General features: G+C 42.0%; 5 protein-coding genes and 1 long non-coding RNA gene across 11 annotated transcripts; 5 read left to right on the forward strand and 1 right to left on the reverse strand.

Annotated features, from left to right (window-relative positions):
* Positions 1-8,562: 8,562 nt before the first annotated feature.
* LOC112217489 (receptor tyrosine-protein kinase erbB-3) lies at positions 8,563-42,903 on the forward strand. 2 transcript variants are annotated; one of them, XM_024377807.2, is made up of 29 exons: positions 8,564-9,018; positions 18,835-18,989; positions 23,766-23,952; positions 24,756-24,881; positions 25,110-25,172; positions 25,308-25,426; positions 25,555-25,696; positions 25,884-25,997; positions 26,134-26,251; positions 27,784-27,857; positions 27,970-28,060; positions 28,434-28,451; positions 29,107-29,324; positions 29,435-29,567; positions 29,684-29,777; positions 29,970-30,124; positions 30,211-30,264; positions 33,074-33,215; positions 33,349-33,468; positions 33,620-33,718; positions 36,838-37,023; positions 37,126-37,281; positions 38,852-38,927; positions 39,056-39,202; positions 39,381-39,478; positions 39,711-39,896; positions 40,133-40,192; positions 40,331-40,601; positions 40,853-42,903. In XM_024377807.2, the coding sequence occupies exons 1-29, from the start codon at positions 8,934-8,936 to the stop codon at positions 41,734-41,736; spliced, it is 4,371 nt and encodes a 1,456-aa protein (XP_024233575.1). In that variant the 5' UTR covers positions 8,564-8,933; the 3' UTR covers positions 41,737-42,903. The 2 variants fall into 2 exon arrangements, with proteins under 2 accessions (XP_024233583.1, XP_024233575.1); XM_024377815.2 differs by lacking the exon at positions 28,434-28,451 and having other exon boundaries at positions 8,563-9,018.
* A 4,274-nt stretch (positions 42,904-47,177) lies between these two features.
* LOC112217481 (proliferation-associated protein 2G4) lies at positions 47,178-60,199 on the forward strand. The gene is made up of 12 exons (XM_024377795.2): positions 47,178-47,333; positions 50,588-50,716; positions 52,353-52,458; positions 54,378-54,447; positions 56,862-57,018; positions 57,633-57,711; positions 58,412-58,490; positions 58,626-58,759; positions 58,952-59,046; positions 59,142-59,269; positions 59,532-59,585; positions 59,672-60,199. The coding sequence occupies exons 1-12, from the start codon at positions 47,249-47,251 to the stop codon at positions 59,735-59,737; spliced, it is 1,182 nt and encodes a 393-aa protein (XP_024233563.1). The 5' UTR covers positions 47,178-47,248; the 3' UTR covers positions 59,738-60,199.
* A 4,851-nt stretch (positions 60,200-65,050) lies between these two features.
* On the forward strand, positions 65,051-66,673 carry LOC112217479. Its single transcript, XR_002948471.2, has 4 exons — positions 65,051-65,133; positions 65,234-65,260; positions 65,818-65,840; positions 66,358-66,673. It is a non-coding gene; the product is annotated as an uncharacterized LOC112217479 (long non-coding RNA).
* A 2,065-nt stretch (positions 66,674-68,738) lies between these two features.
* crbn (cereblon) lies at positions 68,739-84,313 on the forward strand. Of its 2 annotated transcripts, none has more exons than XM_024377765.2 (11): positions 68,739-68,866; positions 69,453-69,559; positions 69,813-70,015; positions 70,272-70,421; positions 76,792-76,954; positions 77,321-77,383; positions 77,606-77,690; positions 78,650-78,765; positions 81,109-81,173; positions 82,303-82,434; positions 83,918-84,313. In XM_024377765.2, exons 1-11 carry the CDS (start codon positions 68,794-68,796, stop codon positions 84,099-84,101), a joined length of 1,341 nt encoding a protein of 446 aa, XP_024233533.1. In that variant the 5' UTR covers positions 68,739-68,793; the 3' UTR covers positions 84,102-84,313. The 2 variants fall into 2 exon arrangements, with proteins under 2 accessions (XP_024233533.1, XP_024233540.1); XM_024377772.2 differs by having other exon boundaries at positions 78,686-78,765.
* Positions 84,314-104,629: 20,316 nt separating this feature from the next.
* Positions 104,630-109,380, reverse strand: LOC112217455 (oxytocin receptor-like). 2 transcript variants are annotated; one of them, XM_024377752.2, is made up of 3 exons: positions 109,316-109,380; positions 108,086-109,008; positions 104,630-105,608 (listed from the first exon to the last, which is right to left on the reverse strand). In XM_024377752.2, exons 2-3 carry the CDS (start codon positions 108,948-108,950, stop codon positions 105,403-105,405), a joined length of 1,071 nt encoding a protein of 356 aa, XP_024233520.1. In that variant the 5' UTR covers positions 108,951-109,008; positions 109,316-109,380; the 3' UTR covers positions 104,630-105,402. The 2 variants fall into 2 exon arrangements, with proteins under 2 accessions (XP_024233520.1, XP_042153005.1); XM_042297071.1 differs by having other exon boundaries at positions 108,086-109,375.
* Positions 109,381-115,383: 6,003 nt separating this feature from the next.
* On the forward strand, positions 115,384-120,302 carry vhl (von Hippel-Lindau tumor suppressor). 3 transcript variants are annotated; one of them, XM_024377734.2, is made up of 4 exons: positions 115,384-115,787; positions 117,906-118,028; positions 118,342-118,569; positions 120,131-120,302. In XM_024377734.2, exons 1-3 carry the CDS (start codon positions 115,592-115,594, stop codon positions 118,536-118,538), a joined length of 516 nt encoding a protein of 171 aa, XP_024233502.1. In that variant the 5' UTR covers positions 115,384-115,591; the 3' UTR covers positions 118,539-118,569; positions 120,131-120,302. The 3 variants fall into 3 exon arrangements, with proteins under 3 accessions (XP_024233502.1, XP_024233510.1, XP_024233494.1); XM_024377742.2 differs by having other exon boundaries at positions 118,342-118,551; XM_024377726.2 differs by lacking the exon at positions 120,131-120,302 and having other exon boundaries at positions 118,342-118,903.
* Positions 120,303-121,079: the final 777 nt, after the last annotated feature.

The following is a 121,079-nucleotide window of genomic DNA, read 5'->3' on the forward strand; positions in this document are numbered from 1 at the left end:
GCCATCACACCGCTCAGGAAGGAGAAGCGTTCTGTCTCCTAGATATGAATGTACATTGGTACGAAAAGTGCAAATCAATCCCAGAACAACAGCAAAGGACCTTGTGAAGATGCTGGAAGAAACAGGTGAAAAAGTATCTATATCCACAGTAAAACGAGTCCTGAAAGGGCACTCAGCAAGTAAGAAGCCACTGCTCCATAACCGCCATAAAAAAGCCAGACTACGGTTTGTAACTGCACATGGGGACAAAGATCATAATTTTGGGAGAAATGTCCTCTGGTCTGATGGAATAAAAAAATATTACTGTTTGGCCATAATGACCATTCTGTCTCCTAGATTTTCACAATTCCAGACATTTAATCCTAGTAAAAATTCCCTGTCTTAGGTCAGTTAGGATCACCACTTTATTTTAAGAATGTGAAATGTCAGAATAATACTAGAGAGAATGATTTATTTCAACATTGCCTTTAAATTGTTTAACTTGGGTCAAACGTTTCAGGTAGCCTTCCACAAGCTTCCCACAATAAGTTGGGTGAATTTTGGCCCATTCCTCCTGACAGAGCTGGTGTAACTGAGTCAGGTTTGTAGGCCTCCTTGCTTGCACACACCTTTTCAGTTCTGCTCACAAATTTTCTTTGAGATCAGGGCTTTGTGATGGCCACTCCAATACCTTGACTTTGTTGTCCTTAAGCCATTTTCCACAACTTTGGAAGTATTCTTGGGGTCATTGTCCATTTGGAAGACCCATTTGCGAACAAGCTTTAACTTCCTGACTGTTGTCTTGAGATGTTGCTTCAATATATCCACATCCTTTATCATTTCTCACTTTCTCATGATGACATCTGTTTTGTGAAGTGCACCAGTCCCTCCTGCAGCAAAGCATCCCCACAGCATGATGCTGCCACCCCTGTGCTACACGGTTGGAATGGTGTTCTTCAGCTTGCAAGACTCCCCCTTTTCCCTCCAAACATAATGGTCATTATGGCCAAACTGTTCTATTTTTGTTTCATCAGACCAGAGTATATTTCTCCAAAAAGTACGATCTTTGTTCTCATGTGCAGTTGCAAACCGTAGTCTGGATTTTTTTAAATGGCTATCTGGGGGATATCTGGGGGGCTCCCGAGTGGCAGCGGTCTGAGGCACTGCATCTCAGAGCTTGAGGCATCACTACAGACACCCTGGTTTGAATCCAGGCTGTATCACAACCGGACATAATTTGGAGGCACACAATTGGCCCAGCGTAGTCCGTGTTTGGCTGGTGTAGGCAGTCATTGTAAATAAGAATTTGTTCTTAACTGACTTGCCTAGTTAAATAAATGTTAAATAAGAAAACATGGCTAAAATGCTTGCTCGCTAGCCTAACTTCCTTTCATGGGCAATGATGCACCAGGCCAGATAATTAACATTAGCCTAATGTTACTACATCTAGCTACCTGTTGATCTTCCATCCTCTCAGGCCATGGGCACAATGTATGAATTTATTGGTTTGATTAGAATCATTGTTAAAATCATTGGCCAGTACAGAGAATTAAGTAAAACCACAAGTCCAAATCCCTATCTCCATCCATAACTAATTTAGGAAAGAGATTATTTTAGCCAGCTAACTAGCCTCCGGAGTCCAACGACACAATGACATGCAACAAATACATTTTTTTATCAATGATGTTTGGCTTCTAATGTGATGTTTTTGGTGTGAATCCAAATGCAAACTGGCTTCCCTTGACACTTTTTTTTGTGGTGCGCCATGAGCATTCACAGCTGAGCTCACTCAGTTTAGCTCAACACTCATTGGCTATTATTATTGATATTTTTTATCAAGGGAGGCCAAATGCTCACTGGCTTCCCTTGCACTCAATGCTACTAGCGGCAACAATGTCATACTATTTTTGACCAGACAGCATAGATGAGCTATACATACAGAGACAGAGGGGCGTTGTTTTGTTCACTTGGAATCTTTCTCCGGTGAGATACATTCAGCCTCTTGCGAATTGAAAGACATTTATGAAACATAGAGAGATTTAAGATACATTATTTTGTATGTTTTTTCTTGGTCATTTTTTGGGGGAAGCCTGGCTTCCCCTGGCATCCTTGAATACACACCACTGGTTAGTTGTATGCCCTCCCATGCTTCCACTGTGATTAGGTGAATATACAGTACTTAATGGGGATATGGACTGGTCTCCTCTAACCTACGTAATTGTGCTAGCACTGCATGGCCTAACTGCACTGCTTTCTGTGTAATAGATAGTCACAATAGATAGCTGGATGCTTAGATTGCCAACAGTTCAAATGCAGCTTCTCTCACACTCAATGTATTGTCCTATAACTGGATAAATAGATGCATCACTGCTGGGTGTCTCTTTTAGCCAAGTAGTAAGGTGTGTGATGTCAGTATTGGAAATGATGTCCCGTAGTTCGACTCAGACACTACTACATGAAGATGTGCACACCTCACCTCACTAACACAAGTTGCTACTGCTTGCCTACCTGCCTGTCCTAGTTAGGAGTCAAACTGCATCATGTTGCTCTTACATAAATAAAGGTAAAATTACATGAGTTCCTTTTGTCTTAGTGCTGAGTTAGATCTGGGGAAGACGTAAGGGTCCAAGTTGATAGCTGAGTGTAATTGAATTTGACTCTTGTTGATGTAATTATTAATGACAAGGGTCTATTTTATTTGATGTTCATTTAATGTATTTAATGAATTGTTTGCAGTTTGTTACTTAAAAATAAGCAGGGTGAAACAATTTATCTTTGTATTTGTCCTCTTTTAGAAGTCCTTCACTCTTTTTCAGGGGTCCTTTCTTCAATTTGACATGCCAGATACTGTATGTTACACCTAAAGCTAATAACAATATTAATGGAATTCACTGAGAATATTCACTGCATTACCAGAACAATACCGGATCTCAAACTTCCCTCTAATTGTATTCTCTTAGGAATCATGAACACATCAAACAGTCTGATTTAGCTACTTGTCCAGATGTAAGCCATTCTACCACCACTGATACCAGCCAAACTCAGAGTTTACTGTCAAAAACAGTATTTTTGGTGAGTGTTGTAATATTTAACACTATTATACAGTATACTGTATCTACCTAACAAACCAAACAGTCCAATATTCACATACAGTGCCTTCAGGAAGTATTCATAACCCTTGAATAAATATTATTTTTTAATTCACCCATCTACACACAATACCCCATAATGACAAAATGAAAACATGTTTTTAGACATTATTGCAAATGTACTGAAAATGAAACACAGAAATATCTCATTTACATAAGTATTCACACCCATGAGTCAATACTTTGTAGAAGCACCTTTGGCAGCAATTACACCTGTGCATCTTTCTGGGTAAGTCTCTAAGAGCTTTCCACACTGAGATTGTGAAACATTTTCCTATTATTATTTTCAAAATTCTTCAACCTCTGTCAAATTGGTTCATCATCATTGCTAGACAACCATTTTTAGGTCTTGCCATATATTTTCAAGTAGATTTCAACCTCTCCAAAGTGTACGAATGTGATACTTGCACTCTTTTTGCACAGTCATTGTTCACTATAAAACTACATTTTTACAACACCAACCTCTCTCAAACATTGTGGTGGTGTCGGGGGACATACAGGGGATATGGATGCCTACAGCGAGTAAGCAGGCAACGTCATATTTTTGATGGGCAAAGATATCATCACTCGGTGGACATTCGATGTTTCCATTAAGTCATACATCATCAGATAATATTGGCAATAGTCTATATTTGTTCCTACCAACCTAAGGATTCATTTGATACGCCCCATGTAGCTATAGCACAGACCAAATCGAAGATTACCCTGTAAGATGTTTGCTGTTTGGTGAAAACGTTGTATTAAATAAACATTTTGACTCTCGGGGCTGGTGATCAATAACGGTAGGTCACAGGCAGACAAATAAGATATCCTCATGATCTGTGGAGTCCCGGTTTTTGGTGTGTATCAACGTATTCCGTGTTTATTGTGTTTATTCTTCACAACGCTAACCGGAATAAAAGTAGCAGTCATCTCGAAATAAGGTTTAGAGCTCGGCCTGCCCTTATAAATTTGTGTGCCCATATATGGTAGTATACCAAGTTTTGAAGGCACCGATGAATAGTCAAGATACTCAGCTTTCCGCAGACACCCTGCTTTTGCAGATATGGGCTACCGTTCTCATACCAGACTGAATTGAATAAAATAAATGAAATACGGTCCCCAAATATGCAGACTTCACATTTTAATCTCCCAGTGTCTTTTGGAAAGCAGACTGAAACAGGTTTTCCTCTAGGTGTTTGCCTGTGCTTAGCTCCATTCCGTACATTTTTTATCCTGAAATACTCCCCAGTCCTTAACGATTACAAGCATAGCATAACATGATGCAGCCACCGATATGCTTGAAAAAATATAGAGGGTGGCACTCAGTAACGTGTTGTATTGGATTTGCCCCAAACATAACACTTTGTATTATGGACAAAAAGTGAATTACTTTGCCACATTTTTTGCAGTATTACTTCAGTGCCTTGTTATAAACAGGATGTTTTGAAATCTTTTTGTTCTGCACAGTGCATTTAGAAAGTATTCACAGCCCTTGAATTTTTCCACAATTTGTTGTGTTCCAGCCTGGATTAAATTGTGATGGGTTTTTTTGTTACTAGCCTACACACAATACCCAATAATGTCAAAGTGGAATTATGTAGTCATACATTTGATCCATGCTGTAAAACAACCAATTGTGGAAAAGGTCAAGGGGTGTGAATAATTTCTGAAGGCGCTGTACATACAACATCTACAGTATGTTACATGTGTTGAATCATTTGAGTTTTTTTGCCTTATAGTATTATAAGACATTTTCGTTTCAAATTGGATTGCTTGTCAACCATACAGCTGTCGGACCTTAATTAAGAGCCAGATTGCTACAGTTGGAAAATAATCCTGCAGCAACAGGAAATTGGAATTATAATATGGATTATAATTAATGTACATGTTTGTAGGGGTTGATACATTTTACATTAGGGCAAATCAAGTCTGAAATGTTAAAGTGGAAATTACCAACATTAGAAGCCTTTTTAAACCTTGAATAAACTACAAGTTTGCATTTCATGCTGTGCAGGAAAATTCTCATCAGTAAAATAGTGATCAAATTAAGATTCTATATCTGTATGAGGATGTGAATATAATATCTATAATATAATTGTATATATAATCAGCCTACAATTTCTTTATACGTTCTATGAAAATGTTGTATTTTATTCCACTGTGCAAAATAAGTTAGCAAGGGTTGCCTGTTCTGTGTTCCTTTGGGTTCCTGTGTTTGAAGAGAGTGGTTGGTTCAAATTTGGTAGTCGATTTTTGGTTGCTTGGGTTTTTAAAAAACAATGGTTTAGACTCTGTCTGTGAACATAAATGAACATAAATAATGATAATCAATGGGGAAAATAACGTAAATTACTTACTGAAGAATTGTTCTGTTATGATGACCAAGTCTCAGGGGTGTCATGGACATCCTACCTTGTAATGCTGTAGAATGATGTTATAAAACAAAGGAAAATCCTGCTGTGTCAAAAATAAATCAGTTTTCTGTATGACCTGACTCACAGGCTCTGACAGATGGGGTGACATTAGATACAATCAACATTCAGACGATGTTGTCTATAACCCTGGAGTGCTCCATTACATCTAACCTAGAGTCAGACAACAATCACTTAAGTTATGTCTTCATGCTGGCCAGAAGAGGTCAGTCTTCACCAGCACACATCTCTCACTGGCTAATGCATTACGAACATGTAATTGCCATTTGCCTCATCAAATGTTTAATTGCCTGGCCTAATGTGAAGTCGTTTTTTGTCTAGCTGCATAAAGACATTGTAAAACAACCCCTACATGCTTGCTTTTAATTGTCTCATCTTTTTTTATTTGTATTTGACCCCATACCTCACAGTTCACCAAGACGAAACAAGAGGTCCTTTTCGGAAAATGATAAGATCTTTGAGAATAACTTCCTGATAGAACCTCTGGCTATAGTGAGATGTTTACTTTTTATTTTAGCATAATGCATAACAAGAGTAGATGTATACATGTGGCAATGCCACAAATGGGAACATTTGGGGTCTTTCGGTGTGTAGTTACCAAAAAAAGTCTTAAAATGATCATGATTATTCTAAAACTATATTTGTCACATGCTTAAGTGCAGGTGATTTAGCCCAAAATATTTTGTTCAGTGTTGTTCTTTACTGTTTTCTCAATCGCGTACATTTCTTGGAACAACGTCATTGACAAAACACAACAATAACTCTGTGGCCTTTTGCAAAACAGTAAAGGCACATTCAAAATGTAGTTGTCTTCTCAATACATTAATAAATTCATCAAAACTATATTATACCGTCAAAATTGTAAATACATTCATAAAAAGAACACAACTGCCTTCAAAAAGACGAACACAACCATATTTATCTCTTGAGTCCAAGCACACAAAACAGAAAGTAAGTCTGTCTTTTAACAATTCCAATAAATCAATACATTTTCTTTGCAGTCACTAAATGATGATGATCAAAAGTGGTAGAACATCTATGTAAAGGTGCAGCATTATGTGCAAGAAATATCCCTCCTTTTATGCATATTTCTCCAAACAAATCAAATTGTATTCCTGATAAAAAGTCATATAAAAAATTAGCACATTGTATGCAGGATTTATTCAACAGCTTCATCACAATCAAATTCCATGTATGAAATACATTGTCTGATTTGCTCATAGTTTTGTTGACTTTCCATTGGCATACAGAAACACAATCCACAATAGAAATAAGGAAAGGTGAATACATTGAAGAAACACAACTGATATGAATGGAAAGTCACAATGATGGAGATTATGACACCTTTGCATGTTTGCAATATTGCAAAAATCCTAGAAATTAGACGGTCCCCATTGACTAGATCTTTCCCTATATTGTATGACACTGATGGGGTGATTTAGAACACAATTACACTTCAGATGAAAATAATTTGTTAATATTCTGTGAACAAAACACTTTTTGTGTTCACTGATGACATTTGTATTTAAAGTTTCGCAAAAGGGGTTCTGAGATACACAACTCGGGCAAGAAAATGATCCCAAGTTTGGTAAATGCATTTGGTCATTTCTGTTCTGCTGTTGATAAGTATCAACACAGATCCCAAAAATGCTTTCACGTGATTGAGAAAAACTGTAATCAGTGCCTGTCTGTTCAATCACTGACACACACACACGCACATGTGCACACACAGACTGGAGCTACAGGCAGAACCAGTTTCAGTAGAGCAGTTGTTTAGCTGGCTCACCCACTCAGACAGACTGTGTTTGCATAAAGCTCAAGTGACTAGTCAAAGAGAGGAGATTATGTTGTTCTTTGTCTTGCCAAACCAGAAATGTGCCTCAATTTGAGCTGTGTACCCCTTGTGTGTGTGTGTGTGTGTGTGTGTGTGTGTGTGTGTGTGTGTGTGTGTGTGTGTGTGTGTGTGTGTGTGTGTGTGTGTGTGTGTGTGTGTGTGTGTGTGTGTGTGTGTGTGTGTGTGTGTGTGTGTGTGTGTGTGTGTGTGTGTGTGTGTGTGTGTGTGTGTGTGTGTGTAAATGAGTGAGAAGTCTAAATACATGCACCATTTTTTTCATTCAATAACCACTATGATGACGGTATGAACTATAAAGAGTCTATTCATATACAGTTCCTGTTCCACTACTAGGATAACATCATCAGTTCATTAGCCTACTGCCCGTCACAGAATACCACAGTTGAATAGTTGAATTCATGGCCGAATATTGATGTACTTTCACACTGAGAAAAACACAAAACAAAATGAAACATTTAATATAAATGTGATATTTTGTTTCAGTGACGCAGACAAGAGAATGCAAGAATGTTTGCCCCGTCTGTGCGTGCGCTTGTAAGGGTTCAGAAGTCAATTTGACCCGTTGACAATGCGGTCATTGTGATAGCTCTGGTCCAGCACCCTTCAAAGAAAGACTGATTAACCAGTCCACGATACAGAGGTACAATACAGCCCTTCATGGGGAACAGCAGTGCAATGTAAGTCTCAACAAGCAGCCATTTATCAATGGTGGGCTTACATTAGCCCGGATAAGGTCTCCCTGCGAGAAGCCAGGATGCCCAAATGATGTTGAGTCTATTGTGTGTGGTTCATCATATTTAACTGGTAGGGCTTCAAGATTGTCTACAAGTTATTTCTTCAAATTATTTAGGGAAAGAATTATGTAGGGATTTCTAAATATATCTCAAAAATCAGAAATATGATACAAAAATTATCTTGATTTATCATACAGTACTAGCATGACCAATAGACCTAATATAGGCAAATGAAAAATTAGCTTTATTTACTACGAACGATTGGTCAATAATAATCCATTTGTGGCAAGTGCTACTTTGTAGACTTTATTTATGCAGACTGTTGTAGAGTAGCCTACAGAAGGCGCATCTGCCTCTGATAGGTTCAACGACCAGTCTGTGGTCCAATCAGTGACTAGCGATGATTTTACACATCAGAGGTTGAACGATTGTAAACTCGGTGTCAAACCGATGTACACTTGCCTTTAACCTATTCATACCGTGTACTTGTCAATACTCTTAGCGTTTTTCTGCCAATTAAAGGAACGTATTAACCAATTGAACTCTGCTGAGTAGCCTTCTGCCTCACATAAAAATTTCAAGAGGACTCTTCAGTCGACTTTAAATTGACTTACTTGAACTGTTCTTCTCTTTGGGATACTGTACATAGGAGGGGAAACATTCGAAGACTTTATTTGTAGATTTGGACTTTTATTCAAATGATTTCGTAGACTAACAATTCCTGAGCAGTCGGATAACAGAGTTTGGTCGATATTGTACATCTCTCCAAGCTCGTAATGTTTGACACATTTTCTCGACTGGCCGAATGAGGATGACAGGTCTCCGGCAGGTGTTCGCGCTGTGCGTCACGCTAACATGGCTCCAGTTTACCTGCGCTCAAACCCAAGAAGGTAGGTTCCGTGTCTGTATTACGCTCGGCATCAAATTGAGTAGGCTGCAATGTCTTTCAAATTATTTCCTAATCCCCCGATTTTATGAGCCATTATGTTTTCTATTTGACTTTAACCACAAAAATTGTATTTGGGCAAATAGTTTAATTTATGCCCAAAGAATGTTGCCTATTATTTTGTCAATAATCCCACTTTTAAGCCCAGGAAGTTTAACACCACTAAAAATATACATTGCTTACGAAATGTTGTTATAGGCAACAACAAAAAAAGAGTCAACAGTGTTTAGTGGCACTGGTGCCAATATGTCCTATATGTTTTTCTCACTGTGTTAATTCACAATCAAGCTACATGCTGTAGTGTTTTTATTTTATTTTAGCAGTGACAAATCCCACAGAGTTGTGTACATAAAAGAGTCAATGGTGCATCTCTTGTGCTCACCTAAATCAGTGCTGTCAATCTGACCGTAGGGACAAAACCAGTTTCATATGTGCAGAACCTGTTTGCTGTGCGTCAGCCGACTTTCAGAACAGAGTGTGCCTATGTGTTTGTGTCAATTGTCTCTGTGCTTCTTTTGTATGTTATCGCTCTCAATGCAAGCTGCTAACAAAAAACAGCTCCTCCCTAGAAATTGCCATTTTGTCTTTCTGTCTTTCTCACTTTGCACCTCTTTATGTTTTTTAACCCCAGTGTCCATATGATATGGTCAAGAGTTTAAAAAAATAGCTACTCATTAACAAGCTTCCTGGAAACTTGTCAAATCTGTGAGGTGTATTCAGGGTGAGTCAGGTATGATTGTATAGGTTCCATGTTAGAGTGAAGTGTTGTGATTTGAATCTGAACTTTGGCTCTGTACTGATGTCATCTGGCCTTAGGTAAATAAGGTGGTGCAGTGCAGGAGGAAAACTAAGTCAACAACAAGTCAGGAGGCAGTTGATAGTCAGACTGAGCCTCTGGCATCAGTGAAGGATAATAGGCAGAAGTAAATATACTCATACATGTCACGCAACTGAGGAAATATAATTAATGTAGATTTTGATCTGCCTCCAATCAGTACTTTATTTCCTCTGCTCGCACACTAGGCCTATACCTATTTCAATGTATTCTCTAGAGATCTATAACCCCTGGTACACAATTTGACAAATGTTGTAAATATATGGTAAACAGTGAATTCATTGAAGGTAAATGATGCACGGATCATATTTATTACAAGTTAATAAATGGTTTATTACACAATGGACCAGAGTTGCATGTGCCCCAATTATTATAAGCAGTTAAATGACTCACACTTTATTTATTGAGGGACAGCTGGTCCTAGATTGCAGCTATGGGGTGAAAACAGTTTTGCTCCTATCCTAAAATGGATCCAAATTTAATTTAATGAAATATAATTTCAATTTGATTGATTGATTGATTGATTGGTTGTTTGATTATTTGTCCTATACGTAACCACTACAAGGCAGTGGTTTGTTTTCTTAGCCGTTGAAGAGGTGGCACAGAGCTCTAGATTACGAGGCCCTATAAAAGCACTGTGTGCCATGAACTCATATCAGGGGTCAGAGATAACGATAACAGCCATGCCATAAAAACGTACCAATCACAGCCCTTTCTCAGGCATCTCTGAAGCTTAGATTGTCCTCAACCTCTTCAAGCTTGTTTTTCTTCACCCGGAATTGTGTGTATGTGTACAGTGTGTGCTTGTGCGTGCGTGTGTGTGTGTGTGCGCGCGTGTGTTTGTGGTGTGTGTTTTAAGATTTGACACTGGAGCATATTTATCCGCATCAAATCATTCTTGTTATGTGATACATGTTGTTTTCAAATGTTGATGATTGAGTGATTTCTGATGAAGATGAATTATGGCATACCATAATGATATTATGATGCATGCACACCTTTGCAAGATGTGGATTGTTTTTTGGTTAATAAAAACAAACCATTTACCAGATCATCAGGTTTCATACTACAGATGTTGGAGTCGTGTCTGTGAAATAGAGAGGTAGGAAAGCTGGGTTATTTTCATATATTGGTCTCCCAGACTAGTGCAGTGCATGGCCACTGTAGAGGAACAGCATAAACCAGTGAATGTTTGCTGAACAAAGTTAATTGCACTCAATCACTTTTTATGATTTCATTGGTTTCAATATGTATTAATAGCTTAGATTGTATGTATTTCTCTGTAATTGCACAATACTTATCCAAACGTTGTACCCATTACAGTTAATATTTAAAAAGTTTATTTCCAAAGATTTTAGATGAGGGTTTTTGTTGCAAAACGCTATACATTGAGTATACAAAATATTAAGAACACCTGCTCTTTCAATGGCATAGACTGATCAGGTGAATCCAGGTGAAAGTTAGGATCCCTTATTGATGTCACTTGTTAAATCAGTGTAGATGAAGGGGAGGAGACAGGTTAAAGAAGGATTTTGAATCCTTGAGACAATTGAGACATGGATTGTGTATGTATGCCATTCAGAGGGTGATTGGGCAAGACAAAAAATGTAAGTGCCTTTAAACAGGGTATGGTAGTAGGTGCCAGGCGCACCAGTTTGAATGTGTCAAGAACTGCAAAGTTGATAGGTTTTTCACGCTCAACAGTTTCCCATGTGTATCAAGAATGGTCCATCATTCAAAGGGCATCTATCCAACTTGGCACAACTGTGGGAACCATTGGAGTCAACAGGGGCCAGCATCCCTGTGGAATGCTTTCAACACTTTGTAGAGTTCATGCCCCAACAAATTGAAGATGTTGTGAGGGCAAAAAGGGGGGTGCAACTCAATATTAGGAAGGTGTTCCTAATGTTTGGTGTACTCAGTGTACATCCATTATTAAGCTGGAATGATATGTTTCTTATCCTGTATATTTAACATAGAAATTCAACCCATCATGAATCTAATGTCTAATGGTATAGTGTTTGGTTAGACTTAGGTCCTGTCCCTATGGCACCTTATTCCCTATATAGTGCACTACTTTTGACCAGAGCCCAGAGCCCAGATCTCATATTACTGTGTTGATGTTTTATATATATTTTTTTATTTATTGATATCAAATGTATCATTTGTTCAGTTCTTTATTACAAATGTAATTATTTGTCACATATGACTGTGTAAATTCTTGAATGCTACTTTTTCTTCTGAGAGTGAGGCGAATATATCTTGTTTTGCAGCCAAATGTGGTTGTTTGTATGTCTGAAATGAAACCATCCAGTGAAAGATTTCAAATAAATACATGTCTGTTACTGAACAACCCCATGCCACAATTAGATGTGGAAAAAACACACCAATCTCTTTGGTAAATTCTTTAAACCAAAAACGCTCTTTTACCAACATTTCTGAAAATGGATATATCTCGTTTTGGAATGGAACTCTTTATTTATTATTTTCATTTATCACAGAAAAAGTATTCCTAAGCTAAGCATTATTACAATATCAATGGACCTGAAGGATTATACCCTGTGGGAAGTGAACAATAGCAATATAAAATGTGCCTTATAAAATAAATGTGACATAGTATGTGTTTATATGCTTTGATGTGTGTGTTGATCCTTCTGCTCTGTGTGTTTGTGTGTGTGAGTCAGTGTGTGTGTGTGTGTGTGTGTGTCAGTGTGTGTGTGCTGAACATACATCTCAGTGAGGCGTGTATGTGAGAATTGACCTCTAAGGTATGCAGTAATCTGTTGGCATCCTGAGCCAAGTTTCTGTTTACCTCATCCACCGTTTCTATCGCTTTATAGAAATAGTTTATCTCCTCCTACCTCCATTCTTTCTTTTCTTTCCCTCCCTTTTCTTTCCTGTGGAAACAGCTGAATGAAAATGACAACTAAACCTGATCCAGGACTGAGAAATGTTTTCTAGTGTGTTAGGTTACTGTCTATGGCAGTAATGTTTTTTAGTGTGTTAGGTTGGTCTAAGGAAATGGACAATGACACCACTATCTAGCCTTGACTGCATACGCAACAGAGGAAAATAGTCAGGAGAAAATGGAAAAGAGGTATAGAGTCTAGGAAAATATCTTCATTATGAGAGAGAGAGAGAGAGAGAGAGAGAGAGAGAGAGAGAGAGAGAGAGAGAGAGAGAGAGAGAGAGAGAGAGAGAGAGAGAGAGAGAGAGAGAGAGAGAGAGAGAGAGAGAGAGAGAGAGAGAGGAGCTTCTATACCAGAACCCTGGGGCCCTGGGCATGCTCCTAAATGTCGACTGCATGGACCTTCCAAAAATCATTGAACGGTCATGATGTTTTGACTACAGTCGACTGCAATTTTCTGCAGCTGCTCTTCATCCTGCAGTCATCACCTGCATTGTGGGAGACTATATTGTCAACCAAGAGTGTTTTTTTTACCCATACAAACGTGACTAAAGACATGACTTAAACAGGAAGCAATTGGCCACGATTTCTGTGTACAGTAGATATACAGTGCATTTGGAAAGTACTCAGACCCCTTGACTTTTTTTTCCTCTCCACATTCATAGAATACAGCGGGTGTAACGATACAGTGAAATGCTTACTTCCAGCTCTTCCTCAACAGTGCAGAATAAATGTGAAATAGCAAAACTATCATTATAAATGGAGCGGTTTTAGCCCTAAATGCTGATTGGCTGAAAGCCATGGTATAGGAGACCGTATATCATGGGTATGACAAAACATGTATTTTTACTGCTCTAATTACATTGGTAACCAGTATATAATAGTTGTGCTACTGTATATTGTATATTTAAGCAATAAGGCCCGCGGGGGTGTGGTATATGGCCAATATACCAAGGATAAGGGCTGTCGAAAAGGTTGCTGAATCGAATTCCCGAGCTGGTAAAAATATGGTAAAAATATGTCGTTCTGCCCCTGAGCAAGGCAGTTAACCCACTGTTCCCCGGGCACCGAAGACGTGGATGTCGATTAAAGCAGCCCCCCGCACCTCTCTAATTCAGAGGGGTTGGGTTAAATGCGGAAGACACATTTCAGGTGAAGGCATTCAGTTGTATAACTGACTAGGATTCCCCCTTTCCCCTTTCTTAGTCACGACGCGATGCAGAATTCCTGGATACAGACCATAACAGTGGTATATTGGCCATATATCACAAACCTGCGGGCCTTATTTGTTAAATATACAATATACAGTAGCAAAACTATCAATATACAAAGTAGATTAATAAAAGTAATACAAATAGTAAGAAAATAACAAGAGTACAATAGTCGATTAAAAAAAGACAAGGCAATACAATATATAATATAGAAGACAAAAAGTTACCATTCTATACAAACAATGTAAAACAGTGTACAGGAACACTATGGAGTTAGATAACGTGGCTGAACAGCATCTGATGACCTTCTTTGTGTACAATTATTGTGCTTGCATACACATTAGTGTTTGTCTGGTGATTGTACACGTTTGTGATTTTATTTGCCTGGGTGTACATGTGCAGGTGCACAGGACTATTTCTCAACAGGTAATTGAACTGGCTGAGTGTCAACAGCTTTAAGCCATCCACTGATAGCAGTGACCCAGCTCAGGCTTCTCCCAGTGCTTAATCTAGGTGGGGCAGTGATAAGATGGTTCGCAGTGGGCAATGTACACAGAAGAACATAATTACAATCTAATGATAATTACAATTCCAAGGCCCAAACGTGTCTACACTGCACAAAGTCCATGGCCCAATTTGAGCTGAACAGAACTCCTACAGTACACATGCTTAAATGACACTCTCTTGTGTTGTAACTTGTACACCTATCATCTAGCTGGTGATTCGTTATATAAAAAAGTCTGTTCCTGCCATTGTGAGATTGCATGTGTGTATTAAACGTGTAATAAACAAGGAACAGACTTTTTTATATAACGAATCACCAGCTAGATGATAGGTGTACAAGTCACAACACAAGAGAGTGTCATTTAAGTGCTGGGCAAGAGCAAAATGTGCAACCTTGTGGGTGTCTAGGACCAAGATAGAAGAGCACTGGTCTAATGTAACATGCTGCTAGGTACACTTAGAAAAAAAGTTGCTATCTGGATCCTAAAACAGTTCTTCGGTTGTCCCCATAGGAGAACCCTTTGAAGAACCATTTTTGATTCAAGGTAGAACCCTATTGGGTTCCATGTCAAACTATTTCCACAGAGGGTTCTAAACTCAGCAAAAAAAGAAATGTCCTCTCACTGTCATCTGTGTTTATTTTCAGCAAACTTAACATGTGTAAATATTTGTATGAACATAACAAAATTCAACAATTGAGACATAAACTGAACAAGTTCCACGGACATGTGACTAACATAAATTGAATAATGTGTCCCTGAACAAAGGGAGGGGGGTCAAAATCAAAAGTAACAGTCAGTATCTGGTGTGGGACCATGACGGACTCTACACCTCCAAATCGGTCCCGCTCCAGAGGAGTACAGGCCTCGACGACAATCCTGAATCCGACCATCACCCCTGGTGAGACAAAACCGTGACTCATCAGTGAAGAGCACTTTTTGCCAGTCCTGTCTGGTCCAGCGACGGTGGGTTTGTGCCCATAGGTGACATTGTTGTTGGTGATGTCTGGTGTTCTCCTATGGGGACAACCAAAGAACCCTTTTGGAACCCTTTTTTCTAAGAGTGTAGTGTTCAGGAATTTCCATAGACCCTCTACCCAGGTAGAGTCAGTGTGCTCTGTCTGACTGGGATTGATGTCCAAGTGTGTCCAAATTCCTCTAGACTAGCACCTGTGACCCTCTCTCTCTTGCTCCTTCACAAGCACAATAAATTAGCTGCTATCTCTGCTTTATGATGGCTGGGCCTGCTCATTGGACTGTTATCACATGCTATACGTTACTCTCTCCAGAATCACCTTCTAGCTTTTACTGATTGTTATTCCCTGTGTGAATCTAATGAACTTAGTACATGTTAACACGTTCGGTGCTCATGTCTATGTGACTCCTCAGTCTCCAGATTTAATGCAGAACATGTATTTCGATCATTGTGAGAGCACAGGAACACAGCACATAGACAACATGTGAGAGCACACGAACTAGACAACATTGTCACACCCTGTTCTATTTCACCTGTCTTGTGCTTGTCTCCTCCCCCCACCAGGTGTCTCTCATTTGTTCCATTATCTCCTGTGTATTCATACCGGTGGTTTTTGTTTGTCTGTTGCCAGTTCATCTTGTCTCGTCAAGCCTACCAGCATGTTTTTCCGTACTCCTGTTTTTCTTGTCCTCCCGGTTCCGAGATTTTCTGCCTGCTCTGACCCTGAGCCAGCCTGCCATACCATTCTGCCTGCCCTGACCTCGAGCCTGCCTGCCATTCTGTACCCATCTGACTCTGACATGGATTACAAACTTCTGCCTGTCCTCAACCTGCCTCTTTCCAGCCCCTTGTCTTTTAATAAATACCAGAGAATCAAACCATCTGCCTCCTGTCCCTTGTTATAGTAGGAACTGGCCATGACGGACCCAGCAGACTCGGACCAGCTCCGCAACACTGTCTCCCTGCATGGAGCCACCATTGGAAGACATGAGGAGCTACTCCAGAATCTTATGGAAGGACTCCATACTTTGGCGGGACGCCATGACCAGGGCTTCAAATCATTACTGGAACAATTCCGTGGACTATCTATCAGGAAGCATGTCACAACGGAGACCTCCCAGATGCTCAGTAATCCCCCTACAGTGGTGATTCTCCGGTGTCCGGGAGAGGTGGCCCGAAAACTACTTCTACTACGTCAAGACTCCGGTAGTGTGGGAGACTACGCGGTAGACTTTCACACGTTGGCTGCTGAGAGTGCCTGGAACCCGGAGTCCCCGTTTGACACCTTCCTTCATGGATTATCGGAGGAGATTAAAGACGAGCTCGCAGCTCGAGTGTTAACCTTGAACCTCGACTCCCTCATAGCCTTAACCATAAGGATAAGGGCACCTATGGGTGATTGTTGGGCACCTATGGGAATGCAGGAAGTCTGTTCTCGTCCACACTCGCTCTTCCAACGCTGCTTTCTCTCCTCCGAAGAAACCCGGAAGTCCCTGACGCCTGCATTCCCGAGAGGATCCGATGTCACCCGAGCCCCCACCTACTGATGAGCCTGGTATTTTACTGGACAGGTGGATATGTAACGCTGGTGGGCCATACTGGGAGTCTTCTATTACTCGTACTCCTTTCCATGTTATCCTGCTGTGGGGTGACCGGTCTAAATCTCTCCGGATGCTCATTGACTCTGGGGCTGACGAGAGCTTCATGGACGCTACTCTAGTATCTGAGCTGGGTATCTCCACACAACTCCTCTACATTCCCATGGAAGCCAGAGCACTGGACGGCGCTTCATTCGGGGCTACAGCACCCTGGCTTCTCCCCTCTCTGCACTCACTTCTTCTAAGGTGCCGTTCACATGGTCCCTAGCTGCCGACACTGGGTTTTTGAATCTCAAGCATCGTTTCACCACAGCCCATCCTCATCCATCCGGACTCATCCCGTCAGTTCGTGGTGGAGGTTGATGCCTCGGATGTTGGAGTGGGAGCCATTCTGTCCCAACGTTCGGCACAGGACCAAAAGTTGCACCCCTGCGCTTTCCTGTCTCATCGCCTGAATTCTGCTGAGAGGAACTATGCCATTGGTAATCGAGAGCTTCTTGCAGTCAAGATGAGGAGTAGAAGGAGGAGGAGTAGAAGCATTGGCTTAATGGGGCAGAACACCCATTCTTAGTTTGGACCGACCATAAGAATCTTGAATATGTCCGCATCACCAAACTCCTCAACTCTAGACAGGCTCGTTGGGGTCTGTTATTCACTCGGTTTAACTTTACCATCACCTACCACCCTGGGTCCAAGAATGTTAAGCCTGATGCTCTCTCCCAAGGTGCACCAGGCAGGGGGCATGGCTAACTGGATGTTCGTCCTTGATTCGGCCCGGTCCTGAACGGGCCCATTCCTCAAAGCTTACCTGTCATCTCGGCTCTCGCCGGACCCTAGCTTTCATCCAATAATGTTTCATCCTACAATGGTCGCCCTGACCCTGAGCCCACCTGCCATACCATTCTGCCTGCCCTGACCCTGAGCCCGCCTGCCACCCTGTACCCATCCGACTCTGACCTGGTTTACGAACTATTGCTTTTCCTCGACCTGCCTTTTGCCTGCCGCTTGTCTATTAATAAATACCAGAGACTCAAACCATCTGCTTCCTGTGTCTGCATTTGGGTCTCGTCCTGTTTCGTTATAAACATGGTCTATCACTTTAGGGTAGTTACAAGCAAGCCTGTGTGCAGTTCAACATCCCATCAGATCCAACACAGTATAGCTTGTTCTTAGCTACCTTTCAATCTGTGAATAAATTACCTATTGGTATATAGGGAAACATATTCATCGAACAGCAACTGGAAATAAAAATACAAACACGTTATTATACAGAGTTAGCCTCTCTTCCTTCCTCTTTCTCTTTCTCTCTATTTGGACATCTGGCTGAGATTTGAATAGCAAAACAGTCTCTCTGTCCCAATGACATGGAAAAGGACTGGACTCCTACAGCCCACAATAAACAAGGCCCAGTATGTCTGCCCCAGAGACAGTCAGTTACTGTATTGAATGTAGCACTGGCCTCAGCCTATTTCACATCACATGTATCCATTCTGGCCGTTAGCATGCAAAGCTAAAGGGCATGAGAAATGAGCATAAACAAATTAATTATTATTCCTAGCACTGACAGTTATTACAGTACGTATTAGTCAGAGTTTGAATGTATGTTGTGAGCTGATGTGTTACATCAAAACTACACAAAATGGATCAGTACTGACAACAACTTAGGCTAGAGTTTTGAAGTGAAATCCTAAAAACTGAAGAACTATCTTTTGCCTTTCTTTCCCCGCAGTGATATGCTCCGGCACCCAGAACGCACTGAGCGTGACAGGAAGTTCACAGACGCAGTACACACTGATGAAGGATATGTACAGTGGCTGTGAGATTGTCATGGGCAATCTGGAGATAACCATGATGGAACATTGGAGGGATTTCACTTTTCTACAGGTGAGGGGATGAACAGGTGGATGAATGGCAACAGGTGTGTGTGTGTGTTTCTTGCATCAGGAGTGTATGTATAATTTAGTCCAGTTCAACAGAAGTCTAAATATAGTGCTAGTCTATTTTCCTGACAACCAGTGGTGTTTAAGTACTTAAGTAAAAAATACTTGAAAGTATTACTTAAGTAGGTTCTTGGGGTATCTGTACTTTACTTTATTATTTATAATTTTGACGACTTTTACTTTTACTTCACTACATTCCTAAAGAAAAGTATATACTTTTAATATTTTCCCTGACACCCAAAAGTACTTGTTACATTTTGAATGCTTAGCAGGACAGGAAAATGGTCAAATTCACACACTCAAGAGAACATCCCTGTTCATCCCAACTGCCTCTTGTCTATCAGACTCACCAAACACAAATGCTTCATTTGTGAATGATGTCTGAGTGTTGGAGTGTGCCCCTAGCTATCTATGAATACAATTAAAAAACAAGAAAATTGTAATTGCTAAAATGAAGAGTTTTAAATTATTTATACGCATACTTTTACTTTTGATCCTTAATTATATTTTAGCAATTACATTTACTTTTCATAATTAAGTACCTTTAAACCAAATACTTTAAAAATTTTACTCAAGTAGTATTTTATTGGGTGACTTACTTTACTTGAGTCATTTTCTATTAAGGCATCTTTACTTTTACTCAAGTATGACAATTGGGTACTTTTTCCACCACTGCTGACAACACAAAACACACAATCAGACATGTCAGGCCACAGACTTCCCTTTGCTGCACAGATAACTACTCAGAGCTCTTATCAGTGTGTGTCTCCTATGGATAATGTCACTGTCTCCTGTACAAAATGAGTCACCTTACATGCAGTTCTATAACCTTAGTCCAGGGCCGGCCCCAGGCATAAGCGATATAAGCAATTGCTTAGGGCCTCCAGCCACTAAGCGAGATCTGAACTTACTTTTGAGAGGTAGAATAGTAGAATACATACAGTGAAAGTTCGAAATTTCAAATCAAATCAAACTTTATTTTTATGCGCCAAATACAACAAGTGTAGACTTTACCATGAAATGCTTACTTACAAGCCCTTAACCAACAGTGCAGTTCAAGAAGAGTTAAGAAAATATTTACCAAGTAGACGAAAGTAAAAATAAAAAGTAACACAAAAATAATAACAATAACGAGGCTATATACAGGGGGCACCAGTACCAAGTCAGTGTGCGGGGGTACAGGTTAGTTGAGGTAATTTGTATATGTAGGTGTGGATGAAGTGACTACGCATAGATAATAAATAGCGTGTAGCAGCAGTGTACAAAAGGGAGAGGGGGTCAATATAAAATGTACGGTGGCGATTTTATTAATTGTTTAGCAGTCTTATGGCTTGGGGGTAGAAGCTGTTGAGGAGCCTTTTGGTGCTAGACTTGGCACTCCGGTACCAATTCCCGTGCAGTAGCAGAGAAAACTGTCTATAACTTGTGTGACTGGAGTCTCTGACAATTTTATGGGCTTCCATCTGACACTGCCTGTTATATAGGTCCTGGATGGCAGGAGGCTTTGCCTCAGTGATGTACTGGGCCATTCGCACTACCCTCTGTAGCGCCTTACGGTCAGAGGCCGAGCAGTTGCCATACCAGGCGGTGATGCAACCGGTCAGGATGCTCTCTATGGTGCAGCTGTAGAACCTTTTGAGGATCTGGGGACCCATGCCAAATCTTTTCAGTCTCCTAAGGGGGAAAAGGTTTTGTTGTGCCCTCTTCACGACTGTCTTGGTATGTTTGAACCATGATAGTTTGTTGCTGATGTGGACACCAAGGAACTTGAAACTCTCGACCCGCTCTACTACAGCCCCGTCGATGTTAATGGGGGCCTGTTCGGCCTGCCTTTTCCTGTAGTCCACGATCAGCTCCTTTGTCTTGCTCACACTGAGGGAGAGGTTGTTGTCCTGGCACCACACTGCCAGTTATCTGACCTCCTCCCTATAGGCAGTCTCATCGTTGTCAGTGATCAGGCCTACCACTTGTGTTGTCAGCAAACTTAATGATGTGTTGGAGTCGTGTTTGACCACGCAGTCGTGGGTGAACAGGGAATACAGGAGGGCAGACGTGTTGTTGCCTACTCTTACCACCTGGAAGCGGCCCATCAGGAAGTCCAGGACACAGGTGCAGAGGGAAGTGTTTAGTCCCAGAGTCCTTAGCTTAGTGATGAGCTTCGTTGGCACTATGGTGTTGAATGCTGAGCTGTAGCCAATGAACAGCATTCTCACATAGGTGTTCCTTTTGTCCAGGTGGGAGAGCGAATGAGATTGCGTCATCTATGGCTCTGTTGGGGCGGTATGCGAATTGGAGTGAATCTAGAGTATCTGGGAGGATGCTGTTGATGTGAGCCATGACCAGCCTTTCAAAGCACTTCATGGCTACCGATGTGAGTGCCACAGAGCAGTAATCATTTAGGCAGGTTACCTTCGCTTCCTTTGGCTCAGGGACTATGGTGGTCTGCTTGAAACATGTAGGTAGTACAGACTCGGTCAGGGAGAGGTTGAAAATGTCAGTGAAGACACTTGACAGTTGCTCCGCTCATGCTTTGACTACACGTCCTGGTAACCTGTCTGGCCCAGCGACTTTGTGAATGTTGACCTGTTTAAAGCTTTTGTTCACATCGGCTACCGAGAGCGTTATCACACAGTCATCCAGAACAGCTGGTGCTCTTGTGCATGCTTCAGTGTTGCTTGTCTTGAAGCGAGCATAAAAGGCATTTAGCTCGTCTGGTAGGCTCGCGTCACTTGGCAGCTCGCGTCTGGGTTTCCCTTTGTAGTCCGTAATAGTTTTCAAGCCCGGCCAGATCCGACGAGTGTCAGAGCCAGTGTAGTAGGATTCAATCTTAATTCTGTATTGACGCTTTGCTTGTTTGATGGTTCGTCTGAGGGCATAATGGGATTTCTTATAAGCGTCCGGATTTGTCTCCCGCTCCTTGAAAGCGGCAGCTCTAGCCTTTAGCTCGATGCATATGTTGCCTGTAATCCATGGATTCTGGTTGGGATATGTACGTACCGTCACTGTGGGGATTTGCCAAATGGAGGGTGGGGGATAGCTTTCTATGCATCTCTGTGTGTGGAGTAAAGGTAGTCTAGGAATAGTTTTTTTCTGATTGCTCATGTGACATGTTGGTTAGAATTTGGTAAAACTGATTTAAGTTTCCCTGCATTAAAGTCCCCGGCCACTAGGAGTGCCGCTTCTGGGTGAGCATTTTCTTCTTTGCTTATGGCCTTATGGAGTTGGTTGAGAGCGGTCTTAGTGCCAGCTTTGTTCTGTGGTGGTAAATAGATTGCTACGATTAATATAGATGATAACTCTCTTGGTGGATAGTGTGGTCTACAGCTTTTCATAAGATACTCTACCTCAGGTGAGCAATACCTCGAGACTTCTTTAATATTAGACATCGGGCACTAGCTGTTATTGACAAATAGACACACACTTCCACCCCTCGTCTTACCAGAGGTATCGTCTCTGTTCTGCCGGTGTATGGAAAATTCCGCTTGCTCTATATTGTCCGTATCGTCGTTCAGCAATGTCTCGGTGAAACATAAGATGTTACAGTTTTTAATGTCCCGTTGGTAGAATAATCTTAATCGTAGGTCATCAATTTTATTTTCCAATGATTGCACGTTAGCAAGAAGAACGGATGGCAGTGGGAGTTTACTTGCTCGCCTATGGATTCTCAGAAGGCTGCCCGATTTGCGGACCCTTTTCCTGCGTTTTTTCTTCCCGCAAAAGGCGGGATTTGGACCTGATTCAGTGAAAGCAGGATATCCTTCTTGTCCGACTTGTTAAAGGAAAAAGTTTCTTCCAGTCCGCAGTGAGTAATCGCTGATGTCCAGAAGTTATTTTCGGTCATAAAAGACGGTAGCAGCAATATTATGTACACAATAAGTAAAAAAAATAAGTTACACAAAACGCAAAAAAACTAACAAAATAGCACAATTGGATGGGAGAATGTAAAATGTCAGCCATGTTCTTCAGTGCCATCTTCATGTTTGGTTGTGCATCAGCAGTTTATATTTTAACATTTCAGTCATTAAGCAGACACTCTTAACCAGAGTGACTTACAGGAGCAATTAAGGTGAATTGCCTTGCTCAAGGGCACATCGGCAGATTTTTCACCTAGTCGGCTCAGGGATTCAAACCATTCATAGTCACTCAATTAGCCATATCAGCTAACTAAGTATTAGATTGGTAAATTTGTCTAGCCAGTTATGTAAACTTGTAGTAATCATGCCCATGGCAAAATATGTAGAATTGCAGGAAATTTGCTATAAAAGTGCAAAAGTGTCTAAACATAGATGTGTCTAGATGTACATAGATGTAGATGTATAGATGTAGTGATAATGTACCTTAATTTAAGACTATTTACTGTAAATACTAAGATGCTACATTGACTTTGACAATAACATCACAACACAACATCCTCTTCTTCTCACACTCATCAATAGTTACCATGAGAGCCGTAAAATGTGGAGTTTAATTTTAATGATGGCATTCACCTAGGTACTCACTTGGTGAAATTCTACTCATATAGCCATACAGAGTGAAATTAACTGCTGAATCAACACTAGAAATGTTATACTGTAAAAATCATCACTGGCTAATTTGCTGTGTGCAGCCCTCCAAGATCAACAATGAGAAACATAGCCGTATCCTCATTCCATCTGCACTTTGGAGTAAAACTTTTTTGTTGACTCTTTCCCTCTTCCCTGACCTCTCTCCTCCCCTGTAGTCTATCAGAGAAGTGACAGGCTACATCCTCATAGCCATTAACCAGTTCAGTCGGCTGCCGCTGGACCAGCTCCGTATCATCAGAGGCACCACTCTGTTCGAGGAGCGCTTTGCTCTGGCTGTCCTCGTCAACTACCAGAAGGACGGCCAACACGGACTGGAGGAGCTGGGCCTCACACACCTCACAGGTACACGCATGCATGCATGCATGCACGCACGCACGAACTCACGCACAAAGGCACACACACACACACACACACACACACACACACACACACACACACACATTCAAAAACATGTTAATGGAGATGAAGATAAGCCTTTAAGTGATACACATCATCATCATGAACAACAATATGGTTATCATGGTCCACATGTCAACTACCATGCCAACTTCAGTAGTTAACTTTTAGGCTCCCGTCCCATCAAAGTGTCAGTGACAAATGGCAGGCATGTTACTACAACCCTCCCTCTCTAGAGTTGTAGTATGGCTGCGCGTGGGAGGCTGGACATAAAGAAAAGAGAGCCTGCTAGGCAGGTTGCATGTTACTGTTGGCACTCCCACACCCACATAGTACAACCACACCCCTTGTTGGCATGGATACAGTACAGTAGGGTTTAAGGAGGTTTGTTTGTTTGTTTGTGTGTGTGTGTGTGTGTGTGTGTGTGTGTCAGGTACAATATGAGTGGATGTCTTCATTGGAAGTCCCTGTTGAAATGCCCTTTACTATGTACCCAACTGTCAGTGTAACATGAGAGGTGAGAGGAGGCACTACAGGGTGAGAGAGAAATACAGACTTGTGTCAGTTTTTATGTGGTTACTCACCAATGGGTTCTGGCCTGTTATGCCAATTATCTTGACTAGAAACAGTAAACTAATTGTTTGTCCTCATGTGTGTGTGTGTGTGTGTGTGTGTGTGTGTGTGTGTGTGTGTGTGTGTGTGTGTGTGTGTGTGTGTGTGTTGTTTGTGTGTGTGTGTGTGTTCCACAGAGATCCTGGAGGGAGGGGTGCAGATCATTCAGAATAAGTTCCTGAGCTACACCCCTCAGGTGAACTGGCTGGACATAGTGAAGGATGGAGCCTCTGAGGTCATCATCAACGAGAACGGGCCTGAACGTGAGTACAACCCAGCTCAGAAGGGCTTTATGAATACATTCGTTTGAAATTTGTTTGAGTACAGTGGGAGGTACATGGTAGGACTCACAGAAGTCAATTGTCATGTTTATGTATTCAGATTAGTCGTGGGACAGCTACAGTACGGATAACTTTTATGTTAAATGGTTAGGATCTGTGTTCTTGTATAATGTAGCTTCTACGTTTTCTAACATTTCTGACATTTTTCAGAGCCATGTGATGAGGCATGCCCAGGTCCATGTTGGGGGTCCAGGAATGACACCTGCCAGATCTGTTAGTCACCTGCTTCTCTTTGTCTTGCAACACTAGATAACCTCTCTGTCGCATACAACCCAGCTCAGTCAGATCGCTTGGCTCAAAGTGTTCTCTCTCTCTCTGTCTCTCTCTCTCTCTCTCCCCCCCCCTCAGTGACGAAGACAGTGTGTGCCCCTCAGTGTAATGGCCGCTGCTTTGGGAGGAGTCCCAGTGAGTGCTGTCATATGGAGTGTGCAGGAGGCTGCACCGGACCCCTGGACACAGACTGCTTTGTGAGTTTTCTGTACACACAAGCATACTGTAAAGAAGTGTTACCAGAAGTTCTGATAGTCATTTAATAGAAATGAATAGGTTAAACCTATACTACTAAGCAATGCATGACTATATTTTCTCTGTCCAGGCCTGCCGCAACTTCAACAACTCAGGTTCCTGTGTGCCGCAGTGTCCCCAGACCCTCATCTACAACAAGCACACCTTCAAACTGGAGCCCAACCCCAGCGCCAAGTACCAGTACGGCTCCATTTGCGTGGCCCAGTGCCCCAGTGAGTCCACACACAGCATGCTCTATCCACTACACCGGTCAACTCCTAGTCCTAATCATGACCATCATGACTACATTCAATCTATCAATTTCTAGCATGGTCCAATCTCCCTGTGTATTTTCCTATGGATTCTAATGATTGTCTGTCCCTCTGCCCCACTCTTTCTCTGTCTCTCATTCCTCCACAGCTAATTTTGTGGTGGACGGGAGCTCGTGTGTGAGCAGCTGCCCCCCTTATAAGACGGAGGTGGAGAAGAAAGGAGTGAAGAGGTGTGAGCCCTGTGGAGGCCTCTGTCCCAAAGGTACCTGTCCAGTGTCCACACATACTGTACACCCATCAAATATCACATATCTGTAGTGTCCTCTACTCCAGAAATCTGTCCTTTTCACTCATGTAGTGAAACTTTGGCTCTATTAATGATTTCCTTTCCTCTCTAGCTTGTCAAGGAACAGGCACAGCCTCTAGACAGACAGTGGACTCTCAGAACATTGACAGTTTCATCAACTGCACCAAGATCCAGGGCAGCCTGCACTTTCTGGTCACCGGGATCAAAGGGTGAGTGACAGTTGCAATGTCCTATCAAAATGGCATGACCTGAGGTGGTTTAATGATCTAAGACACTGCAGCTGGAGCACATGTACAATGTACCTCTTCCAATCTGGCCCAATATGCTTTCAGCACTCTCTCCCCTACCTTTCACCTCTATCTCTCTCTATTAAATACATTTTCTTTTTTAAATACCTTCAAAAATCGACACCTTCCTAATATTGAGTTGCACCCCCCTTTTCCTTCAGAACAGCCTCAATTTGTCGAGGCATGGACTCTATAAGGGGTCGAAGGGATGCATGTTGACTCCAATGCTTCCCACAGTTGTATCAAGTTGGCTGGATGTTCTTTGAGTGGTGGACCATTCTTGATATGGGAAACTGACATAGGAAACTGTTGAGTGTGAAAAACCCAGCAGTGTTGCAGTTCTTTTTAAAATGTAATTTTTATATATTTTTGTTTTTTTTGTGTTACTTTTACCCCTTTTTCTCCCTAATTTCGTGGTATCCAATTGGTAGTTACAGTCTTGTCTCATCGCTGCAACTCCCATACAGACTTGGGAAAGGCGAAGGTCGAGAGCCGTGCGTCCTCAGAAGCGCAATCCAACCAATGCCCACTTAACCCGGAAGCCAGCCGCACCAATGTGTCGGAGGAAACACTGTACACTTGGCCGTGCACATGGTAACCGTGTCAGCGTGCACTGCGCCCGGTCCGCCGCAGGAGTCGCTAGTGCGCGATGGGACCAGGCCAACCTGCCGGCCAAACCCTCCCCTAACTCGGATGACGCTGAGGCAATTGTGCGCCGCCCAATGGGTATCCTGGTCGCAGTCGGCTGTGACAGAGCCTGGACTCAAACCCAGAATCTCTAGTGGCACAGCTAACACCAGCATTGCAGTTCTCGCCACACTCAACCGGTGCGCCTGGCACCTACTACCATAACCTGTTCAAAGGCACTTCAATATTTTGTCTTGCCCATTCACCCTCTGAATGGCACACACATCATCCATGTCTTAATTGTCTCAAGGCTTAAAATCCATCTTTAACCTGTCTCCTCCCTTCATCTACACTGATTGAAGGGAATTTAACATGTGGCATCAATAAAGGATCCTAACGTTCACCTGGATTCACCTGGTCAGTCTATTAAATAAAGAGCAGGTGTTCCTAATTTTTTATACACTCAATGTACAGATGTAGGATCTTAATTTGATTAAGATTTGTTTCTGAGAATTTTCCTGCACAGTACGAAATGCAAACTTGTAGTCTATTCAAGGTTAAAAAAGTATTCTAAGGTTTCTCATTTCCACTTTAAAATGTCAGACTTGATTTGCCCTAATGAAAAATGTTTCATCCCCTACAAAAGAATTCCATTAATTATAATCCAGATTCACAAGTCCTGTTTCTGCAGGCTTGTTTTCCTGCTGTAGCAAACTGTCTCAAATGAAGATCCTACATCTGTATATTCAAAATGACACAGTAATGTCAATTTGTTCCCTTTTCGTTGGTCCTCACTACTTCTCTGTTGGTTGATCTTCTACACACAGTGATCCCTACAACAACATCACATCTTTGGATCCAGAGAAACTGAAGATCTTCAGAACTGTGCGAGAGATCACAGGTATGTGTGTGTATGAATGTGTGTGTGTGTTGAAGTTTCAAGTACATGTGTCAGTTTAGTGGTGTGTTTGTATGGTGTTCTGTGTTTGTAACACACCTTCTCCGGTTGCCAGACATTCTGAGTATCCAGTCATGGCCGGAAACTCTGACAGACCTGTCGGTGTTCTCCAACTTGACAACCATACAAGGAAGAACCCTTTACAGGTGACGATCTGTCTGTCTGTCTGTCTGTCTGTCTGTCTGTCTGTCTGTCTGTCTGTCTGTCTGTCTGTCTCCCTCACTGTCTGACGTTATACTTGTGTCTCTGTCTCTCTGCACTAAAGACATATCTTGTTCACATTCTACAGTATGTGTACACTGAACCCATCACCATTTCCATCTGTGTTCAACTGCATTGTAGACATGCATGCATAGACTGACCTGTTGTGTCTTGTTTGTCTTGTCACCACTTTCTCTCATCCTCTTTCACCCTTTTTCTCATTCTCTACTCTGTTCTCCTTTCTGTCTCTTCTGTCTCTGTCTCTTCTATCTCTGTCTCTCTCCTGTCTCTCTGTCTCTGTCTTGTTTGTCCCATCAGAGGAGGGCGCTCTAAAAGGTACAGTAGTGTTTGTGACAGCTGTTTTACTAATCTTCCTGGTATGGCATCATATTTCCACAATTTCCTCCTTATCACCTGTGACTATGCTAAGCAACATTTTACTCAGAATTGGTTATGTGTTGTGTCTTGAACTGTATGAGAAGTGTCTCAGTTGGTGGTGGTGGTGGGTGAGGGATTTGTGTTGAGGTATAAGGTAACCACTATCCTCATGATTGTACTTTGAACTTGATCATACCATATGACCATACACACTTCTACGTATAAGTGAAGAGTTGGGTACTGGGAGTCACTGGGTGAATAGGTGGTATTGATCAAACTAATCTCAAAGACAATGACATATACATTCCCTACATAGCAACATACACATTTTCTGTCTGCTGGTAGACAATTAGTGTTTGGGAGCAGCAATGACGAATGTGCGATTCATTTTTTTTATCTGTCCTGACTTGATGTTCCCAGCTAGTATACAGTATACATTTGTACATATTTTGTGTACAAATATTTTGTGTACAAAGTGTCCTCCATTCCCTCCACCCTGATGGTTCTCCTCTCCCTGCTCCCTCACCTTTGACCCAGTCTCCCACTGCCTCTCTACCCCTCTGCCCTGCTCATCTTCCTCCTCCTGTGTTATTGACTCATCCCTCTTGTTCAGGGGCTACTCCCTGCTGGTGATGCGCATCCCGTCCCTGACATCTCTGGGGCTGCGCTCGCTGCGGAGGATCAACGACGGCGGCGTCTACATCACAGGAAACAAGAAGCTGTGCTACCACCACACCGTCAACTGGACACGCCTCTTCAGCAGCAGCTCCCGCCCACAGCGCCGCCAGAAGAACATTGACGTCAAGGAGAATCGTCTCCAGAGCCAGTGTGGTGAGACAGGGGGACTGAGGAGAGAGACTGGGTGAAATCTCAAAATCATTGAGTGAATATGGCAGGTAAACTAGTGAAGAACTAATAGTTTTTTGCATGTGTGAGTGTAGTTGAGGAGGGGCACATGTGTGACCCACTGTGTTCGTTGGAGGGGTGTTGGGGTCCTGGTCCGGACCAGTGTATGTCCTGTAAGAACTTCAACCGAGGAGGAACCTGTGTCCATCAGTGCAGATTTCTCACTGGGTCAGTAGTCAGTCAAAACAATGTATCTTTATCATAATGTAGAGTATGTCTCAATGTGTGTGTGTGTGACTATGTTTTCAACCTATTTTTCAATCTCAATCTCTGTTTTTCTCCAGGGAGGGGCGTGAGTTTGCAGGTCCAAAGGGCGAATGTATGCCCTGTCACTCAGAGTGTGAGGTCCAGGAGGGACGGTTCACCTGCACAGGACCGGTATGCACACCTCTGACCATATCTCTCAATGTGTCATAAAAAGACATAAGCTCAGAGGGATCAGTTGAAAAGTGTCTCTCAAAATTCTCAGGACTATCTGAAATGTAGTGCTTTACTGCCACCTTGTGGAGGATATTTTGGACCACAGTTACATGGAAATTGTCCTCTCTCTCCCTCTCTGTCTCGCTGCAGGGAGCTAATAAGTGTGTGGTGTGTGCCAGTCTGAGGGACGGTCCCCACTGTGTGTCCTCATGCCCTGAGGGAGTGATGGGGGAGAAGGGTCTCATCTTTAAATACCCCAACCAGCAGAGACGCTGTGAGCCCTGCCACCTCAACTGCACCCAGGGGTGAGAAACGAGTCAGAGAATGGGGGAGGTGTGTGTGTGTGCGTGTGTGCATGCGTGTTAAATATCTCTCTGTTCTGTGTTTTCAGTTGCTCAGGGCCAGGCATTGGGGACTGTTTGGACTCGTCCAGATTAACCACTAGGTGAGTGGAGCCTCTGTCTTTTTTCCACCTGTGACTGACAACCTGATATCTCAATGTAATGACAATTAAAGTGTGTTCTGTGTTCTCTAGTCTAGAGCACAGCAATCTTCATTATTGTACGGTGCATTCGGAAAGTATTCAGACCCCTTGACTTTTTCCACATTTTGTTACGTTACAGCCTTGATCTAAAATTGATCAAACAGTTTTTCCCCCTCATCAATCTAACACTATAACGTCGAAGCAAAAACTGAAATATCACATTTACATACAGTACCAGTCATAAGTTTGGACACACCTGCTCATACAAGGGTTTTTCTTTATTTGAACTATTTTCTACATTTTAGAATAATAGTGAAGACATGTGGAGGCCAGATCATGTGATGCAGCACTCCATCACTCTCCTTATTGGTCAAATAGTCCTTACACAGCCTGGAGGTGTGTTTTGTCATTGTCCTGTTGAAAAACAAATGATAGTCCTACTAAGCGCAAACCGGATGGGTGGTGTATCGCTGCAGAATACTGTGGTAGCCATGCTGGTTAAGTGTACCTTGAATTCTAAATAAATCACCGACAGTGTCACATGCACAGCACCCCCATACCATCACACCTCCTCCTCCATGCTTCACGGTAGGAACCGCACATGCAGAGATCATCCGTTCACCTACTCTGCATCTCACAAAGACATAGCAGTTGGAACCAAATATCTCAAATTTGGACTCATCAGACGAAAGAACAGATGTCCACCGGTCTAATGTCCATTGCTCGTGAATCTTGGCCCAAGCAAGTCTCTTCTTCCTATTGGTGTCCTTTAGTAGTGGTTTCTACCTTGAAGAGCTGATTCATACAGTCTCCTCTGAGCAGTTGATGTTGAGATGTGTCTGTCACTTGAACTCTGTGAAGCATTTACTTGGGCTGCAATTTCTGAGGCTGGTAACTGTAATGAACTTATCCTCTACAGCAGAGGTAACTCTGAGTCTTCCTTTCCTGTGGTAATCCTTGTAAGAGCCAGTTTCATCATAGGGTGTGATGGTTTTTGCAACTGCACTTGAAGAAACTTTCAAAGTTCTGGAAATTTTCCCAATTGACTGACCTGCATGTCATGTAATGATCGACTGTCATTTGTCTTTGCTTATTTGAGCTGTTCTTGCAATAATATGGACTTGGTCTTTTACAAAAATATACCATCCCTACCTTGTCACAACACAACTGATTGGATCAAATTCATTAAGAAGGACATAAATTCCACAAATTAACTTTAAACAAGGCACACCTGTTAATTGAAATGCATTCCAGGTGACTACCTCATGAAGCTGGTTGAGAGAATGCCAAGAGTGTGCAAAGCTGTCATCAAGGCAAAGGGTGGCTACTTTGAAGAATCTCAGATATAAAATATTTTTTTATTTGTTTTACACTTTTTTGGTTACTACACGATTCCATATGTGTTATTTACTAGTGTTGATGGCTACAATGTAGTCAATAGTAAAAAATAAAGAAAAACCCTTGAATGAGTAGGTGTGTCCAAACTTCTGACTGGTACTGTAAGTATTCAGACCCTTTACACAGTGCTTTGTTGAAGCATCTTTGGCAGCAATTACATCCTCGAGTCTTCTTTGGTATGACGCTACAAGCTTGGCACACCTGTATTTGGGGAGTTTCTCCCATTCGTCGCTGCAAATCCTCTCAAGCTCTGTCAGGTTGGATGGGGAGTGTTGCTGCACAGCTACTTTAAGGTCTCTCCAGAGTTGTTTGATCAGGTTCAATTCCAGGCTCTTGCTGGGCCACTCAAAGACATTCAGAGACTTGTCCCGAAGCCCCTCCTGCATTATCTTGGCTGTGTGCTTAGCGTTGTAGTCCTGTTGGAAGTTGAACCTTCGCCCCAGTCTGAGATCCTGAGTGCTCTGGAGCAGGTTTTTCTCACGGACCTCTCTCTGTACTTTGCTCTGTTCATCTTTCCCTTGATCCTGATTAGTCTCCCAGTCTCTGCCACTGAAAAACATCCCACAGCATGATGCTGCCACCACCATTCATCACCGTAGGGATGGTGTCAGATTTCCTCCAGACGTGAAGCTTGGCATTCAAGCCAAAGAGTTTGATCTTGGTTTCATCAGACCAGAGAATCTTTTTTCTCATGTTCCGAGAGTCCTTTTACTGAGGAGTGGCTTCCGTCTGGCCACTCTACTATAAAGGCCTGATTGGATGAGTTCTGCAGAGATGGTTCTCCTTCTGGAAGGTTCTCCCATCTAAACAGAGGAACTCTGGAGCTCTGTCAGAATGACCGTCGGGGTCTTGGTCATCTTCCTAACCAAGGCCCTTCTCCCCTGATTGCTCATTTTGGCCAGGTGGCCCGCTCTAGGAAGAGTCTTGGTGGTTCCAAACTTCTTCAATTTAAGAATTATGGAGGCCATTGTGTTCTTGGGGGATCTTCAATGCTGCCGAAATGTTTGGTACCCTTCCCCATATCTGTGCCTCGACACAATCCTGTCTCGGAGCTCTGCGGACAATTCCTTTGACCTCATGTCTTGGTTTTTGCTCTGACATGCACTGTCAGCTGTGGGACCTTATAAAGACCGGTGTGTGCCTTTCCAAATCATGTCCAATCAATTGAATTTGCCAACATTTCATCAAACTGTTATTGCTTTGTCGTTATGGGGTATTGTGTGTAGATTGATTCAATATTTTTTATAATACTCTCTAGAATAAGTCTTTAACATAGCAAAATGTGGAAAAAGTCAAGGAGTTTAAATTCTTTCCGAATGCACTGTATATCAGCTGCTGATTGGCTAATACCTCTTCCTGTGTCTCTTTCCAGCCAACCCATTATAGGCATTGTTCTGGGAGTTTTGGCAGTGGTGATAGTGGGCATCTCTATCTTTGTGATGAGTGTTCTGTACCGCAGAGGTCTTGCCATCCGGCGCAAGAGAGCCATGAGGAGATACCTGGCGAGTGGAGAGGTGGGGAGGGGAGAGGGGGTGTGTGTGAGTGAGAGAGAGAGAGAAAATAAGGATTTTTTCATAGCACTGTCTGTGTGTGTTATTGTCTTGATATGTCCTGATATTAACTGTGTGCATTTGTGTTGGTCTGTAGAGTTTAGAGCCCTTGGACCCTGGTGAGAAGGGGGTCAAAGTTCATGCGAGGATCCTGAAGGTCAGAGAGCTCCGTAAGATCAAGCTGCTGGGCACCGGGGTGTTTGGCTCCATCCACAAGGTGATTACAACATCAACCGTCGGCCTCTTAAACCCCCTATTTTCATCATCACTGCACCTTTCTACCATTTACCAAATTGTGCTTCTTACCTTTTCTTTGTTTCATTGTGAGGTAACCCCTCTACCTCTGTCTTTTCCTCCACCTTTCTCAGGGCATTTGGATTCCTGAGGGAGACTCAGTGAAGATCCCCGTGGCCATAAAGACTATTCATGATCGAACGGGGCGGCAGACCTTCCATGAGATCACAGACGTAAGAAAATATATATACACTACCGTTCAAAAGTTTGGGGTCACTTAGAAATGTCCTTGTTTTTGAAAGAAAATTATTAAAATCATTAAAATTACATCAAATTGATCTGAAATACAGTGTAGACATTGTTAATGTTGTAAAGGACTATTGTAGCTGGAAACAGCAGATTTTTTTATGGAACATCTACATAGGCGTACAGAGGCCCATTATCAGCAAACATCACTCCTGTGTTCCAATGGCACGTTGTGTTAACTAATCCAAGTTTATCCTTCTAGGCAGAGTTCCTCTGTCCAGTGTCTGTGTCATTTTGCCCATCTTAATCTTTTATTTTTATTAGCCAGTCTGAGATATGGCTTTTTCTTTGCAACTCTGCTTAGAAGGTCAGCATCCTGGAGTCGCCACTTCACTGTTGACATTGAGCCTGGTGTTTGCGGGTACTACAGTGAGGGGGAAAAAAGTATTTGATCCCCTGCTGATTTTGTATGTTTGTCCACTGACAAAGAAATTATCCGTCTATAATTTTAATGGTGGGTTTATTTGAACAGTGAGACAGAATAACAACAACAAAAATCCAGAAAAACTCATGTCAAAAATGTTATACATTAATTTGCATTTTAATGAGGGAAATAAGTATTTGAGCCCTCTGCAAAACATTTATTTATTTCACCTTTATTTAACCAGGTAGGCTAGTTGAGAACAAGTTCTCATTTGCAACTGCGACCTGGCCAAGATAAAGCATAGCAATTCGACACATACAACAACACAGTTACACATGGAATGAACAAAACATACAGTCAATAATACAGTAGAACAAAAGAAAACAAAAAGTCTATATACAGTGAGTGCAAATGAGGTAAGTTAAGGGAGTTAAGGCAATAAATAGGCCCTGGTGGCAAAGTAATTACAATATAGCAATTAAACACTGGAATGGTAGATGTGCAGACATGACTTAGTACTTGGTGGAAAAACCCTTGTTGGCAATCAGAGGTCAGACGTTTCTTGTAGTTGGCCACCAGGTTTGCACACATCTCAGGGGGGATTTTGTCCCACTCCTCTTTGCAGATCTTCTCCAAGTCATTAAGGTTTCGAGGCTGACTTTTGGCAACTTGTACCTTCAGCTCCCTCCACAGATTTTCTATGGGATTAAGGTCTGGAGACTGGCTAGGCCACTCCAGGACCTTAATGTGCTTCTTCTTGAGCCACTCCTTTGTTGCCTTGGCCTTGTGTTTTAGGTCATTGACGTGCTGGAATACCTATCCACGACCCATTTTCAATGCCCTGGCTGAGGGAAGGAGGTTCTCACCCAAGATTTGACGGTACATGGCCCTGTCCATCGTCCCTTTGATGCGGTGATATTGTCCTGTCCCCTTAGCAGAAAAACACCCCCAAAGCATAATGTTTCCACCTCCATGTTTGACGGTGGGGATGGTGTTCTTGGTCATAGGCAGCATTCCTCCTCCAAACACGGCGAGTTGAGTTGATGCCAAAGAGCTCCATTTTGGTCTCATCTGACCACAACACTTTCACCTAGTTGTCCTCTGAATCATTCAGATATTCATTGGCAAACTTCAAACCGGCATGTATATGTGCTTTCTTGAGCAGGGGGACCTTGCGGGCGCTGCAGGATTTCAGTCCTTCACGGATTAGTGTGTTACCAATTGTTTTCTTGGTGACTATGGTCCCAGCTGCCTTGAGATCATTGACAAGGTCCTCCCGTGTAGTTCTGGGCTGATTCCTCACCGTTCTCATGATCATTGCGACTCCATGAGGTGAGATCTAGCATGGAGCCCCAGGCCGAGGGAGATTGACAGTTCTTTTGTGTTTCTTCCATTTGCTTATAATCGCACCAACTGTTGTCACCTTTTCACCAAGCTGCTTGGCGATGGTCTTGTAGCCCATTCCAGCCTTTGTGTAGGTCTACAATCTTGTCCCTGACATCCTTGGAGAGCTCTTTGGTCTTGGCCATGGTGGAGAGTTTGGAATCTGATTGATTGATTGCTTCTGTGGACAGGTGTCTTTTTATACAGATAACAAGCTGAGATTTGGAGCACTCCCTTTAAGAATGTGCTCTCAGCTCGTTACCTGTATAAAAGACACCTCGGAGCCAGAAATCTTTCTGGTTGAGAGGGGGTCAAATACTTATTTCCCTCATTTAAAATACAAATCAATTTATAACATTTTTGACATGCGTTCTTCTGGATTTTTTTGTTATTATTCTGTCTCTCACTGTTCAAATAAACCCACCATTAAAATTATAGACTGATAATTTCTTTGTCAGTGGGCAAACGTACAAAATCAGCAGGGGATCAAATACTTTTTTCCCTCACTGTATTTAATGAAGCTGCCAGTTGAGGACTTGTGAGGCATCTGTTTCTCAAACTGGACAATCTAATGTACTTGTCCTCTTGCTCAGTTGTGCACCAGGGCCTTCTACTCCTCTTCCTATTCTGGTTAGGGCCAGTTTGCACTGTTATGTGAAGGGAGTAGTACACAGCATTGTACGCAATCTTCATTTTCTTGCCAATTTCTCGCATGGAATAGTCTTCATTTCTCAGAAAAAGAATAGACCGACGAGTTTCAGAAGCAAGTTCTTTGTATCTTACCTTTTTGAGCCTGTAATTGAACCCACAAATGCTGTTGCACCAGATACTCAACTAGTTTAAAGAAGGCCAGTTTTATTGCTTCTTTAATCAGATCAACAGTTTTCAACTGTGCTAACATAATTGCAAAAGGGTTTTCTAATGATCAATTAGCCTTTTTAAAATGATAAACTTGGATTAGCTCACACAACATGCCATTGGAACATAGGAGTGATGTTTGCTGATAATGGGCCTCTGTACGCCTATGTAGATATTCCATTAAAAATCAGCCGTTTCCAGCTACAATAGTCATTAACAATGTCTACACTGTATTTCTGATCAATTTGATGTTATTTTAATGGACAAAAAATGTGCTTTTCTTTAAAAAGGACATTTCTAAGTGACCCCAAACTTTTGAACGGTGGTGTATATCTCACATACCCATTCTCAAGAACATCTTCCCCTTCAAATCAGAACTGACCTGATAACACTTAGCTTGACTCTGTTTACTAATGCAGATTTTTCTAATAACCCCTGCAGCACATGTTGGCGATGGGTAGCTTGGACCACCAGTACATAGTCAGGCTCTTAGGCGTCTGTCCAGGTGCAAGTCTCCAGCTGGTCACCCAGCTCAGCACTCAGGGGTCCTTACTGGAGCACATCAGGCACTACAGGGATAGCCTGGACCCACAGAGGCTGCTCAACTGGTGTGTGCAGATTGCCAAGGTGATATACCGTGTGTGTGTGTGTGTGTGTGTGTGCGTGGTTGTGTATGCGTGCATGTTATTGTTTATGCGACTGAGGTGTGTGTGTCCTCTCCCCCGTCAGGGTATGTACTATTTGGAGGAACACAGGATGGTCCACAGAAACCTGGCAGCCAGGAATGTTCTCTTGAAAAGTGACTACATTGTCCAGATCTCTGACTATGGCATCGCAGACCTGCTATACCCTGACGACAAGAAGTACTTCTACAATGAGGTCAAGGTGTGTTGTCTTCTTGGTTAGGTCACATAGTCCGGAATAACTTGTCATGGACAATGTCTCAGCCTACTATTTATCTTTATCTTCTTCTGGAAAAACCATCCTGTTTCTTTTCTGTTTGGTGAGATGTTGACTAGATACGTGGCCTGTGTATTTTCTGTTTGGTGAGATGTTGACTAGATATGTGGCCTGTGTATTTTCTGTTAGGTGAGATGTTGACTAGATATGTGGCCTGTGTATTTTCTGTTAGGTGAGATGTTGACTAGATACGTGGCCTGTGTATTTTCTGTTAGGTGAGATGTTGACTAGATACGTGGCCTGTGTATTTTCTGTTAGGTGAGATGTTGACTAGATACGTGGCCTGTGTATTTTCTGTTAGGTGAGATGTTGACTAGATACGTGGCCTGTGTATTTTCTGTTAGGTGAGATGTTGACTAGATACGTGGCCTGTGTATTTTCTGTTGGGTGAGATGTTGACTAGATACGTGGCCTGTGTATTTTCTGTTGGGTGAGATGTTGACTAGATACGTGGCCTGTGTATTTTCTGTTAGGTGAGATGTTGACTAGATACGTGGCCTGTGTATTTTCTGTTGGGTGAGATGTTGACTAGATACGTGGCCTGTGTATTTTCTGTTAGGTGAGATGTTGACTAGATACGTGGCCTGTGTATTTTCTGTTAGGTGTGAGATGTTGACTAGATACGTGGCCTGTGTATTTTCTGTTAGGTGAGATGTTGACTAGATACGTGGCCTGTGTATTTTCTGTTAGGTGAGATGTTGACTAGATACGTGGCCTGTGTATTTTCTGTTAGGTGAGATGTTGACTAGATACGTGGCCTGTTGGTATTTTCTGTTATTTTCTGGTGAGATGTTGACTAGATACGTGGCCTGTGTATTTTCTGTTAGGTGAGATGTTGACTAGATACGTGGCCTGTGTATTTTCTGTTGGGTGAGATGTTGACTAGATACTGGCCTGTGTATTTTCTGTTAGGTGAGATGTTGACTAGATACGTGGCCTGTGTATTTTCTGTTGGGTGAGATGTTGACTAGATACGTGGCCTGTGTATTTTCTGTTGGGTGAGATGTTGACTAGATACGTGGCCTGTGTATTTTCTGTTGGGTGAGATGTTGACTAGATACGTGGCCTGTGTATTTTCTGTTGGGTGAGATGTTGACTAGATACGTGGCCTGTGTATTTTCTGTTGGGTGAGATGTTGACTAGATACGTGGCCTGTGTATTTTCTGTTAGGTGAGATGTTGACTAGATACGTGGCCTGTGTATTTTCTGTTGGGTGAGATGTTGACTAGATACGTGGCCTGTGTATTTTCTGTTAGGTGAGATGACTAGATACGTGGCCTGTGTATTTTCTGTTGGGTGAGATGTTGACTAGATACGTGGCCTGTGTATTTTCTGTTGGGTGAGATGTTGACTAGATACGTGGCCTGTTTCTCTCTGTGTTTTGCATTGCTGCCATGAACACTACCTAATAGGTGTTTTTTCCCAGTGGCCACAGGCTTTGAACTGGGTGCAACTCATGGTGACATAGTTCCCTGTCTTGTCTCTCTCACCACAGACACCTATCAAATGGATGGCTCTGGAGAGCATCTTGTTCCGCAGATACACACATCAAAGTGATGTCTGGAGCTATGGTGAGTCACTGTGTGTATGTTTCATGTGCTTTTTATAGACTTTTATATCAACGGTAACTTGAAAGTACTTATGTGTATGTTGAGTTACCAGGATTTTAGAATGTCAATTATATTACTCCATCTTGCAGGAGTGACAGTGTGGGAGATGATGTCATACGGGGCGGAGCCCTACTCAACGATGCGTCCACAGGAAGTGCCTGACCTGCTGGAGAAGGGCGAGCGTCTCTCCCAGCCACACATCTGTACCATAGATGTTTACATGGTCATGGTCAAGTGTGAGTGCCCACCCTCTCTCCTTCACCCTCAATACCTATCAGATCTGTGTGAAATGTGTTAGAGTACGTTGCATTGTAATCATTTGTTTTGCTATGAAAGTATAGTATCTAAAGAATGTTCAAACAACTGAAAATATTTTCAAAAATGGGACTCACGTGGCATTGTCATCATTTACAGGCTGGATGATTGACGAGAATGTCCGTCCCACCTTCAAGGAACTGGCCAATGAGTTTACCAGAATGGCCAGGGACCCGCCTCGGTACCTTGTGATCAAGGTAAGATAGAATGCCACACCTGGGAGCCAGCCATATAAATCAATGTTTGCTAAGAATGTGTTTTTTGGAGTCCACTCCCAAATGCCAATCAATACAGTCCTAAGACTGTACTCTTTGCCTGAGTCATACTCTTGTTCATCCACACCAAATGTCAGCTCATGAGGATGATAATAATAATGATGTTGTTAGTGATGATGATGATTTGAAATTTATTTCTTCCTCTGTTCACCAGGGGGACTGCAGCCCGTCGGACTCTCCCTCAGACGATTCTCACCACCGAGTTACAGAGTTGGATCACATGGAGGCGGGGCTGGAGGACCAGGATGAGGAGAGGCTAGGGGACGGCATGGCCACACCTCCTCTCTATCTGTCACAGGCCAGGAGTCTTTCTCGACTCTCACGAATGGAAAGCCACAGGGTGAGGGCTCATATAAGGCATCTCTCCCGATGCATACACGATGCATACATTTTAAACTGTATGGGGCCAGAAGTTTTTCCGGACCATGTGACCTGACCAGGAAAATCCAAGTTATAGCCTATAGTCCTGGTCAGGTCGTCAATATATAACATGGGCAGATCGAAACAACCTTTTTGTTCACCAAGTTGTTTTTCTAACTCCCACCCCGTCCTGTCCCATTCCTGTATTCCCCTCAGGGTGTTCACAGCAGTCAGGCTGGATACCTGCCCATGACCCCAGGACTGGATAACTCTCAGGTCAATCACTGGAGATGATAAAGATACATGAAAACCTACTGAAAACGTTTCAATAATGCATGTAAAGTCTTCCAGCCTATATCAATCCTATAGGGTTGCTCACTCATTTGACATTATACCCCCTGTTCCTCTATATAGATGGTGTGGTCCCCAGCATCTCGCTCTCGCCTCAACTCCGCCCGCACTGTGTCAGAGAGCTCCGAGGGGCGGGGCACGTTGGTGGAGCTGGAGATGAGCGAGGACTTGGCTGGCAGCCTGCAGAGGAAGCGGCATCGGGAGGACAGTGCCTACATGTCCCAGAGGGACAGCATGTCAGGGGTGCTGTCTGAGACCCCCTCCCCTGACACAGAGGGGGAGGAGGACCAAAACGGATACGTGCTCCCCGGACTGGGTGACAGTCCAGAGAGAGGTGATACCATAGATAGATCACGAAAACAAACATACCACACAATAATAGAAACATATACCTTTGTGTTTCTGACTATTGAACATATTGCATTTTTATATTTTCTTTAAGCCATAAATAGTCACATGTTTTTGTTTGTGGATGGTTGCATGGTCATTGTTATAACTGAAAGTGTCAGTGTTAATTACTCAGATCATTTCAGATCTCTGGATCACCTTACTCATTCCTCTTTCCCTTGTCACTGTTCTCCACAGATACATTACTGTCTAGCTCACGGGTCACCCTTCCTCACGGGAGGACGTCCAAGGTTCCCTCATACCCGTCAGGACCCTCGGAGGACAATGACAGTTCCTGTGAAGAATATGAGTACATGAACAAACAGGCGTTCATGATGACTCTCTCTCCCAGGCAGCAGCCTGGCCACTCCAAAGATGGCCATTGGTTGAAGATGACCAAGAGGCAACGCTCTTCTCTGCCATCCCTGGACACAGAGTATACAGAGTGCACGGGGCACAGGACATCAGCTGGGGAGAACAGGGGAGGCCAAACCAAGAATGAAGAACACCAGGACTATGAATTCCCTGCCCTCAACTCTGATTCAGACAAAATGGAGGAAAGGGGCTCTGGTGACGTTGAATATGAGTACATGGACATTCGAAGTGTTGGACCAGAGGTCAGTGAAAGACCAGACGATCCCCCAACACGAGTTGTCCCTCATCCTGGAGCTATGCCCAAACAGCGGATGAGAGACGAGAGAGAGGTGGAGGAAGAGGACGATGAATACGTAGAAGAGGACGACTATCATTACACTAACAGGCAACCCAAGCTGCGGCAGGCTCTGCGAAGCAGGGAGGGGCTGAGGATGCAGAGAGGAGGAGAGGGAGAGGTGGATGAGTACGAGGACATGGATTCCCTGGCTGCCCCTGGAGCTGGGGACCCAGTGGAGTATGAGAATTTGCAGGGAGAAGGTGAGGGTGTAGTGGAGGGCATGGGGGGTCAGCACACAGGGATGGGGGCATTTGTAAAAGTGCGTGCAGGGGTAGGGGTGGGGGAGCCTGGTGGCGGAGATCGCTCATTTGACAATCCAGACTACTGGCAGAGCAGGTTGTTCCTGAAGCCTAACGCTGTGAGCACGTAGGGAAGTGGACCTCCTTCAAACCTGAAGGGGATAGCTGCCTCTGTAGCTTTTCCATGTCCATTGAATTCAATGAAGGACCAGGAGAGGGGAGAAACCAATCCAGAGCCATCCAAATATCAAAAATATTTAAGACATATCTCTGTGCCATTTTTGTATTTTAAAGAGCAACTGACACTAAAAAGCTACTTCTTGTTTTAAAAATGGCCTATGTGGCATCAATGAGTCAGAAACATTCATTCTAGTGTAAATCATAAAGTCAGTCTCGTTCAGAACAGAGATTTGCGAGATGATAGGAAAACATTTTATGTCACGGAATAAACGGTACCGTAATAGGTTTCCTGGGGTTGGGTTTATTTCAATCCTGCCCACCAAGCAGTCATCAATTTGGAGGTTGTAATGCCTGTAGTCAATTTGATTTGACATTCGATACCTACGGGGCTAGATAGACCATCAGTAAATGGTACATGGGACAATATTTTTTAAATATCAATAGCTCCAAATTTAAATGACTTAAAAACCTAATACAAACTATAAATTGTAGAAATTCATAAACAAATATTGAAAGCATTTAATAAGACAATTAAAAGATGTGCAACATGAAAAATCTACTTTGCCACGGTCACATACTAGCCTGCAGAAGCTAACTGGCAAAAGAAAGTTGGCTAGCACTACCCATCTTAGGCAACTTTAAGACACAAGACCTGGTTTCAAGATATCTAGAAGAGTGAGTTACTGTAACTGTGTACACACACACACGAGACACCCACATTAAACCACCTTACAAGACAACTCTTGTTTGGCTTCAGTCATGGCCGCTGCATTTCTTAATGACCAAGCCGAAAAAGAAGCCAAATCAGGAAGTTCAGCCATTGTGTCTGTTACAGGTTTACATTGATCATGTTTTTTAGCCATAATAACATAGGCTTTGGGATGTTTTTCTTTTCTTTGAAATATGATACTGTATTATAAGTGTAAGGCACTGAGTGTGTGAAGCACTAATAGAAATGGCCCGATTATAAGCTTTGTATATGTTTTTACTTATAAGAACAAAAAATGGTTTTGTACAATGTTATTTTTCTATGGTATTTTCATGTTTTGAAAATGTTAATGTAACATTTAAGTGATATTATTTAGTATTTTCTACATAATAAAACTCTTTGAAGAATGTATGTGATTGTTGTCATTAATTAGTGAGAATGCGCATAATTCACAATCTGTTTGTTGATAACAGATGTTTAATTAATTTCTGTGGTGTCTTGCTGTTCACTTGTTACACAGTCCCATTCATTGGGGTAAGTGAGAAATGAATAGGCACATTCCATGTTGTTATTCCAGTTGGGCTGAGCATATTACCAGAGCTCAACACCTGAAACAACATCCCAGGAACCACATTTATAGTGACCTTAGTACAACAATTAGTGTCCTTGTCAAGTTATTCTCTGTGCATAACAGTTAAGGTGTTGGACTGACAGTATCAGGGACTGTAGATTGAGTCCCGATAAGGATGCAACCCAGGCCAGAATGTACACATTGGTGTCAGAAGTGGGATGGCACCTTGATGCGGCTGTCCCTACAGCCTTCAATAGAGGCGCAAGGAAATCAAAGATGCTGATCTAACGCCGTGTTCACATGCTAATGGAAACTTGGAACCTCTGCATTAAAATGAACTTAAGTTATTTTGCGTGGAGCTTCATACTGGTTGATTCCGAAACTTTCCAGGTGGGAAACTGGATCATTATCTACAAGTTATCAAGTCGTAACTCAACGATATTCCGCTGGCTGTATGAAAAGTGCTTTAGGGTTAGGGTTTAGGGTAGCAATGTCCCAAGGATCATAAACCCTGCCTATTTCTAGAGCACTTTTTACAACGGCAGATGTAACAAAGTGTGTACACAGACCCGCGAGCAACTGTGGCCCCTCATGAGTTCAGATTTTTTTTAACCCCCATCCCTGATTTAGATCATAAAGCCCTATTTGGTCGTGAGGTTTTTCTTACGTAGCAAGAACATAGGAGGAGATTGGAGAATCAGGGGCTTGAGCAGCTACATGAAGTGGAGCTTGGTCAGAGATAGTCTTTTTTCTTTTGTATGTGTAATGTTTACTGTAAATACTGTTTTTCACTTTTGTTTACGGTTTATTTCACTTGTTTATTTTACTTGCTTTGGCAATGTTAACATATGTTTCCCATGACAATAAAACCCCTTAAATGTAATTGATATTACAGAAAGGAGATAGGAATCACATCGGGCAATGAATGGATTATGTACAACGTCCCACCCAGCAGACTGTCGACCAATCGCGTTCACGTTATCATGCTGCATCACACGGTTGCTAAACTAATTGTCACGCAATCCCTTCTCAAAGTCAGGGTATGAGTGGAGAAACGTGCCTATTTTCATCGAAAGTACGTAATCTCACGATTCCAAAGATATACAATATTACAGAGAGCAAGTTATTTACCTCACATCTTTGAAAATATTGGTAATGTTGCACTTCTTGTTGACGAAATTCATGCTAATTTTGGGTTTTTGAGCCAGCGTCAAATTGACTCCCATTCAAACCTTAAAGGAGAGCTCGCCTTGTCCCATAATCACCCAGAATGCACCGCGCACTTGATTCTCGTCTTGAACGAGTTTACCATCTCCTAATAAGTATCTCTGGCTTGGTAGTGGCGGTACCTGTGTGAAGCTAGCCACAATAAGGATTAACCACAATTGTGGACTTGACGGTTTGGCTTCAAAATAAAAGTTCCCCATTGAAAGTCATTTAAACAGAAATAAATAGTGGAATCTTTCCATATTTGGACTAGATAACAGTAAACAAGGTGGGAATGTAATTATATAAATTCACCAAAAGACAATTATTTATTAATTTGACACAAAAAAAGTAATAATCAGTGGATGTATTAGAATTGCATTGGTGGCATACTTATATGCAGTGTACAAATCAAATTTGATTTGTCACATGCACCGAATACAAGAGGTGGGGACCTTAATGTGAAATGCTTACTTACTACAAGCCCTTAACCAACAATGCAGCTCAAGAAAATATATACTAAATGAACTAAAGTAAAAAATAAAATAAAAAGTAACACAATAAAACAAGAATAACGAGACTATAAACAGGGGGTACCGGTACCGAGTCAATGTGCCGGGGTACAGGTTAGTCGAGGTAATTTGTACATGTAGGTAGGAGCATAAGTGATTATGCATAGATAATAAACAGCGAATAGCAGTAGTTTAAAAACAAAGGGGGGGTTGTGAATGCAAAATAATCCGGGTGGCCATTTGATTAATTGTTCAGCAGTCTTATGGCTTGGGGGTAGAAGCTGTTAAGGAGCATTTTGGATCTAGACTTGGAGCTCCGGTACCGCTTGCCGTGTGGTAGCAGAGACAACGAATTTGAAATTCTCAACCCGCTCCACTACAGCACCGTCAATGTGAATGGGGGAGTGTTCGGGCCTCCTTTTCCTGTAGTCCACGATCAGCTCCTTTGTCTTGCTCACATTGATGGAGAGGTTGTTGTCCTGACACCTCACTGCCAGGTCTCGGACCTCCTCCCTATAGGCTGTGTTATCGTTGTCAGTGATCAGGCCTACCACTGTTGTGTCGTCAGCAAACTTAATGATGGTGCTGGAATCATGCTTGGCCACGCAGTCGTGGATGAACAGGGAGTACAGGAGGGGACTAAGCACACACCCTTGAGGGGCCCCCGTGTTGAGGATCAGTGGCAGATGTGATGTTGCCTGCCCTTACCACCTGTGGGAAGCCATTCAGGAAGTCCGGGATCCAGTTGCAGAGGGAGCTGTTTAGTCCCAGAGTCCTTAGCTTAGTGGTGAGCTTTGTGGGCACTATGGTGTTGAACACTGAGCTATAGTCAATGAACAGCATTCTCACGTAGGTGTTCCTTTTGTCCAGGTGGGAAAGGGCAGTGTGGAGTGTGATTGACATTGCGTCATCTGTGGATCTGTTGGGCCGGTATGTGAATTGGAGTGGGTCTAAGGTTTCCGGGATGATGGTGTTGATGTGAGCCATGACCAGCCTTTCAAAGCACTTCATGGCTACCGACGTGAGTGCTACGGGGCGGTAGTCATGTATGCAGGTTAACTTCCCTTTTTGGGCACAGGGACTATGGTGGTCTGCTTGTAGGTATTACAGACTCGGTCAGGGAGAGGTTGAAAATGTCAGTGAACACACTTAAGGGGCGGAAGGTAGCCTATTGGTTAGAGTATTGGGCCAGTAACTGAAAGGTTGATAGATCGAATCCCCGAACTGACAAGGTAAAAATCTGTTGTTCTGCCCCTGTACAAGGCAGTTAACCCACTGTTCCCATCATTGTAAATAAGAACTGACTTGCATAGTCAGTCATAAAGGTCAAATAAATACATACATATATATTTACATACACATATATATATATTAAACCAGTTGGTCCGCGCATGCTCTAAATACACGTCCTGGTAATACATCTGGCCCTGCGGCCTTGCGAACGTTGTCCTGTATAAAGGTCTTGCTCACATTGGCTATGGAGAGCGTGATCACACAGTCATACGGAACAGCTGGTGCTCTCTTGCATGCTTTAGTGTTGTTTGCCTCGAAGTGAGCATAAAAGGCATTTGGCTCGTCTGGTAGTCCCGCGTCACTGGGCAGCTCGCGGCTGGGTTTTCCTTTGTACAGCCTTACCTATTGATCATCGGCCCATGAATTGGAGTATCAGCCTACTCGGTGAAACCCACAGATTACAATTCTGAAGAGTTTACACAAATATTACCATTGTTGCTAATATTTGGGAAATTTAACCGTGGGAGGTCACCTCACTAGATAGCCTATTGTGCGTATTGATGTTCATATTGCAATGTATAGCCTTACCTATGGATTTTGAAATGGGGTATCAGCCTACTCAGTGACATCCACAGATTACAACTGTGAAGAGTTTCACAAATATTAGCATATATTGACTTATTATCAAATCAAATCATATTTTATTTGTCACGTGCCAAATACATCAGGTTTAGACCTTACCATAAAATGCTTAGTTAGGAGCCATTAACCAACAATGCAGTTCAAGAAAATATTTACTAAATAAAATAAAGTAAAACATTTAATAAATGTAAAACAATAAAATATGTGCAAGGGTACAGGTTAGTCGAGTTAGTTTTTACATGTAGGTAGGGGTAAAGTGACAATGCATAGAAAATAAACAGCAAGTAGCAACAGTGTAAAAACAAAGTATGGGGGGGGTCAATGTAAATGGTCCGGGTGGCCATTTGATTCATTGTTCAGCAATTATGGACTTTTTTCAAATGTATATAACAACTTTCCAAACTTGTTTAGCATTATCTACTCCAAATATGACATGATTCCATTATTTGTATCAGTTAGTATCACTTTCAATTGGTGACTTGTATTTTGTAGTCGAACCGCAAATTCCACTATTGTGGCTAGCTTCACACAGGTGTCGGTCTTGGTGCCGACACATTAGGAGGTGTGTTGTCAAGAGAGTGGCTGTCAAGATGTCTGACAATGAAGAACAAGAACAGACTATCGCTGAGGACTTGGTTGTCACCAAGTACAAAATGGGAGGTGACATCGCCAACCGTAAGTGTCAGATCGGGGTGACTTGCATTTAAATGAGGTGACCTGCTCTTGGCGGCCTTTCGTACAACACCAGCCTGATGTGTAGGCACAGACCAACACAACCATGTGCTTTGACATAGTAGGCGCAGTTTAGAAACGTGGAATGGAAATTGGCCTAGCCCTGGTATCCCAGTCTAGTGCTAGCAAGCCAACTTCACGATGTTATTTTGTGAGCAAAATTCAGTAAGCCAGCTAGCTATGGTTAACGGTTATTTTGTCAAGGACCGTGAACATAATGGCTAACTAGCAAACGTTACCTACACATTAATTATCAACAGTCACACCAGACTGTAGTAACCATTATTGTATTTGCTAGGTAGATGTAGTTAGCTAGCAAACGTTATGTTTTGTATTGTCATAATCTTAGTTCACTGTGGAGTTACAGTAGTTAACGGAATTTATGTTTCCATGTCAACCACACAGCTAGGAAGTGGCCTTGGGGACATTTGGTTAGTTATGTCAAACAAAAACCAAGAAACAAAAACTCTATGCACAAAGATTACTTTTAAAAAATGTAACAAAAGTGTTTATAAAAATACGTTTACTTGACAAACAATGTAAATGCAAAGTTTTGTAACAGATTGATGGTTTATGCTGTTTGTGGCAGTATTCTGTTAACAAACTTTGCATCTGTACTGTTAAAGTAAATTTGTTTTTGTAAAATTCGGTGGAAATTGTAAAAATGCTGGCTTGTGCATAGAATTGTATGGTTTGTTTAACTTTGCAATCATTGATTTTTGTTTGGCATACATTTAAAGTGAAAAAATTAGCCTCCGCATAATTCTGTCGTCATGGAATTGTCCCTTACTAGCAGTCATAACTAGCTCATTTAGCTAGTTCCAAGTAAAGTGAAATAGGTCTGGCTATATATGTGTACGTTTGTTCTGCCTAGCTGTAGTCAACTGAGACAATTTGACTGGGAAAGGCTTAAACTTGACAGGGAAATATTATTCCAACCACACGTGATTTGGCTAGCTAGCTGCCTCACTGACAACTTTTTCACAGGTATTATAAATGGACAGCTCATTTCCTACCCAAAGCAAGTGGGCCAAAAATGCTGACATTGCTTGTTGGCATGACCTCAGTAGCTTTATGACACACAGAAATTGAATGAGTACACGGGGCTCTTCATTCAAGTCAATGATGACATAATGGGTGGACTAGCAGACATTTTGAGTGTAACCATAGCAAGAAGTAAAAGCAGGAAGTTTACCCTTCAATCTGTGCTGTGATTTATTGAGCCACCTTAATTGACATTACAAAAAATAACTTGGCATGTTAGGAGAATTGGGTTAGGTTAGCTAAAATGCCCCCAAATTCCACTGTTGATGATAATTTGACGAAGCTGGTTCCTTTCTAGACATGACACAGCTAGATCGGTGGCGGTGTTGGGCAGGAGGAGGTGCTCCACAGACCATTTGTATCCGGAAGTAATTTTGCCATTCATTGTAGTGTTAGCGCTCTGTAGAGTTGCTGTTTTCTCGTAACTTGTGACATTACTGGAATACTCATTATAGTAAGTCAGATTTAATCAACAGATACGATAGTCAGTATAATAAAAGGTTAATAGGATGACTACACCGCTCGCGTTGCAAAATAAATTTAGAAATCTATATTGACCAATTATTGCACCCACACTGCTCACGCGTGCCAATGAGCATCTGCGTTGCCAAGGGCTAACGCGGACCCAAACTCGTGCACCATCGTGAATAAATGTATTTTTCCCCCCACACCAAACACGATCATGACACGCAGGTTAAAATATCAAAACAAACTCTGAACCAATTACATTCATTTGGGGACAGGTCAAAAGCATTAAACATTTATGGAAATTTAGCTTGCTACCTTGCACTTGCTAGCTACTTTGTCCTATTTAGCTAGCTTGCTGTTGCTAGCTAATTTGTCCTGGGATATAAATATTATGTTATTTTACCTGAAATGCACAAGGCCCTCTACTTCAACAATGAATCCACACATAAAACGGTCAACCAAATTGTTTCTAGTCATCTCGCCTCCTTCCAGGCTTTTTCTTCCTTGAAATTATATGATGATTGGCATCCAAACTTTCATAGTTACCATGACGACCAACAACACAGCGTCTTTCAATCACCCACGTGGGTATAACCAATGAGGAGATGGCACGTGGGTATCTGCTTCTATAAACCAATGAGGAGATAGGAGAGGCAGGACTTGCAGCGTGACCTGCATCACGAATAGAACTGACTTCTATTTTAGCCCTTGGCAACGCAGATGCTTGTTGACGCGCACGGTGTCGTCAAGGTATAAGGGTATATGACTGTACATAGCTGGCGGTGTTGGCAAAATCACTACTTATCCCATCGAACCAAGCGAGGAGAAGCTGCCCGTTGTCACAGTTTCAAGACCAGTCAGAAACATCCAGCTAACCCTGCCGGTGGGTGATGCCGGTGGATCTCAAAACTGAACTTGGATCCGCGTTAAGTAGCAATGATATCCTTCACCACCGTCATCTTACGACATCTCAAACCGGTCATGACTATTCAATAAAACAAATACCTTAAGTTTCTTTCTAGCAAATGTCTTATTTACATAATTGTATAACTAGCAAAGGAGTTACGAAGTCGAGGGTGGGAGTATTTATGAAGTTTGGTAATGAGGACGGAAACTAGCATAGTTCAAATGGGAAAACGAGCGTAGCCTTAGTGTGCATGTGTGCCCATGCGCACCTGGCTAATTCAGTAGACCTCTAAGTTTTTATGCACTGATATCAGGAGCTGGCAGAGAAAAGTTTGATTTAAACAATTCAGAGACAAACAAATAAATGAGATGACCTATATTTAAGAAGAGCGAATGGGTATACAATGTTGAAATCTGCTGTAACTGTCAATAGTAAAAAACAAATTTAAATTATGTTTGAATGAACCCTGAATACAATAAATGATCAGGGAAGTAAATTCAGGACACGGTAGACTCCTCCTTACTCCTCTATGGACAGGCTTCAAACTGACCTCAGGCCCAGGGTCAAGATTCATACCCTAACATTGAACTCAGTTAAATGGCAGCTGATTCATCATGACATAATACAACCATGATGGATAGTCTTATTAATAGAGAACGCACATGTTCTGACTGAATGTGATGATGACATATTTGGTCTCACTACTACACTCTTTTTCACCTCTCAAATGTCTCATACCTCTCCACCTCCTATTCCCCTGCCCTCTCGCTCTCCCTAGAGGCCCTGCGCATGGTGATTGAGGCGGCCAAGTCAGGGGTGTCTGTGCTCAGTCTCTGTGAAAAGGGAGACGCTCACATCATGGCAGAAACTGGCAAGGTCTTCAGGAAGGAGAAAGACTTGAAGAAAGGTAAAGGGCCGGGGTGGAAGGGGGGTAAAAGCTGGATGAGAAGTGCAAGTGGAATGGTGTTACAATTGTTCTTAATGTTTAAACTGCAATTTTTAAAATAATTTAAAGGTTTAAATGAAAATAAAAAATATTTTACTTTTACTATTCAGATATGATCCTGTGTATGACCGCTAGGGGGCAGTACAGTTCAATCTACCGCAGTCCTGCTCACTTTACTGCTGTTAATGCTTAATGCTGTTTTAGGTTCCCTGCTGTGTCCCTCTCCTCCATGTGCTCAATTGTCAGTGCATGTCCCACTTTTCATTAATGTGATGGTTCGTTGCAGTGACGTATGATGGCGTGTTCATAGACATCCAACAATCTGCTGTTAACACCACGTATGGTGTTTGAGAGCTCGCGCTTTGTACTCGCAGAGCAATCATTGTACAATTTCACCATCCAGGTCGTTACATTTGTTTCTACATAGCATCTTATAGACTGGCTCTAGATATGCCAGCAGGGCAGTGAAGCTGACATTCTCTACCATTGACAATGGATGCATATCAACTGCAATAATTTCTGTAATCAGTGCTGTGATTTTCTCACTCCATGGTGCCTCCCTTTCAAATGATGGTTAAATATTTCACCTGTAATTGCCACTGTAGCTCAATTCCACTTTGCACAGTTTGTATTTATTTCACCAGCTTCTCATTTAACTTCTCAAAGTCTTGCCATACAGGACTTCCCTGCCTCACTGCCATTTTGATAACTATTAACCGCGATGAGGTGTGGAGCGTTTTATATCCTTAGCAAATCATTTGAAAGATGCATATCTCCTCCTACTAACATGACAGAATTGTTGCTTTAGGTATTTGTTTAATTTCTATTTTCCCTTAATGATGTAGATGATCGGCTATGAAAAGCCAACTGACATTTACTCCTGAGGTGCTGACCTGTTGTACCCTCGACAAACACTGTGATTATTATTATTTGACCATGCTGGTCATTTATGAACATTTGAACATCTTGGCCATGTTCTGTTATAATCTCCACCCGGCACAGCCAGAAGAGGACTGGCCACCCCTCAGAGCTTGGTTCCTCTCTAGGTTTCTTCCTGGGTTCTGGCCTTCTAGGGAGTTTTTCCTAGCCACCGTGCTTCTACACCTGCATTGCTTGCTGTTTGGGGTTTTAGGCTGGGTTTCTGTACAGCACTTTGAGATATCAGCTGATGTAAGAAGGGCTTTATGAGTACATTTGATTGATTGGGACCTGTTGGTAGTAGTTTTTTTTGTTATAACCGTTAACTATCCCAATGTCGTTTAAACGTTCACACCCCTACTATGTAGTTATAAGAGACATAAGATAGGACCAACAATCTCCCATAGATGTTTATATAGGGCAGGTGGTTCAAAGCCATGTTTCTTTTGTGAGGGGGACAGTATGTTGTCATACTGTCTCCAGATCAGAAACACATGCCACACATTCACAATGGGCCTGAACATGGGATGAGTTATTGAGTATGTCAGTGAGATGACAGAACTATGAGGAGTGATATTGGTTGAAAAGGGGGACATTATTTGCCATCAGTCAGGTCTCTCATAAACACTGCAGATTATTTTCAATTGAAGATTTGGTGGTTCTCTCTTCCCTCTTCCAGGAATTGCCTTCCCCACCAGCGTCTCAGTCAATAACTGTGTTTGCCACTTCTCTCCCCTGAAGAGTGACCCTGACTACACACTTAAAGATGGAGATCTGGTCAAAATGTATGAACCTCAATCTACAGTAATGTTACCCCTTCACTCTGTGTGTCTTCAGTCTCCCAAGTATGTGTTGTCTGTCATCTTGTTTGCTGTGTTCTCATGCATCTGATGGGGTCTCCTTGGCTGTTGACTTGTCGTCTTCGTTAGGTCTTGTCTCCCTGTATGTCTATGTGCCTGTATGTCTATATGGCAAACGATAAGTAAAGATTGGATTACTAGCCTTGTTCATCTGGTAATGGTGTCTAATTGTCACTATTGCCATTGTATAGTTGAACAAGCCTTTTCATCTTAGTTGTTGGATTGCCACTTTTGTCATCTTTCTGTTGACCCTCCCTTTCCTGTCTTCTGTCAATATAAGGATTTCACTGTCTGGAATATTGTTAGTGTTAGAGCCAACTATACTGAACAAAAATATAAACCCAACAAGTAAAGTGTTGGTCCCATGTTTAATGAGCTGAAATAAAAGATCCCAGAACTTTTCCATACACACAAAACGCTTATTTCTCTCAAATCTTGTGCACAAATTTGTTTACATCCCTGTTAGTGAGCATTTCTCCTTTGCCAAGATAATCCATCCACATGACAGGTGTGGCATATCAAGAATCTGATTAAACAGCATGATCATTACACAGGTGCACATTGTGCTGGGGACAATAAATGGCTTCTCTAAAATGTGCAGTTTTGTCACACAACACAATGCCACAGATGTCTCAAGTTTAGAGGGAGCGTGCAATTGGCATGCTGACTGCAGGAATGTCCACCAGAGCTCTTGCCAGATAATTCTTAATGTTACTACTATTCATCCGTCGCAATCACCTCATGTTTCAGCATAATACTTCACAGCCTGATGTTGCAAGGATCTGAACACAATTCCTAGAAGCTGAAAATGTCCCAGTTCTTCCATGGCCTGCATACTCACCAGACATATCACCCATTGAGCACGTTTGTGATGCTCTGGATTGACGTGTACAACAGCGTGTTCCAGTTCCCGCCAATATTCAGCGACTTCGGCACAGCCATTGAAGAGGAGTGGGACAACATTCTACAGGCCATAATCAACAACCTGATGCAAATGGTGGTCACACCAGATACTGACTGGTTCTTATTCACACCCTACCTTTTTTGTTGTTGAAATCTGTGACCAACCGATGTATATCTGTATTTCCAGTCATGTTAAAGCCATAGATTAGGGCCTAATGAATTTATTTCAATTTGATCATATGAACTCTCAGTAAAAACTTTGAAATGGTTGCGTTTATATTTTTGTTCAGTGTAGATAGTTATGCCAACCAATGTGTTGTATTACTGTAGGGCTGTGCAATTCTCTGAATCTGTTGAAAAGTAATTTTTCATTACTATAACAAAAGGCTGGGTGTATCCTTCACTAGCAATTTCATTGTCATGGGTGCTGTCTTTGGAAGACATTATGACCCCCCTGCAGTATGGTTGTAGGTGAACAAGCCAATAACAACTTACCCTCGGAGCATATCCTCACTCGACACTTACCGTAATATAATCACACATTAGACTGTTTAATTAATCTCTGACCTTGTCTTTTTTGTCAGTAAACTTTTTCCCATTTGATCTTTGGAAGCGCAACATGACTGCCATTTTGTCCTTGTCTAAATGTATTTAATCATCTCATCTGTATGTCTTTTTACACAATGTCATAGATATCAGCAACTGGTTTTGTATTTGTATTTTATTAGGCCTCCCCAGCTACTCTTCCTGGGGTCCAAACACATCAAGACACTTACATTACACAAGATATAACAGGTCATCGTATAACATCGCTACACCACTACATGGTTGGCATAACGATTTCTGAATGTCTGATGAACTTCTATTTCCTTCATAACTTAAACATTCCCATCTCTCCCTTTCTCTTATCCTCTCCATCTATGTCCCCTTTATTTCTGCAGTGATCTTGGAGTCCATGTTGATGGCTTCATCTCAAATGTGGCTCATAGCTTTGTTGTGGGAGCTACCAAGGTATGTACCGTTATGAACTAATGACTTGGTTTTCTTAAGCCCTCATTGAATAGATATATTCTGGAGGATTGAAAATGACCTTTTTTTTGCCTCCCGTTTTGGACCTGACGTGTAAATGTATGGCTCATACATGCATAATAAATGATCTACAGTCCTCTCCCAGTGGAAAGAAGCACAGAATCCTTACATTCTAACCTGCCATAATTTAGTGCATGAGATCTACTTGCCCATTCCTGTCATGCAGTGAACGTGCGCTCTGAAGCAAGTGGGATGAGTGGCTGCATGCGCTTACCATGAGTTATTTTGATAACAGCGAAAATACATTGAATTCAATGCATGATAACTTCCATGCATCAGAAGTTAGAAAGCCTCCTGAATTAGAAGTGAGATCTATTAGACCTAAGTAGTTAAATTTCTTTCAAAGCATTTCTCTGCAAACCAGAGAATGTTGTGCGCTAAAGATGCTCCTGTAGCCACACAAATACATTCGAAGGGAATTGTCCACCCGATCAAACACTGTTCTGACAACCTTTAGTTTCTAAATGGTGTCGCTGGTGAATTTTGGAACATATTGCACAATAGGCTTTAAGGTTTTTACCAGGTGCGCGTCCATCCATTTGTCCCATTCGCCAATCATGACACAACACGCATGTTGATGCACTCGAGAATTGCATGCTTTCACCCACTTTTTAGACAATAAATATCGGCTTACCTTTCTGTTATCAATGGATATCCAATTCAAATAACTCCATGTGTCCAACTTTTGTCGTCATAAACATTCACAAAGGTATTATTCCATGATATGGGATAATAATCCAACACTGCAGTTCATTGTCAGCGATCATTATTCATCACGTATCCAAATGCTATTTATAATAAATACACAACTTTCAAGGTGTTGATGCCATCGTATAACTACCGGTATAACTTTCCATTGTATGAAATTACATTATCACATCACTATGAGACCTTGGGTGCAACTACAGGAAGTCGGGAACTGGCCTGCAACAACCAAACGGACGGACAATGTTAATTGGCAGGTAAAATTATGTCCAATGATGTTGCAAGGTTAAAGTGGGAGGCGGGATCAGGATAGGCCCAGTATTGTCCAATGAGGTTGCTGGTAGTGCCGGGATGATACCAGTATCTCGATACTGGCAAGGAAACAAAACATGAAACAGATGCAACTTCTTAAGGAAAACAGCCCAAATGGAAACAAACATCATTATGTTGTCATCCAGAGTCACATGTATTTATTTTCCAAGCTATAGCACACAATATTTTATATACAGCAGGTTTTTAAAGGACCAAAGAGTTGGTCTGCTTCGTGTTTTCATTACAGCCCCAATTTTGTAGTGAGCCCAACATGCACACCACATGAACACCACAGAGTTTTTTCTACTCTCTTTGAGCACACGCTACAGAGGCTTGAGAACAATGACGTGAGGACGTTGTACACAATTGTGCACAATTTTCGGGATTAGTTTTGGCTCGTGAGCACTACTTTTGTTGGTGTTTCATACTGGAGAGGGAATGCAAAACAAGGACGCTGGACAGAGTGGAATCAGGTGTATCAAAAAGGCAGTTTATTGGTCAAAGTTATCTTGTCCTGCCGTTTATCGTGCATGGACCTAAGGAATGTGACTCTGAGGAGTCAGAATAATTAGGCTGCTCAGCCAGAGTTTACAACAGAATGTATACACAGAATAATGTAGGTGGAGTCTCGTCGTGTTGATCTTCTGACTGGTCCTGAAGAGTTGGAGGCGGGCCTTGCTCTAGCCAGAGCGGGCTCCATTGGTGTACAGCAAAGTCCTTTGCTCTTGGCACCCGACCAGTAGGGGGGGGGGGGTGTTTCCTGTTTATGCAGGAGTGCATGTAGGGTTCAATGTCAGTGAGATAGCTTGGCACTTCTAAGCTCGTTAGTGTTGCAGGCTGCTCTTTGTAGTTTTACAGGGGAGTATATTTGCGTGATGGCAGCTGTGTGTCCTTCGGATAATCATGTTATTGCACACAGGCTCTAGACTTGACTGAGGACACTGGGCTCAGAGTTATCTGAGGGCATCCGGTTTAACCAGAGCTTTGGTCTGCTAGTAACGCTTTATATTAGATTATTTATATAACACTTTCAAAACTACTGGCTGAAATTATAGAAAACTTCCAGAAAATATGTTTAAATCACCCACATTAACTCTCCTTCAGGGTTCTGGCATGTGTCCCTAAATATTTTTACTGTGCGACCACCAGTGTGCTGGTAAACATGTAAGGATTTTAGCTTTAATATCTCAAATATTTTCAATTTTGCTCATAAATGTCTTTGTGTACATCTACATTTTTTAAATTTAGGCGCACACATGCTCCTTGAAAGAAAAAGGTAAACGTCGCGCCCTGACCTTACCTCTGCCTTGTACATGTAGGAGGCGCCAGTGACCGGGAAGAAAGCTGACGTGATAAAGGCAGCTCATCTGTGTGCGGAGGCAGCCCTACGCCTTGTCAAGCCTGGCAACCAGAACTCAAAGGTGACAGAGGCTTGGAACAAGATCGCTCAGTCATTCAAATGCACAGCCATCGAGGGTGAGTGCCTTCACTAGTTGAGGCAGAAAGTCCGTTTTGCCCTGAGAGTTGACTCTGATTCATCGGTCTAAGATAGTGAATCAACGGTTTTAGCTGACGGGTTACATATAGACGGGTTGGTTGTTTAGCAACAAAACCGATACTTGCGCAACTATGGGGCAAAACAGACTGGGTTGGCTTAGATTGTTGAAAACATGTAAACTATAGTTAGTCTCTAAATGTTTATTGAAAACAAATGCATTTGCACAATGAGCACTTGTCTCTCAAATACATTGTTACAGTTGTTGGTTAGCTAGCTCTTGAATTTTAGTCATATTAGCATTGACATGAAATCACTCAAAACGCCTCACAACAGGACATGGTATCAAAAACATGATAAAACTAGCTGAAATGAGCCACCTAAATCTCCCCACATGGCAGCTTATTGTAATTGTTGCTAGCCATCTGACCTTTCAGAATGATAACAATGCATGGCTTCCTGCCCCATCAATACACAACACAAGCATCATTTTCAGGACATTGTCAGCCAACAGTCTATGCAGTTAACTGTTATGTGACTGCAGTAAAATGTGGGGAGAAAACTGTTGCAATGGCTTTGCATCTTTCTGTTTAAGGTATGTTATCTCATCAGCTGAAGCAACACGTCATCGATGGAGAGAAAACCATCATTCAGAACCCCACAGACCAGCAAAGGTACATTAACGTCCAAGCACCTGAACACATGTAAAGAATAGTGTTTTGATGAAGTGTAGTACCACGAAGGCAGACCGCATGTTGCGTTTATATTTTGGCTTTGTATGAAAGTAAGTCTGGTTCACATCTAACAGCCGATATAAGAAGAGACGAGAGGAGACAAAACTAGCCCTTTTTTAAATGTTGTGTTGTGGAACTGAAGACAGAATGGCCTGGCATTCAAAAAGACAAGAAGTGCAGTTGAGTCAGTTTCCGTACAAACATGGTCTCTTTACACTGTGATGAAACATTGTTGCTCCTTGTTTCAGCAAGGTACAGTATTGTAGCGATCATGGAAAAACATGCACCCAATGGAATACCAAAAACAGGACACACTCTGTGACTTCACAAAGAAATGTCAGCAAGTTAGGCTAGCTAACTCCAGCTAGCTAGCTAACTCCAGCTAGCTAGCTATCCATCAGTCAGTAAACACAGTTTCTGATTTGAGTCCAAGGCAACACCTAGGACCACATGCAGTCTGGAGCAGCACATGCAGTCATGAGAAAGTTTTTTGTTGTTGTTTTTTTGCTATTCGAACAGTTATAAAGGTAATTTGGCCGATCCAAAATTCCATGACCGTCACATCCCTAGTCACTAGGACTGAATGATAAATGAAAGATGTGAGTTGCTCTGATTGGCTACTGTTGATGCCCATCTGCAGGAAGGACCATGAGAAGGCAGAGTTTGAGGTGCATGAGGTCTACGCTGTTGATGTGCTGATCAGCACTGGTGAAGGGAAGGTGAGAGAGCGAGGGGGATCCCAATGCCCCCATGCGGTAACATGGATAGAAAAGGGCAATATTACTTTTAATTTCTTACCTGGCTAAATGTGACTGTCCAATACTGATGTTTCTATGCTCCTGTCCCCTGCCCAGGCCAGGGATGGAGGCCAGAGGACCACCATTTATAAGAGGGACCCCAGTAAGCAGTATGGGCTGAAGATGAAGACCTCCCGCATGTTCTTCAGCGATGTGGAGCGACGCTTCGACGCCATGCCCTTCACTCTCAGGTAGGATGTCCTCATTAGAAGTGTCAGAGAGACTTGTTATAACCAACCGCATCAACACCATAATCTTATCATTAAAGTTGTGGACTTTTTTCTTCATCAACCATCTCTCTGATGCTGTAAGTCAGGTGCTTTGACTGTCCATTGGAGACGACCTCAGCTAACAGGTGTGTCTTGTTCCTCTCCTCTCTTCAGGGCATTTGAGGATGAGGCCAAAGCCCGCCTGGGCGTGGTGGAGTGTGCCAAACACGAGTTGCTACAGCCTTTCAGTGTGCTCAATGAGAAGGAGGGTGAGTCTCTCTGCATCTTTCTTTTCCTATCCCCTGGGCACTGTTTCTTTTTTTCCTAACCATGTGTGTCATTTATCTCTCTCTTTGCTTCTCAGGAGAGTTTGTGGCCCAGTTTAAGTTCACAGTGCTGCTAATGGCCAACGGCCCCCATAAAATCACCAGCGGACCATTTGAGCCAGAGCTCTACAAGTCAGAGCACGAGGTGCAGGATGCAGAACTGAGGGTAAAATAGGGCTTCCAGCTGGCTCCCAGCCCATGGCCCCAGGCAACCTGAATGGCTCTTCACCGCTCATATTACATGAATAACTATATTAATGAACAGGGACTTGCCCCTCAGAGCATACACTTTAAGTAACTGCATAAGGGTATGAGATGGCATCTGATGTTTTGACCAGTCTATTTCCACACTTAGCAGCTCTGTTGTGGCTCTCTTCCTTGGAAGACATTTCTTGATTGACAGCAAACAATCCCTCTTTCTCCCCCAGACTCTGCTACAGAGCACAGCCAGTCGCAAAACACAGAAGAAGAAGAAAAAGAAGGTATTTTATATGACAATGGTAAAAAAATAAAAACATTCTGTTTGCTCTCTCCATTCTTAATCGGTGCCTTACTTCCTCCCTCCTAGGCCTCCAAGACTGTGGAAACCACTACTGGACAGCCAACCGAGGAGAGCAACAAGGCTGCAGAGTAGATGCCTACCTGTCTTCAGCCACACTGACATGCGCACACACACACACACCATATAACAAACTTAGAAAGTGAATCTAAATATTTCCCAACTGTTAGCTCTTTTTGACCCTCATGCCCTTTTCTAGTATTTGGCCCATTGAATACATTGATAGATTTGGAGTTGAGCCTGTTGGGAATGCTCTCATCTGTTGAAAAAAACAATTTTATTTGTAGCCATTCAGTTGAATCTGGAGTCTGAATAAGAGTCACACCCTTGTAACACATATATGGAGTTTATTTTACATTGATATTTAACTGGAGTATGAGATTGGGGAAACACATTTTTGGAATATGATGGATAAAAAACCTTTTCTAGCATTGTGTTTTTACACCTTATCGTTAGGTGATGTACCTGACTTCATAAATGTTGCAATCTATAGGTGAAGTGTTATGAACTTTTTAAATTAAAAATGTATACAAAGTAGAAGTTTTGATTAACTCAATTTTAACTGGATGATATTTGTTGGAAAATAATAGTTGGGTGCCAGTCACACTTGTACATGAATGAGACTTGAGTTAGCAACTCAATCTTTCTGCCTCGAATCATTTTGTGTTACAATTATTCAAACATGACAGAATTGAAAGGTTAGAGCACAGGTTAAAGCGTTACAATTATTATTCAAACATGACAGTATTGAAAGGTTAAAGCACAGAATTTCAAAGACAGAATTCTTGCACCAACACCTGAAGAGTTACTATTCTGGGAACAAACCCTGCTATACTTACTGCCCCCCCTTCCTGGTAGGGGAGTTCAGTTTAAAAATCGATTTTATTTTCAACAATACCTCATTTTTATCAACCAAATTAAACATTTTAGTGTAGCTTTTAAACAAAGTGTCTTCATTCAGAACTGCTTGAAATCATATTTTATGCAAATCAGTTTTTCAACTAAGTGAGAGCATGTCATTAAATGGCAAAAAGCTCAATTGACAACAGTAGTACATGTTGAGATGTACTTTTTAAAGCATAGCCAGTATCCAATACTTATTTGTACCTAATGAAATAAAATTACCTTTTAATATGTCTAATATGTTGTTCTCTGTTGGAAGGCTCCAACAAAGCTATTGAGTCATGATCTGATCTCCACAGATATGAGTCAACATTACATATATACTTTCTGATTACTTTAGACTGCACAGACATAAAGAGTACACTATATATACAAAAGTATGTGGACACCACTTCAAATAAGTGGATTTAGTGGATACAATCTTCATAGATAAACATTGTCAGTAGAATGGCCTTACTGAAGAGCTCAGTGACTTTCAACGTGGCACCGTCATAGGATGCTACCTTTCCAACAAGTCAGTTTGTCAAATTTCTGCCCTGCTCGAGCTGCACAGGTCAACAAAGTGATGTTATTGTGAATTGGAAACCTCTAGGAGCATCAGTGTTAAAGTGGTAGGTCACACAAGCTCACAGAATAGGACCAAATCAAATGTATTTATATAGCCCTTCGTACCTCAGCTGATATCTCAAAGTGCTGTACAGAAACCCAGCCTAAAACCCCAAACAGCAAGCAATGCAGGTGTAGAAGCACGGTGGCTAGGAAAAAGTCCCTAGAAAGGCCGAAACCTAGAGTGGAACCAGGCTATGTGGGGTGGCCAGTCCTCTTCTGGCTGTGACAAAAATGGTTTGTCCTCTGACAAATCAACTGTAAATTTCGGTGTTCCTCAAGGTTCCGTTTTAGGACCACTATTGTTTTCACTATATATTTTACCTCTTGGGGAAGTTATTCGAAAACATAATGTTAACTTTCACTGCTATGCGGATGACACACAGCTGTACATTTCAATGAAACATGGTGAAGCCCCAAAATTGCCCTTGCTAGAAGCATGTGTTTTAGACATAAGGAAGTGGATGGCTGCAAAACTTTCTACTTTTAAACTCGGACAAAACAGAGATGCTTGTTCTAGGTCCCAAGAAACAAAGAGATCTTCTGTTGAATCTGACAATTAATCTTAATGGTTGTACAGTCGTCTCAAATAAAACTGTGAAGGACCTCGGCGTTACTCTGGACCCTGATCTCTCTTTTGAAGAACATATAAAGACCATTTCAAGGACAGCTTTTTTCCATCTACGTAACATTGCAAAAATCAGAAACTTTCTGTCCAAAAATTATGCAGAAAAATTCATCCATGCTTTTGTCACTTCTAGGTTAGACTACTGCAATGCTCTACTTTCCGGCTACCCGGATAAAGCACTAAATAAACTTCAGTTGGTGCTAAATACGGCTGCTAGAATCCTGACTAGAACCAAAGAATTTGATCGTATTACTCCAGTACTAGCCTCTCTACACTGGCTTCCTGTCAAAGCAAGGGCTGATTTCAAGGTTTTACTGCTAACCTACAAAGCATTACATGGGCTTGCTCCTACCTATCTCTCTGATTTGGTCCTGCCGTACATACCTACACGTACGCTACGGTCACAAGACGCAGGCCTCCTAATTGTCCCTAGAATTTCTAAGCAAACAGCTGGAGGCAGGGCTTTCTCCTATAGAGCTCCATTTTTATGGAACGGTCTGCCTACCCATGTCAGAGACGCAAACTCGGTCTCAACCTTTAAGTCTTTACTGAAGACTCATCTCTTCAGTGGGTCATATGATTAAGTGTAGTCTGGCCCAGGAGTGGGAAGCTGAACGGAAAGGCTCTGGAGCAACGACCCGCCCTTGCTGTCTCTGCCTGGCCGGTTCCCCTCTTTCCACTGGGATTCTCTGCCTCTAACCCTATTACAGGGGCTGAGTCACTGGCTTACTGGGGCTCTCTCATGCCGTCCCTGGAAGGGGTGCGTCACCTGAGTGGGTTGATTCACTGATGTGGTCATCCTGTCTGGGTTGGCGCCCCCCCCTTGGGTTGTGCCATGGCGGAGATCTTTGTGGGCTATACTCAGCCTTGTCTCAGGATGGTAAGTTGGTGGTTGAAGATATCCCTCTAGTGGTGTGGGGGCTGTGCTTTGGCAAAGTGGGTGGGGTTATATCCTTCCTGTTTGGCCCTGTCCGGGGTGTCCTCGGATGGGGCCACAGTGTCTCCTGACCCCTCCTGTCTCAGCCTCCAGTATTTATGCTGCAGTAGTTTATGTGTCGGGGGCTAGGGTCAGTTTGTTATATCTGGAGTACTTCTCCTGTCCTATTCGGTGTCCTGTGTGAATCTAAGTGTGCGTTCTCTAATTCTCTCCTTCTCTCTTTCTTTCTCTCTCTCGGAGGACCTGAGCCCTAGGACCATGCCCCAGGACTACCTGACATGATGACTCCTTGCTGTCCCCAGTCCACCTGGCCGTGCTGCTGCTCCAGTTTCAACTGTTCTGCCTTATTATTATTCGAACATGCTGGTCATTTATGAACATTTTAACATCTTGGCCATGTTCTGTTATAAGCTCCACCCGGCACAGCCAGAAGAGGACTGGCCACCCCACATATGCTCTCTCTAATTCTCTCTTTCTTTCTCTCTCTCGGAGGACCTGAGCCCTAGGACCATGCCCCAGGACTACCTGACATGATGACTCCTTGCTGTCCCCAGTCCATCTGACCGTGCTGCTGCTCCAGTTTCAACTGTTCTGCCTTATTATTATTTGAACATGCTGGTCATTTATGAACATTTGAACATCTTGGCCATGTTCTGTTATAATCTCCACCCGGCACAGCCAGAAGAGGACTGGCCACCCCACATATGCTCTCTCTAATTCTCTCTTTCTTTCTCTCTCTCGGAGGACCTGAGTCCTAGGACCATGCCCCAGGACTACCTGACATGATGACTCCTTGCTGTCCCCAGTCCATCTGACCGTGCTGCTGCTCCAGTTTCAACTGTTCTGCCTTATTATTATACGACCATGCTGGTCATTTATGAACATTTGAACATCTTGGCCATGTTTTGTTATAATCTCCACCCGGCACAGCCAGAAGAGGACTGGCCACCCCACATAGCCTGGTTCCTCTCTAGGTTTCTTCCTAGGTTTTGGCCTTTCTAGGGAGTTTTTCCTAGCCACCGTACTTCTACACCTGCATTGCTTGCTGTTTGGGGTTTTAGGCTGGGTTTCTGTACAGCACTTTGAGATATCAGCTGATGTACAAAGGGCTATATAAATAAATTTGATTTGATTTGGCTGTGACGGGTGGAGATTATAACAGAACATGGCCAAGATGTTCAAATGTTCATAAATGACCAGCATGGTCAAATAATAATCACAGGCAGAACAGTTGAAACTGGAGCAGCAGCACGGCCAGGTGGACTGGGGACAGCAAGGAGTCATCATGCCAGGTAGTCCTGAGGCATGGTCCTAGGGCTCAGGTCCTTCGAGAGAGAGAATTAGAGAGAGCATACTTAAATTCACACAGGACACCGGATAGGACAGGAGAAGTACTCCAGATAGAAAAAACTGACCCTAGCCCCCCGACACATAAACTACTGCAGCATAAATACTGGAGGCTGAGACAGGAGGGGTCAGAAGACACTGTGGCCCCATCCGAGGACACCCCCGGACAGGGCCAAACAGGAAGGATATAACCCCACCCACTTTGCCAAAGCACAGCCCCCACACCAATAGAGGGATATCTTGAACGGAAACCAGTGTAGGGAGGCTAGCACTGGAGTAATATGATCACATTTTTGGTTCTAGTCAGGATTCTAGCAGCCGTATTTAGCACTAACGGAATTTTATTTAGTGCTTTATCCGGGTAGTCGGAAAGTAGAGCATTGCAGTAGTCTAACCTAGAAGTAACAAAAGCATTGATTCATTTTTCTGCATAATTTATGGACAGAAAGTTTCACCCAACATCAGTGCCCGACCTCACTAATGCTCTTGTTGGCTGAATGGAAGCAAGTCACTGTAGCAATGTTCCAGCATCTAGTGGAAAGCCTTCCCAGAAGAGTGGAAGCTGCTATAGCAGCAAGGGGGTGACCAACCAACTCCATATTAATGCCCATGTTTTTGGAATGAGATGAACAGGTGTCCACATACTTTTAGTCATGTAGTGTACATAATTGATGCCTGGACCATTCAGTTTCACTTTAATCAGAGGTTTCAGATTATATATGACTTGGATTGGGGAGGTGTGGTGGAAAAATAACATTTGCTTGATAAGATTTAAAAGGAAGCTTACATGGACGGAAAGTGTGACCCATTTTTCTATTACAAACAGCACCCATGGACTTACGTGATTGTAGACATGCCTGAACATAGCTGAACATAGGTATATAATTCCAACATAAAATATGATTTAAATTTCAACGATTTCTGCCTACATCGCCCAGTGAGCAGTGAGCTGAGCAAGTGGCGATTGAATATGACGTTCCATTTTGTTCTATAAAGGCCCTCCCCTTTCTTCGTCACGTCCTCTTTCAATTTGGTGTCTTCGCTGTAGAGGTAAGAAACATTGAATTATGTCCCAGAACAAATCCAACTGAATCACTAGTAATTGTTTGCCATCCATTACATACAACAACTGTGTTATCTTTAATTGCAGGCACATCTCCACAAGATGAGAGCAAAGGTGAGTTGATAAATATCTAACTCCATATTAGCGGGTTTTTGTTTGGCACATTGTCACTAAGCAGTGGCTAGCTAACTAACGCTACATAAACATGTGTCTTAACGACAACGTGCCTAAATAGTTGGCTTCCAATTAAAATATGGAAACATTGGCAGTATCCAATATTACTTTAAAGGGGGAAACGCTTAATTGGCGCAGGAGTTAATTTTGAATGTGATATTCAATTTCATACATGGCGTATTGGGGTTTTGCTAGCTTGACCACGTTGGCGAACTAGGTTTCATGGCGCACATGGTACTAGCAATATTACTTGTAATGCATTTTGTAGATTTCAGGAATGGCTTATATTAGCACGATCAATTATACTGTTCACCAGTGCCATGCCTACTGCGTGTTTGTATCATCTTGACTCTTAACATTGTGACGCATGGTCCGCATTGCCATGCCAGATATTCACGTGTCTTCCTGTTTAGATCCGCAGCTTGTGCTTTAAACATGAATGATTCCTTGTTTGGTTGTGAGTCTTTAAATTGATTTAAGTGTTATTTTGTTTTTAGTGGAGGAAGAAGCGTATGCGCAGGTAAGAATCATTTCCTTTAAGGCTTTTCATCTGAATGCTAATGCTACTTTGTAGTTTCGTTCAGATATGCATTCTACTCCAGTCTTCTGTTAACATGGACATGGCACATTTGCAATCTACTACAATAGATTTGACAACCATGTATATGACTGTTTTTCAGGCTCATACGAGTTCAATTCAGGGTGTATGTTGAATGTTTGTTCATTCGGCGTTGCAGGTAGTCTAGTGGTTAGAGAACTGGGCTAGTAACTGCTAGTTTGCTGGATCGAATCGCCACGGTGGAACACTTAAATATGTTCTACCCCAGAACAAGGCAGCTAACAGCCTACTGGGGAGCCGTGTGTCATTGTAAAAAATAAATGATAACTGACTTGCCTATTTTTAAATGAACATTACATTTAAATGAGTACATGACAATGGTGGGATTAATGCTAGTCATTGTTGGGACTTTTACAAGCTGATATGGTGTGTAATGATGCAGCCCTGGTCACTAATTGACACTTTCTGGTCTTTGTAGGCTGAAGCGTAAAAGGCGAAAGATGAGGCAGAGGTCCAAGTAGACTGGCCCATTCCCCTACTGCTGTGATTGTTTTTCTCCACCCACTCCAAGCCCTCTGAAGCCAGCGGTCCATGATTTGAAGAGCTGAACCATGGTGGTCTGAAGCTGGCCTCGTTGGTGTGAAGGACAGATTCTGCCTACCCAGCCCTCTACTCTGCCAATGGCTCCTGGCCGTTGACTTCTGCTAGAATCTCTCCTGTCATTAAACTCTGGCCTTTTACCACCTGCACAGCTGTTGTAAAGACCATAATAAATATTTGGTTTACTAACTACATTACAGTCTCTGTAAACATTGATTCAGGTTCAAATCTTATTTTATTGATCACACACATTTAGTAGATATTGCGGGTGTGGTGAAATTCTTATCTTTCGGTCCACCCAACTTGCACTTAATGCTTTTGATAATGTTGGAAACTAATATCTGGGGAACCAGTTGATGCTTTTGAGTCCCCGTTGCAGTACAATTTGGTTTACATTTGTACAGCTGTAGACTTAACTGCCCTGGGGATCAGTAATATAGTTGAGGTTCCGGTTTAACTAAGTTCCTGAACAGTGGTTTTCCAGCGTGCCAAGTTCTGAGGTCGGGTGATCTGATGCAGTACTCCCCTCTTCCTGGTGAAATAGCCCTTACACAACCTGGAAGTGTGTGTTGGTTAATTGTCCTGTTGAAAAACAGTCCCACTAAGCCAAAACTAGATGGGATCTTGCTGCAGAATGCTGTGGTAGCCATGCTGGTTAGGTGTGCCTTATTCTAGATAAATCACTGTCACAGGCAAAGCACCATCACACCATGTTTCGTGGTGGGAACCACATGCGGCGATAAATCTGTTCACCTCATCTGGCAAAGGTTGTTGGAACCAAAAATCTCAAGTGCACGCATCAGACCAAAGGATAGATTTCCACCGGTCTAATATCCATTGCTCATGTTTCTTGGCCCAAGAAAGTCTCCTTATTGGTGTCCTTTAGTAGTGGTTTCTTTGCAGCAATTTGACCATGAAGGCTTGATTCTCGCAGTCTCCGAACAGTTGATGTGACTAACAAACAGAAGCATTTATTTGGGTTGCAATCTGAGGTGCAGTTAAGTCTAATGAACTTATTCTCTGCAGCGGAGGGAACTCTGGGTCTTCCTTTAATGTGGCAGTCCACATGAGCGCCAGTTTCATCATAGCGCTTCTGCAACTGCACTTGAACAAACGTTCAAAGTTCTTATTTGGGATTGACTGACCACGTTTTAATGATGGACTGTCATATTTGCTTATTTCAGATGTTCTTGCCATAATATGGACTTAGCCCTATTTGGACAAATACCCTCTTCTGTATACCACCCCTACCTTGTCACAACACAACTGGATTAGCTCAAACACATTAAGAAGGAAAGAAATGACACAAATGAACTTTTAACAAGGGACGCCTGTTAATTGAAATGCATTCCAGGATACTACCTCAAAGCTGGTTGAGAGAATGCCAAATGTGTGCAAAGTTGTCACCAAGGCAAAGAGTGGCTGTTTTGAAGAATCTCAAATATAAATCCTATTTTGATTTGACACTTTTTTGGTTACTACATGATTCCATGTGTTATTTCATAGTTTTGATGTCTTCACTATCTTCACTACAATGTAGAAAATAGTCAAATAAAGAAAAACCCTTACATGAGTAGGCATGTCCAAACCTTCGACTGGTACTGTATATTCTTATGTGCAACGCGGAGTGCCTGGACATAGCCCTTAGCTGTGGTATATTGACCATATACCACAAACCCCTGAGGTGCCGCCTTATTGCTATTTTAAACTGGTTACCAACGTAATTCGAGCAGTGCAAATAAATGTTTTGGCATACGAGTGGTATACTGTCTGATATACCATCGACTGTCAGCCAATCAGCATTCAGGGCTCGAACCACCCAGTTTATAAATGACCATTAATATATTACCATAAGTATGTATATATTCCTGCTACCAGTCACTTTTCAGCCTGGTGTACATGTATATTCCACTACCAGTCACTTTTTATTTATAAATCCACCTCAACCGCTCCAGTACCCCTTAACATTTAGGAAGGTACTGGCAGTAACCTGTGTGTACTTACATTCTCGTGTTTCTAACTCACATTGTAGTTTTTGTGTGGTTGACATTTTTTATATTGTTGGGAAAGAGCTATCAAGGTACAGTTTTACACCTGCTGTGTCCTGTGCACGTGGCGAATAAACGTTGAAACTTGAAAATAATAATTTTCTTTACCCCAAATGTATAATTAATTTGACAACCGGAATACAAGACTAGCTCCTTCCACTGAGGGACGATAGTGAGTCGTTTTCGACGCATATCCCGCGATAAGACCACCGAGAAAGAAGAGTCAAAACCATTTTTTTTACAGTCTATGGTGTAAACAGAAGGATATGGCCGACGAGAGGGGTGCAGGCGACAACAATATCAACGACAACATGGGCAACCAACTACAACTCTTACCCGGTAAATGTGTCTTCAATTGAATTGCATTGGTAGACTAGTGTACTGAATACGTTGGTTATTGTAAATGGTAAAGTCTCGTTATGCAAGCCAAAATCAGTTTTGTATTCTGCAAAGAATCGAGGCCACACCACTTCAAGTGACAGAGCATAATCAGCTCACTCAATCGCTGTCGCAGTGAAGCACTTTTTTTTATCTTGACGGATTGATTGCTTGTTTTATCATTTGTAATATCTTGCTAGCTAGCTATGGAATAGTTTCAACAGATTAATTAAACTGTCTGTTTAGCTGGCTAGCTACCATGTATGCTAATGTGATTTAATCCCCAGCTGATAGTCATGTCAGTCTACTTACACTTGGCATTAAAATGCATTAGCTTGCCAGAGCTAGGTTTTCTGGTCTGTGTGTATGATCACTGGTAATCATCATCTAAATGCATGTCCAACAGGTTATGCTATTGTCAACACGATGACTAAGGGAAATACTTAAAAAAAAAAAAAAATGTTTTAACAATGGGGTCATTTGAAGTAAAAGAGAAAGTACATATTTGCTTGTTTCAGTATGTATTGCTTGCCACTCACTATTATAGAAAATGAAGAGGAAGAGGAGAATGAGATGGAGACTGAGGACCGTGACAGTGAGGATGCAGAAAAACCAAACATAAACTTTGACCCCAGTCTTCCAACTTCACATGCTGTGGGTTTCATATTTACTTCTACAAAGTATTGTTGTGCAGCTGTATCAGTATTCAGTATGGGGTTTTCTACACACACACAGTACTAATTCTTCTTTCCGTATCTGGGAAATGCTTCCCTTCTGCCTTTTAGTCACTTAGTCAGTAATTTATTCAAATAAGCAGTGCAGTTAGATTTGCCTACTGATTCCAGTAGTGCTGTTTCTTCATGTATCTGATAATGTCTCTCCCTCTAATGCCCCCCTTCCCTCCCAGTACCTGGGCTCAGACATGGAGGAGTTTCATGGGCGCACAGTGCACGATGACGACAGCTGCCAGACCATCCCAGTGCTGCCGTTCACAGCTGTCATGCTGATCCCAGGACAGACCCTGCCGCTGCAGCTCTTCAGACCACAGGAGGTCAGCATGATGCGAAGCATTATCCAGAGAGACCGCACCTTTGCTGTTCTTGCACACAGGTATGGCGGGAGAAAGGAGGAGGAGAATGGGAGAGGGGGACAGGGGGGGGGGGTGTATGGGTTCAGAAAGAGTGGGAATCGTAATGGGCTACATTCCAATTGGCTACCCCTCTCCACAAAGTTTTCTCTTGCTCATTCTCCGTCATGTATTAGAATACATTGGATTGGTGTGTATTGCGCTGTGTTTGAGCATGGCTAGAGTAGAGCACAGTAGGGTGTTGCTAAATAGATGTGTCTGTACCCCCCCCAACTCCAGTGAAACAGGCGAGGTGCAGGCAGAGTTTGGGACGACGGCTGAGATCTATGCTTACCGGGAGGAGCAGGAGTACGGCATTGAGACAGTCAAAGTGAAGGCAGTCGGGCGGCAGCGGTTCAAGGTCCATGAGATCAGAACACAAGCAGATGGGTGAGTGGAACTAAATGTTACTGACCAGATCAGAACGACCTAAATCCTCGTAGAACCTGGGCATAGTAATGAGTAAAACGGCTAATAAGACACAGACCAACATCTATCCAATCTGTCTATCAGTTGAGCTACACTCTGACTTTCATCATCATTCTCAGGTTCATAAAGGCATTATCTTCATGGCCATATACAGTTGAAGTCGATAGTTTACATACACTTATGTTGGAGTCATTAAAACTTGTTTTTCAACCACTCCTCAAATTTCTTGTTAACAAAATATAGTTTTGTCAAGTCTGTTTAGGACATCTACTTTGTGCATGACACAAGTTTACAGACATTGTTGACACAATTATTTACAGACAGATTATTTCACTTATAATTCACTGTATCACAATTCCAGTGGGTCAGAAAGTTACATACACTAAGTTGACTGTGCCTTTAAACAGTTTGGAAAATTCCATAAAATGTCATGGCTTTAGAAGCCTCTGATTGAGGCAATTGGAGGTGTACCTGTGGATGCATTTCAAGGCCTACCTTCAAACTCAGTGCCTCTGCTTGACATCATGGGAAAATCAAAAGAAATCAGCCAAGACCTCAGAGAAAAAACTGTTGATCTCCACAAGTCTGGTTCATCCTTGTGAGACATTTCCAAACATCTGAAGGTACCATGATCATCTGTACAAACAATAGTACGCAAGTATTAACACCATGGGACCATGCAGCCGTCATACCACTCAGGAAGGCGACGCGTCCTGATTCCTAGAGATGAACGTACTTTGGTGCGAAAAGTGCAAATCAATCCCAGAACAACAGCAAAGGACCTTGTGAAGATGCTGGAGGAAACAGGTACAAAAGTATCGATATGCACAGTAAAACAAGTCCTATATTAACACAACCTGAAAGGCTGCTTAGCAAGAAAGAATCCAATGCTCCAAACCCACCATACTTTTTGGAGAAATGTCCTCTGGTCTGATGAAACAAAAATAGAACTGTTTGGCCATAATGACCATCGTTATGTTTGCAAGCCAAAGAATGCCATCCCAACCGTGAAACAAACCGTGGCAAAATGGCTTAAGGACAACAAAGTCAAGGTATTGGAGTGGCCATCACAAAGCCATGACCTCAATCCTATAGGAAATGTGTGGGCACAACTGAAAAAATGTGTACGAGCAAGGAGGCCTACAATCCTGACTCGGTTACACCAGCTATGTCAGGAGGAATGGGCCAAAATTCACCAAACCCATTGTGGGAAGCTTGTGGAAGGCTACCTGACATGTTTGACCAAAGTTAAACAATTGAAAGGCAATGCTACCAAATACTAATTGGGTGTATGTAAACATCTGACCCACTGGGAATGTGATGAAAGAAATAAAAAGCTAAAATAAATAATTCTCTCTTACTATTATTCTGACATTTCACATTCTTAAAATAAAGTGGTGATCCTAACTGACCTAAGACAGGAATTTCTTACTAGGATTAAATGTCAGGAATTGCAAAAAACTGAGTTTAAATGTATTTGGCTAAGGTGTATGTGAGCTTCAGACTTCAACAGTAAGTAGAGATTATGTATGTATGAGCAGGAAATATTTTGTAAGTGATACCATAAATAACCACAATATGGAAAACTCACTTTATTTGTATTATCTGAGTGGGAAAGCACATAAGACACGATTCCCTATAAAGGGTGGACAATCATAGATCCTCAGAGACAGTGGTAATCCAATTGTTTTGTGACCAGCAGTATATAGTTACAGCAGTGTTTCTTTCCCAAATACATGGTTGTTGAGAGTTAGAATAGTAGAATACACAAGGTGCAATTTCGAAATTTGGTTGTGCATAAGCAATTCCTTTTGGTGTTTCAGTCACTAACCAGGTTTCCATCCAAACTGTCTCTAACCAGAATAGAAAGAGGAGTGGGAGGCCCCGGTGCACAACTGAGCAAGAGGACAAGTACATTAGTGTCTAGTTTGAGAAACAGATGCCTCACAAGTCTCAAACTGGCATCTGCAAAACACCAGTCTCAATGTCAACAGTGAAGAGGCGACTCTGGAATGCTGGCCTTCTAGGCAGAGTTGCAAAGAAAAAGGCATATCTCAGACTGGCCAATAAAAAGAAAAGATTAAGATGGGCAAAATAACACAGACACTGGAAAGAGGAACTCTGCCTAGAAGGCCAGCATTCCGGAGTCGCCTCTTCACTGTTGACGTTGAGACTGATGTTTTGCGGGTACTATTTAATGAAGCTGCCAGTTCATTACCAGTCAAAATTTTGGACACACCTTTTCTTTATTTAGACCTATTTAGACTCTTTTCTACATTGTAGAATAGTGAAGACACCAAAACTACAAAATAACACATGGAATCATTTAGTAACCACAAAAGTGTTAAAATATATTTTATATTTGAGATAATTAAACGTTTCCACCCTTTGCCTTGATGACAGCTTTGCACACGCTTGGCACTCTCAACCAGCTTCATGAGGAATGCTTTCCCAACAGTCTTGAAGGAGTTCCCACAATGCTGATCACTTGACTCCTTATCCTTCACTCTGTGGGTCAACTCATCCCAAACCATTTCAATTTGGTTGAGGTCGGGTGATTGTGGAGGCCAGGTCATCTGATACAGCACTCTTATCACTCTCCTTGGTCAAATAGCCCTTACACAGCCTGGAGATGTAACTACATGATTCCATATGTGTTATTTCATAGTTCATAGTCTTCAGTATTATTCTACAATCTAGAAAATAGTTAAAATAATAACTCTTGCATGAGTAGTTGTGTCAATGTTTGACTGGTACTGTGCATGCACACTGAACTCAAATATAAATGCAACATGTAAAGTGGTCTCATGTTTCATGAGCTAAGATCACAGAAATTGTAAATACACACAAAAAGCATATCAAGAATCTGATTAAACAACATGATAATTACACAGGTGCACCTTGTGCTGTGGACAATCAAATGTGCAGTTTTGTCACACAACACAATGCCACAGATGTCTCAAGTTTTAGAGGGAGTGTGCAATTGGCATGCTGACTGCAGGAATGTCCACCAGAGCTGCTGACAGAGAATTTAATGTTCATTTGTCTACCATAAACCGCCTCCCACGTTGAATTAGGCAGTACATCCAACCAGCCTCACAACTGCAGACCACATGTAACCACTCCAGCCCAGGACCTCCACATCCGGCTTCTTCACCTGCGGTGTCATTCGAGACCATCCACCCGGACAGCTGATGAAACTGAAGAGTATTTCTGTCTGTAATAAAAACCCTTTTGTGGGGAAAAACTCATGCTGATTGGCTGGGTCAGCTCCCCAGTGGGTGGGCCTATACCCTCCCAGGCCCAACCATGGCTGTGCCCCTGCCCAGTCATTAATTGGGGCCTAATTTATTTATTTATTTATTTTGATTTACTGATTTCTTTATATGATCTGTAACTCAGTAAAATCATTGAAATTGCTACATGTTGGATTTATATTTTTGTTCAGTATAATAATCATCATTCAAAATGAACTTGGAGTAACGCAATGAAATGTTGTGGTCATCCCACTATGACTTGGGAAAACATGCAGTTTATTCTGCTACATAATAAATAAGTTATGATGAACTTCAAATAGTGGTCAAAGTGCAAGTTGATGAGCTTGATGGTAGTTTCCAATAAATATCAAGGGGCTTATCCTGTTGACATGATGATCGATGCTTGGCTGCCATTTGACAAAAAAGTCTTCACACTTTTAATAATCCATAATAGGCATCACTACACACCCTGGTTCGATTCCAGGCTGTATCACAACCGGCCGTGATTGGGAGTCCCATCGGGCGGCGCACAGTTGGTCCAGCGTCGTTTTGGTTTGGCTGGGGTATGCCGTCATTGTAAATAAGAATTTTAACTGACTTGCCTAGTTAAATAAATACAAAAATACCCACACTATTTTTGCAAGCTGTTGGCTAGAGAGCACGTGCCAATGCCAGAGTGGGCACATTCACTATCTAACGCTACATTTATTGTGACAAAACCATCAGTTGTGATGGAAATCCATTTAACAAGCCCAATTTTATTGAACCACATCTCTGGTGGGAAAATGTGCGTATTTGTTTTAGGCAGAATTTATAATATTCCCATGAAAATCTGTCGCCAATTGGATGGAAACCAAGCTAGTGTCAGTCAGCTAACACTTTTTTGATTGGTAAATTAGTTGCGCCAGCTATTTAATAAGTAATCCTGGCTGAATACCGACCGGGCACGAAGCCATTGATTTTATTAGTCATTGTCACTCACTCAGATGTCATATTAACATGACATAAGTCATGGCAAGGTGGGTAGAATTGCAGGATGTTATCTGTGAAAGTGAAGCTCTGGTTTAAACTGGCATTGTTGTTCTGTAACACAGTTTATTCATAATTTAATCCAAATTCTAACTGAGGAACTTTAAATTGAGTAACATTTTTGCTGCAACTAAAGTTTCTGCAGATAGGGAAGGTGCGGACATTTCAGTTTCTTCATTGAATATTTAAATACCTCACACAGTTCAGTTCATATTACGTTCCAACATATATGAGACATGGAAGAGGAACAGGCTGCTGCACCTGGTTATTATAGAGGTCAATTGCTCACTAATTAAGCTGTTCTAGGACTTTACTTCACTAAGATCCTCATTGCCATGGAAACCCCATGTGTTCCATGTACATTAATACTGTTTATAATGATATCTCTCGCGTCTTCAGTCGGTCTATTCATTAGTAGGTGTACATAGACCCCCTGAGCTCAAAACAATTTGGACCTGTTGGTGCACTTGGTGACTTACCTATGATTTATGTGTTGGCGGTCATTTACCCTACACTGTGACCACCCTGCGATCTGTACACCCTGGTGACCTCTTCAACATTATGTCTACTGTTTATTAGCATTGAAATAGTCATCAGTCACACAGAGAAAAGACAATACATATCATAGAGTACATACATCCATGGATGTATTCATCTCAAAGGCAAGCCTTTCTCCTCTGACATGGTTATATCACTGTAAATGGAGAAAATGGACTTGAATATATCTTGTTGTATTTTCCACAATTTAATCAATTTAGTCAGTCACCAGACTATTTCATTGAAGGAGCCTAATTTAAATCTAGGCCTAAAATATTAGGTTATTAGCCTACAGCCTAGTGAAAATGACATTTATTGTAGCTCACCTTTTGACTGAAATATGTCAGACAGCTTGTTGGCCCTTTTCTCTTTTCTTGCACCTGGCTGTCAGTGTAATTTCATAAGGTTGTGGCTGTTTTTACTTTATGGTAACCCGCTTGTGATGACTTTGTCACTGGGAACATATCCAATTCTCTGCTAAACAAACCGACAAGCAAATAGGCCTAGTAGCAGAGATTCAGCACCATGGATAGCGCAGTGGTTGATCAAATCACTGTGAATCTGACTAGTCAAGCCTGTGCACTCAATGTTGTTATTGTAACATGGAACAATGTAGCAGATGTGTATTTCCTCAAGCGCGTTTGTGTATACCGTGTAACTGCCGTTTTGTTAACACTGAGTAGCTGCCGTTTATATTTTGAGCATTTGCCAGTGTCATAAAGCTAGTTTGGAGATTTGGGAATGCGAGATGGAAATTGCCTTCAGTAAATGTGTTGGGTGGTGGTGTGTAGCATGGAAATAATAGTAAGCAATACAATTTAAAGTCATGCACGTAAGTGATGTTTTCTATTGGGGACTTTACGTTGAGTAGGCCTAAGCTAAATATGGTTGGCTGCTAGCATTGTGATGACTGGTCTAATGTATGAATGAAGCCAGAGAGTTAATATGTCCGGCAGGGTTCTCTCCAAAGAATGTAAGACTGGCGTTACGCCACCTTGTGGACTGGCTGTGCCACTACCTATTTTTTTTAAATTGCAGGTACCACACCCTAATATGGTATGTTTGTGCGCTGTGTCCAGTTTATTCAGCTATTCGCACAAGCTATCTGCAATTAGCACCCCTTCTAGGATGTTTTTATATCATCTGAGCAATGTTTGTACCAAATATCATGCTTTTATCTGTTGCATAACAGTTTTTATGGTCAAATACCTATATTATGGAAGCCATTTTGGATTTACGCAAAACAAAAAACTATTCCTGGTAAAATGTTAATGGACACCCCTTCTGGGATGTTTTCATGTCACCTGAGGAATGTTTGCACCAAATTTCATGCTTTAAACGACCACGTAACGTTTTTTTCACTAAGGCCCCAGATTATCTCCTCTCTCTGATGAAGTATGCTTTTGCTCTGTAATTGAAATGCATAGTATACGTACCTAAGGGTTTATTCACTATCTTTGTTTATCTAGCCCCAATTCTCTCTCTGTCTTCTCTCTTGTCTCTTTTAGAATCAGACAGGCCAAGGTGCAGATCCTCCCCGAGCGGATCCTTCCAGACCCCCTGACTGCAGTGCAGCTCACGCCCCTGTCCCGCCTCCACATGCACCCCTCCTCCAGACCCCCTGCCCAGAGCTGCAAACAGGCCCAGCGCTGGTGGGCCACCTACCGCCAGGTCCGACACACATTATTCTTGTGGAAATTAGGAACGGGGGAGGGATGTTAATGTTAATTGTTTGTTAGGGTGATGTTTGGATGTTGAAGATGCCGAGGAGAGGTGGCGGTCTTCAGGCCGAGACATACAAAACATGAGATGTGTTCAAATCAAGGCCCAACCTTATGAAGTGTTCATATAAACTTGTTTTAGCTAGAACAGACATGCTTCTTTGTCATTTGGGAAAAGGAAACATATCCGGTCTTTATACAGTTGCTCACTCCTGAATGCAACCTGGCATCCCAGTGTTTGTGTTCAACAATGAAGATGAATAAAGAAGTTCTCTTGCTGAGGTGTTGTCTGTGTGTTTGCCTCTGTTCACCTCAGAGGAAGTTCCACTGTGCCAACATGACCTCGTGGCCTCCCTGGGTCTACGCCCTCTATGACTCTGTAAGTACTGAATGCCCTGCTCATCTCTGCTCTGTAGGTTAGTGTGCTAACTTATCAGGGCTAGATAGAACTACTGTGTGTGTACAGACATAACATTTCCACTAGAACTTGATTGAGCTGATTTATTCCATAATGCGTTCCAGAGAAATACTGTAAGTGAGTTTAGTGACTGTTATGACACACATCCTGTTTGTAACATGGTTTCTTGTGTTTGTCTCCCAGGAGACTCTAATGAAGAGAGTGAAGAGACAGCTCCATGAGTGGGACGAGAACCTCAAGGATGATTCCCTCCCCACAAACGCTATAGGTACAACTGCCCTCTAAGCTATGTATATACACTGAACAAAAAAATAAATGAAACCATTTCAAAGATTTTACTGATTTACAGTTCCTATAAGGAAATCAGTCAATTGGAATAAATTCATTAGGCCCTAATTTATGGATTTTACATGACTGGGAATACAGATATGAATCTGTTGGTCACAGATGCCTTTAAAAAAAAGTTAGTGGTGTGGATCAGAAAACCAGTCAGTATCTGGTGTGACCACCATTTGCCTCATGCAGCGTGACACTCCTTCACATATCATTGATCAGGCTGTTGATTGTGGCCTGTGGATTGTTGGTTCCACTCCTCTTCGATGGCTGTGCGAAGTTGCTGGATATTGATGGGAACTGGAACACTGTCGTACACGTCAATCCAGAGTATTCCAAACAGGCTTAATGGGGTGACGTGTCTGGTGAGTATTCAGGCCATGGAAGAACAAGGACATTTTCACTTGGTTTGTGGTTGTGAAGCCGGTTGGACGTACTGCCAAAATCTCTGGTCCACATACCTGCAGTCAGCATGCCAATTGCACGCTCCCTCAAAACTTGAGACATCTGTGGCATTGCGCTTGCGTGACAAAACATCACATTTTAGCGGGGCCTTTTATTGTCCCCAGCACAAAGTACACATGTGTAATGATCATGCTGTTTAATCAGCTTCTTGATATGCCACACCTGTCAGCTGGATGGATTATCTTGGCAAAGGAGAAATGCTCACTAACAGGGATGTAAACAAATTTGTGCTCAAGATTTGAGAGAAATACGTGTTTTGTGTGTATGGAAAAGTTCTGGGATCTTTTATTTCAGCTCATTAAACATGGGACCAACACTTTACATGCTGTGTTTATATTTTTGTTCAGAGTATTTATGCCACCTAAAATCTTTAGAGTACTACTGTCAATCCCACGGAATTCAAATCCTGAACTGTAATATTCCTGTCAGATTTCTCCTATAGAGTGGCTGCCTGTCTGCCCATAGATGATGCCCTTCGGCTCCAGCTGCTGAAGATTGGCAGTGCCATCCAGAGGCTGCGCTGTGAGCTGGACATCATGGCCCGGGTGAGCACAGACACATACATGTGCGCCCACACACAGAGCAAGAAATACACATCACTAAACCTTACAATTTAAAGGCCAGGCACACTGCTCAACACATGGACCAGGCAAGGACTTGTTCATCTGTGAGAAAAACAGAGCCTTATCCTACTCCATTGAAGTTGAGGTCAATTAAAATGGTTAAGGGTTATGGTTATGGGTAGGAATGCCTCAAGGACCAATGATGGCACTGACCATCCACACACGGTCTGATATGTACCCCTAAACGCACAACACACATCCATCCAGCTGTACCGACTGACTCCCCGACTGATCTGTCTAACCTCTGACCCCCTACTCCTCCCTGTTGTTCTGTGGCAAACGCCCCTGTCTCCCTCTCTTCCATCTCCTCTCTCTTCCCTCTCCTCTAATGTTCTAGTGTTTATATACTGAACAAAAATGTAAATGCAGCATGTGACAATTTCAAGATTTACAGTTCATATAAGGAAATCAGTCAATTGAAATTAATTAATTAGGCCCTAATCTATGGATTTCACATGACTGGGCAGGGGCGCAACCAAGGGTGGGCCTGGGAGGGCATTGGCCCGACCACTTGCGAGCCAGGACCACCCACTGGGGAGCCAGGTTCAGCCAATCAGAATCAGTTTTTCCCCACTAAAGGGCTTTATTACAGACAGAAATACTCCTCAGCTCCATCAGCTGTCCGGGTGGTTAGTCTCAGACGATCCTGCAGGTGAAGAATCCGGATGTGGGGGGTCCTGGGCTGGCATGGTTAAACGTGGTCTGCGGTTTTTAGTCCGATTGGACGTACTGCCAAATTGTCTAAATTACATTCTCTGGCAACATCTCTGGTGGACATTCCTGCAGTCAGCATGCCAATTACATGCTCCCTCAAAACTTGAGACGTCTGTGGCATTGTGTTTTAGAGTGGCCTTTTATTGTCCCCAGCACAAGGTGCACCTGTGTAATGGTTGTTTAATCATTGTTTAATCAGTTTCTTGGTATGCCACACCTGTCAGGTGGAAGGATTATCTTGTCAAAGGAGAAATGTTCACTAACAGGGATGTATTCAAATTTGTGCACCAAATTTGAGAGAAACAAGCCTTTTGTGTGTGGAACTTCTCATGAAACATGGGACCAGCACTTGTTTGGTTTTATATTTTTGTTCAATATATTTAGCCACGGACTATATACTGTATAGTGATGATCATTTCCCCTCTTGAGTCAGTGGGTTGGAGATGCTGCCTTCCTTTGTGAACTCTCTGAAGCATTGAGAGCTGTTACAGTGCTACTTCCCTAAACCCTACCTCCATCATCACCCTCATCTCTGATCACTCCGAGCCTGCACCACTGCTTGCTTGTCTCTCATCGTCCCTCAAAGACTCCCTTCAGTTACAACATCAACAGAAAAAGGTGCTCTGGCATATGTCTCAGGATTTAGGGTTTAAACTGCTTCCTCACTGCGTTCACCAGCCACAGCAGGAAAACTGGGCAGAGAGGCTTAGTGTCCACTTCTGTGGGAATTGAAAGTGGAATTATGTCTGGAATCTAACAGCAATTGTCTGAATGTAAAGAAAGGAACAAGTATACCTAATGTCCTTCCTTATCCTCTCTCTGTTCATTTATATTTGGGCTCCCGAGTGGCGCAGCGGTCTAAGGCACTGCATCAGTGCTAGAGGTGTCACTCCAGGCCCTGGTTTGTTTCCAGTCTGTATCACAACCGGCCGTGATTGGGAGTCCCATAGGGCGACGCACAAACGGCCCATCGTCCGGGTTTGGCCGGGGTAGGCCATCATTGTAAATAAGAATTTGTTCTCAACTGACTTGCCTAGTTAAATAAAGGTTAAATAAAAATAGGGAGCGAGGGAGGAAGTGCATGGAGTTTCTATACATAAACATAAGGATGGTTGAGCATGAGACTCCCTCACACACGAAGACATGGCTCATGAGAATGTAGTCCTGTTGTACACTCCCAGTTTTTGTACACTCCCTATTTTTGTACTCTCATGATTCCAGCATGGTCATAGAAATGAAATGAGAATGGGATAAAATTAGAACAGCAGAATCTCTATGGGCATGACTGTTAGGAGATGATGGATGTGTGTGTCAGTATGGATATATGAGGTAATTCTCTAGCTTCATTATTGTAGCTGGCTTTCTTTCCTCTGACTGAAGATAATAAGCACTCTCATGCAGCTGCCTTGAGAAAGAGGGTTATAAAGAGAAACACCTGGCCATTCTGAGGTGGTTGTTAGTACAGGCAATAACTACAGGGATGTTTGCTTCTGCTACAGAAGTCTGGTGGTTTGAACATGAAGTCACATTAGTGGTCTTTTTTTCCCACAGTGCACCTCGCTGTGTTGCAAGCAGTGCCAAGATACAGAGATCACCACCAAGAACGAGATCTTCAGGTGAGGGAGAGATGCACCTAGACTCTGAATGGTTTCTGTGTCTGTCGAGTAGTCTAACACTGGTTGTCAGAGTGAGCTGGTAGTGTGTGTGATGAGTGTTGCGAAACACAGGGACCCAAATACAGAGGCAATGAGCTTCTCCAGACCCATTTTGGTTCTCTGCAGCCCTACTTGGGAACGGGCAGCTATACACTGAGTATATAGAACATTAAGAACACCTTCTCTTTCCATGACATAAGCTGACCAGGTGAATCCAGGTGATCCCTTATTGATGTCACTTGTTAAATCCACTTCAATCAGTGTAGATGAAGGGATCAGACAGGTTAAAGAAGGATTTTTAAGCCTTGAGACAATTGAGACACGGATTGTGTACACACATTCACAGGGTGAATGGGCAAGACAAAGATTTAAGTGCCCTTGAACGGGGTATGATAATAGGTGCCAGGCGCCCTGGTTTGAGTATGTTAAGAACTACAACGCTGCAGGGTTTTTCACACTCAACCGTTTCCGGTGTGTATCAGGAATGGTCCACCACCCTAAGGACATCCAGCCAACTTGACACAACTGTGGGAAGCATTGGAGTCAACTGGTCCAGCGTCCCTATGGAACGATTTCAACACTTTGTAAAGTCAATGCCCCAACAAATTGAGACTGTTCTGAGGTCAAAAGGGAGGGTGAAACTCAATATTAGGAAGGTGTTCCTAATGTTTGGTATATTCAGTGTACATAACTGATGACTGATGTGTTTGATACAGTATACGTTTCAAACACACTAGATTAATGATGCTGTTGGTGCATTTGTACTCTGCTCAAATGAGAGCGAAGAAGGAAGGATTAAGCAGAAGTTGTCTCTTGTTTGACATTCATCTAGTTCGGTTTCATAACCATCTCTCTGTCTACTGTCCCATTCAGTTGGTCTAAACTGTCTGACCTGTACCTTACCACAGCCGTAGCCACCTGGCCTGTGGTCATTGTAGTATGTTTGTATAATTTTAGAATATTTGTAGTTTTAGTATATTTCTATACTTAAAAATGTTTGCATGTCAATTCAGCTGCTATTTGTACAATGTGGTTTAGACAATCACTTTAAAAAAAATCTGTACCATGTCTCCTCTCTCTCCTCCTGCAGCCTGTCTCTGTACGGCCCCATGGCAGCCTACGTCAACCCCCACGGCTACGTCCATGAGACCCTGACCGTCTACAAAGCCAGCAACCTCAACCTGGTCGGTAGGCCGTCCACGCTCCACAGCTGGTTTCCAGGGTAATGCCTCTCTTTACATGACACGCACAACAACAGTACCAGTCAAGAGTTTGGACACAACTACTCATTCCAGGGTTGTTGTTGTTTTGTTTTTTTTACAATTTTCTACATTTTAAAATAATAGTGAAGACATCAAAACTAGGAAATAACACATATGGAATCATGTAGTAACCAAAAAGAAGTGTTAAACAAGTCAAAATATATTTTATATTTGAGATTCTTCAAAGTAGTCACCTTTGCCTTGACGACAGCTTTGCACACCCTTGGCATTCTCTCAACCAGCTTCATGAAGAATGCTTTTCCAACAGAGTTCCCACATATGCTCAGCACTTGTTGGCTGCTTTTCCTTCACTCTGCGGTCCAACTCATCCCAAGGTTGGGTTGAGGTCAGGTGATTGTTGAGGCCAGGTCATTTGATGCAGCACTCCATCACTCTCATCGGTCAAATAGCCCTTACACAGCCTGGAGGTGTGTTTTGGGTCATTGTCCTGTTGAAAAACGTATTTTAGTCCCACTAAGGGCAAACCAGATGGTATGGCGAAGATGTAACATTCTGAAAGTATCCTAGGCCAACCAGCTTTCGCCAATTGGCTTCAGTTGGCCGGTGTGTGACCATTGCAAAAGTTGTTTGACTTTGGATAGCCTATCCTAACTAGCCCCATAGGGATATCCAAAGTGAAATCAAATTTAGCACGGTCAGTGTGCGTTCCACACCCATGTGTTTATAGTGGGCATTACAATTGGGTCGTGTGCAGCTGCACTTCAAATTCAGTGTTTCCCTATATTCATTAGGCAGCGGTGATCCACCACTGCTAAATTGTTCCCGCCGCTTCAAAAAAGTATGTAAAGCATGTAATGAATAAAAAAACATGCCATGTTTGTAAATATATATTTCTGCCGTGGGCTCAATGACTGGAAGTCTATGGGAACAGCAAGAAATAGCAATGCACCCCCGATGCGCTGGATTTGTTTTTATGGGGAACACTTCAATTGATGATTACTTGGGTGCTGCCAGCTGTGGGCATGTTGGCAGGATTGAAATAAAATAAACCCAACCCACGGAAAGCTTACATCTCGCAAATCTCAATTTGGGACAATACTGACATTTTGTAGTCAATTTTGACACTAGAATACATGTTTCTGACTCAAATTATACACACAGGCTGTTTTCAACCAGAGAAGTTGATTATACAGCCGATTTGAATTGCCAGTGCTGCTGGGTGATACTTGTCATGCAACCGCTTCAAATGGTATGCTGTTGCCAAGAAGAGGACACTGGGATACGTCTTAATTTGACAGGTGTCAGATGAGTGGCTGGAGGGGAGTGGTTTGTCTGTGTGCCTTGGTTCCATCTCCCGCCGCCGTTCCCACGTGAAAGCCAACAAAGGCTTTATGACAACAATAATAAGACATGTGGCATGCAGCACAAATGCATGAGGACTAATATGTTCTTTCTGTTTTTCCTCTCTGCCTTCCCCCTCAGGTATGCCTGGACGATTGCTCAGTGTCGTACCTGTGCTTCACACATGGGATGGAAGTTCACAGCCACCAAGAAAGACTTGTCCCCTCCTCGTTTCTGGGGCTTGACCCGCTCGGCCATGCTGCCCCGCATCCCCCAGACTGAGGGTGAGGAGGGGGATGAGGGCTCCCGCCTGCTCTGCCTGTGACAACATGGGGAACTCCCCTCCCCACCCCCCATGTCCCCAATGGCTCTTCGATCGCCCCACCCTGTCCACTGGGCAAGGGTGTATCTCTATTTTAGTAATCGAGGCGTCCCGCCCAACCCCTGACAGCCATTGCAGCACATTCATCATATTAGTGTAAAGGTCATCCTGCTTTAAAATGGCATTTTCTAACATAGAGAGGGGGGAGGGGGGCAAGGAGGAGGTGGGAGGGGTGTTTTGTTCCTGACTGCAGGGACACTGCTGATGGAATGCGTTGCACATCGACAGATAGATGTGGGGAATGGAGCAAGAGATTAGTTCTGCAACACAGCATATCTTCCCCATAGCATGCTACTCTTGACCTGTCTGTATGGCTGTCTACTGTGGTCTGTCTATCCAGCTTCTATGCTATTTGCCACAGACACGGCACGCACCAGTGCATTGCCACTTGCTCTTAAACATAGTGGGTGTGACTTTGCATGCGGTATCCAGCTAGGTGTATATAGGCTTGTAGACAGCCATCAAGAGGACCTTCAGTACCCATAATCTATCTCTAAACAAACCAATCAATAGAAAGCCACTTGTGATTCAGGTCCACTGTTTGTCCTTGATGTGTTTCTCAGAGAAGCTCAGTTCAGCTGGATCGGTCATAGAGAGTTAAACCATGTCAAATCCACGGTTTATATGAAAGTATACTGCTTTTACAAGGATGTATCATGCCTTTGTTTCATATGCCCGTTGAATGCATATGATGGAGGAATTCGGAACATGAACAATGTAAGGAAGCTATTGCTTTATTTTGAAATGCGTGGAAATATATTATTTGATTGGTTTTCATATTTTCACATTGTCTAAAATGTACACTATATGTAATATACATGTAGAGATAGAGGTTTCTATTTTGAAACAGGTGGAGGCCCATTGAACTGCAAGACACTGTTCCTCTGAAGACAAGGAGTACCTCTGGTTAGTGAAGACTAGAGTTGGTTTGATGCCTGGTGTAATATAGACTTGGATAGCAGGGCACAAGGCAGTGGAGCCAGAGATACTAGAATTTCAGTCTTTCGCCATGGTTCTATATGTGATGTTGCTGCACTAAGGGCATGGCTGGATGGCGTGCCTATGGTCCAAATCAATGTCTAATGAGCCACACAATTAAATGGGACATTGTGTTAATTAACCTGTATTGGTTGAAAATGGCAACATTATATCAAGTGTATACCTACATAACTATATTTTTGTTTAGATCAATGTATTTGTTTTAAATTAAGAATTGTATTCCTTGCTGATGTACAAGGTTATTTTGGCTCATGTTTGTAAGTAACTAATAAGAATCAATGTAGCAATTCTGGTCTGATATAGCTGATTTATCTATGTAGAACCTCAACACTCTTGCCCCTCCCATTGCTGTGTATTTCCATTTTAGGACATGTAATACATGATTGATTTGTTCAGCTCGATTATCAACATTTGAGTAAAGTAATTCCACGCAATAAGAAATGTTCTACAATACGATTGGGATTGTCTTTTTTTTTTTTTCTTGAGTTTTGTTAATTTTTTTTTTTTTTAAGTGTTTATATGTGATGTCCCAGTTGGTAAACCTTAAAGGTCCAATGCAGCCATTTTAAATCAAAACATTACGACCAGGAATGTGACTTTCCCAAAGCGTACCCTTTGTTGGCACCTCCCAGGGCATTAGAACTGATTCTAGAGGCTGACCCAAAACAATGCTGCTGGAGGAGAGGGTGCCGGAGCGGTCTTCTAGTGAGGCTTCAGATGCGCGCACACCACCCACCACTTCCAAGTATATTACTCGCTAATGTTCAGTCCCTAGTTAACAAAGTCAACGAAGTTAGGGTAATAGTTGCTTTCCAAAGAGATATCAGGGATTGCAACATAGCCATGTTTCCGTGAAACAGACTAACTTTGGACATGCTGTCAGAGTCAGTACAGCCAACGGGATTTTCAGTGCCAATAGGAATAAACATCTCTCCAGTAAAAATAATGGCGGGGGTGTATATTTCATGATTAACAACTCATGGCGTAATTGTAACAACATACAGGAACTCAAGTCCTTTTGTTCACCTGACCTAGAATTCCTCACAATCAAATGCCGACCGTATTATCGCCCAAGAGAACTCTCCTCGGTTGTCACAGCCATGCATATCCCCCACAAGCGGATGCCAAGATGGCCGTCAACGAACTTCACTGGACTTTATGCAAACTGGAAACCATATATCCTGAGGCTGCATTTATTGTAGCTGGGGATTTTAACAAAGCTAATTTGAGAACAAGGCTACCTAAATGCCATCAGCATATCGATTGCAGTATACAAGCAAGTACTATGATCGACCATTGCTACTCTAACTTCCGCAATGCATACGAGGCCCTCCCCCGCCCTCCTTTTGCCAAATCTAACCATGACTCCATCTTGTTGCTTCCCTCCTATAGGCAGAAACTAAAACAGGAAGTGCCCTGTGTTTATAAGGAAGTGTATAGGAGATGTTGAACCCACTGTGACTATTAAAACCTTCCCTAACCAGAAACCGTGGATTGATGGCAGCATTCGCGCAAAACTGAAAGCACGTACCACTGCATTTAATCTTGGCAAGGTAACTGGGAATATAGCCGAATACAAACAGTGTAGTTATTCCTGCCATAAGGCAATCAAACAAGCAAAGTGTCAGTATAGAGACAAAGTGGAGTCGCAATTCAACGGCTCAAACACGAGACGTATGTGGCAGGGTCTACAGATAATCACGGATGACAAAAAGAAAACCAGCCCCGTTGCGGACATTGTCTTGCTTCCAGACAAATTAAACAACTACTTTGTGCGCTTTGAGGACAATACAGTGCCCCCGACACGGCCCACTACCAAAGACTGTGGGCTCTCCTTCTCCATGGCCGACGTGAGTAAAACGTTTAAAAGTGTTAACTCTCGCAAGGCTGCCGGCCAAGACGGCATCCCTAGCTGCGTCCTCAGAGCATGCGCAGACCAGCTGGCTGGTGTGTTCACGGACATATTCAATCAATCCCTATCCCAGTCTGCTGTCCCCACATGCTTCAAGAAGGCCACCATTGTTCCTGTTCCCAAGTAACTGAGCTAAACGACTATCACCCCGTAGCACTCACTTCTGTCATCATGAAGTACTTTGAGAGATTAGTCAAGGATCATATAACCTCCACCCTACCTGTCACCCTAGACCCACTTCAATATGCTTACCGCCCCAATAGGTCCACAGCTGATGCAATTGCCATCACACTGCGCACTGCCCTATCCCATCTGGACAAGAGGAATACCTATGTAAGAATGCTGTTCATTGACTACAGCTCAGCATTCAACACCATAGTACCCACCAAACTCATCATAAACTTGAGTCCCTAGGTCTTGACCCTGCCCTGTGCAACTGGGTCCTGGACTTCCTGACAATCTGCCCCCAGGTGGTGAAGGTAGGAAACAACATCTCCACTCCACTGATCCTCAACACTGCGTTCTCAGCCCCCTCCTGTACTCCCTGTTCACCCACGACTGCGTGGCCATGCATGCCTCCAACCCAATCATCAAGGTTGCAGACAACACAACAGTGGTAGGCTTGATTATTGACAACGATGAGACAACCTACAGGGAGGAGGTGAGGGCCCTCGGAGTGTGGTGTCAGGAAAATATCCTCTCACTCAATGTCAGCAAAACAAAAGAGATGATCGTGGACTTCAGGAAACAGCAAAGGAAGCACCCCCCTACCCACATCGACGGGACAGCAGTGGAGAAGGTGGAAAGTGTTTTTAAGTTCCTCAGTGTACATATCCCCGACAAACTGAAATGGTCCACATACACAGACCGTGTGGTGAAGAAGGCGCAACAGCACCTATTCAACCTCAGGATGTTGTAAAAATGTGGCTTGTCACCGAAAACACTCACAAACTTTTACAGGTGCACAATCGAGAGCAGCCTGCTGGTACAGCAACGGCACTGCACACAACCGTAAGTCTCTCCAGACGGTGCGGTCTACACAACGCATCACCGGGGGCAAACTACCTGCCCTCCAGGACACTTACAACACCCGATGTCACAGGAAGGCAAAAAGATCATCAAGGACAATAACCACCCGAGCCACTACCTGTTCACCCCGCTTCCATCCAGAAGGCAAGGTCAGTACAGGTGCATCAAAGCTGGGACAGAGAGATTGAAAAACAGCTTCTATCTCAAGGCCATCAGATTGTTAAACAGCCACCACTAGTACAGAGAGGTGGCTGCCTACCTACAGACTGTATCATTGGCCACTTTAATAAATGGAACACTAGTCACTTTAATAATGTCACTTTAAGAATATTTACATATCTCGCATTACTTATCTCATAGTGTAGGATACAGTATACACACACTATTCTATACTATCGATTGCATCTTAGCCGCTCTGTCACTGCTCAGCCATATATTGTATATTTATATATTTTTATCCCATCACTAGAATATATTACCTGTAAGATACTGCTGCACTGTCACATCTGCTAACCATGTGTATGTGACCAATTAATTTGATTTGAGACTGACCAGGTGAAAGCTATGATCCCATATTGATGTCACCTGTTATATTCACTTCAATCAGTGTAGATGAAGAGGAGAAGACAGATTAAAGAAGGATTTTTAAACCTTGAGACAATTAGACCTGGAGTGTGTATATGTATGGCTTTGAGTGAATTGCCAAGACAAAAGATTTAAGTGCCTTTGAATGGGGTATGGTAGTAGGTGCCAGGTGCATTTTTAAATTCATTAAAAATCCTACAATGTGATTTTCTGGATTTTTTTCTCATTTTGTCTGTCATAGTTGAAGTGTACCTATGATGAAAATTACAGGCCTCTCTCATCTTTTTAAGTGGGAGAACTTGCACATTTGGTGGCTGACTAAATACCTTTTTCCCCCCACTGTAGATACTTTTATACCTGTTTCCTCCAGCATCGTCACAAGGTCCTTTGCTGTTGTTCTGGGATTAATTTGCACTTTTCGCACCAAAGTATGTTCATCTCTAGGAGACCGAACGCATCTCCTTCCTGAGCGGTATGACGGGTGCGTGGTCCCATGGTGTTTATACTTGCGTACTATTGTTTGTACAGATGAGTGTGGTACCTTCAGGCGTTTATAAATTGCTCCCAAGGAAGAAGCAGACTTGTGGAGGTCTACAATTTGTTTTCTGAGGTCTTGGCTGATTTATTTTGATTGTCCCAGGATGTTAAGCAAAGAGGCACTGAGTTTGAAGGTAAGCCTTGAAATACATCCACAGGTACACCTCCAATTGACTCAAATGATGTCAATTAGCCTATCAGAAGCTTATAATTACATACATTTCAGGAATTTTTCAAGGCACAGTTTAAAGGCACAGTCAATTTAGTGCATGTAAACTTCTGACCCACTGGAATTGTGATACAGTGAATTATAAGTGAAATAATCTGTCTGTAAACAATTGTTGGAAAAATGACTTGTGTCATGCACAAAGTAGATGTCCTAACCTACTTGCCAAAACTAGAATTTTCACTTTTTTTATTTTTATTTAAATTTTCACAACTATTCATTTCCACAAGAAATTTGTGGAGTGGTTGAAAAAGGAGTTTTAATGACTCGAACCTAAGTGTATGTAAGCTTCCGACTTCAACTGTACATACACATGTAAATAGTACCACATGCACTCAAACGTATATACAGTTGGCCTTGCTGTTTTGATTTTTGTTGTCCTTGATATCTTGTTTTTGCATTGTTTTTATCTCTTGTTCACTTTGTTGGTTGTTGGTGCATTGGAGGGGTGGTGGCTTGTTGGAGGTGGGGAATGGAGGGAGAGGTTTTTTGGGGTGGTCTCGGATGGTTGAGGGGCAGCTCTCGGGGAACTATAGGGGGATCTTGGATGGTTGGTGGCCTGGCGGTTGGGAGCTTGGGCTGGTGGCTGATGGGTAGCTGGTTTGGGTCCCCGTTTTGACTTGGTGAGAGATCTTGACCCTGGGTGCAGCTCAATATTAGGAAGTTGTTCCTAATGTTTTGTACACTCAGTGTAAGATTTGTGATTACTTTAAATTGAATCAAACAGGCATGCTTTTGAGCTTCTTCTATTAGGTATGATAAAAAAACAATTCTTAAGGGTAAAGCTAAAATGTTTTTTTCCATTCGTGATCCAGATTTACTCTTGTCATTAGTGCATCAGTGTGACCTGAAGTTCCATTGGCATTAACGTGACATTTATATGCCTTAACGCTGTGTGTGTGTGGTTGATTGATTGAATAAAGGCAGCTAGCTACACAGCCAGTGGTTGTCATCTGATTTTACCAATATGGAAAAGTATCTATGAAGGAAATTGCTGTCCCTCTGTGTGTTTGTTTGTGTCCTCAGTGGCCGACCCCGGGGACAGATTGTTTAAGGTCAATACAGTGTAATCCACCTGACAGAGACAATAACCATCACCACGGGACAGTATCAATAGGAACAGGTCTGCTTGACTTACTATGGGGGATCCTAGTCTCACAGAGCTGGTGAACACATGATTGGTATTAATTGTGGTTTAATATAGTAGAATGAAACCAATACAGGGGACATTTTTGTAGTGTCTTACCAAATAAGTTACCCAAGAGATTCAAGATCCAAACACGGCATTTATTTTGTCAAGTTTGGGGATAAAACTTTCTTTAGTCAGGAGCAGTGGAGGCTGCCGAGGGGAGTACTCCTCATAATGGCTGGAAAGGAGCAAATGGATTGGCATCAATCACATGGAAACTATGTGTTTGTATTTTAACCATTCCACTCCAGCCATTACCACGAGGCTGTCCTCTTCAATTAACGTGCCACCAACCTCCGGTGGTCAGAAGCCATATTACCCACCATCCTAGTCCTGTCTTGCCTCTAAAGTTAAGCAGGGTTGGATTGGTCGAGCTAGCCTTGGGAGACCAGATGATGCGAGAGTGATGTTGGAGGGCCAGTAGGGGGCACTATTCCCTCTAGTCCAAGGACACTCCATTGCCCTTGAATGTTTTCAGTGTTTTTCTGTAGCTAAAATCAAAATAAGGAGCTGAAAACTCCATAGTGTACGTGTTTGTTTCTTGGCACATGTGGAGGTGCACTCTCAGCATCAGGAGGGGTTTTAGAAGCCAGCAGATACACTTCTCACTTTACTGTTCCAACAAACAAAGGAACACTAGGCACACTCCCTCAGACAGAAACAACACCTATAGAGAGATGCAGAATGTAGGAAAAACCTCTTTAGACAGAATGGGGTAAAAGGGAACAACGGTAAGAATGAAAAGAAGGTGGGAGGAAAAGAGATGGCAGAAGCCTGAGCTGAACCTCTTTGTATTGATTATCCATACAAAGTACAGGTGTGTGTGTGTGTGTGTGTGTGTGTGTGTGTGTGTGTTGTAGCCATACAGGAACACGTGCACTGCTGTGTGCTGGCTTGGCCAGTGCTTTCCTGCAGCCTTCTGCCGCTGTCTCATATTCTGGCACAGCAAGGGGCTAACCAGAGAGTGGCTACTGGGCGGGAGACTGGCCTCTCTGGGGGCTCTCCGGCACGCACCTCAACCTGCCTTAGCACTCTCCACGAGATGAGCGTGAGAGGCCCTCATCGTGGAATAATTGCAGCCAGTGAAATTGTGTTCCTTTTCATGTCCAGTGTGTGACAGCTCATATCTCACAGCACTCAGTTGAGCTTGTTATAGATGCCCCCTGCTACTGTCACAGCCACGGTGCCTGGCTTGTCTCTCGTCTCCTTGGCTGTGAACCTGCTCTCTCTGGTCTGCATTGCTTTTATCTTGCTTGGGTTTATCTGTGCAGTTAGCCTACTACGCTCTTTGAAACTAGAAAAGACGACCTTCGTTAGATAATTTCGTGCCCTGATTTCTTCACAATTAAATTATACATTTTCCATCGGCATGGCCATAATGAATATAATCTATGAACAATCTCTCCATATCTCACTCTGTCTCCTCTCCTTACCCTCAGCCCTCTCTTTCTACCCTCTCTCTCCCTGCCATAACCTGGAGTAATTTATCCTCGGGTGTACTGTTGTGAGTGATAGCTTTATCATAGAATTTTCATACGGCTGTTAGTTTTGAGGCAGTTGAAAGAGAGAAGGCTGCACTGGTCCAGGATGTCAAAGAAAGAACAAGTAATTGTCAAATAACAATGGTAGGGAAGGGTTTTCATACATGCGATTACACTGTAGCTGAACACTAAGTGTTCACCTTTAGACAGACCTCACTCGTTGAGAGTGTCCTGTGTTGTTCTCCACTTGTGTACCAGTCCATGTGAGCATGTGTCTGCTGAACCTCGGTGAGGAATGAATGATATCCATTTTATGTGTTTGTAAATACACAGTAATGACTGATGACTATTAATTTGGGTTGTCTACATATTATTATGATAGTCTCAATGAGCACTATCCAGCACATTAAAGGAACTTGACAAGAAAAATGTGTATTTTCTTGGTATTTCATTACTTTAACAGAAGGTTTCCTAAAAGTTTGAACATTCTCCTGTTTTTAATTTAGATTTTGGTCATGATCTAGGAACATTCTCCTGATTTTAATTTAGATTTTGGTCATGTTCTAGGAACATTCTCCTGTTTTTAATTTAGATTTTGGTCATGTTCTAGGAACATTCTCCTGTTTTTAATTTAGATTTTGGTCATGTTCTAGGAACATTCTCCTGTTTTTAATTTAGATTTTGGTCATGTTCTAGAAACATTCTCCTGTTTTTAATTTAGATTTTGGTCATGTTCTAGGAACATTCTCCTGTTTTTAATTTAGATTTTGGTCATGTTCTAGGAACATTCTCCTGTTTTTAATTTAGATTTTGGTCATGTTCTAGGAACATTCTCCTGTTTTTAATTTAGATTTTGGTCATGTTCTAGGAACATTCTCCTGTTTAATTTAGATTTTGGTCATGTTCTAGGAACATTCTCCTGTTTTTAATTTAGATTTTGGTCATGTTCTAGGAACATTCTCCTGTTTTTAATTTAGATTTTGGTCATGTTCTAGGAACATTCTCCTGTTTAATTTAGATTTTGGTCATGTTCTAGGAACATTCTCCTGTTTTTAATTTAGATTTTGGTCATGTTCTAGAAACATTCTCCTGTTTTTAATTTAGATTTTGGTCATGTTCTAGAACATTCTCCTGTTTTTAATTTAGATTTTGGTCATGTTCTAGGAACATTCTCCTGTTTTTAATTTAGATTTTGGTCATGTTCTAGGAACATTCTCCTGTTTTTAATTTAGATTTTGGTCATGTTCTAGGAACATTCTCCTGTTTAATTTAGATTTTGGTCATGTTCTAGGAACATTCTCTGTTTAATTTAGATTTTGGTCATGTTCTAGGAACATTCTCCTGTTTTTAATTTAGATTTTGGTCATGTTCTAGAAACATTCTCCTGTTTTTAATTTAGATTTTGGTCATGTTCTAGAAACATTCTCCTGTTTTTAATTTAGATTTTGGTCATGTTCTAGGAACATTCTCCTGTTTTTAATTTAGATTTTGGTCATGTTCTAGGAACATTCTCCTGTTTTTAATTTAGATTTTGGTCATGTTCTAGGAACATTCTCCTGTTTTTAATTTAGATTTTGGTCATGTTCTAGAAACATTCTCCTGTTTTTAATTTAGATTTTGGTCATGTTCTAGAAACATTCTCCTGTTTTTAATTTAGATTTTGGTCATGTTCTAGGAACATTCTCCTGTTTAATTTTGGTCATGTTCTCGTAGTTCAGAGTATTTTAAACAACGTTCTTCTGTGGGAATTTCAGTACTTCTGCGTTCTACAGGTTACTTCATGGTTCTATTTGAAGTCATGTTCTCAAAACATTACGGAAACTTTTTATGAAAACATTTAGAAACTTTTAAAGAACATTCTAAGAATGTTACTTTTTGCATTGGTCACTTTTTCTGAGGAATTAATGGGAAACATATCGAGGAGGTTTTATGACTTCGTGAGCCTTTGTGGGGTCCTCACAACAGCACTTTTGGTTGTATCGCTCAGCATATGTTTTGTTATGATGAGAGAGACAGGCAGTTACAACTGAATAAAGGTTTGCACCACTCCTCAAACTCTTTAAAAGAACCCCAGAGAAAAGACAGATGGCCTCTCTTGTTATCTTGTTTCCTTTTTGCCCACACTCAAGCTGGCCGCAGTGTGGGTGTGGCAAATAATTATATTCGTTTTCGTCTGTGTTCTTATCATTCGGCATCTCTCTCCATCTTGCTGTCTCCGCTCAGCTATTTGTTCCATGTCCTCCTCCTAATTGGCCAGAGTGAAGGAGAGCAGATAGGCACAGAGCTAGCTACAGGACATGCTATAATAGCATGTACTGAGTCTCACAGTGGCTCTAACTGACAGGTCTAATTCATCCACCCACTCCTTGCCCTGTGATGTCAAGTAAGTGAGCCACTCCAGCTGGAGTTAATCACAGAGCCCTCCAGGGCTCTCCTCGCTCACCTGGTGGCTTTTTGACTGCCTGAATGGTGCTCTTTATTGGAGCTAGTTGAGTCATGATACATGGTTAATAAACATGTATCCTGCTAATAAGGAAGTGTCATCGCTCACATCATGAGAGTGGAGACCATAGGGCCTTGTTCTCTGGTAAGTTTTAGTCACTCGCCCTTTGTAGCTCAGTTGGAACAACATGGTGCTTGCAATGCCAGGATAGTGGGTTTGATTCCTGAGACCACCCATACATAAAATGTATGCATGCATGACTAAGTCGCTTTGGATAAAGCATCTGCTAAATGGCATATGTTATTATAAGGTCTCGTACTTCTCTCTCACAAACTCTGAGGGAAGTGGTGACTCCTGGCAAATCTCTCCATGATCTGTAGCACAATTGCAGCTCATCAGCCAAGAGCCTAATTTGTTGCAAGGATCAGAGAGAAGTGAACACACCCTCCTGCTCTCTTTGTTTTTGTGATTTCACTGATTATAAGTGTCGGAGTCAGCGCATGTACACCCCAACCTCAGTTCACCGGAGAACTATTGATGAGATAAGTCACAAGTGTCAGTTATTTAATTACTTTAAACCTTACCCTTGTAGCTCAACTTTGATACAGCAAAATCCACATGAAGATTGTTGTGATTGGAGTTTGTAAGACAATTGTTAGGCCTATACATGTTTATGTGGAATATGTGAAGCGATTCTGTTCCCACTACACTGAAAGATGCATGCCCACAGATCCCAGACTATATATAAACTTCAGAGGTAGTTACAGTTCATGATAAGATCTTGTCCAATCACAGGAGCCCTCTCAGTCAAAACAGAGCCGGGCATGGTGGCTGCCATAGTGATCTAGACAAAAACAACCTATCCGTTGTTTCTATAGTGACAATAACATTGGCCTGCTGATGCCAATAATGCTGGAGAATCACAGAGCGGTAATGAAGCTGTGTCTAATGTGGCAGAGATGTTTTGTGTCCACAGTGCTCTGTCATTGTCAGCTAGGTCTGCTATGATAACTGCCTTTCTCCCTGGTAGCCTAAGAAGTTGGGTGGGTGCAAAGCAAAGCCACATCATTTGTTTTGGAAGAACAGGACAGTGGGGTGGCTTGAGGTGTGTTTGGTTCAAATATTTATATGGAGATGAAATGGTATGGATTGATTATCCATAGTCTAGTGCTCACCCCTCACAAACACATTGCTGGAGGATACATGAATTATCTAGCTCTCGCTTTTCATCCCTTTCATCATTTACTCATTTCAAAAACAAGCCTTAGATGAAGGGGGAATAAGAGATTTAAAATAGTGGTTCAGGGGTTAGTCCAGGGGTGTAAAAAATACTTGAAAGTACTTTTTTTTTTTGGGGGGATCAGTACTTTACTTTACTATTTATAACTTTTACTTCAATACATTTCTAAAGAAAATAATGTACTTTGTACTCCATACATTTTCCTTCACACACAAAAGTACTTGTTACATTTTGAATGCTTAGCAGGACAGGAAAATGATCCAATTCACACACTTATCAAGAAAGCCTCCCTGGTCATCCCTACTGCCTCTGATCGGGCGGACTCATTCAACACAAATGCTCTCATTTGTAAATTATGAGTGTGCCCCTGGCTAGCTAATAAAAAAAACACATTCTGCCATCTGGTTTGCTTAATATTTCAGAATTTGAAACCAAATACTGAAGTAGTATTTTACTGGGTGACTAACTTTTACTAGAGTCATAAGGTATCTTAAGGTATCTTCACTTCTACTTAAGTATGACAATTGGGTACTTTTTCCACCACTGGTGACGTCAGACCTCTTATGTTAAACTTGTATTACCTGCTTGACTGTTGTATCTGCGATAAACAGTAATTGTATCAGGGGTATAAAAGGTGTGTGTTTATGCCTGTCTGTGTGCATAAGTGCACATGAATGAGCCTTTGAGTGTTTCAATAACTCAGAAGTTAGAGGAACAATACATCTTTGCCACTAACAAGCTGTGATTACAGGACATAGACTGATGTTGTATTTGTGTTAATTACAAACACAGTTGTCATTTATCACAACAACAAACTGCTCTCCCTCTCCCCACATTCGGACACTGTGGATACAATCAGCACATATGGAGTCCTCTGATTACAGTTATCATATTCCAGTCTAGATTTGTCCAAGTTTCAATATGTTAGCCTAAAAGATGAACACATTTTATCTTGAATTTCAGCATATTTTGAGCCACGGGTTCCCAGTGATTTTAGTTCAATCCCAGTGAAAGAGCCTATAAGCCTATAAATCCTGTGTCTAATTGTGAAAGGTTCCTAATGACAGAGTATTACTTTGCCATTTAGAGATTGTTGAGACCCTGGCTGGCCTGAGGCACAGACAGCGTTTCTAGGGCAGGACCCCAGATTGTTTTCAGTTCACAACAACAGACAGCGTTTCTAGGGCAGGACCCCAGATTGTTTTCAGTTCACAACAACAACACCAATGTCTGTCTCAGGCAGGGGTTGAAACAAAATTATTTTCAAATCGTTTAATTCTGAACAGAACCATTCTTTTTTTGGTTCAGTTCCACTGTTCCCGACCAGAGAAATTAAGTTCTGAACTGGTTCAAACCCCAAAAAAGTGCCAGTTTATATTGTTCCTTTTTAAACCTCTGAAATATAGCCCACCTTTTTTAAAAACATTTAGCTCAACATTAAATTACTTCACCAATCAGTGCAGATATAGCAGCTTGCTGTGGAGCAGGTAATAGATTTAATCTTTATCGGAAAGTCTTTAAGAACAAATTGTATTATGCAGTGAAAGCATGGTTTAATCATAATGAAGGAGAAACACACACTGTGCTGCCAGTCGCAAGATGCACCTGAAATTTCGAAGGTGAGGAGAGGGCGAGAGAGGATGAAGGAAGCTTGCCTTGAAGCACTGGGCATCTTGTTATGACATGCATTATGTGAATTAGGCTCACAGAATTATACCTACGGAGGAACGGCATCCATGGAGAAACTTTCAAAGTCTTTGAACTTCCGAGTTTGTATAATGTTGGACCAGAGTAAACTTTAGCTAGCTAACAAGCTTGTGTGTGCAGAGCAGCAGTAGAATTAAAAACACATTTGATCTTTTTGTAGTTAATAAATACAATGTGAAAAGTGATAACTATAGTATCCTTAACTAGCCATGAAAAATTCATTCCACTCTTCTCTAATTAAACATCTCTCCCTAATTTCTGAATCACGCTTGTAACGTCGCAAATAGGCTACAGTGACCTATGCTTCAGAGGGGCAGGTAGCCTACACACACACACGCAGCGACATTGTTGATGTCGCTGACATTATTGCTGTAATAGATGTTTTTATTCTGATACCTGTTATTTTTGTACTTTACTCCTTATTTTATTCCATTGAATGAACGGTTGTTGGGCTTTGCATAGGCGCTTTGTTGCGATTTTTGTTGGACTGGAAAAAATGCCTGGAATGTAAAGTAATGTTATTAACCGGTTCCTATGCTTTTAAAATAATGGTTCGGTTTTGAAACAGTATAGGTCACTTTTGTTTTCGTTTTGTGTTCTGTTCCTCAAATAATTGTGTTATTTTCTGTTTTTTGAACCAGTTCCAACCCTTTGTCTCAAGACAGTCTCAAATAACCTGGACATCCCCTGAAGTTGTTCTTAGTCTGAGGTATAGAACTATTAGATATGTGTGTGTTCGTGTGTCTCTTTCTGTCCATGTAAGTGTGTACATGAAGTACAGAACTTTTAGGTGTTTGTGTCTCTGTGTCCATGTCAGTTTGTGTAGGAAGTATACTGCCAATAAGTACATGGTTCTACAACTATGAGTCATAACAATCTGAGGCCCCAACTCATGTTTATTTATCATAATCATGGCTACTGAACAAAGAGCTGTTCGGAGACGTCTTTTAAGTGAACAGAAAATACTTTAAATGCCCATTACTAGTAAAGGTCTTTGTATCACAACATAAAAACTGGGGGGGCAATATTTTCTGCTCAAGGGCCAAAACCGGGAATTCAAAATTCAACGTAGGGCGGCATAGATTTGCGGGCCAGAAAAAGAGCAGTTATTTTAAAATATGTAGGGCCATTATCATTTCTACATATTTTCTATCTGGTTTTAGACATTCAAGTTAGTGATGCACTGATGTGGAAATTCTGGGCCAATACCTGTGGCTCTAAAAGTGCGAGAAAACATCAGGGAAGATTGTCAGGTAATAATTATGTGTAGAAAAAAAGATCTGCAGTGTTTTAAATAGCAGTTTTATCACCATCCCTTCTATGTGTCCTGCGTGGCCTGTGAGCGTCATAGAGAGAGCGCTAATAGTCCCAACTGTTCGAAAACTAGAGCCAATTTCAGAGGAAGAAAACCGATCAGAGGTTACCCACGAGCTGAGGAAGGTCTTGAGCGGAGGAGGAAGGCAAGATAACAAAATTATGTATTATTAAAGAAAATTATGCCAAGTTAACGAGGCCCCTGAGGATGTGAGGGCTCAGGCAATTGTCAAGTTGCCTAATTGTAAGAATGCATTGCACACACATTAGCTGTGAATGATTGACAGGCCGTCACACGGTACAGACTGGTTTCCCAGTGCGGCACTGACAGGCCCTGGAACAGAACAGCTAATAACAGCTTTCTGATAAATGTGTGGTGCTTTGGAACACTACTTCTGACATACAATTCTGCTGATATCCATTCCCTTGGCAGGCCATATTATATTCCATCACCTGTTCATACCTTACAGTATGGCTATATTCAGTGAGAAACTATGTCAACCAGCTCTCATAGCGATACAGAGACCGGTCTGACAGGCTCCTACAGTGCCTTGCAAAAGTATTCACCCCACTTGGCATTTTTCCAATTTTGTTGCTTACAACCTGGAATTAAAATGTATTGGGGGGGGTTGTAAATCATTTGATTTACACAACATGCCTACCACTTTGAAGATGCTAAATATTTTGTATTGTGAAACAAATAAGACAAAAAAACTAAACTTGAGCTTACATAACTATTCACCCTGCCAAAGTCAATACTTCATAGAGACACCTTTTACAGCAATTACAGTTGCAAGTCTCTTGGGGTATGTCTCTAAAAGTTTGGCACACCTAGCCACCTGGAGTTTTGCCCATTCTTCAAGGAAAAACTGCTCGAGCTCCTTCAAATCGGATGGGTTCCACTGGTGTACAGCAATCTATAAGTCATAGCACAGATTCTCAATTCAATTGAGGTCTGGGCTTTTACTAGGCCATTCCAAGACATTTAAATGTTTTCCCTTAAACCACTCAAGTGTTGCTTTAGCAGTATGCTTAGGTTCATTGTCCTGCTGGAAGTTGAACCTCCGTCCGTCCCAGTCTCAAATCTGGAAGACTGAAACAGGTTTCCCTCAAGAATTTCCCTGTATTTAGCGCCATCCATCATTCCTTCAATTCTGACCAGTTTCCCAGTCCCTGCTGATGAAAAACATCCCCACAGAATGATGCTTCCATCACCATGCTTCACAGTGGGGATGGTGATGAGGGGTGTTGGGATTGCCCCATACATAGTGTTTTCCTTGATGGCCATAAAGCTCCATTTTAGTCCCATCTGACCAGAGTACCTTCTTCCATATGTTTGGGGAGTCTCTCACATGCCTTTTGGTGAACACCAAACTTGTATGCTTACCTCTTTCTAAGCAATGGATATTTTCTCTCGCCACTCTTCCGCAAATCCCAGCTCTGTGGAGTGAACTGCTTAAAGTGGTCCTATGGACAGATACTTCAATCTCCGCTGTGGAGCTTTGCAGCTCCTTCAGGGTTATCTTTGGTCTCTTTGTTGCCTCTCTGATTAATGCCCTCCTTGTCTGGTCTGTGAGTGATGGTGCCCTCTCTTGGCAGGTTTGTTGTGGTGCCATATTCTTTCCATTTTTCAATAATGGATTTAATGGTGCTCTGTGGGATGTTCAAAGTTTCTTTTTTTGTTATAACCCAACCCTGATCTGTACTGCTCCACAACTTTGTCCCTGACCTGTTTGGAGAGCTCCTTGGTCTTCATGGTGCCGCTTGCTTGGTGGTGCCCCTTGCTTAATGGTGTTACAGACACTGGGGCCTTCAGAACAGGTGTATATATACTGAGATCATGTGACAGATCATGTGACACTTAGATTGCAGGCAGGTGGACTTTGTTTAACTAATTGTGTGACTTCTGAAGGTAATTGGTTGCACCAGATCTTATTTAGGGGCTTCATAGCAAAGGGGTGAATACATATGCACCCACCACTTTTCCGTTATTTTTAGTTTATTTTTAAACAAGTAATTTTTTTAATTTTCACTTCATCAATTTGGACTATTTTATGTATGTCCATTACATAAAATCCAAATAAAAAATCAATTTAAATTACAGTTTGTAATGCAACAAAATAGGAAAAATGCCAAGAGGGATGAATACTTTTTCAACACACTGTAAATTTAGCCTGGTCTCAGATCTGGTTGTGTTCTTGCCAACTCCATTGCCGTCATTGTCAATCCGATCATGTTTTGCATGACAATGAGTGACAAGGAGTTGGCATGATGGCACAAAACGACCGGCACTCAGGCTATCCTAAACTCATTGTCATCTAGAAGTATGTCCTTATATCACTGCCAAACGGGACCAGTCTGTTCCATGTCTACATACCTGTCGTTATTGTCCCTGCTGATTAGTATTTGATTGCAGTAAATTCCATTCCACCTAATGTATAGTCACAGAGGACTCCTGATATATTCAATGGCTTTGTTGAGACTGTCTGCATGCAGAATTTGGAGCGCATGATATCCAGAACAATTTAAAATAATGTATTTGAACTGGGACTGAAATTTGCACGTATATAGTGAGCAGTTATCAGTAATAGGCTGGAGAGACATTTTATATGACATGCATATATTTCTCGGAAGTCATATTCACACTATGATCTTCCTTTCTTTCAGTCACTGACCAATTAAGGCAAAGGAGTTGGTTGTGTTCTTTGTGTTTTCATGACCAATTACTGAAGTGATGTATTCAACAATATAAAACAGAACATACTGTACTGCTGGTGTTATTGTACACTGTGGTGGATAGATATAGGTAATTGGAGATGCATCTGAAAAATGTATGTCCATGTCACTAATAGATGATTGACTGTTTGAAAACACAATCAAGCCCGACTCATGTATGGAAAATTATTCATCATACATATTATACTGTGCAAATGACATCAAAACAAAGAAGGGGAACATGATTTACAAACGTACAAATGCTTTGTGGAACAGCAGGGCAGCTAGACACATTCAATTTAGCTCATTGTACAGCAGCTAATTTTCTGTCGTTCTGTTAGCTGAATGATTGTGGTTGTGTACCATAGACTAAAGTCACGTTTAGACTCTAGGCTGGACGGTTTTTGATTGTGTACTTAACTAGACATTTTATCCACTGTGTTTTATGCTGTAGCCGCAAGTAGGCTATATGCTGCTGATTATGTTTGAGTGTTGATGGTGTGCTTGGTCTCACTCTTTGTTAATGACAAAATAGATACTGGGGGATCTGTTTAAAGAAGAGAGATCATTAGAAATGTTGCATTTCTGCAATTGTTCAACAGACGCCCACTTACTAATGGTGCCCAACTCAAACAGGAAGGGGAATTGAATAAGAATTCCTTAACTCCAAGAAATCTCCCAGAAACAGCTCTGTTGCAGAACAAAAATAAAATGTCTTCCAGCAACTTGGCAACTTTATGGGCTTCATTTCAAATGGAGAACATCTACCCACGAAAATGTGGTTGTTTATTTTACAATCAATTGCACTACAAAATCATTAGTCTTTGTCAGTTTACAACAGACCTAAACATAGAAGGTTTACATCATTTTCGGGTATTAAACAAAGTTTTCCAAAAATTGTTCTAGTCTTTCTGAAGTTTAGTTTATTAATTTGACCATTTAAAAAAACAAGCACACATAAAACTAGAAAAAGCCATACATGCACATGAGTGAAAGCATGGAGGATAACACACAATAAAGTCTGGGACTTATTTCCATTGTTAAAGCATGGAGGATAACACACAATAAAGTCTGGGACTTATTTCCATTGTTAAAGCATGGAGGATAACACACAAAGTCTGGGACTTATTTCCATTGTTAAAGCATGGAGGATAACACACAATAAAGTCTGGGACTTATTTCCATTGTTAAAGCATGGAGGATAACACACAATAAAGTCTGGGACTTATTTCCATTGTTAAAGCATGGAGGATAACACACAATAAAGTCTGGGACTTATTTCCATTGTTAAAGCATGGAGGATAACACACAATAAAGTCTGGGACTTATTTCCATTGTTAAAGCATGGAGGATAACACACAATAAAGTCTGGGACTTATTTCCATTGTTAAAGCATGGAGGATAACACACAATAAAGTCTGGGACTTATTTCCATTGATAAAGCATGGAGGATAACACACAATAAAGTCTGGGACTTATTTCCATTGTTAAAGCATGGAGGATAACACACAATAAAGTCTGGGACTTATTTCCATTGTTAAAGCATGGAGGATAACACACAATAAAGTCTGGGACTTATTTCCATTGTTAAAGCATGGAGGATAACACACAATAAAGTCTGGGACTTATTTCCATTGTTAAAGCATGGAGGATAACACACAATAAAGTCTGGGACTTATTTCCATTGTTAAAGCATGGAGGATAACACACAATAAAGTCTGGGACTTATTTCCATTGTTAAAGCATGGAGGATAACACACAATAAAGTCTGGGACTTATTTCCATTGTAAAGCATGGAGGATAACACACAATAAAGTCTGGGACTTATTTCCATTGTTAAAGCATGGAGGATAACACACAATAAAGTCTGGGACTTATTTCCATTGTTAAAGCATGGAGGATAACACACAATAAAGTCTGGGACTTATTTCCATTGTTAAAGCATGGAGGATAACACACAATAAAGTCTGGGACTTATTTCCATTGTTAAAGCATGGAGGATAACACACAATAAAGTCTGGGACTTATTTCCATTGTTAAAGCATGGAGGATAACACACAATAAAGTCTGGGACTTATTTCCATTGTTAAAGCATGGAGGATAACACACAAAGTCTGGGACTTATTTCCATTGTTAAAGAATGGAGGATAACACACAATAAAGTCTGGGACTTATTTCCATTGTTAAAGCATGGAGGATAACACACAAAGTCTGGGACTTATTTCCATTGTTAAAGCATGGAGGATAACACACAAAGTCTGGGACTTATTTCCATTGTTAAAGAATGGAGGATAACACACAATAAAGTCTGGGACTTATTTCCATTGTTAAAGCATGGAGGATAACACACAAAGTCTGGGACTTATTTCCATTGTTAAAGCATGGAGTATAACACACAATAAAGTCTGGGACTTATTGCCATTGTGGTCCTCTTGAGACAAGATGGCTAGGCAAGATCAAACACGACTGAACACAGTATGACTGCGAGATAAGAAAACAAAGAAGAAGAACATCTATCTCATCATTGCAGTTACATCGTAGGGGTCATTCATATGTGCACAGAAGACATCAAACAGTTGGCTTGTATTTTGTTAGGTTACATCAACATTGGACAATGTCTGTGAACACACACCTTCTATTTTGTAACTGCTTCTTTCACTACTTCTCTGGCATCATAAAAGCACCAAACAGCTGAAGATGATCATGTGATTTTTGTAAACAATCACAGGCAGTAAATGCAGTCTACACTATACAATCAAAAAGTTTGCAGGTGTTAACTGGTGTTAGATTAGATTTAGACATTTATTCACAAAAAGGTAGGAAACTAATCAACCTTGAGTACCCCCAAAAGCACACATTTTGTTGTAACCCTGGACAAGCACACCTGATTCAACTTGATAACTAATCATTAAGCCCTCAATTAGTTGAATCAGGTGAGTTTGTCTGGTGCTACAACAAATATGTATGTGCTGTTGTGGGTACTCAAGAACAGGAGTTGGGAAACACTGCTCTGCGCAAATATTGATATAATAACTATCATATCGAAGTAAACTTGGAGTCACGTAATGACGTGTGGTCCCCCCCACTACAACTCTTTGGGAAAGCATGCAGTTTATTATGCTACAGATTAAAATAAATGATGAAGTTCACAGGGTGGTGAAAGTGCAAGGTGATGAGCTTGATGCTCCCTTCCAATAAATATCGAGGGTTTTCTTCTGGTGACATGTTAATCAAGGCCTGGCTGCCGTTTGACAAATATAAATACGATAGCGCTGTTAGCTAGAAAACCATCAGTAGAGTTGAAAATGTGCTGGAAACTCATTTAACTGCAAAATGGGTACATTTAACCGCAAAATGTATTTTATGTGCACCACGTGATCACGCGCACACAGCCTTTTATCTGCATCATATCAATCAAGTACATTTGATGGAAACACTGTCAGAGTGGGAAATTCGCATATTGTTTTTATGCGGATTTGATCATATTCACATGAAAACCGTTGGAAATCTAGCTAATGTTGCTCATTCCTATGTTGTCTGCCAGAGGTGTTACAACCGTGATATATCTCTGTGACACCCAGCTCCAGCCCACATCACAAACAGGCTGCCTTCATCCATTAGTGGTGGACTATTCCCCAGTATTTAGCGTGTATTTCCGCACATACACTCTTAGAAGAAAGAGTACCAAAAGGGTTCTTCGGCAGTACCCCATAGGAAAACCCTTTTTTGTTATGGGTTCTACATGGAACCAAAAAGGGTTCTTCAAAGAGTTTTCTTATGGGGACAGCCAAAGAAACCTTTCAGGTTCTAAAGCGTGACTTTAGTTACTTGCTTCCCCATACCTGGAGAATATGAAAACCGTGTGTTCTATTTGGAGTCGGAGATGCTTTTGAAGCTCATGTAGAGCGAGCTGACCACTGTGGCCTCATAGTCAATGGAGTCTTTCCCGTTGGAAGGCCTTCGGCACAGCACCGTCAGCTTATTGGGCAGCTGGCCGTTGAAGAGCAGGTAGATGCAGGGGTTGGCGCAGCTGTTCAGACTTGCCAACAGCATCAGGATGGTGAACGTTGCGGCTGCAATGACAACACAAGGATAAATTACACACATTTACTGCGCCCTACGCCTCGATCACACCGACAGTGTCATTGCGTTTTGGTATACCAGAAGTACATTAATTTCCAATGGAACGCAGCGTTTGCCTTGCAGCATTGCGTTGCAGACAGTGGAGGCTGCTGAGGGGGGATGTTCATAATAATTGCTGGAATTGAGTAAATGGAATGGTATCAAACCTGGTTTCCATTACTATGAGCTGTCCCCTCCTCAACAGCCTCCACTGGTTGCAGAGGCAGTTGCAGTGTGTTCTGTGTGGTGCATATATTGGATTTATCGAAGGTATGCACCAAATTGTATGTGTAGATGGCTTGACAGAAATGGTAGCAGAAGGTGAATGTTGAACTTTTTGTTGCACACATATCCAGATTATGCTGGGCACCATTTTGTCCAATGATGCTGTAGGTCTGATTGGCGTGTAAGAGACTAGCCTAAATCAGAGGGTGTGTACCTGTGGCGTGAATACCCTGGGCATGAGGTGGTTGGAGTTGTCAACAAAGCAGCATGACATAAATATGATGTCATGTTTTCAAACTACCAGTAGATTATTTGAGAAGACATATAAAGAAATATGTGCATTTGAACAACAGCATAAATACACCTATTTCACTTTTGCATGTCAAAAACCAAATGACCACTGCTGCCACTGTTTTGAACAGGTTAGATCATAGGCTACTATTTAGAACGAGCAGCCAGCTCATGTCACGAACAAATGAGTGCACCAGGGAGAACATAACATGCATGCAGATGCAATAAGTGAAAACCCATTATCTAACTGGGAAAACACATTATCTAACTGGGGATAGCTAGCTAACATAGGGTGTGTATGTAAAGTGCGCTCAGAAACCGATCTTGGCATTAGTAAATTCAGAGAGTTGTCAGATTGTCCAATCATAAATTCTGAACACACAACACCTGCTGAATATTATTATTTTTTTGTGTTTTTTAACCTTTATTTAACTAAGCAAGTCAGTTAAGAACAAATTCTTATTTTCAATGACGGCCTGGGAACTGCCTGTCCAGGAGCAGAACGACAGATTTGTACCTTGTCAGCTCTGGGATTACAACCTTCCGGTTACTTGTCCAACGCTCTAACCACTAGGCTACCCTGCCTCGAATATGACCAGTGTCAGTAAACATTGGCAGCAGCACAGTTCCAGTCACTAACACTCTAGATAACATGAAAACAGTCTAACCAGCTCTGTTTGGGCGAATAAAATGGTCAGAGTGGGGTTTCTCTCATTTGTGTCTGGAAGTAGCTAGCAAACTATCTAACTTTAGCTTGGGCACTTGACTGCCGTTGTGAGGTCAGAACGCTCGCATCAAGCTTACTCCTCTGCCTGAACGTCCAGTGTGCGCTCTGTACGCTCCGAGAACAAAATTCACTGAATTTATGAACGGACAATCTGACTGCACTCAGCACACTCTTGACACTCCAGAGTGAATTTACAAACGCACCCTTAGTCAGATATTAGTTTAAAAAGACTTGAAATTGGCATGAGAGTGAACTGTTAACCAGCTAGCAAGCTACTTATCAAAGGAAGATAGCCTAACTGGTTCATTTGACCCAAAAATCATCCAAACTATTTATCAAAATTACTGTAGCTGGCGAATTATTTTCTTCATCCTTTGTGATTGATACACCCAATTTTGGTCTGTTTTTGTCCACACAAGTCACCCTGTCACCTACCTTGATGGACAATACAATTGGCCAAGCTTGTTTGTCCTACCAGATCCGCAATGAGAAGATTCTAGCTAGTGTATCCCTCTGTCCTTCGACCTTTCTTGGATGTTGTTGTCTAGTTTATCAGGTCCCAGGCACCCGTGACTGTTATGATTATTTATTAACAAGTTAATTACAATTTGCATTAGCAGCATCTATACCTGATAGAGCAGATCAAGCGTTTTTTTCAAAAGCAACCACTTTTGCATGGGAAAACACAGAATTCTACTAATAACTACACATGCTGAATTATATTACTTTTGTTTTGAGACTACTTTGCTGGCGGACAGAGCGGGCACCTGGTTCATGCAGTCAACTTTAAGCCGGTGCAAAACAAACCTACACGTGCGCCCGAGCGAGGTTAATCAAACCCAAACCCCCTCAACATTCAGCATGGCCTATGCGCCCACGGAGGCGGTGCTGATGCAGGCTGCTTGCAGTCGCAGATGAGCAGAGTAGTAACTGAACAGCTTGTTCTGAACAATCTATTTTTGAAACAGGAAAATGTACACATCTGCCCCACTTTCATGAGCGTTTAAAACACAATCCATGATTGATATAATATATAGGCTTATATATTTTTGATACAAATAATTACTATATAAAATATCTATATTGTTTTATCACAAGTGGGGCGCCATCCCTAACGCCCTATTGACAGTCATATTTGGGGACTTTATTATACATTTATAATAAGATTGATATCCGTGTTCTTACTTTCTGTTGGCGCGTCCTTGTCCCACACAGACCAAAGCTGGACCGTGAAGAACGGAGTCCAGCAGATGATGTAGGCAAGTACGATAACCACTGTCATCTTCACAGTTTTGATTCGTGCTTTGGACACACCAGCCACGCTGCTGGTTCTGGAGGGCAGCTGAAAGGCAACCCCGCTACCCCCATCCTGGTGCGTCTTTAAGTAAAGGTTATTCTGGATGGCTCGACAGATTCGCACCTGGCACACCACCACGGTCAAAATGGGCAAGACAAAGATAACCATCGTGGTCCAGGTGATGTAGGTCTTCAAGCCCCAGGGCTGGATAAAGTCCGCCCAGCAGTCGAACACCCCGGGCGCCACCTGGACCCGCGAGAAGATGAAGATCTGAGGCAGGCCGCCCACGAGGGATATCGCCCAGGCGACGCAAACAGGGATGTTCCAGTGCTTGCGCCTCCTCTGAAATTTGACCATAGGGTTGCAGATAGCCTGGTAGCGGTCAATGGTCATCACTACGATCATGTAGGTGGACGCAAACATGCCTACGACCTGCAGATACTTCACCAAGCGGCACACCAGGTCCGGTCCGATGAATCTGTCCGTAATGTCCCACAAGAGCTGCGGGCACACCTGGAAAAACGCCACAACCAGGTCCGCAACGCAAAGGTGGAACACCAAGACACGCATCTTGGATACCTGTTTGCGCCGCTTCCACAGAACCAGTAGTAGACCCGTGTTCAGGATAGCGGCACTGACGAAGATGACGCTGAGCAGCGCGATCTCTACTTTGGCCAGGTTCTCATCCCGGGGCATGTCCGCAACCTCCATCATCAGACTGAAGTTACTGAAACTGGCATTAAACGGGTACATGGTTCAGGTTTGGAGAGCGAAGAGGCGGGTGCCAGCAACTTTACGCACGAGCGGTCTTCTGCAGAGAAACAAGACACAAATTGATACACTGACTAACAGAGATACTTTGATATGCTATTACACTAATGTTTGATATACCTACCATATCTGATCTAAAACTACTGAGTTCGTAAGATGCGTTTTAGGCTAATTTAACATTCAAAATTACAATGCATCAATGCTTAAATACTGACATCATGTCCGAGAATTTTAGATAACCTAAATCTCCAAATAACTATTAGCCCAATGATTTCTACCCATCAAAAAAACATAGGGCCATAGGTTAAAGAAACTTTGGCTTATAACTTAAACAAAGACAACTTAACTGATATTCAGTTTGATTGCAGTGCGCAGGAGAAGTTGGGGAGGGGTCGACATGAGCTGCAACCTAGTAGTCTATTGATGAGGTGTTGCATCTGTTGCTCTGGGTTTTATATTATTTGCGTGGGAGCAGGGTGGAGCTATCCTTCAGCTCCAGATGTTCGCGCGCACAGCGACTGCCACCTTTCATGATAGAGAGCCCGGTCCACTCTATCGACAATTTGTTTTTTTAACAACGCTTTCATTTTTTATTTACAGCTCGGTCATAGGCTAGAGTGCTTCAGGCTGCTAGGCTGTCTGTATAGGCTAACGGATGTTTACATTGGACCGCGCGAGGTATACTGTTTACATAGGCACCAAGTGTTTGTAAGTTGTCTCAGCCATTCAAGAGAGTTTCCCTTTCCATGAAGAGCTCAATCAAAGACTGTACAGTTTGAGAAACTCTGTGGCTCCATGTTTATACAGAATAATTCCAGTCATTATGTATTAGCTTCCTAGGATAATGAGAACAGCCCAATTTAGACAGAACTGAGCTTCCTGAAACCTTAACCCCAAATGAGCAGGTTATATAAAAATCTAATAAACAACGGGTTTAAAAAATGTTTTGATACAATTATCATAATTCATAGGCCTACAGTATGCCTGGCAGTGGGTGGCATTGTTTAAAAATTGAATGAATGTAACATTTAAATAATAATAATATTTCTATGAGTGCACAATTGGACATCACCAGCCACTTACTGTAACTTTCAAGATGTCGATTATTCCCATTTGACCAGGGTTCAGATCCTGCCCGTGCAAATGCTTTGTGTTCCATCCACAAAATGGATCAATACTGACAATACATGCACTCCTCTAATAACAATCTACCCTAATACCCTATGACCTATAGTCTCATCCTCCCTATATTGGCTTATCCAGACAGACACATCACAGGGCATGGGACATGTGCCAATGTTCCTGACAGCCTCCAGATGTTCTGAAACAGACAGTGTTGATTCCAGACACACAGTTGACTCCAGCTGGTTACAGATGTTTTCTCTGGAAACACTGGAGGAGAAATTACTCTTACACTTTTGTACTTGGGGTCCCTCTTGCAAGAGGCCTATCACAAATATCATACTTAAGTATTAATGTGCATAACAAATTGGCCAGTGTTGATTTTTTTGTTGTGTTACATTTCTACTGTTGATTCAGGAGTTAAATTCACTCTGTAAGAGTGACATTAACACTAAGTGGTGTAAAATAACCATCAGTGTTGATGTTAATAGTTTCAAAAGTGTTATACTGTTCACTGTTCACTGAAAAAAGTATACATTTAACACTTTCAGAGTTAAATATACACCATTGATTTTGCTGTATGGAACACACAAAAGATCAAGATAATTATATCACTATAATAACTCTCATTGGGTCCTTAAAAATATTCTGTTGCTCTGACTGATAATAATATGAGAATCTCTCTGACTACTACTTCAAGGTCTCAGAGTAAGTGACGTCACCGATTGAAACGCTATTTAGCGCGCACCGCTAACTAAGCTAGCCGTTTCACATCCGTTACACCTATGCCGATGTAACCGATGTGAAATGGCAAGCTAGTTAGCGGTGGTGCGCGCTGTTTCAATCGGGTCACATCACTCGTTCTGAGACCTGAAGTAGTTGTTCCCCTTGCTCTGCAAGAGCCGGCATTTGTGGCGCGATGGGTAACGATGCTTCATGGGTGACTGTTGTTGATGTGTGCAGAGGGTCCCTGGTTTGAGCCCAGGTAGGGGCGAGGAGAGGGACGGAAGCTATACTGTTACACTGATGTGAAGTTTGTTCTATAGAAAGTATTTGACTCGGATGTGTGCCACAGAAAGTATATGACTCAAGTGAAAAAATTAAGGAAATTAGAAGGGGAGGGAGGATTTCAGCAAGGCCATTTTCTTGCCTGCAGAAATCCCCCCCTCCTTCTATCTTGGAACTGCAAGGCCTGGCACACTTCATAACCATTTTGGTAGCTCATGTTGATCAGTAGTGTGTGCCACAGAAAGTATTTGACTCTCGGCAGGCAAGAAAATGGCCTTGCCGAAATCACCCCCCCCCCTTCTAATTTCCTTAATCTTGTGGCTAGAGTCAAATACTTTCTGTGCACACATCAGAGTCAAATACTTTCTATAGAACAAACTTCATGTCAGGATAGGCAACCAAAATTAATCTGTAATGTATGTGTGTTATATTAAACAGAGGAGGGAGTCAAATATTGGCAAGCAATAAACATTTCAAAACAACTACTAGTCGAATAAGACACGGGAGAGATGACGAATTTTGGCAAAGAGATTTATTTATAGACTAATACACTTGAAACAAATAGCCAAACTGAAAATTGCAGACATTACTAGTTTCTCCCTCGGGATCAAACCGCCATTAAAAATAAAATGAATCGCAGCCTAATGTGATCATTGACAGCTGCCTTGAAGAACACAAATAAAAAATGCTTTCTGCTACTAAGATCAGTGAAATGTAGGCTAAACTGACAATGGAGTGAAGAGCAGAAATCTCAACTAGCAAGCAAGTCACAGCAATGAAGAATTGAGTGTGTGCGTGTTCACGTTAGGGGGGGTTCTGGCAGGGGGGAGATTTTCGGCACAACACCGGCCTCAACACGTTACAAAAAGAGATTAACTGTATAAGATGTCCTGGGGACAGGAACAGGGTATGGTAATAGGGGCCATGCACACAGGTTTGAGTGTCAAGAACTGCAACACTGGTGGGTTTTTCATGCTCAACAGTGTCCCGTATGTATCAAGAATGGTCCACCAGCCAAAGGACATCCAGCTAATGGCAGGCCAGTGGTCGAAAACAGGTAATTGATTAAAGAGGAAAAAGGAGCCTGCTGCGAATTGTGCAGAGCAACAGGCGGGCTACAGTTAGTCAACTGACAGTCTAGTATAACATTGGTGCCCAAAGACCCATAAAATAATGCACAACTCATCGTACCTTGACACGAATGTGGTATGGCAGCCGACGACGTTACAGAGTTCCACTTCTTTCAGCAAAAAAACAAAACTGCGATTGCAGTGGGTTAAAGTACGAAAACACGCTGGAGAATTGGAAAAACATTGCCTGGTCTGATGAATCCCAGTACTTCTGTTTCACTCTGATGGGATGACTAGGGTATGGAGAAAACCACAAGTACATCCATCATGCCGCGTGTCAACATTGCAGGCTGGTGGTGGTGCTGTGATGGTGTAGGGTGTTTTCATGCAACACATTGGGTCCCTTGATGAAAGTGGATCACTCATTCATATATCTTTATGTGCATATTCTTTATCCCCTTACACTATGTATAAGACAGTAGTTTTTTTTTTGGAATTGTTAGTTAGATTACTTGTTGGATTATTACTGCATTGTCGGAACTAGAAGCACAAGCATTTCGCTACACTCGCATTAACATCTGCTAACCATGTGTATGTGACAAATAAAATTTGATTTGATGTTTGAATGCCACAGGATATCTGAACATCATTGCCAATCAGGTACATCCCTTCATGGCAGCAGTGTATCCATCTGCAAATTGATAGATGCACTGCTCTGCACAATTCGTGTCAGCCTCCTTTTTCTCTTTCATCAATTACCTGTTTTTTGACCACTGGCCAGCCATTGCCTGGATGTCGTTTGGATGGTGGACCATTCTTGATACACAAGGGAAACTGTTGAGCATGACAACACCAAAAACGTTTCAGTGCTTGACACACTCAAACCGGTGTACCTGGCACCTACGACCAAAACCCGTTCAAAGACACTTCAATATATTGTCTTGCCCATTCACCCTCTGAATGGCACACATACACAATCCATGTCTCAATTGTCTCAAGGCTTAATAATCTTTCTATAACCTGTCTCCTCCCCTTCATCTACACTGATTTTCGAAATGGATTTAAAAGGTGACCTCAATAATGGATCATAGCTTTCACCTGGATAGTCTGTCATGGAAAGAGCAGGTTTTCAGAATGTTTTGTGCACAGTAGTTTAAACTACTATACACATTACATGACCAAAATCATGGACATTAATATGGAGTTGGTCCCCCCTTTGCTGCTACAATGGCCTCCGCTCTTCTGGGAAGAAGAATATTGCTGCAGGGACTTACTTCCATTCAGCCACAAGAGAGTTAGTAAGGTCGGGCACTGATGTTGGGCGATTAGACCTGGCTCGCCGTCAGCGAGCCATCCCTAAGGTGTTCGATGGGGTTGAGGGCTCTGTACAGGACAGTCAAGTTCTTCCACACTGATCTTGACAAACTACTTCTGTATGGACCTCGCTTTACACATGGGGGAATTGTCATGTTGAAACAGGAAAGGGCCTTCCCCAATCTGTTGCCGTAAAGTTGAAAGCACAGAATCGTGTAGAATGTCATTGTATGCTGTAGCGTTAAGATGTCCCTTCACTGGAACTAAAGGGACTAGCCCAAACCATGAAAAACAGCCCCAGACCATTATTCCTCCTCCACCAAACTTTACAGTTTGCACTATGCATTGGGGCAGGTAGCGTTCTCCTGGCATCCGCCAAACCCAGATTCGTGTGTCGGACAGCCAGATGGTGAAGCTTTACAACACTCCAGCCGACGCTTGGCATTGCGCATGGTATTCTTAGGCTTGTGTGATGCTGCTCGGCCATGGAAACCCATTTCATGAAGCTCTCCTGACGAACAGGTCTTGTGCTAACGTTGCTCCCAGAGGCAGTTTGGAATCCGGTAGTGAGTGTTGCAACCGAGGACAGGCGATTTTTACACGCTACACACTTCAGCACTTAGTGGTCCCGTTCTGTGAGCTTATGTGGCCTGCCACTTCGCGGCTGAGCCGTTGTTGCTCCTAGACCTTTCCACTTCACAATAACCACACTTAAAGTTGACTGCAGTGCTTTTATTCAACTTTCCCATATGCAACCATTTGTGCAGGACTGTGCACCTTGTTCTTTGCCTTTTTCTGCACTTTAGGAACTATTTTGTCAATTAATGGCCCAATTATTCTACACACACAAGATGAGTATCTGGCTGCTGGTGTTGTTGCGGTGCTCAATGTCTGGGAATGCAAGCATCAGGCACTACCGTAAGGGCTCTTTCAATCTGGCTTTATTAATCACCTCTCCCTTTCGGGTATGGTCCTCCATTAACATCTTTTGACTATTTTGAGGGTTTACCTTTAAGCATTCATTTTTCACATTTCACAGAGACAGCAACTTCTGGAAAAGGGGAGTGGGGGGAGCTGAATAGTGTAATAAGCCTATGTACACAGTCAGCATAGGGAAATACAATATGATCCAAACAACACATTTTATAAAATACAGTACAACACTCAGGCTGCACTCCAAATCCATTCACACCGAGCCATGTGGCTTATTGAAAATGAGTATACAGTGTATGCCTGATAAAGTGTCGACCATTTAGGTGACTCAAATGCCTGTTTATGTACCCAGTCAGCCCTTTTGTGATAAAAAAAAAAAAAACATGAGGCACTGCAAGTGCTGCCAGGAGAGGTATGTTGTTGGCCTGTTTGTAATGACAGACATTTCAAACTGTATTCACTACAAAAATAGATGCAAAATTGCAACAATCATATAAGAGCAATGTCAAAAAGCTCCCTTCACTTCTAAAGAGGGTAATTGTGCGAACATTTTATTAACCTCATCCTTAGGCTCAATTCCTACAGCATAACTCAGTAGTTAGCTACAGCATAACAGCACAACTCAGAGCCAGCTGGTTGGATGAGATTACCATTTTACTTGCATCCATCTGCATGTCTTCTGTGTGTGTGAAAAACATTTAAAAATTCCACTGTAGGGTATAACAACATGCTGCTCATTTAGAAAACAACTTAACAAGATTTCTGCTCTACAAGTCATAATACTGCTGCTTTACAATTCACACGGTTTCTTTATTTCCCAATACGTAAGTAATAATAACTAAATCGACATCAGAAGGTCTTCTGTATCAAAAATGTACATTGTGTGAGGTAAGTAATTGGTCAGGAGCCATTGATTGACAGTAAAACGGACCACTCAGTGAAGACATTCTTTCCACGCCCTCCTCAACCGGAAAATAATTACATAACAAACACAAGCGACTTGCTGGCTGGCATGAAAAGACAAGATATAACAACTTTAAATAAGTTACCTTTATAATGTCGCTTTTGCGTTTATGACTATCTATATGTTTATGATACTTTCTTCAAGACATATCTTGTTAGCTACAGCTGCTAGATCAATTTATACTTTTCTTTTTTGCTAGCTAACGTTAAGTTATGCCTCAAGACATTCAAGGGGGAGAAGAACAGCTCCCGTTGGTAAGGTCTCTGAAAAGCGGAATACCGTCGATTGCAGTGTTTTGTAACCGGAGTCCTCGAATCATGCGACCAGTATGGATTAATTTCCGCGGGGAACCTCAACTCTACGATATTTTACAGCCAGGAAAAGGAATGAAAATGAACACCTTCGTAGGTAGGTAGAAGCTTGGCTAGCACCAGTTAGCAAATAAGCCACAGCGAGTAACGTTAAGTGTAATATTTTCTGTTAATTCAAGAATTGGTCGTCAATAACTCTAGTATACATTAAGGTGTCTGTAATATAATTTTAATTGTTAATAAAGGAATTCATATAGCTTCCAAAATATTGTTTTAGAATGGAGTAACGTTACCAAAATGGTTGCGCGGTGGCTTCAAACCAGCCCCCCCCCCGTCAGTCTTCTTCTGTCTTCTTCTGTTATTATATCGGTCCGCAAACCAACGTTAAAAGTGCATTCCGCCAACTACTGTACGTGTAGTGAACGAAAACAAAATAGGTGAAATGGGGAAAAAAATCATACAATATCAATCCAAAAACCCACACCACTCTTTGTCATAGTCCAAATCACATCCCTGAGCCTGTGAGAACATAACATCTGTCGACAGGATTCCCTGTAATGCCTCTACTGTAAAACCCCATAGGCCCCAAAAACTTTAAGCCACGCCCGCAATGCCTTTTTTCCCCCTCAGATTTTCTCAGACTGCGCTGTGCAGTTTATAACCAATGCAATAAACGATACAAAGTCCACCTTTTTTAAACATGCAACATATCAGAATCCTGTTTCTGAGTAACTACCATGGTTTCTTCAACGTTCTCTCACTTGTCTCAACGCCTCGGGATAGGAGACTTGTTGGATGGCCCTTACTCTTGCCACCTCTGGCTCCTTCACCCTAACAGGGCACTTCATAAATCCGGGCACATGCTCGCCACCACAATTGCAGCATTTCACCTCAACTGGCATACGATACACTTGACACATGCCCAAATAGTTTACATTTGTCACACTGCAGCGGTTTGGACACATTCCTATCTGGTATATTTTTCAGTTGCAAAGCACGCTCCTTATGCTCCTTGGACACACAAAAAAGAAAAAAAATCTTGTTATCCTCTCTGATACAACCTTATCCAATGCATCTATAATATTCATCGAGACGTCAAACAGATCTCCCAGATTACGCCAATGGTCCAAAACCCTCAGTCCAACTAAAAAAAGAGTCTGAGCAAGGCTTGACTTTACTAGATTCACAACCACTTCTCACGTTTTCCTTCCTGTTCGCCACTGCAGTCAAATCCTTCTTACTCTCATCTCCACTCGACACGCCGTCAGTTTCAAACAAAATATCCGCCTCCACCATCTTCTCCCCTGTCAGTTGTCTAGGGTTTTTTGACTATGGTATTGTGGCGATCTACAAACATCGGTCCACATTTTTATTTTATTTGTCATTTTTTGCAGATGCTCTAATCCAGAGTGATTTACAGTAGCAATTATTAGGTTTAAGTGCCTTGCTCAAGGGCACATTGGCAGATTTTTCGCATAGTCAGCTTTGGGATTGGAACCAATGACCTTTCGGTTACTGGCCCAACTCTGCTAACTGCTAGGTGACCTACTGTGTGGGCTTGACCGCCCACTCTTATGGAGTGTAAATTCATTACACTTTGTGACACAAAAGGGGAGGGTAACAGAGAAGAAAAATGGCCCTACCAACTAACCCTATACCCACCACTATTCCACTACCTGGCCCTATCTGATCCTACACCAGGCCAACAGCCTGGGAGGACGGGACGTTATCGTTCAGCACACAATGTAACTCTTCTGCAGTAAAATGTTGTACCCCCAAGTACTTCTCCGCAGCTGCCACCACATCATCTATTTTCTGAATTTAATTCCATTTCTGCAGTACAGTTGATAACTATGGTTATGAACGCTAAGAAGCCAACCTTACTGAAACATGTTATTTCTATCACTCTTTATTAGCCTCGGTCTGCTCACAGGGAGCCTTCATCTAGGCTTAATACATATCATTGGTTCAATCCCAATCCTCTGTCTAAATGCAAATACGTCACACTTTTGATACTATTTTGGAAACCTTTTGGAACTTAATTTTCAAATAAGCGAGAGAATCTTTCAAAAAATAAAGATATACCCTTACAGTGCACAGTTTAGCAAAGTTTCGCCTGGTTGTTTTCACACAAGCGTTACACATGTGTTTATTTGTTTGGCATGCTGTATTTGGTCTTGGTGTGTATCACCTTTCCATGTTTTTATTCTATCAGGTCATCCTTGGATGTTCAGAGATGCAGAGACAGATGATGCGCTGAAGGCAAATAGTAAAGAGATGTTCCTGCCCAAACCAATGGAGAATGGACAGGCTGTCCAGGTTAACGTCACATTACCAGGTTAGAGAAACATCAGGTTTGAATTCTCCTTTGACCTGTACAGATCATCTGTACACCGATAATAGTGTCGTCTCCCTGTATGTGAGCATCTCTGCTAAGAGGTTTGGACCTTTATGGCACTTTAGTGCAATTGTACTCCCTGTGTAACAGCAGGGTCACTGGTGATTATGACCGGTAGATCATTGTTCTGTGATTTGATCAGCACACATTATTATTTTTACTATTACTACTCTGCACTGAGAACACACATAAGGAATATTATTCCTTAATCTAATAACTATGTCATATCTGTGTATGTGTGTTCTCCCCTCAGTCCTCAGCTTGAAGGAGCGTGCCCTCCAGGTAGTGCGGCGCCTGGTCCGTCCAGAGGACTACAGGAGGCTGGAGATTGCTCGGTGTCTCCATGAGGAGCTGGAGGACCGTCCCAGCGTGCTGAAGGACCTGATGCGCATCGCCCAGCGCGTGGAACAGCGCCTCCTAGAAGACAGGCAGCAACCCCAGGATGCATGAGGAGCAACTTAGAGTAGGAGTGCTTATATAGGTATCGCTATATGGCTCTGATGCTGCTGTTGATGTTTCTGAATCTATCAAAATAATAAGATGACAGAATGTAAGATTGTTTGATTGGACACTGGGAGGTCAGGGTTGAATTCACTGCTGTAGCAACTACCGAGGGTCTTATCCATTTTTTGTTGTTGCAATTGTTTAAAATGGTCTTCGTAGCTTAGGAAAAAAATGTGTCAACCAATTCAGTGGTCTGACTTTAGAGAAGGGATCATCAACCTGATTCGGCTGCTGGCTGTTTTTGTTGTTGTTGCGGATTGTCAGGTGGTTGGAACATAATTACAATTAATTTGTAGACTGCAAAATCACTGCAAGAAGCCCAAACATATATACGATTTGTCGAAAGCATAATAATTCCAAACCTTGCTTACATTTGTGCACGGTCACATAGCTCTCTTTTTTGCCACATGGAAATACTTTGGAACAGATTTCTGAAAGTTCAATCACTTAGAGCTGATTTTATGTTTATTTTTTATGTCAACACACACTACCAGTCAAAAGTTTGAACACACTTATTCTCATTCAACGGTTTTTATTTATTTAAAAAAAAAATTACATTGTAGAACAATAGTAAATACATTACAACTATGGACTCATGTAGTAACCAAAAAAGTGTTAAACAAATCAAAATATATTTTATATTTGAGATTCTTCTAAGTAGCCACCCTTTGCCTTGATGATAGCTTTGTGCACTCATGACATTCTCTCAACCAGCTTCATGAGGTAGTCATCTGGAATGCATTTCAATTAACAGGTGTGCCTTGTTTAAAGTTAATTTGTGGAATTTATTTTCTTAATGTGTTTGAGCCAAACAATTGTGTTGTGACAAGGTAGGGGTGGTATACAGAAGATAGCCCTATTTGGTAAAAGACCAAGTCCATATTATGGCAAGAACAGCTCAAATAAGCAAAGAGAAACGACAGTCCATCATTACTTTAAGACATTAAGGTCAGTCAATGCGTAACATTTCAAGAACTTTTAATGTTTCTTCAAGTGCAGTCGCAAAAACCATCAAGCGTTATGATGAAACTGGCTCTCATGAGGACTGCCACAGGAAAGGAAGACCCGGAGTTACCTCTGCTACAGAGGAAAAGTTCATTAGAGTTAACTGCACCTCAGACATTGCAGCCCAAATAAATGCTTCACAGAGTTCAAGTAACGGACACATCTCAACATCAATTGTTCAGAGGAGACTGTGTGAATCAGGCCTTCATGGTTGAATTGCTTAAGAGAAACCACTACTAAAGGACATCAATAGTAAGAAGAGACTTGCTTGGGCCAAGAAACACAAGCAATGGACATTAGACCGGTGGAAATTTGACTCCAAATTTGAGATTTTTGGTTCCAACCACTGTGTCTTTAGTGAGACGATGATCTCTGCATGTGTGGTCCCCACTGTCAAGCATAAAGGAGGTGGTGTGGGGGTGATTTATTTAGAATTCAAGGCACACTTAACCAGCATGGCTACCACAGCATTCTGCAGGGATATGTCATATCAGGTTTGCGCTTAGTGGGACTATCATTTTGTTTTTCAACAGGACAATGACCCGACACACCTCCAGGCTGTACAAGGGCTATTGGAAAGAAGGTAAGAAGAAGGAGAGTGATGGAGTGCTGCATTAGATTACCTGGCCTCCACAATCCGTCGACCTCAACCCAATTGAGATGGTTTGGGAGGAGTTGGACCGCAGAGCGAAGGAAAAGCAGCCAACAAGTGCTTGGCATATGTGCTTGGCAAGACTTTTGGAAAAGCATTCCAGGTGAAGCTGGCTGAGAGAATGCCAAGAGTGTTTAAAGCTGTCATCAAGGCAAAGGGTGGCCGTGTTGAAGAATCTGAAGTATAAAATATATTTCAATTTGGTTACTACATGATTCCATATGTGTTATTTCATAGTTTTGATGTCTTCACTATTATTTTACAATAGCACAACTAAACATTTGAATGAGTTGGTGTGTCCAAAACTTTTGACTGGTGTTTGTGTGTATATTTATTATTATTTTTGCTCAGAAAACATGGGTGACCAAATAAATCCCCCACTGGTTGGGGAACCCTGCTTTGGAGTGTTTAAGACTTTCATGCAGGTTTTGCTCATCAGCTTGTTAATCAAATATACTGGGTTTGGAATAGATTAAGTAAACCAAAATATATTCATTTAGATTGATTTACACGCTCGCTGGCAATCAAGGTAGCATGTTTAAAAAAAGAAAAATGTTTTTGTTACATACTGTAGCTTTATAATGAACACGTTCAATGTATTTATTCATCATAAAATGTAAAGATGTGAGAAAAGATGTACAGGTTTGAATGAGGGATGGGTCAAAGTAACTATTATAAACTGGGTGGTTTGAGCCCTGAATGCTGATTGGCTGACACCTTTGGTATAGCAGCCCAGATACTACCGGAATGACAAAACAGGTATTTTTACTGCTCTAATTTCGTTGGTAACCAGTTTATAATAGCAATAAGGCACCTCGGGGGTTTGTGGT

Source organism: Oncorhynchus tshawytscha, linkage group LG02 (assembly GCF_018296145.1).
Source record: "Oncorhynchus tshawytscha isolate Ot180627B linkage group LG02, Otsh_v2.0, whole genome shotgun sequence".
NCBI lineage: Eukaryota > Metazoa > Chordata > Actinopteri > Salmoniformes > Salmonidae > Oncorhynchus > Oncorhynchus tshawytscha.

Bases quoted from the DNA above. Each gene is read 5' to 3' on its own strand.
- vhl (XM_024377734.2), top strand. From the start codon at position 115,592: ATGCCTCAAGACATTCAAGGGGGAGAAGAACAGCTCCCGTTGGTAAGG. The intron at 115,788-117,905 runs GTAGGTAGAAGC...TTATTCTATCAG, and splicing joins GAAAATGAACACCTTCGTAG to GTCATCCTTGGATGTTCAGA. The intron at 118,029-118,341 runs GTTAGAGAAACA...TTCTCCCCTCAG, and splicing joins GGTTAACGTCACATTACCAG to TCCTCAGCTTGAAGGAGCGT.
- LOC112217455 (XM_024377752.2), bottom strand. From the start codon at position 108,950: ATGTACCCGTTTAATGCCAGTTTCAGTAACTTCAGTCTGATGATGGAG. The intron at 105,609-108,085 runs GTAAGAACACGG...TTGTCATTGCAG, and splicing joins CAAGGACGCGCCAACAGAAA to CCGCAACGTTCACCATCCTG.
- LOC112217489 (XM_024377807.2), top strand. From the start codon at position 8,934: ATGAGGATGACAGGTCTCCGGCAGGTGTTCGCGCTGTGCGTCACGCTA. The intron at 25,998-26,133 runs GTACCTGTCCAG...TTTCCTCTCTAG, and splicing joins TGGAGGCCTCTGTCCCAAAG to CTTGTCAAGGAACAGGCACA. The intron at 27,858-27,969 runs GTATGTGTGTGT...TCCGGTTGCCAG, and splicing joins AACTGTGCGAGAGATCACAG to ACATTCTGAGTATCCAGTCA.
- LOC112217481 (XM_024377795.2), top strand. From the start codon at position 47,249: ATGTCTGACAATGAAGAACAAGAACAGACTATCGCTGAGGACTTGGTT. The intron at 57,712-58,411 runs GTACATTAACGT...GCCCATCTGCAG, and splicing joins AACCCCACAGACCAGCAAAG to GAAGGACCATGAGAAGGCAG. The intron at 58,491-58,625 runs GTGAGAGAGCGA...TCCCCTGCCCAG, and splicing joins TCAGCACTGGTGAAGGGAAG to GCCAGGGATGGAGGCCAGAG.
- crbn (XM_024377765.2), top strand. From the start codon at position 68,794: ATGGCCGACGAGAGGGGTGCAGGCGACAACAATATCAACGACAACATG. The intron at 77,384-77,605 runs GTAAGTACTGAA...TTTGTCTCCCAG, and splicing joins TCTACGCCCTCTATGACTCT to GAGACTCTAATGAAGAGAGT. The intron at 77,691-78,649 runs GTACAACTGCCC...TATTCCTGTCAG, and splicing joins CCTCCCCACAAACGCTATAG to ATTTCTCCTATAGAGTGGCT.